This window comes from Molothrus aeneus, chromosome 3 (genome assembly GCF_037042795.1).
Source record: "Molothrus aeneus isolate 106 chromosome 3, BPBGC_Maene_1.0, whole genome shotgun sequence".
Taxonomy (NCBI): domain Eukaryota; kingdom Metazoa; phylum Chordata; class Aves; order Passeriformes; family Icteridae; genus Molothrus; species Molothrus aeneus.
The window spans coordinates 95,158,164-95,287,825 of record NC_089648.1 but is presented as its reverse complement, the minus strand read 5'-3'; the positions used below and the strand labels follow the sequence as shown (position 1 = coordinate 95,287,825).

Genomic DNA, 129,662 nt, shown 5'->3' with positions numbered 1-129,662 from the left:
CAATAAATTTTTAAATGCTTTCCTTCACCCACATTTATAATAACAATTTAAAAATATTTACACTCTATTTTTAGTTTACTAGAAAAGAACTTTTCCATAGCAGAAAATATTACTCTTTTGTTTTGACCACAGATAAAAAACAGCAGCTTTAGGACTAAATCAGAAGGCTGTACCTGTATAAGCAGCACAGCTAAAGCAAAGCACGTAGAGCACCCAATGCATGCAATTTCAAGCCCAACTGGTACCCACCCACTGGGCACCTCTCAGCTGGAGGCCAGGTCTGCAGGCTCTTCAGTCTTCACCCTGGTTTTCTCAGGCACAAGAACTTCTAAGAAGAGACTTCAGCTTAAGAGATATGGAATCTAAGACACATGGGGTATTCAACCTCAGCCAGAAATAGAGTCAGAAGTGGGAAAACCTGCTTACTTTCCAATTCTGCTCTGCTGATGTATATTCCTGGGAGCTTCGATTCCAGGATGAGTCATGCCAGAAATTTTCCTGTAGCTAAGACATCTTAAGGCTGTAAAGGGTCAACAAAGTGAGGCAGCTGCTTTCAAGTGCAGGAAGCGTTTCCTTGAACCTCAAAATCCATGCCATCTTCTAAAAATAAATGCAAAGCAGATAGATATTTCAGAAAGAACAAATGAACACCAAGCAAACAACTTCACCTTAATCCAAGCTCCAGGGATGCAGGACTTGATGATAAAATGTTATTTAGCAGCACTTCACTTCTATAAATCTGGTATCACATTAAAAGGAGACCAGTACATTAAGTCCATCATATTAATGGGGAAACAAAGCCGTTGGAGGTGGAAAGACTTAATCAAAACCAGATCTGGGTCTACCTGTATTGGATTAGACCAATTTTATCCAGAAAATGCTGTCTCTGACTACAGCTACAGCACAGGAAAGTATAAGAAAACCTACTTACATGTGTTGACAAATCTACCTGGTTATTGTGAGGTGCAGAAGGGAGGCTGATGCAATTGGTGAGTTAAATCTTCAGTAAAAAAAAAAAAAGCACAGGAAATTATTATTCTTTCCTTTCATATAATACAAGTAGCTTATGGAAATGTGTGCGAGAAAACAAAATATGAAAAAGCTCAGAATTGTAGTTTTAATTACACTGTCAATGTCATGCAGCTCACCCTGAAATTGGAGAGCCACCTAAAGAGCTTACTTAATCTGTCATGTCTCTGAAGGCTGCAAATCAAAGGACATGAATTCTTGTCTTTAACTGTTGAAATGCAAAGTGAGAAAGTCACCAAAAATATGAGGAACTTGTATAATACTGACATGGATAAATTTCAGTACTGGAGTGACACCCAGGGAAATTTGCTGCTTGGTTATCTGAGGCTCAGGTAGTGAAATTCAGCTAAAACCAGAGGAAGTTGTGAATTACTTGCAGTGTTTTTGACTGTCAGGACTTCAGAATCATCAGGACACAGAAAAGCCATACTTACTGCTGGTCTTGAGAGATTCCATGGAAAGTAGCCCCAAACTAGAAACAAAATTAAATGTTTATTAACATCCAAGTGTAATCAAACTAAAAACTACCTCCCATGGAAATAGCAGAGGAAGACACCTGTACAACAATACTTTCCATCAGATGTGATATAAACAAATATTTGGTTTGCATTTTTCCATTGGTTAAAAGTCATACTATCATCATAGTCTCCCCTGAGGGAGCTGAAGGGGTTCAGCTGTCTATTTCAGCATTCTCATTAGGAATTCTATGGAATAGTATGTCAAAAGGATGACATAGCTGCATGATTACCAGAATTTAAGAACTTTTGTAGTTTAGAAAGATCTAAGGTTTGTTAGAACTATAAATTTAAATTAATTAAAATTAATTTAATTATTAATAAATTAATAATTACTTAAAATATGCTACCATTTTATTTTAACCTTAACTGTTCTTCACTTATTAAGGGCCTCCTGCTAAAGCTAACCCCTTTGCTGCCTAGTAAAGACAATACCAAAAGTCTTTTTGGGCATTAAAGAGCAGTCATGGACATGAATTCTCTCTGCATGAATATTAAAGACAATTCCTATCAGACTGTGATAGTAAGAATACATAGAGATAATGGCTGACCTTGGATGTGTCGCTTCAACTGAAGATTCAGAGATGATCTCACTCATCAGAGTTGTAAGGACAACATTGGTTATTACAAATTGTGCTTTAGAGAGCAAGTAATTATGTTCTGGCTAGCACTAGACTGTTATTAAGTGTGCAATGTTACATTTAGACAGAGCTCTGAGTCTAAATTACTCTGACACACAAAGTATTCATGTGTTATGTAGAATACCTTCTTTCAATACTCTGCATGTTCCAGGTCATTCCTGCAGCTGATCTGATTAATAAAGACCCCTTGTGCATAACATCCAAGAAATGAGCCAGGTTTAGCAATGTACTAAAGCTATTGGTATGAAGCAACAGTTGCTACCATACAGCACAGCTTTTCCTTGCCTTTCCTGCAATAGGAAAGGTACACCCCAGTCTGTACCACAGGCTCTGTTCTGCACTTGCTGAGGAAGAGAAATGGTCAGCTCTGCTGCTCCATGCACTTACACATCCCTTCAAAGAATCAGGTACTGAAATTTAAATTAAAAAAAAGCAATGCTTGCTTATTAAATGATCCTCTTTAGTAGTCTCAACATTACATATATGATGCATTATTTATTTTTTTAGTCTTGAATATCTCTGCTATTTTATTCATTATTTTATAGTACTCTGTTACAAGCTCCATATTTTTAGGAGACAAATACCACCCCTAAAGACTTTCAGTGCATGCTGGAACTATGCATGGGAGTAAAGCCTGAAAATAGACCATCTTTCTGCACTTCAAAGGCCCTAGAATAATCTGGCAGACAAGTGACATTAAAGAACACAAAATGAAGATTCAGAAAGAAATGAGTTGTGGAAAGTAGATCTTGATATTGCTTAATACAAGTGTACATTTTGTAGAAAATTTTTAGAAATGAGGCATAGGACTTGTCTTGGAGTGTCTAGCAATCTTTTTTTATCACTACAAACTGTCTTTAAATCTGCCCCGTGATTCTTACAAGATCAATCTTTTCCCTTTTCTGTCTGTGACTTTTGCACCCATTATCTTACTAGACTTTTTGTTCCATAACCCTCTCCTTTGACTTCCTAAATAAAAAGATCATTTCATACTCAGTAAATTAAACACATGGCTTTCAATGTAGGTCTCTGAACAGTACACTTCAAGAAAAAGAAATATGTTTTCCAGATAAAACATCAGAAGGAAATAAACACAGAAACAATATGCCTTTGGGGAGTAAGAAAACACTCCAGGGCTGATTATATTTGCCAGAACACTGAACAAGGACTCATCAGATTGATTAAGTCTGTCATAACAACGAATCACAAAGTTATAAAAGACAAAATTCAATATTCTTTCTAAAGATAGAAGCCTATTTTTAAACTATCAAAATAGTACTGCATTTAGAAAATCCCTGTTGCTTTTCTGTACAAGTATTTTGGGCAGCACTTCGGTATCAAAGATGCTGTAGTAATAAAAGCACAGACACTGCAATGATGATTTTTCTTTTTTACATGATGTGTGTATGTGTGGGCCTGTGTCAGTAAAGATAAACATGGTGGGAAGGGAAGGGAAGGGAAGGGAAGGGAAGGGAAGGGAAGGGAAGGGAAGGGAAGGGAAGGGAAGGGAAGGGAAGGGAAGGGAAGGGAAGGGAAGGGAAGGGAAGGGAAGGGAAGGGAAGGGAAGGGAAGGGAAGGGAAGGGAAGGGAAGGGAAGGGAAGGGAAGGGAAGGGAAGGGAAGGGGCAAAGGGCCAGATGGATTTTGTATGGAGAGAAAACTGTTTCTAAAAAGCAATGCAGTTGTGAGGGATTTTCCACAAAATATTTCCTATTCTGTGAAAACTTGATCTGATCTGGAGAGAATTCCAGAGTCAGCCTAAAGCCAGGAGTAAAAAGTTGAAGCAAAGCAGTCAGCTGGGGGAAGTCCCAGTCAGATGCCTGTCCAGAGATTTCCTGTTCTCCTGCACATGCTGTGCAGGCCATGCAACTCTTTGAGAGCTGCAAATTCTTGGAGTCAGAGCTCACATTCTCCTGACATCACACTTCCTGTGCAGTATAACTGCAAGTTTTGTCCAAAACCCAAGGAAAACATCACATCAACCATCACGGGCTTCATGCTTCTAGAGGCAGAAACACAGGAGATTTTTTATCTGCCAGATGTAGCCACTGCCCTGGGAACACATCCAAATATGTTTTTCTTCAGTTGATGAATCACAGAGGGACTGAAGGAAGAGCTTATTTTTTTTTCTTTTGTCCAGAAAATCACTTTTCTTATTTCTTGAGTATCCAGTAGCTGAGGAAAAACGTTTTCCTGCAGATATAAGCTCAGCTTGTGAGTGATACAGACATTCTTTTCTTGATAAAAGACTCCCTGATCACTAAAAATATCAGCTTTTGAAGTAGAAATTATTCTCCTTAAGCATCTCTGGACTGCAGAGACACTCAGAAGCCAGTATGATTTGTTATAACTTTACCCCCTCAGTCTTCCCCAGTGGGAAATTATCTCAAAGGAGAAAAAGTATTTTAAATGTTTGTCCTCAACTTTTCCACTTTTTTGAGGATGATTCTAAGACAAAAATAGGTAGAATTTGCAGGGAATTCACTGCAGACCTCCAAACAGGTAAGATATAGCACACAATTTTTAATTACTCCTTATCATAAAGGGCAGTGACAAGATAAATACAAATTCTTTCACACTAGTATTTAAAGAGTACTGCAGAAAAGAGAAGGAAAGCATAATGTTATAGAGTAAAAAAATAATCTCAAATGCTATATATATCTAGATTCTATTTTGTCTGCAACAGTCTGAAGCTTGTAATTCATCAGTTAGTCCTTAACCCACACTCTCTGCAAGTTCCTCACTTCATTGGAGGGAAAAAATGAATCACAGTTCCTATTGTTGAAGAGCTAAAATTAAGATTTGTGAAGATCAAAAACTGTCCTAGCTTTAGTGTCTATCTAGTCATTTACCCATCAACAAAACATTTTTAAGCTTCAAAGACTACCTTTTTCACAGTAGGACATGAAACAGTAATAACAAGGGAGTTCAGCTCCCCCTCTTTGTGTTTTCTTTTCATATTTTCCCCTAGTGTTTCAAATTTATGATTTTGCAACTGATTTTACATCTGATCATTGCTCTTCATCTTGGCTAGATATTAATGACTGTTGATACCTAAGGCTGGTATTCTTATGCTCAAAGCCCAACTGAGCCAAATGCATGACTCACAAAGTTCCATCTAACAGTCTCTCTGTTCAGAAAACCCAGTCTAAAAATGAGATGAATCAAAATGAGAAGATTCCGACCGAAACATACAAACAGCCTTAAATAACTGAAAATACACCATGAGCTTGGAAAGTGCAAAGCATTTCATTTTAAAGATCGCTTCCATGCTTCCACTGGAACCATCTGGAGCTTACATGTCCTTACATTCTACACCTACACTATCCTGCATTATAATTCACATGAGAATATAGTGGCCTAATACATGCACTAGTTCACAACATAATAGAGCATATTAGCTCTACAGTATGGGTTTTTTTCCCTGAGTTTACACAATTATGACTGACAGCAAAGGTCATTGAAATGTATTTAGTCATTCTTCTATTTAATTTGAAGTTTCCCCTCAGGCACTAATTTATTTACAATTAATATTCAAATTTACTAGTAATTCTCAAGAAAACAAGACTGTTGGTGAAGCATTAGAATTTTTGTCTTAATTTTCAGAATTGCAGTCACATCACAAGCTTTCTATTTCAGTGTATTTCAAATGCTCAGCAGCTATAGAAATTAGACTGCCTTTTCTGGGATGGTATAATGTCAATAATTCATCTAATACCAGGTCTCTGAATAGAAGTAAAGAAAGAACCAAGAAACTGGAGGAAAGATTTACTGCCTCTAATATCTAATCTCTCCAGTCAAGTTGCTGTACAGAAACTAGAATTCATTGAAAATGCAGCCTCACCTATAAATCTTGGTCCTTTAATAGTTTTTAACCATCTTAGGAGTGACAGTATCACTGCTTGGTTCATTGGCCAGGCAGTAAGGGGCTCAAACTGTAAGAACACGACTCGTGGCACTCCTGGGGCAAGCCCCCAGTGCTTATCAACCAGAGTTCCCATTGCAGTGGCCCTCCAAGGCTGTCAAACACATCATACTTATTTTGGGGATGATGAGATACGATCTTGTTACTCCTGTGTACACAGTGTATTCAACTACAGTTTTGAAAGTCATGTCCCCAACAACTTTTGCATTGTATAAGGATTCTTTTTATTGCATCAATATATTCTGTTCTATATAGGTTAGGTTTTGTAAGGCATAAATTAATGTATTATGTATACATGTAGTTTGTATATTAATATTAAAAAGGTTTATCAAGGCAGATTTAAAATCGGGCTTTGAAAACCGAACTTTCTGATTCTCCAAGGCTGGGGTTTGTAATGTTTTGTTGGGGTTTTTTGTTAAAGAATACTGAATCCTTTAATACTATTGAATTTGTTTTCAGGGCTGTATTTTTCTTTTTAAACAAAAAATAAAAATATATGGAAACTCTTGGTATAGCTGTAGAGTCTCTGATACAGATGTTATTTCATGTAATGTGATGTTACTATGGCTTTCTCCTTTTTTTTTTTTTTCTGATTGAAAATAACAGTGCTAGAGCTGGGCAGGAATCGTCCTACACAAAGTAAATTGCTGAAAAAAATCTCATTAATTAAAAGAACACTGAGAATTCTTTTTTAAAATATCTTTTACCACTCAGGTAGGAGACAGTCACCCTCTCTACCCTTTATTCTCAATTAGGAGACACAAACAATCAAGGAAGTCATTCCTTTCCTTCTGACACAGGTCCTTCCAGATGGTAATTCTGCTCACCCCAGTCAGACACCTGTCTGAGAACACAGCAAACCACCTTCACAAATGTGTTTCTCTCCACTGGCCATCAAGGGTAGACAGGGTGACAGGCTCACAGCTCAAGGTTTTCTTAAGATTGTGATAGAAATTGCATCTGAAGCATTTGCTGAAACACAGTGGTTACAGTCAGTTTTTCAGGGTCTGCCATTCTCCACCAGCCAAGGATCACAGGTACCACATTGTCTGACCCCGGTGGCTGCCCAGACACTGCAGCATGGGCAGCCAACTTGGAAGAAACAAGCTTCAGAAACATGACTGAAATTTCCATTTCCCAGGAAGCTATATACATATATATGTGTGTGTGTGTATGTATGTGTATATATATATATATATATATATGTATATGTATATATATAACTTTTTCTTAAGAGCTTGAAAATATCTGAAGCACCCAGCTTTCTTATGAATCAGAAATCCTCAACTCAACAACTCTAACTGGAACCCCATTTATTTCTGGACTTTGATATTTGAAGATGAGGCATTAGAGAAACACAGCTATTTTAACACCTGCTTTCAATCCAGTTAATAACTTTGCACCTGATACATTCTTTCCCATTAAGTCAAATTTATGCTAATGCCGTCCTGATTAGCAAATACTATTTAAAGCTGGTTTATGGGATGATTTCTGAATAAGGTAGTGTCTAGACTTGGTGAATTTCAGCTATCAGATTATGAAGTTCACAAACTATCAATAGGTATCTCTGCAAAACAGCGGAATAGTCTGCAGGATGACAAGTAGTGATAATTAGGGAGAGATTTTTCTCATGCTGGGTAAATCTGCTTTTACTAAACACAACACAATCTCTAGTATTGAAAGCCACAGAACTCCAATGTTAAAGTTACTTTATGAAAAATTCAGTTAGCCTCATGAAACTCACTCAATTCTGAAGATAAAGGTCTTGAAACACAAGGCATGTACTTTAAACAGTTCCAAAACTGGATTGCATAGGCTGTGCACTACAGGGCTTAATGAGAGGTGAAGCAAAGGGCACCGAGCTGACAGGCTCAGCATGACAACTGTGTATCTTCTTTTGAAGGAGCAACATCTCTGGCTTCTCTGCACTACATGTCATGGCATGGTGGGGGCAGACCTGAATTCATTCTATAAATCATACGGTATCCTGAAAAACATTTTTTTCTTCCTTTTTTTCCCCCTCTGAAAAATGCTTATGGCAATAACTTCACATCTCCAACATTCTGCTACTCTTTAGGATCTAGAAAAAGCAGCAAAGGTGCAGAAGGGATACATTTTTGCTCTCCTTCAATTCATTTGTGCTCTGAGGGAAACACCTAATGATGTATTTACAGCATGCTGTTTTCAAAGCACTATCTATTAAAATATTAATAACCTATTCATCTCACCCCATGGTGAAACAGGTGATTTCATATGTCTACTACATTACAGAAGCAGAAGTACTTAGAAGGATAATTTTCAGAGCTGAACACAAGAAGCAAATCATCATGCTCAATAGTCAGAAGATGATATCTCACATCAATCAAGATATATCATCTAGTTCTAAGGCACTAAAGGGGAAAGCACATTCTAAAGAAGACAATCTGCACAGTTGTGTAGGTTTTTTCAAGCACAGCAACTGGATCAATAGTCACTTTACATGGGAAGCATCACTGTGTTTGTTTTAGAATCGGAGAAATGGATGCACATTAAACCAATTGCTTCAAGGTATTTGATACCTTCTGGCAATATGGCAGAGAGTTTCAGACTATGTAACCTACAGGTCAAGTCTGTCACATAGAAAAGCAACTACTATTTTCTTCTAAAATGGCAATGCTGCTGCTTATCTAGCACATGAGAAGCAAGTTCATGTCCTTTTCTCTCTCTACCCACAGCTCTTGCCTTTCTGACAAGCATCCTGGTTCTCAGAGTCCTGGGATAACAGTAAGGAATAGAATCTCCCTTTCTAGCCCAAGCTGGTTTTCTCTAGAAAAAAAAAAAAAAAAAAAAAATAGAAAAAATGAAGTAGCCCACTTTGGGCTAGAAAACAGTTATATGCTTGTAGATAAAGTATTCAGCTAGAAGAAGAAGTTAGTCCTGCTTAATGTCATGTTTAATGTGCTTCAATAATCAATAAATTCAAGTCTCCAGGCAAAGGCTGATGGCAAATACCAGGATACAGTAACATTTTTGTTACACACCTTCTGCTGGAGCATGTCTTTGTATTTTGGCACTGTAAGGCAGCTGGAGCTCAACTTTGCTGTGCCATTCAATATTTCTGGTTTTAACCCTTAATGCCTGCTCTAAGCAGGATGCTAAACCCTCTATTAGAATTATGTATTTATACCATATCCTCACTTTGCAACCTCATACCCAGTAACTCACTGGCCAGGAGACTCCAAGTGTTCAGGCAGATCTTAACTCTCTGTTTAAGGGACATGTGAACACATTTTCCCATGTTAGGTGCTAGTTTAACTACTAATTAACTTAATGTGTAGTATTTTCATTTTTTTTCTGTTGCAACTCTTCCACACTTAGGGAATATTTAATTCACTGTTGTCTCTGAGAAAAAGAAAGATACAGAGAATGATTCAGTAATTTAGTGGCTGAGAGGGAAAAGACCTGAATTTCCATCTGCCTCACATAAGCATTTTATAGGCTATATATAGGCTTCAGCTCTTTCCAGAAGGGTTGGATTAGAGGCAAAAAAAATGCAGCAAGCTAGAAATGATCTGACAAAAAGGATGTTACTGGTGAACAGACTCTATAAGAGAGTACTCAGCAGCAGCAAAGGGACCTGATACAAAATGGAGGAAGGGGACAACAGAGTCATGGCATTTGGAGGGGCAAAGTGTAGAGGTGCACTCTTGGTCCCAGGAAATCAGCCCGGGCTGTGCTTTTCTGCAGGTACTTTGGATCCAACTCGGACTCCCCCAGAGCATCTCACCACCTACACACGAGTGGAAAAGCACCGGTTTCCTCACTGAGAGGTCTCTGCCGCCTGTAAAGCTTTAGTTCAGACAGAAACACGTACTCTTGGAGAAAGTTCACAGGGCGAGTTCCGGCTATGGCAGCGTCCATTCAATCACAGCGCTCTAAGTGCTTGTATTCCTCCCCCAGCAGCGGCCTGGAGAAAAAGACAACTGTCCCAAGGACACAGGGTGCCGGATCTCACGGACCTGCAGAACCCTTGGCCGTGTTTTGGGGTATTTACCACCGCTGGGTCGGTAATACACGGGCAGGGGCGTCCGATCGGTGGGCTGTGCGTTCCGGGGGGTTCACACAGCGGGACACCCGCGGGCTCCGAGATACCCGCACCCATCCCGGGCTCCGGGGCATCCGCACCGCTCCCGTCCCCTCACGGGCTCTGGAGCACCCGCACCGCTCCCGTCCCCTCACGGCCGGGGCGGGGCGGGGCGGGGCGGGGCGCGCTCAGGTGCGGCGGTTCGCGCCGGGCCCCGCCCTTGCTCCCGGGCACCACCTGGGGGGCGGGGTCAGGTGCCGGCGGATGGACACATCACGTACTGCGTCCGGCTGACCCCTCATGCCCGGGCACCGCGCCGTGCCCTTCTAAAGCCAGGACGGCGTGGTTTGCTCTTTGGGAAGCGCCGCGGAGGGGCGACATCGCGGCGCGGCCTCGGGGACCCGGCGGACTATTTGTCACCCCCAGAATAAGGGACTGTCGTGGCCAGGGTGGGCGTGTGCGCGCGCGCCATTCCGGTAGCGGGCGGGGAGGGAGGCGGAGGCGTCCGCGTCCGCAAGTAGTTCCGGTTGAGGAAGTCGGCGCTCGCGGCCGCCGGTTCCCGTGGCCGCGCCAGGGCAGGAGCGTTCCCGGTCCCGCTCCAGCGCCGCTCCAGCCCCGCCATGGCCACTCGCTCCTGCCGGGAGAAGGCGCAGAAGCAGAACGAGCAGCACCAGGCCATCCTGGCCAAGCTGCTGCGGGAGGAGGACAACAAGTACTGCGCCGACTGCGAGGCCAAAGGTACGCGGGGCAGGGGGCGCGGGGCCCGGCCCGGGCTCGGCGCGGCCCCGGCGGGTCCCACCTCGGGGCGGCCGCGGGGCCCGGCTCGGGACCGCGCCACGTCCGCAGGGTCGGCGGGACTGGCGGGCGGCTCCTCCCGACAGCGGGCCCGGGGGCGGTGGCAGCGGGGTCGGGCTCGGGGGCAGCGGCGGGACAGACGGACAGACAGACAGCCTGACCTTTCGGTGTGAGCCGCGCTCCGCTCTTCCCTGGGCTGGGCTGCAGCCGCCTCGTCTTCCAGCGAGGAGCCCCCAGCCGGGCTTTATGCAATGACTGGCCCAGCCCTTTCCTGAAGTTTCACGGCCGTGTCCGCTTCCTGCGCTGCCAGGTATCGATCTGGAGCGGGCCGTGGCCTTCGGAAAGGGACTGGCCGATGCCAGGGGTAGGTGCCAGATGAGCTGAATGTCGGGTGTCCAAAACAATATACCTTGCCTTGCTGACTCAGTCAGAATGCCGGGCTCTGTGAATCTGGATGTCTCAATCTGGTTAAATGTGTCACAGATGTGGCTTTGGCGAGGAATAGAATTTTGAAGATTGTATCACTGGCAAATCTTACAGTGCTTTATTTTTTTTTTCCCTGCACAAAAGTAGATATATATTTGCGTTTGTATTTACCTTGAATTCTGTGGTTTTCAAATGGAAATTTGTAGCACATCCCTCTTTCATCTAGAGTCAATTTATTATGATCTTGTTCTAGGTAAGGTGGCTGCACAGTAAGTTATTAAGTCTAATGCTTCCTGAATAACAATTGGGAGTTCACAGTGTATGATTAATGCCAGAGCTGCCTTGTTCAGTCCTTCTCCTCATAAAGTGGAGGTGAAGTGTGAGTGAGCTTCGTTTGAGCAACCAGAAATGGCACTGTGTTTGTAAATTCTCTTCCCATCTGTGTGTGCTACTGGATTTCACTGTGCACACAAGTCATGCCATGCACAATCACAGACAAGACTGTATTGTCTTAATGTAAACTCTTAGAAGTACATGATATGGATTGCACCAAAGACAATGGGTCTTTATATTTTGTAAATAACTCTGCCTAACCATTTCCAAACAGAGCTCCTCTTGCCCCCTGACAGCTGGTTACCATGTAAATGACTCTTCATAACCAGTGGCTCTCTGGAAAAAGCACATTTGTATGTTTCATCTATTACTGGCATTTTTACTTTCATGCTGAATGCTGCTTGGTGTTGCTTGCTGATGGAATTCCACATGTAATTGTTCTGTAGCATTGGCCTGAGGGCTGTGTTGCTCAAGATTGGAGTCCAGAATTCTCCGATCACTTGTCCCATCTTCCAAGTTTTCTCTTTCTAACTTTCGCTTAGCTAAAATGTTTGCACATCTCTGTAACCCTCAGTGCTCTGTATCTTTTGCCCTTTCAGTTCAGCAGTGCTGACACTTTCAGCTTCCTTTTCCTTATATTTGTGTTAATAAGTGGTTTTATTCACTGTTCTTTTCTTTGGTGCTTTCTTTCGTAAGGTCAAGCTTTGGTGTATCTTGAATTTGGTTTTCTTCTTCCTGTTCAGGTTCTGGAGGACCTACCAATATCTTGACCAGGCTGTCTTCTGCTAGTACATGTTCATTCAGTTTTTAAATTTCTAGTAAACTGTTTTACTTAGGTACCTACTAAAATCTGATGGCACTTTTGAAAGCTTCTTGCTTTTCTCTTTTGCTGTTTCTGTATGCCAGAAGCATGGCTTGCCTTCACCCTGTCTCCAGGAAAGGTGGTATGAAAATACTGGATGATGCAATGTGAGGGACTTGTGGTTTGGCAGTTCCTTTTTTATTTATTCTATTCTTCCCTTCATGTTTAATTTGCATTTGCTTCATTCTGTTGTAGCAATTTTGATTTTAAATCCTGTATCATATTAGCTTTGTAGTGCTATCTGACTTTGCCTGTACTGTGTATGTTTGGGGGTTTTTAATAGTTGGAAGGAAGAGTGTGGAATGATAAACTTGCTTTAGTTGCAGCTCTTCTAAAGGCACTTGACCGAGATGTGGCCATAGATACACAGTTTGTGGAGATTTCTTACTTGAAGTTTAGGAAGCTTCTTTGTGGGAAGGAGGGTTATGTGAACAATGTTGAGATGCTTCCACTATACCCTCAAGTCTGGATTTCCATATACCTCCAGAAGACAGCTCAGAAAAAAAAGGAAACATTATCAGTTGTTAAGTTGAAAATCAAGCTTATCATGAGCATGCAGTGCCACTGTTGAACTCTGCTTAAAGGCTGCAGCCAGCTGTTTTTTCCTAATGTATTTAATGTTTAATCCATGGTGTATGAGTGCTCATGACTTGCTGCTGTCTGGCAAAGCTGTAGTTTTGCTAGTCCTGGAATGCAGAGCTGTCTGAGGCAGCAGCTATTAACGTGGCTCTGTTAGCTAACCAGAGCCTGCCAGCTGTCTGGCATTCCCCAGCCTGTGAGATCTCCTTCACCTCTTGCAACACTAGCAGCATCCCTTTCATCTCTAGTCCTGTTTGTTATTAGTCTGGCGTTTCCTATGGTCAGTTCCACTGGAGAGCCTCTTGATCCTGGGTTCTGCAGAAATTAACACGACAAAATGTTAAGGACTTCTCTTGTGTCCGTCCTGGTTTGGCATGTCTTTGGTTTTCTTTGTGTTATGTATTCTTTTTTTTTTCTTCGCAACGTTGTCCACTTTAGTTGCTGTTACTTTCCTCTCTTGTGTGAGCTTTGCTCCTTTGTCTGTCCTTCTCCCTTCTGTTGCTCAGTAGGAGGTTCCAAGTTCTGTGTTTTGTTTCTTTTTCTGTTCACATAATTGTGTGGTAACATCTTCATGATTAATTCCAGTTGTTTTAACTGAGTTGCAGTTGTCTTGGGTCTTATTCTGTCAGTACTTAAAAACATCGTTTCAGTATGGTCTTTCAGATTGCTGTCGGTTCAGCATGGGCACTTAACTAAAACTAATTCCTTTCTCTCACCCTAGATATTATAGTATCTCTTAAACCTGAAGTATTATATTTACCCTGGGCTTCTTTTCAAATAGTCACATCCAAAGGTTGTGGAAATCTTGCAGATTATACTTGTATATCTAGCTGCTATTCTTTGAGGCTCTGGGAATTCTTAAGTAGCTAGACATAATTTAAAATCTTACAAATATCCTTTTGACCCTAAACAATGTATGTGTGGTCCTATTGGCATATTTGCCACTCATTACTTTCATTGCATCTACTGTAATGCTACTGTTGAACTCTTCCTTCGTATCAGTAAGGTTTCATATCAATATAATGCTGGCTTTTACTTCTTGCATCAAAAGGTGATACAGGATCTCACTACCATCCTGTCACTCCTAAGTTACTGAGTTAGCTTTCCTTGACCTGTATAGGAATGCCATATGTGTTGCCTGCAAAGAAGTTTGAAGCGTGCACCTTTCCAGTATTTATTGTATGCTTGCTCTGTGTAAGAATTAGAAAAAGCTATTTCTTGGTCATCCTCAAAATAATCTGTCATTAGCAGTGGTCTTGTATCAAGAAGGAACCTATTCTTTGATTTGTGGTCTGTTTCTTCAAGTGTAAGGTATGCAGATACATTGGATGGCTTTGTAAGGTGAAGAATACAGCTGAGAACACATCTGCCAGAGTAGTATTAAGTAATAATTAGGATTGCTGGCCCTGGAAACAGTTTCTAGAAGTGATTTTTATTCTGTATTTGACTTTTGCCTTTTCAAATAGCTGCTCTGAATCTGACTGTTGCTGCTAAAATGTGTTGGAAACTACCTGTTGTAGGGCCATACGGTGGTTACCATATGTCACCTTCAAATTGTAAATCTTGCAGCTGTCAGAGAGATGAGATGATACTTCTGTGGGGAAGAAACCTGAAAATTAAAGGTTCTGGAACTGTCTTTGCAATCACTGAGACTTCTGAAAGAGTGAGGAGGCTGGGATGACATTTGACAAGGCAGTTCTTGTCTGTGTACTGTCTGTTCTTTACATCCCTATCTGAACAGCTGTCTGCATAAGGAGCTGATGTCTTCCCAGTGTTATGTTACTAGGAAGAACTTACACTACTGTTTCTGATACTTGTAGGAAATAGTAGGGTATGTTGACAGATTAAGCCACCCTGAACTTTTGAAAGAGAGGCAACTGAAATTGCTTTGTGATCCTTTTGTTTGTATAACTAAGTAAAGCTGGCAGGAATTGGAAGGATGTAGGAGAAGTTGTATCAGGTATACAGACTATGCTGAAAGCTATTGTAAAGCATTTGAATTTTTCTTACTTTTCATTGTAGAGGGAGGGCAATGCATTTTTTAAATTGTGGTTTCAATCCTAATATTTGAATCCCATAAGCAATAACACCTCTTAGAAATCTGTCAAATGAAGCCAAAATAAAAAAACCTCAAACTGTTAACATCAGTTGGGGACCCTTTGACTATAGGGGCTATAATTTGCCATTTCTGTCTTGCTTATAACATGGTAGAAGTCTTCTAGACTTGTGTTCTTATTGCTTGACAGCAAGGCTGGTGTTGTTAGGATGCTGATATTAAGTACTGAATCAGGTACTTAGAAGTTGAAGTGTGTGATGAAGCACAAAAAGAGATTAGTTTCAAACATGATTAGGAACAGTAATCAGTCTTATGCTCCCCATTTACAGAGGCAGCTGCCCTAGACCAAGACTGATGGCCTTCAGTTTGCAGGCTTGCTTGCTTAGATGGACAGTCCTTTGATTCTGCTGAATATCTTGTCTCCTTCTAAGAAAAAACCCTGTGAATGTTCTCTGACATACCTTTTCTGTCTGCTGTGCTTGTATTTGGATGTTGTCTTTAAGACCAATGGATTGACTACTGAAGTCTGTAAATTCATCTCCCTATCAAGAAAGCAATTACCTGAGTGTCAACTGCTTTAGGTTTTTTTAAAACTGTAATCAAGTTAAAATAACATAATTGGAAACTTGCAGACCTTGGTGTAAACAACTGTAGATGTTTTGGGCCTTCAGAAAATGCAAATAAATTTCTGTATCAGAGGAAATGTTCTGGGGTTTTTTTTTTGGTTTTTTTTGGTTTGTTTTTTCGTTTTTGTTTGCTTACTTCATGCCTGATAGTTCTTGAAGCCTGTTTAAATGATCTGTTACCAAAATCACAGTACAAAGAAGCACATTGACACTGTTGCTTGTTCAACCAGATTAAAATTGGTTTACTTTGGTTATAATATTAATGAGAATACTCTTCAGTGTTTATAGTTGTACTGTACAGTCACTGAATATCTGTGTGTGACTGAAGACTTGGCCTTCTGTCTGAAGAGTGGCAGGTACAGGTCCTTGGGAGTGTGGAGAGAGACCCAACAGGAAAGATTGGTACTAATATTTGTGTAGCTAGAACTTAACTTTAGCTTCCCTAACAACTAACCAATCCCAAGCATGGTGCCTCTTAGCAGTGGGAGAGAAAAGAAATATAGTTTAAGTAAGTGGGCAGACTAGCTATGGAAAGAAATCTGTAGTATCCCAGATATGTTTACAGCTGCTCAGACTCCTTTGTGTAGACATTCAAGTCTTGCATATGATCTCGTCTATGGCTGGGAGACCAACCTAAATATTTGTGTATGATCATCACTTTTTGTGAAGCTGCCTTGCTGTTCACTTGTTTGATGTCTGGTCTTTTAAGTGTCTTAATCTTGCCTGTATACTTTAATAGATAGTGTACTTCTTTCTCAAGCAGATGGATAACTCTTACAGCTCACTGCCCTCAGCCTGTGCCAGGCATCAGCTTTTGCCTCACTGTCAGTGTAAGGAAGCTTTGTGGCAGCTCATTGACAGAGCTCCCACTAGGGCAAGGCACTGGCTGCTGTATCTCCTCAGGTGAAAATCTTTCCTGTCTTCCTCCTCAGGCAGAGGAACCCCTCCCTGAGAGTACACTAGGGGAATAGAACACAGATGGATTATGCTGGACATCAGTTCCACACCTCATCTCTGGCACAACTTCTAGCCCTATATTGAGGTTCAAACACAAAGTACTAATTTACTCCTAGCTGATTGTGCTCTATGGATATTCTTTACCGGTTGTTGCAAATAGCACGTGTTTCTGCAGGTCACTCAGATCAGTAAACTGCTGGTGTTTCTTTGTGAACCCTTCTGTTGCAGGGTTCACATTGCTTCTGTAAGATAAGCTTGGGAAGGATCATGTGAGTGTAACAGACTGGAATATGAATTGACAGATACAACTGGAGGCCTCTGGCTCTCCAGTGGGGCTTTGCAATATCCTTCCTTAAAGAATAATGAAAGCAAAGCATTTTGATTCAGGGTTGTTCTTACTTAAGTTTAGCAAATGAAATTATGTATCTTGAGCTCTAATAATAGTAAGGAACTTTATCACTAGAAGTCCCACTCATAATCTGGCACTTAGCTGCTAGTTTTCTGGCCTTTTTGTCAAAGACAGTGCCTTCAGAGACCCTTAGGGACCAGAAACTCACTTTAGTCTCTCTTGGGGCTGTATAACCAGGGTTTTTTTCCTGATTTCCTGCTACTGAATAAAAGTACCTCAATGCTCTTATTCTGTGTGCTCTTACCTGTTGCTGACACTGGTTGGATGAGACTGAAGCTTAGGAATTAGCTGCTGTTGCAGCCCTGAGAAGAATAATTGTCTCCCCCAAGAAAGGAGCCTTCAAGACACCTCATTTGGTGGGAAAAAAGTATGGCAGCCTTAGCTTAGGACTTCTGAATGGGATGTTGCAGTGTTGGGGGGCACTAGTGGCCTCTTTAAGGAAGGGTGTTGTTTCCATCTCCTGACTCTTACAGTGCAGAAAAATATTTTCAAATAAGTCACAGGAAATACGTTTAGCTTGTAATAGAACTGCATTATTTGCAAAGTTGAAGGCTTTTTTTCCCAAAGTGGATGTGATCTCTATTCTTCAGGACTTCAATTAACCTGACTGTGTGAGACCCAAAGCAGCATGATTGAACTTAGAATTGCTTTGACAATAGGCCAGACTAGGTGACCTCCAGTGATCCCTTTCAACTTAATTATTTCTGTGATTACTAATACAAATATTTTTGGGACTTGTTATTTTTTATTTTTTTATTATGTTGCAAATCTTTAGATTCTCTGAGATGTATTATACAGATGGAGAAATCCTTACATGCTTAGTTTGCTGCCCTGTGTTCAGAAGTTATTGGCAGTCCAAGCTGTTTCTGTTCTGTGGACCATAAGGATGGGACAGTTCCTGAAAAGGGATTATTGCTATTGATGAGACCATGCTCTTGCTTTTTTAAAGTGCAAAACACCCCAGTTCTTTTGGTCAAGGCTGCAGGTGTGTGTTTAAGTGGTTCTGAAGCTGCAGTTCTGCCACCCTTCAGTGATGTGCTCCTGCTGGCTGCTGTTTGTACACTTGGTCTTTGCTTTGTTCCTGAATTTCCTTTTGCGGAATGGAAGGATGCTGTGTTCCATCTTTGGTCTGAATGCTATAAAGAAGAAAGAGCAGCTGTGCTGCAGCCTGTATCATGTCCTTGTACACGACACAGAGGAAGCAATTAGATATATCTATGTGATAAGCAGACTTTTAGGGAAGTACCCTTTCCTGGAAAGGTGACTCCCTCTTTAATGCATGCATCCTATAGGATTTAAGAGTCAATTATCAGACGTTACTCGGGAAGTAGTCAGCAGGTGATTTAGCTCAGGTGTCACATTGTATTGGACTGGCTTCATAAGGTTCATTTGAGCATGATTCAGCTTTACTTTAAGAACTCTGGTGCTTCACAGTGTCTCTTGTGGCCACAGCTAAATTCTCCTAGACATAATGGTTTTTGCCTTGTGAACAGGCAAAGTTGTTCAGTGATACCTTATTTTCATGTTGAGGTGGTTCTGAAGAGTTAGGCTGATGAATGCATGGCTGGTTAAATCTGTCTTCACTGTGCTGTCAGTAAGTTGTTTTCAGATATTATGGCAGAGTAAAATGAGTTAGGACTGAGCTGTGATTTTTATTGGCATTGTTGAGTGGGATAGCTCACAGCTGGAGGACTGCAATGGGTAAGTAAGGTGCTTAGGAAGGGCAGGCTGGGATGGTGCTAAAGGGGAGTTGCTGTGAGAGCAGTGGGGCTGCCTGTAGCTTTACCTGGAGATGGGTGAGCCAGTTGAGAGCTTATGAGTCAGGAGTGGTAATGAGGATTTCCTCAGACAACTCAAGCCTAGTGTTCACAGGCTTTCTTGCTAATAGGGTGCTGGGACCTCCCTTATTATTTTCTGGGGAGAAAACACAGCAGGGAGTAAGTAATCAAGGAAGTTTCTGGCATGCATTGATGCCCATATCTCAATACAAGTGCTTGCAAACAAGCAGTGACAGGTTGAGGATGTAAAGGTTAGGAGTAGTCTTGGCTGCAGTGGTCATGTGGTAGAAGAGTTCAGGATCTGAACTGGAGATGGCAAAGCAAAGAGTAGGATTACAGCCATAATCTTCGAAAAGGAAGATTTTCTTCTGTTCAAGGGTCTTCTTGGAAGAATCATTTGGAAGCTGGTTCTGAGCAGAGAGAGCCAGGAAAGCTGGTTGACTACTTCTTAAAACTCTGGTGGCATATTGCAATGAATAAGAGATGGTACAGAGGCACCAGGGGTCCTGCTTAAACGAATGAAGAGCTTCTGAAGAAGCTCAGACACAAAAAGGAAGCATGTAACAGGTGGAAGCAGAAGCATCTTGGCCCAGGATGAGCCTGGAGACATCATCCAAGCATGCAAATGTGTCTAGGTCAGAAAGTCAGTGTCCATGTGGAGTTTGATCTTACAAGGTATATGTGAATGGCAGCAAGGGGGGCATTTACAGATAATTGGCAGAAAAAAGAATGGAGAAAATGTAGGCCTGCTGCTGAATGGGGAGGGGAACTGCTCATAGGGGATGTGGAAACAACTGAGACATTCCATGTCTTCTTCACGTTGCTCTTTACTAGTTAGACTTGTTTTCAGCAACTGTAGGCAAGGAAAGCGTACTCTCAGTTAGTAGAGAAGGATCAGGTTTGGGATCACAGGACTCTAACAGGATGCAGCCAGGAGTGAGACAGGGTGGCCCAGGTAATTTTGTGGTGACTATCATTAACTGAGGTCATGGTGACTGGGGGATGGGTTTTGGGGGCTGAACTCAAGCAAATGTCCTTACTGTCTTTGAAGAGGGCAAGAAGGAATGTCTAGGGAACCGCAAGCCAGTCTGCTGTGCCTTTGTTGCCAGAAAAATGACAGACCAAAGAATTCTGAAAACACATGAAGAAAAATGATGGGCAATAGTTGGTATGGATTAATCAAGGGGCTGTAATGTGTGACGAACCTGATAACAGCCTTCCACACTGAACCAAGGAAGATGACCAGCTTGGTGGATGAGAACAGTGAGTGTTTTCTTACCTTGACCTTTCATGGGGCTTTGGAAATGGTCTTGTAACTTCTTCTTTGGTAAGTTGGTGAAATGCTTTCTGGATAAAGACACGGTGAGGTGGACTGAAAATAGCTTAGAGGCTAAAATGCCAGGCTCAGGGTGGTGATCAGCATCCTAAAGGTCAATGGGAGGCCAGTCCCTTTTGGTGTAGCTCAGGGATTGTTCTTGAGGCCAGCACTGTTTAACATCTTCATTAATAACCTGTGTGACCGGATAGACCCTCCCTTGGCAAACCTGATGGGATGCAAAGCTGGGAGGAGTGGTTGATAAACCAGATGGATGTGCTGCTACTTTGGAGCAGGAAAGTGAACACGTGGAAGAAATGAGCCAACAGGAATGTTAGGAAGTTCAACAAAGGGAAATGCAAAGCTCTGTCCCTAGGGAGGGGATGTTGGCAGTGCAAAAGAGATACTGTGGATCAAAAATTGTCATGAATCAGTAACGCACCCTTGCCACAAAGACATCTTGGACCGAATTTCCAGAAGAGAGTGGTCAGTATGTGGGGGCAGGAGATCCTTTCCTCAGCACTGGTCAGACTGCACCTGTAGTGCTGTCCCATCCTGGGCTCCAGAAAGAAACAGGAGCAAGGCTGGAGCAAGGCTAGCAAAGTGGCATGAAGGGGAAGGTCAATGTGCCTTACAGTCCAGTAGAGGCTGAGGGCACTGAGATTGTTTAACCTGGAGAAGACTGCTGGGGGGTTCTTATGCATGTGTATAATAAATACCTGGTGACAGAAAGTAAAGATGATGGAGGCAGACTTGTCTGAGATATCTAGTGATAGGACCAAAAGGCAATGAATAAAAATGAAAATGCAGGAAGTTCCACTGAAAGATAAGGTTTTTTGTTGTGGTTTTTTTTGCTTGTTTTGTTTTTGTTTGGTTTTCTGTTGTTGTTTTTTTTTTTGTTCTGTTTTGTTTTGAGGGTGTTTTGTTTTGTTTTGGGGTGGGGGAGGGTTGTTTGTTTTTGGTTTTTTTTATGTGTGTGTGTGTGTGTGTTTCTGGTTTTGTTTTTTTTTCTCCAGGAAAGGCTTAATAGGATCAGGTTACCTGGAGAAGCTGTGGAGCATGCAATGTTGAAGCTCCAACAATCTGACTGGGAACAGCCCTAAGCGACCTGCTGCATTCTCTGTGCTCTGACCACCAGGGCTTGGACTAGCTCATCTTCTAGGGTCCCTTCCAGTCTCTGCTACTTCAGATCCATTTCAGTTGTTGTATCACTTACAAGCTGATATGGAGTCCCACTGCAGATACCATGTAATTTTTTTCCTCTTTCTCCCCAGTGGGCACACTTCAGTCTAGGTCAATTCAAAGCAGATTCTTTGTTTAAAGTTGAAGTCCTTTATGAGAAAGCGATTAAACAGTAGTAAGTACAGACTGTAGTAGAGCTTTTTCTTGAGTTTTCAAGAAATACAGAAATCTTCCTGTGGTTTGTGCATCCAGAGACAAAATGACCAAATCTAACCATGTAAAGCAAATTGAGATGCTATGGTAAAAGGGTTACTCATATATTGTGTTTGGCTGAAATTTCTAAGTCTAGCTAGGAATATAACTTCACAACTTTAACTGTTCTGTAGGGCTGGTAGAAAGTTGCTTAGAGCTAGTGTCCCTTGTGTCAGAAATTTCCCTGGATCTTAAAACTACTGGTTTGAACTCCATGTTATGACTAACAGAGATTTCCCTCTGGAAGACTGGGGCAAAAAAGATTCTACAGATCTACAGAAGATACTACAGATTCCTGGTTTTCTTCAATTCTGGCCTCTTACTTGATTAATGTTTGAGAGCTTGAGCAATATTAGTTCTCTTAACATTTTTCTCTTGAATGGCTTCATAAAAATCCATTCAAACAAAACTGCTTTATTGTTTTAGTGATAACTTCACAAATTTAAAATTTGAATGTATACCTCTATATATTCATCTTTGTTTACAGCAGACTATGATTATGTGATATACTGCTAACTCCTGCTTATCTTCCACTGTCTTGTCTTGATCACTTTTTGCTTTCTGTTACATGATAAACTTGTATGTCTGAGTACATATTCTCAAGCAACTCCTGCCCAGTGCTATGAAACAACCCAATCAAGAGAACCTGAGTTCCTGCCTTGTTTCCTGCTTATCCAAAATACTGATGAGATGTGTCTTCCTCTGAGCAGAGAAGCCAGATGCTTTTCTGCTCTGAGGTAACAATCTGCAGAGGAGGAAGAACTTGGAGGAACAGAGAACATCCTTGTGCTGCAAGTCTGTGGTAGATGTAGATATAGACTGCTGATGTTGTAGCTTATGGAGTTTGTGACAAGTTTTATGGGGGAAGCTCATCTGTGTGGTGTTTGTGTTCTGCCTGTCTCAGTAGCCTTAAACTGTCAATTGCCTCTTTCCTCTCTTCAGGAAAGGTGTTTGTTTCTGGTAGAAGATGGAGAAAAAAGAGGTAGAGGCTGTAGCTCAGTGCCTGCCAGAGTGGAGCTGTGGACAGCCATGTGAGTTGGAGGCAATGTTGCCAAGCAACTGACTTTGCAGGTGTGGTTTGGTGAAGGAGCAGTTCTTTTTCTAAAAGCTGTGTCAGGCTATGATTTTTTGTTTAAAAAAGAAGAAAAAAAATGGAGTAGGTAACTTTCTCTCTTGTATGGATGAGAAAAGGAATACAATATTCCACATTGAGCTATTGATTGCTATACAAGAATCTAATGCATTTTTTACTGAAGTCTTTGAATGGAAATGAATAAAGTTTCATAGTACAGGACCTCATTGGTAGGATTAAAGGCAGTAGTAGTCCTATAAGAAATTCTGCAAAATGCATTCAAAAATACCAGGTTACATGATGCAGCTGAACTTGTGGGTGGATTCAAAACATGGCAGTGAGGGACAATCTGGAATGGATGATGATTTGAAATAAGCTCCTGGCAATGTGTGCTGAAGGCATTTGGCTTTAAATTTGTCATTCATAACAATTTATAGAAGCAACCAATGTATTGATAAGCAATTATGCTTTTATAATATAGGGACTGATTATCCTATTAAGGTGTGTATGTATGGGGTATTTGTTCAGTTGTCTGTTATCTGTAGAATGACAGAAATATCCCTTTAAACATGGCAAATGCCACACTTTATGTGCATCCTTTAGATCTTCTCGAGCACTTCAGCAGGGGTGAAACCAAAGAGGCATGTCAGTAAGACACTGAGTGCAGGCTTTTTGGTCTATGTCCTCATTGCCAAGTGATACCTGGGTTATCCTCAACGTTAGATGCATTGAGCTGCTGTACTGGGGTTGGCTGAGAGGGGGTAACTTTCCATAGCAGCACTTGTGGTGCTGTGCTTTGCAGCTCTAGAGGGGTGTTGATGACACACCAGTGTTTCAGCTGGTGCTGAGCAGTGCAAGTGCAGCATCAAGGCTCTCTTTAGCCTCCCCTGAAGGCCACTGGGCTGCAGGTGGGTGAAAGTTTGCCAGGGGATGTAGCCAGGACAGCTGACCCAAACAAACCCAAGGGATAGGCTGTGACAAGTGACAGAGCAAAAGCTTAGAGGAAGCAGGGGAATGGGGAGGTTTTGTTGTTAGGGTGTTTGTCTTCCAGGGCAACCAACTGTTTACTGAGACCTCGCTTCCTAGGAAGTGAATATCACCTGCTGATAGGAGAATAAATATTTTTCTTCTTACTTCTGCATATGGTCTTTGCTTTTCTTTATTAAACTGCCTTTATCTTGGCCCATGAGTGTTTTTATCTTATTTTCTCCTCTTTGGTGGGTACATGATGACCAGACCAGGTTTATGCACCACAACTGCTGAGGGTTTCTTGTGTGTTCTAAGTACAAAGTAACTGTCATTCTCATTAATAAAGACTGTGAAGCCTTGGTTCCATTTTCTAGGTGTTCTGCAGCATAGAGCAAGCAACTTCTGAAAGAAGTGATGGATGCTAAATACCCTTTGATACTTGTCTTTTTCACTGAGATTTCTGTGGAGCTTTCTGGGTGTTCATGGAGTCCTGCTTTAAAAAGGTTACTCCAAAAATGTGTTTGTGGAACAAAAAGATTCTGTCAAGTGTTTGGTCTTAAGTGAGAATTTGAAAAATATGCCAGATCCAGGATCTCATGCCTGAGAGGCTTGCAAAGTTTTGAGAGCACATTTGGAGAATTGATAACTTCTCAAGCAACCTTAATCCTGCTTTGAACTCATAATCACAAGTCTGTATTCCAGACTGAATGCAGCTACCACTTTGGTATTGTATTCCATTTCTCTTCTGGCATCTGAAGAAAATGGTATTTTGAGGAAAAATACTGTACAGCTACAACTTATTTTCTACACAAAATACAGAAGATCACTCTGGAAAAATAACTTGCGCAGAAAACCCTCCAACTTTCTCTCCATTTTTTTGAAACACAAATCTAGTTAAATCAGCTGTGAAGAGCACTACTTAAAAGTAAATTTGTTCTTTCCTTTCTCAGTCACATGTAGCTGATATAATGATGTCTGAGTATTGATGATTGTCTGTCATGCTGGAATGTTTAACTGTGTTAGTTTGAATTATATTTAATTTAGTATCATCATGCAGGAGACCAGTTTAGTTTTAGGAAGCAAGAAGATGCCATTAGAAAAATGCAAAGCACATTTAAGCCTTGAATGTGTGGCATGATGCATTTGAATTGGATATAAATAAGTTACTTTGTAGTTAAAAACGGCAAAATTTTCAAATACTGGACTGAGTTTTTCCTCAAAGAGTTGGTGAAATATGCCTTAGAGTTGTTCAAAACAGCTGAACAAAGCCCTAAGCAGCATGATCTAATTAGATCTGATTGAAATATGAAGTTAATCTAAGTGACCTCAGGAAGTCCATTTATGCCTAGATTATAGTTCCTTTGTTCACTGACTGAGAAAATACAGAAGTTAACACCTGCTCTTTAAAAGATAGATCTCACAGAGCATAGATACCTTCAGTTGTGTGGATTGGCTCAAACCTAGATTCAGGGAGGGGTATTGAAGCATTCCAAGGTGTGATCCATTTGCTGAGACTTGAGCAGAGTGCAGTATTGGGGTGTAGCTACCCTGACGTGCAGGGCATTTGTGGGAAGGGTTTGTGTCTATGACACTGGAGCTTCAAGTGGAGAAAAGGTGTGATTCTGCTTGTCCTCTTCAGCCTATTCTTTTCCCTGGTCTTCTGTTAATTTAGTACCCTGAGCTCCACTGGAAGTTCTGCTCTGAAGATTGACAATATTGTTACAGTAAACTCGGGGTCAAGACCAGAGATGCATTTGTGAGGTACGCTGTTCCTGTGCCTGAGAACTGTGGTATATTAGTGTTTGAGGGTGGGCCAGTGAGCTCTCTGTAGGAAAGAAATGAATGGTGCAGCCTAAAAATCTGCTTGATCAATTCTATATAACCTGAAGAGGAAGTGAGACAGTATGTAGAGGAGAAATGTAGATTAATATCTGCAGTGGATGTGGATTTTGTGCATGTGGATGCCAGTGGGATGGCAGAGACTCAGAAGAGTAAGATTTAGAACTGTGCCCACAAGCAAGGCAAAATAAGGAATTAATTCACTACTTAGCATCAGCAGGTGGGTGTTTTCAGAAGGTTTTCCAGCCTTCTCCAGGAAAGCAGTTGCATCACACGTAATAGTTATGTAGTTACTCACTCCAAATGTCTCTTTCTCCTTCATACTCCAGTTTTTCTTGCTGAGCACAGTGTTATATGCCATGTCCCTTTGGTCAGATGGGGTCAGATGTCTCAGCTGGGTCCCCTTCTGGCCTCTTGCTCACCCCCAGCCTCCTCACTGGCAGGACAGTCTGAGGAGCAGAAAAGGCCTCAATGTTATAATGTAAGCACTGCTCAGCAATAGCTAAAACATTGGTGTGTTATTGACACTGATTTGGTCTCTGATTCAGAACACACCACTTAGGGCTTTCTATGAAGAAAATAAACTTCATCCCCACACAAATGAATATAGCAGAGAGGATTGGTACATGAAACAATCTGGCTGGTCATTATAGATGATTTCAGGATATTTCTACTGTCTAGAGGCTGAAATGTGGCACTTTACTTTGCCTGCTCATGGCTGCTGGAACAGGTGTATTTTTTGCTCAGTATAAACTGGCTGGGTGGCCAGGCCCAGAGAGTGGTGAATGGAGTCACATCCATCTGGTCACTTATGGGGTACCCAGGGCTCAGTCTTTGGTCCAGTCCTGTTTAATATCTCTATCAGTGATCTGGATTAGTGTCTTGAGTGCACCCTCAGTCAGTTTACAGATGATGCCAAGTTGGGTGGGGCTGTTGATTTGCTGGAAGGAGGCAGGAAGGCTCCACAGAGGAATCTCAACAGGGTTTATCCATGGGCTGAGGACAGTTGTATGAGAATCAACCAGGCCAAGAGCTGGGTCCTGCCCTTGGGTCACAACAATGCCCTACAGTGCTACCAGCTGCCTGATGGAAGAGGACCTGGAGGTGCTGGTTGGCAGCAGCTGAACGTGAGCCAGGGTGTGCCCAAGGAGGCCAGTGGCATCCTGGCCTCTATCAGCCACAGTGTGGCCAGCAGGAGCAGGGCAGGGATTGTGCCTCTTTGCTTGGCACTGGTGGGGCTGCACCTCAAATCCTGTGTCCAGTTCTGGGCCCCTCACTGCAAGAAACACATGGAGGTGCTGGAGTGAGTCTAGAGAAGGGCAGCAGAGCTGGTGAAGGGTCTGGAATGCAAGTCCTGTGAGGAGCAGCTGAGGGAGCTGCAGGTTGTTTAGTGTCGAGAGGAGGATGCTAAGGGGAGCTCTAATCACTCAATCAGTTCTTTGAAAGGAGGTAGCCAGGTGAAGGTTGGCCCTTTATCCCAGGCAGCCAGTGCCAGGACAGGAGAAAGTGGCCTCGGTGCCAGGGAAGGTATAGATTTGATACTGGGGAAGATTTCTTCACTGAAAAGTTGGTCAGGCATTGGAACAGGCTGCCCAGCTCCACTGCCCGAAGTGCTGAATCATCATCATCCCTGGAAGTATTAAAGTGCAGGTAGATGAGGTACTTGGCCCTGTTTGGTTAATGGTGGAACTTTAAAATGTCTTTTCCAACCTTAAAGACTCTGATTCTATGGCTCTTGGATAAAGAAGCTTCAATCTCTGGTTTCTCTGCATCTTTTATCAAATTTAGTCGCTTGTTGGAGGGGCTATGGGAGTTCATTTACCATCTTTGTTATGTACCAGAAAGCACATCCCTGGAGTCATTGGGGACTGCACAGAGCTTGTGCAGTTTTGGAATGTTTATTTAAGGATCTCTTCAGTTATATTTGGGGAAAAAAAGTAAAGGAAAGCTGATTAATGCAATTGCTAGATAATGTCTCTGCCAGAGAAAGGTTCATTCTTGTTTATGGCAAACAGGCTACATGATAAGCCTGTCTGGCAAGCAAATCTTATCTCTGAGGTTTTTGTCATAGTTAAAGGAAGAACTTTAATTACTGACTGAAGGGGTTTTTTTTTGAATCAGGTGTTTATATAATCTTTGTCCTTTGCCTGGGTGTGCAGAGGGGTTATTACATCCTAACAGAATAGTATAGGTTTATAAATTTCTTTTTCTTTTTAGTGATGCTTTTACTTAATGCTTAGCTATCAGCTTATGAAAACATTTTGTAAGAGCTCACTGTTGTCCATTTTCCCTATATTTCTGCATATAAGAGAAATATAAATGGTAAACTTAAAACAGTGTTTTAGCATTTCCTTGCTGAAAAGGGAAAAATTGCAGTCAAGACCTGCTCCAGAAGCTTCCTACTAATACTGTAATATGCTACATAACCCTGACTTTTTTAGAAAGCACCAAATGCTGCTAACAGGAAATGACAGCTTGCACACCTTATTCTTGCAGCCTGAACTCTGACACAAGCAGTCTTTCTCTTCACGAGTGAGCAGGCAGGATAAAATTGGAGTGCTACCCCTTAGCCAAATTGAAATTTTATTTCTGAGGCTGTTAGGTTATTGAATGTAGCAGGGCTGGCACCCCTGTCATCTCTGATACTTGGGGCACTGACTTTCTTTCCAAAGGGTGCTGTAGCAGCCGCCAGGCTGGTAGGAGTGCTCTGGCTGTGTCCTGTGCATGTGTTCTCCTGTACAGTCACCAACACGGGCTCAGGCTGTCCACGTGTGGTTGCCAGCCAAGGTCAGGAGCTGCTCTGTTGACAGTTCAGAAGTTGATTATGATTCTGCCTACCTGGCTTGTGTGGGGATGGGTGCAATCTGAGGTGTGAAGTACTTCCAAGTCAGGAATGCAGCCTTTGGGAGATGGTTTTAAATGAAGTTTCCTTGCAAAGCACTCAGTTATGTTGATATTTTCATTGAAAATAAGTGTTCTAATGAGGTAGGTGTTCTTTTTAAATTCTGTCATCTGATTCCTAAGATAAATAGGAGGTCTTTGGAGGGCAATTCTCAAAAAAAAACCCCTCCTTTTTCTTGTAATTTACATGAGGAGGCATCCACTGTGTATTTGTGTATATAACTTTATGCTGAACTCTAAACATTGTATTTTATTTCACAACTTAGCTTTTATGTCCTATAGTCAACTAATAGTTGATAAAATTACTTTATTTTGGAAAAGGAATTAGTTAATAAGGTGAAACAAAATTCTTTCATTTTGTCATCTTACTAGATTGCTTGTGCCAAACAGCTGTTAGACAAGAAAAAGACCTGTTCATTTCAAGAATAAACTGACATTACCTGTGTATCTCCAATAGCTAATGTAACCAACCAGTCCTCTGATTTACAAACTGCACTTGCATATTCCACACTAAATTTTCTGTATAAAGCTTTGGCCGTTTGAAGTTACTTGGATGCTTGGATGCATTCCAGAATTAAAGTTGTTGTTGTTAAAACCACTTGATTTTGTGGCTTAAACATAGAATTGAAGGAACATTCATGTCACTGTACTTCTTTTCTAGGTGAGGCTTGATACAACCCTTGACATTTCTTTGAAATGCTTTTAGCAATTTTTGATGCTACAGAAGCAAGTGAATAAGTGCACCGAAGGAATAATTGAAACTGATATGTATTTCTCTCTCTGACTTAGAGAGGTGGGACAGAGTTGTGCAGGGGAAGAGTTTAATTCATTATACTTCTACAGAGCCTATTTGGAGTTATGAAGAGATCTGCACTTAATGGGTTTTTTTGATGGCTTTCATGAAAAATGGTTATCCAAACCAAAAGACAAACTTGGAGGAATTCTGTCCATGAAACTCTACTACCTATGAGACACTGGCTAAAAATAGCTAAGTAATGATTCTAAAGCTTGTCTTCCCACTGTTCCTGCAGTATACCTTGAACCACATGAATCTAGCTGCTATTCAGCTGGGCTCTGGAACAGTGTACTTGAGTTGTCTGCCTTCAGAACAATTTCATGCTGTTGAGTTTGACTTTATTTAAAATATGAAAACAGCCTGTTAGAAACAGTTATTGTTCGAGCTCCTGTCACGCTTTTCTAAATGTGGTAAATTTTAAGTTCTCAAATTCTGGTCTTGACTCTCTGAACATAGGTGTACTGCACCAGCTGTGAGACTGCTAACAGCTACCATTTATGTTCTTTGTTGCCTCTGTTTATATAAAAAAGTATTTTGCGGCATACTTTGACACCTTAAAATCACATGAAGACTGAGCTTGTGTAGTTTTCCCAGTCATGGGTATGGAAATAAAGCAAGGAAGCTTCTTTTACTGTAAAGGAAGTTATGGTTAATGTTGGAGTAGATGTGACATGAGAACATGCTTCAGGCTATTTGTTCTGTTTAATCAGAAACTAATTCAGTGGATCAGGTGATGAGTAAATAGTGCTTTATCAGTAGTCTCAAAAGACATAAGGTTCAAGGGCCTTGAAGAATATTTCGTAGAATAAAGATTCTTGTACTGTGGTTCTTACATGATTTCCTTTACTTCAAGATCTTTATGCAAGATCTTCTGTTCTTTCAAAGGTTTGCTTAATTCACAAAGTCTTTCAATGGAGATTAACATTGCAATTAAGCTTTTCATCTTGGGGGTGGGTGGGTGCTGTTTTCTTGGAGGATTTGTTTCAATCCCCCACCCCATTGAGCCCAGGAGTCTGTCAATCAGAAATGGAGATAGTGGATCTCCCTTTTATATGAAAAACTAAGCAACTGCCAATGAAATTAGTAAGAGATGGTCTTTGAACCAACAGGATTAGACTGAAAAAGCATGATAGTAAATTATTTGTTTGGAGCATTTCAGTATTATTTTGATTTAATTGCTGTCTCTAATGTGTTATATTTTGAACAGAGAAACTTGGAGAAATCTTTGTAAGTTTTGCATTTTTCTTTTATTCTTCCCTGAGTAACCACTGGAGAAGTGACTGTTTTGTGTTGACTCTGATCTTCTTGTATTGAATTGAATTACATAAAATATAACTGCTGCTTACTTGTTTTCCTTCTTTTCTCTCTACCTGCTAAGAAAGGGTGCTTGTCTCCTGTTCACAATCTTTATTTGTATTTCAGCTTGGAAAAGTTAGATATTTTCTAAATATATTCTTTCCTAACTTAATTGAAATCTCGAGTAGCAGAACACTTGAGCAGTATGAATTGGGTGTGGGAGTCATGCAAAGAGAGAGAGCTTTGCATGGGTATGCTTGGATGGATGCAAAAACTGAGGCTTTCGTTGGCCAAAAGTGATAGTTTTTGGGAACTGCTTAACAACCACTCGGGATGAGTCAGGTGTGAGCATTTTCTTGTAGTTAATTCTCTGTTCCACAAGATGGAGCCAGTTCTTTGGGAAATCAAGTCTGTCAAACAGCAGCCAGATTAGGGGAAACAAATGAGAGTTAAAGTAACTTCACTGCACTTATGGGTAAAGGACAGGCAGGGTGCTGTTGAGAGAAAAAAGGAATTGTAGTCTGTCAGAAGTCTTGAAAGATGTTGTCCCAAGATAAATTTGCTACAGACAATATTAGAGATGCAAAGTTAGTACTCTGTTATGTGTAATTCTTGGCTTCCTTCCTTGTTGACTTTCTAACTCATAACTGCAAGAATGTAAAGTGAAAAGTAGCTTTGTGTTTATGTGCCTCTATCATACAAATCATATTTAAAACTAGTTTTGACAAGCTTTTTCATTTAAAACTTTGTCTCAAAACTTATTAGTTTCCTGGTAAGCTAGTTTTATGCACATATTGTAAAGGATTCAGAATTATTTGCTGAGATGTAAAATGGTTGTCCTTCCCTTTAACAACACGTGTAAAATTGAAAGGCTCCATGATTGCTTTTTTCACCCCAATTCAGACCTCTGTGTTCTCTCTATAACTTAAGATGTTTCGTGAGAGGGGTCAGCACCTGTATTGAGCAAAAGGAGTGTTGCAGTATTAACTGCAGTTGCAGAAAGCTGAAGAGACCGTGGGGGACTGATGGAAGGAAGGAAGGAAAATCTGAATTGGTGTAATGAGGAAAGCAGCCATCATCATTCAACTTGATAGTCAAATCTCCACTGAAATTATTCTTGCTATTTAGTGAATGTCTCCCAGTTACATCATGTTCAAATACCTTTCATTTTCTTTTGCCTCTTTTTAGTTTGCTCTGGTCTCCACTGCTTGCTTTTTTTAAATTTCCTTTTTCCTTTTTTTTTTTTCCCTTTTTTTTTCCTAGCATGTTTGTGTGGCAGGTTCTCCCACTCTGGGCCAGTCTTGCCTGACAGTGTATAATATTTCATGCTAATTTCTTACTGCAGGTGGAAGTTGAGTAGAAGACGGAGTGTTGACTGAGATGTTGAAAACAGTTAAAAAAACTTTTAACTAATCAAATGGAGAGCTAAAGCAATGTTTCACATTTCACACTGTATTGACTGCTTGGATTCATATACTGTCAGTACTGTTAATTCACATTTTTTGTAATGGTGATGAAAGGACTTTTTCCTCAGCATTTTAAATGAACTGTACCATGTAAGCCTTGTTTTGTACCTGATGCAGTACTATGCATGTGCTATGCAAAATAAAACCTGAGCAGTTGGAGTAAAACTTAAATCTTGGACATATGAACACTAATGTACTTTGTGTTTTATTTCCTTTGAAAATGCACTATACCAGTTTCAGCATTAAAATTCCCATCATTATTCTTGCCCAAAGATGTTTGTCAGCTGTACTCAAAAATAGATGGTTGAATTGTGTAGAAGTGCATTAGGAGAGTTTGTCAGCAATGTGTGAATTTTGATGGTGGCTTCTTCAATCAGCTTATTCTAAAATAGTGGAGCAGAACACATGGTCCTTTCTGAGTGAGTTAATGGGACCAGAGAAGAAAGTGATATTCGGGAGTACGTGCACAAACGTACGTATGGCTTTTTTTAAGCACGAGCAAGATATGAATCTAGTTTAAATAATATGGAGGAGAAATCTGTCATCAAAAATTGGATCCTGAAAAAAGGAACGTGTGAGGGAAAAGTGGGAAAGATTTTGAAATATGTTGAGAGAAAAGCTTTAGCCTCACCAGAGAATATGTAAAAATGATGCCTTTTTCACAAAATTCACACTTTGATGTGCACTTTAGAATGAAAGAATGGCATGTGAGATTGGATAACATTTTTGGCATTTTAAAAATTGGCTTGAAATCAACTTATCTGAAGAGTTTTATCTAAAATTATGTAAATTGCTTTCAAGCTCTCTATTGCTTAAGTTTTAAACAGCTGAAGTTGGTTTTTGAAATGTTCACAGTTTTTTAATAGCTGTAGATATTTCTGTGAGTAGGGATAATGTGGGTTCCATACAATAACTATAGTGGCATGGAAGTCTACTGTAACTAGAAGTAAACCCTCCAGAATTTTTCTTAAATTCATGAGTTACCTAAAACCTCTGAAAACTTAAAGATATAACAGGCTACATTGTTTCTTGATGGCTAAGTATTTATTTCATTCTTAGGGCCCAGATGGTCTCTAATAAAGGACTCCTTAAATACCACAAATATGTCACAGTTAATGCTGTGCACAGTTAATGCTGTTTCTGTGCACCTGATTGAATTCTAATACATATTTGTGATGTCCCTTTGGTCATTTGGGGTCTCACATCCCTGGCTCTTCCCTCCTGGCCTCTTGTCCACTCCCTGCCTGCTGGGTAGGGATGGAAAAGCAATCCTTGGCTCTGCAAGCACTGTCCAGCTGTAGCCAAAGCATTACAGTTACCAAGACTGTTTGGTCACAAATCCAAAGCATATCTCCATAGGAGCTGCAATGCAGCAAGTTAACTCCATCCCAGCCAAGCCCAGTATTGGGAAATGTTGCTTGTTTTTCATGTAAGAGCCAAGACTCCAAATTAATTTTTTGTGAAGCTATGGCTCAAATCCACCTTTCTGTTTAGCACTTACAAGAAACTTGCACGTGTATTGTGTTTAAATTTCCAGTCAAAATTCATCACTCCTTTTTATGAAGGCAACTGAATTGCAGTTGTCAGTAAGACTAAATACACACAATAAACCTTGTGCACCTAAAAAATAACCTCGTTATTTTAAGGATTCTTTAAATTGTATGTGACCTAATGCATTCAGGAGCTTGTCATGATTTCTCTGGAAGACAGCACACACCTTCACAGCCCCTGGCTAAGAAAAGAACTGAAATAGGAATTTAGGTCTAAGCAGTAAATGATGTATAGAAATATGGCAAAGAAAGTTTAGCATGAAGAAAAAGAAAATTTATTCTTCTCTTGGAAGCAGCAATCTGTCTTTGGGTTGCTGGAGTTTATTCCTTTGCTCAGCTGGGCAGTGTTCCAGGGACTTCACAGTATTCTAGTATATAGTCTAGTATAAATATTGGTCATTTTCAGTCCTATGGCTTTTTTCCTAAAATTAACTTTAGTAAAGGATGAAAGAGACTCAAAATATTTTCAAGCAGTTGTCTAGATCTTAGATGACTGAAGAAGTAACTTTATTTTTATATTGGAGTGGTGCAGCAAGCTGCTGAAGTGCACATTGGCACTTCTAGTAAAAATTCAAATGGCTTTTAGAAGAACAAAATTACAATTCTATTAAAACTTACATCAAACGTGGCAAGTATTTCATGTTATTATTGGCTGACTGAAGTTGCAGTGTACAGTGCAGTTCTAGGTAGATAAGGTCACATTACTAATGACATGCAAAGTTGTTTTAAATAGTATAAAATAACAGTCATCAAGATTCTTGATGTCCAGTCTTCATTTCTGAAGCCAAATAGCCATCTTTTTAATTGGCTAGCCATTGTAAGCAAAAATATATACAGCAGTTAAACCAGGTTACTCTTGAAAATTTTTCTAAAGGAAACCAAATGTATCTTTAAGAACCCAACAAAAAGAAACCTGTAAATATTTCTATTAGTGCAAAATATTTACTGTGTACAGAAATAAGGATCCTGACTTCATATAGAATTGAAAAAACTGTAAATTGTTTATTGAATCGCTCTGAATTACTGTTGAACATTTTTCACACAGAAAGGTTTGCAGCCTAGGCTTTAGTTGACTGGTTATGTCAAGCACAGTTGGCCTTGCCTAGTGCTTAACTGTGGTTATGATTGATTTGGATTAATGAAAACATTTTTCATTTGAAGTGTTTAGTATTGCATATTGTCATTACTTGGAATTAAATTCAGAGGTTTCCCATGAATATTTTTGTCTGGCCTCAGGTTTGCCTGTTATTCCACTGTTTAATTTGTTCCTTCATTGCTTAAACATATTTGATTTCCAAAATTTATTTCATAAATAAGTACTAATAAATGAAATTGGAGCTTTTTGGAAAATACAAAACTACTCTTTTCTAGGAGAAAGCCATCTACTTCAAAAGTTGTATTACTTTTTGTTAACAAAGTTTTGTTAATGAAGTTTCAATATTTTAACTACAATTAATAATCTCTCTCTTAATTTATTTAGACTTCAGTCATGTCAAATCCTCCTTATGGTCTTGTCTCATTAATGTAGAATTTACCTGTCTGGGATCTCCAGTACCCGAATAGTAGGAAATTCATGTGATGTGTAGTTGTACAAACTCACCCGTGGTAAAGAGTTCATAGTGGTTGTGTAAACACCCTATAGGGATAGAAACTTGGACAGCATACAGGTACTACAGTTAAACCCCTTGTGTCCCTGTAGTAACCTGTTCAAAACTGGCTCCAGTTTTCAGAAGACACATGGGTTATATATGTGGGGGGGAGAAACTGCAGAAGCTGTTGGGTACACAAGACTTTATCTTACCTATTTCTAAACTGTCATGGCTAGATGAATCTTTTGTATAAACTGAGGTACTTGATCTCCCTTAGTGGAATGGCTATGAAGGTTTTTTAATTAAGTTTCTTCTGGTGCTCTATTTTAGCTGAAACTTGATTAATAGGTTGAGGCAAATGACCTGCAAAACTCTATCCTGGAGCACTAAAACTAAAAGTGGTATAAATTTTAAGTGAGGCCTTCCCATAATATAAATCTACCAAGTGTAAGAGTATTTTGTGTCTGTAGTGTTTTATAGGGAGAAATAAAAAGGCAGATCAATAGGTTGCTAGTTGTTGTAGTATTTAAGACACATTGCAAACAGTCTCACCATTCTTACCTGACTAGTAGTAGTTGTAATGTAAAATTGTCATATGGGAAAAAATGTGTTAGGTGGGTGAGTAATTCCTAAATCTTTTGACCCTTGAAATCTATTTTTATGATAGTAGCACTTATTTGAAGGCTGACAGTCATTTTAATGATTATGGTCTTAAAGGTCAAGCAGTGGACATCAAGTGCTCTGACTTTTTGAGATATTGAGTAAGATAAATTAAAAGCTAGGTGATTACCCAAAATATTGCTAGTATTTCCACTAGTAAGAGTAATGCTTCTTGCAGCAAATGTGAGGATCTGTGAATGTGTCTTGGGATTTTCAAATACTGATTCTAAAGAATGGAGTCTAACTGAAAGGATTTCTCCCATTTCCTTGTTTTGGCTATTGCTTGAACAGTGCTTAAACACTACCAGAGCTTTTCTTTTCTTGTTCTGTTCCCCAGAGTTTAAAGGCTGAGTGGGTGGGCAGGACATGCAGCTGAGATGTCTGCTGACTGGAATTGATCATTCTATGCCATGTGATAAAGTGCTCAAGCAACAAATGCTCAAGGAAAGGAAGAAAGGACAATTTGGTTATAGTGGTGTCCAAAACAAGTGTTGTGGGTGCTGAAGCACAGCTTTCTAGGAAGTGGCTGGAGAGCTGCCTGGCCATGGGAAGTAATGAAGAAATCCTTCCTTCTCTTTTTCCCCCCTTTTGTCTGCAGTTTTTGCTTCATTTACAAGTGAAGCAGTCTTCACTTGCAGACTGTTATCTCAGTCTGCAAGTCTTCTCATCTTCCTGCTCTTTTCTCCCTGTCCTGTAGGAGAGGAGAGTGAATGAGCAGCTCCGTGGGCATTTGCCATCTCAAACCAACACAGTCCTAAGCAAAAGATCAGGAGAGGGAAGCATGGAGCTCTTCTGTAGGTCCCAGGAAAGTGTTCATACAATATATTGATATTGAAATGCAAACAGCTGCAGTTGCAGGAGTGGTCTGAGGGCACATTTGTCATACAAAAGCAGAAGAAAACTGCTTGAAATGTTTTCCAACTCTTCAATATACCTTCTTGCTTTTGATAGTAATTATTTAATCTTTTAACTCCTTAGAGCTCAGAACGAGATGGACTTCAAAGTAGTACTTTTAACAGTGGTGATGTACAGAGCTGGAATAAAATTATATAAATGTGTTTAATTAGAGAATGAATAGTAGTTTCAAGAGAAAAATCCTAAGTGTCAATGTGATAATTCAGGCCAGCATACTTTAACTGTCTCAAAATTCCAGCACAGTTGAAAAACAATGGTAGTTAGTAAATCAGCCTGATTCTGTTAGAAAATCCATTTGGCTGTAAAAGGTAGTTTAGAAATCAAGGATACTGAACAAAATCAGTTTTCCACATTCTTAGATGGATGTTTTTATCAGCTGGTTTTGCAAATCTCTGTATAAGCATTTCCTAAGAGCTTGTGTGCTACTGTTGTAGAGCCTATGCTATATGAGGTATTTGTTGCATTAATACAAGATTGCCCGGCAGTTAATTTCAATTTAAGTAGTGATGCATGTCTTAAGAAGCTTTTAAATGGAAAAAAAGGGAAAAAAGGAGCAACTTCTACTTCTTGTGTTGATGCTTCATCTGAGGCATAGCTGTAAAGATTATTCAAGATGCAAGCAAAAATCTTATTGCTAGTAAGTGAACTTTATAAACTCTATTTATTGTATTGTTTTGGAGGTGGGGAGGTGGACACAACATACACTTTCTGGATAAATCTGACTAGTTAATGTTTTGTGACATTATTTAGAAGTAGAAATCTGTGAATAAAATTGTTAACACTGGAAATTGTTAAAAGTGATAGATATTCTAGAGAGGCAGAGGTGAGCCTTTATTCAAGCCTGTTCATTCATGTTGTCAATATAGAATTATGCTAGAGAAAATCCTCACAGTATATGGAATTTTGAAAATAATTTATTTATTTCCTCATTCCTTTTAGGACCAAGATGGGCTTCCTGGAACACTGGTGTTTTTATCTGCATCAGATGTGCTGGAATACATCGAAATCTTGGGGTTCATATATCAAGGGTCAAGTCTGTCAACTTGGATCAATGGACACCAGAGCAAATACAGGTAGAATATCTTCAAATATGTTTCCAGTTTGGAAGGTATGTCAGGAGTACTTATGATAGGATTTGCATTTATCATGATGCCCTGCTTACGTGTTTTACAATCCTATTGGCTTTTGCATGAATCATATTTCTACTGTAGTGAGCCTAAGTTCATAAAACTCACTTCAGAAGTTGGTTTACCTCTCATTTCTGTATCATTTTAGAGGTGTATTCTACCTTATTCCAGGGACTCTGAAAGCTACTTCTTGGTTGTATCTGTAGAAAAAGTGTTGTAAGCCTTTTTAGTAAGTGTCAGGACAGTAGCACTCACATATCTGTGTGATGCCTGGTTGTGTTCTTTTGGTGTATCAAGCACTGAGTCTTCCAGTATGCTTCAGTTTGAAGCCTCTTCCTGCCATCAGGCAAATTTTATTACTCTTTGTCTTCCTGGTCTGAAGAGCCATCCTGAGAGATCAAAGCTTGTCTTTCCCTGGATGGGTTGGTTTACACTGCAAACCAACCAAAAGGATCCGTGTTGCTAGCTTTGTCCATCACGTCTGGGCAGGCAGCCCTCCTGTGCCGTGCTCATATCTCCCAAGACCTATGGCAACAGGGAGCTCTCCAAGTTAAAAACTTGTAATGGCATTTAAGCACTCCACAGTAGCATTCTGACTGTTTCAGAGTTTAAACTATTGACAGGCATGAACTAACTGTTTTCTACCACTTTTCCCTAGTGCATGCAGGAAATGGGAAATACTAAAGCAAGACTACTCTATGAAGCTAATCTGCCAGAGAACTTCCGAAGACCTCAAACAGATCAGTATCCTTTTTGTTTGGGCTTTCACATTGAAATGACTTCTAATGCAATTGAGATGTTATGACTGTTCAAGGAACTGCTACATTTGTCAGCTTCTGTTATTTATTTCATTGATATTGTTGTATAAAAAATGACAGTGGAAGTTGAGAACAGTTCAGAAAAGATTTAAATTACTTCAGTCACAGTAAATCTACTTTGTAATGAGATTTGGCAAGCACCATTTATTTTTGCTTTCAGAGGAGGTGACTTCATAAATTCCCTGTATGTAGAAAGTTAGAGTGATACTGGAGAGCTCTTGAATATTTTCTTTGTCTTGAGTAACTGCCATCTGAAGTTTAGAAGCATTTGATCAGGAAATAATGAGCTGAATGGTACGGTAAAATAAGCCATTGCATCTTACTCCAGTGAAGCATGGATTTCTCTCTAGGTGACTAGCATGGAAATACATAAATAAACCCAAGCTCTCTCAGGGCCACCAGTTGTGTTTGTGTGTGGTTGTCACTGTGTACCTGGACAGGAAGGGTTGGAAGAAAAGCAGTCTGCTGGCAATAAATAACTTTTCTCACTAAATACCTTTACTGAATCACTAGGATAATATATAATGGCATTAATTTAGGTCTGGGGATTTTTTCTTGATTTAGTGAAGTTACTCCATAGGTAGGATTTGCTTCACCTGATCTTATTGTAACTTTAATTATAATGAGATCCTAAACACCTACTCTTGTGTGAGCTGAGCCTTTCCCCAGCTACAGGAGCTGATAAACAGACTTGATCAAGTTACAGTTGTAACTTGATCTTAATTTTTTATATACAAAGATGGTTCTGGTTCTTCTGTTTATTAGATGCTACACTCTATATGTTATAACAGAAGACTTTTTTTTCCTTTGGAAGAGTTAGACTTGTTAAAAATGCACTTGAGCAAACAGATACTTTTTTCATATTCTAGAAGCTTTTGCATTAAACATTCATCCTCATAAAAAAAAATCAGATAGCACCATAGTATTCCAGCTGTAATATTCTGTAACTTTATTTTAGCCATATGATTGAAATATTTTGACTAAAACTTACTCAAAAATGGAACTTGAAGATGTGTATTTTTTTTTTTTGCTGCAAGTAACTTAAATTCACTGGTGCTACTGCAGGAGAAGTAATAATGCTTTAACCTTTTCTTGTCAGATCAGACCAAAAGTCTGTATTGCCATGAGAGGTGATTGTACCAATTTCTGATTTATTTCTCAATTTTCACATAACTTTGGCAGCTACTTACCTACTTGGCATTCATGACAAGCTGTTGTGTTATGGATGTTTTTTGCCTTTTTTATTTCCCCATTGTACCACTACAAAATAGTAGTGATGCTTAGTATGTCATCAGTGTTCTGCTTGTGAATATTCTTATATTCTGAACATTCTTTTGGATAAACATTGAAAATATTTTGCATGTAATGATCAATTTTGTCTATGTTCATCTATATTAGTGTTTAACTTCCTATAATATGCTTCTGGTTTTATACTCTTAATATACTTCTAGTTTTAATGTAGTAAAGTGGAGACACAGGAGGAATCTGCTGGGATCTGCTGAAAATTTCCTGCTAAAGATCCCTTCTCATTTCTGCTTCTTAATCACAAGAGTGACCTTTCTAAGCATTTTTTTTCCTTCCCTGGTACTTGGCAGGGATGCTATAATATAGGAACTAACTTTTAGGATCACTGTGGTTTTTTTTTTTTTTCTTTGTATGAAAGTTTTTTCCTATTGAAAGATGTTTTTTCCAGCAACAATAAATAATTTTTTCACACTATTAGTACTAAGCTGTACCTTCAAAGTGCTCAGGATGCCCTTTGCAATTTATATCTATTTGGAAAGAATTAGAAAGCAGTATTTTGATTTTTGTAACTTTTATGAAACTGTCTTCAGGTGACATTTGCATACTGTTTGAAACTATGATTTTTGACAATATAATTTGATGCACAGAATGAAGGGAATGAGTGCTCTGAATTCAGTGTTAATCTTAAGACACAGTATGTGGAGCTAAGAGTATCTTTCCATCAATTGAGGAAAAATGCTTTGGAAGTTTGAGGCAATGGGTCTGAGCTTCCACAGTTGCAGTATCAGTTTTTGAATGGATAATCACATTGCTGGAGAAAGAAGTTAACGTTTATTCTTCAGATCCTAGGGAGTCAGCTTTACTAAATGTAAAGTATTCACACTGCTTTGGATGAGCTGCTTTATGAAGCTGAGGGAGTAATTGAGGAAAACAACTGGCTGTCTTTTTTGCATTTGAGCTACTGAGTTGTCAGTTCTGGTTTTCTACAGCAATATGCTTGCTGCTATTTCTATCTTTGATTCAATATCTTTTTATCATTAGTTGTTTTGGCATTTTTCCCCTTCCACAGGGGTATTTTTTTTAACAGGAGACTCTCATGGAGAACTTGGTGATCTCGGAGAAATGTTTATGATCAGCATTTGATAAATGGTATAACATGCAAATCAGAGAACAGGTACATACATTTCACCTCTTTTATAAAGAGAAAGTATTTTCCCCCAAGTTAAGATGGTAAACTATAATTATTTACCATATATGAGTACCATTGTTCAAGTATTTTCAGTCCTACAGCCATGTATAATAAAATAAATACCAGGTGACAATGTCCTAATTGTGAAACATTGAGTTACTTTATCTTTTTCATATTGTTTTCTTAAAAGATTAAACTGATTAATTTTGTGTAGTACAAAGAAGCTCACTTTGGGCACTGCAGCAGCAGTTGTTCTGTGTAGAGTGGTTGATGTTACTATTTATATGAATGCATATTTTCCTTAAACTAGCTACTTCCAGAGCTGTGGAATTTTTCATCAGGGATAAGTATGAAAAGAAGAAATATTATGATAAAAATGCAGTTAATGCCTTCAATGTAAGTAAACACTTTAACCAAGAATTGTGACTTTGGTTTTGAAAGCTATGTAAGAGAAATGTAGTGAACATTATGCATGTTAAAATGTCTTTTACATTTGAAAACCTTTTGACTCAAAGTGATGTTTTCTCTGTCTTTTGAAGACTATTCCTAGGTTCCATAAATTTTACCTCTGTTGTCTATTACATTTATATTAGCAAAGCATTATGCTCCAACAGGTTTTATGATCCTTTATTTTGTGGTTTTCACTCTTGGGTATTTCTTTAACAGTACCGTTTGAGTCTTTTTTATTTATCTTTTTCCATGTTACAGGGGTAAGATAGGATTACTATTTATGGTGACATGGTCTTCCCTCATTCTCTGTAAACCTTGATGAGAAATCCTAGGGTGTTTTGAGCCCTTCTTCTGCTGAATTCCAGGCTGTTGCTTGTGGTGAGATGCACTGTAGTAGCAAACACAGGCAGTATGATGAGCCTGCTGTTAAATCCTGTAGCTGTGTGTTCACTGCTGTAAGCTGGGGAGTGCTTCTCCGGCAAAGGAGTTTGGAGAATTTGAACCTTTACTGAAGTTCACAGTCTTCTTAGGTTTCTTTCTTTGTTTTTTGATACATCTGTTTCTGGGATACATCATCTAGTTCATACATTTTTCATTATATAGTTGTATTTATGCTTAAACATACACAGCTATGTACCTGCTTTATTTAAGCATGGCCTAGCACATAGCTTTACTACTCTGCCTTAATAGGCAGTGAACTTTTACAGGGACAAGTGCAAGTGTAGGTTAAAAGCATGAGAGTTTATGCTGCATTTCCCATTTGAGAAAATGGATCTTTGAATGATGGTTTCATTTTAGAAGGGTAAAAAAAGCAAACCTGGGAAGTAGAAAAGAGTATTTCAGTAAGTATTGCTGAAATGGGGGAAAATTGCTTCTCTTAAGATGTAAGATATGATTCTGGTTTGAATTACAAATTGGTTACCCTTCTTTACTTTTATTCCAAAATATAAAGTAGGAAGAAGAGTTTAAAATTATACTTCCTTAAAAAGTTTTTAAGACACTCAACATCTTTCTAAACAGAGAACCTTGGTGTCTAATGTAGCAGTTCACTCCTGCCTTAATATGTTTGAAGGAGTAATTAGCTTTATCATATTGCAGAGTAAGATAAATCACTTACCTGCCATAGCAGCAAGGATAGAATCCAGACAATTTTCCATGGAACAAATGCAGAAAACACTGATTAGGCTGGACAGGAGAAATGGAGGGCAATTCAGTAAGAGATTAAAAGCATCTGTTTTGTTTATCCAGTGTCAACATTTAACTAAGCCATGGTGACTCTCTGTAATATCTCACCGAGGTGGTTATCAAAAGCAGAAAATAAATAACCTAAAAAAACATGGGCAACAATACATGTGGATGTTCTGGGTTAGAGTTGCGAAAAAATATTTTTGTCTCAAGTCTATTAAATATATCTGTATTTCCCAGAACATTGTATAATTGTGTCTACATACGATGTAAATGTTACGAATGTCTATAGCTCTCCACATGTTCAGAACTACAACTGGCTTATGCATAAGCATCATCTATTCCTGTAATTAGGATGGTGACTCTGAAGAGATGGAGGAGTGCTGAGTGTGTTCCCAGTATTGGCAGAAGAGCAGTACTGGCTTCTTTCACAGCCAACCATTGCTCTGTTTTGTGAAACACAAGATTCTGGATCTCTCTTATGGGTGTCCAGTGTTACAGCACAGGATAGGGGAGTTTTGTGGTTTCACTCCAGTCAGCAGCCAAGGGCTACACAGCTGCTCACTCACTCTGCCACCAGGATTGGGAAGAGAATTGAAAAGGGTAAAAGCCAGAAAACTTGTCGGTTGAGATAAAGACAGCTTAATAGGGAAAACAAAAACCAGGCACACAAGCAAAGCAAAACAAGGAATTAATTTACTGCTTCCCAAGGGCAGGTAGGTGTTTAGCCATCTCATGTGTAATGGTGACTTGGGAAGACAAATGGCATCACTCTAAATGTCCTCTTTCCTCCCCTTCCCCACACTTCAAGTATTGAGCATGATGTCATGTGACATGGAATATCCCTTGGGTCATCTGTCCAGGCTGTGTCTCCTCCCAACCTCCCATGCAGCCCCAGCTTCCTCACCAGGCTGGTGGTACAAAAAGCAGAAAGACCTTGGCTCTGTGTAAGCCCTGCAATAACAAAAGCATCTCTATAATTAATCAATCCTGCGTTCAGCACAAATCCAAAACACAGCCCTCTACTAGCCCAGTGTGAAGAAAATAATTTTTACCCCTACCAAAACCAGCACAGGGAGACATTTTAGTAATTAAAAAAAAAAAAAGCCATGCCAGCTAGCCTTAAGAACTTCCAAAAATTCATAGGTAAGTGTTGTTAATAGTACATTAGTATTCTTACACTTCTTTTGGTATTTCAAGAATAGACCTCTTTAAAAAACATCAAGCAATTGATTTGTGTGTTTATATCCATCTACTAGCAGTCTATAATTGCTAATGCTTTAGGATAAATTACTGATTTTAGTATTGTCAACGTTTGTTGGAGATACATAGTAATGAAGTCAGAAGTCTGCTGAAATCAGAAAAACATATGCAGCAGCTAAACTTAAAACCTGTCAAATGAAAGCAGAATAGTCCTCTTCATTTAGGCTAATTCCCTGCATATTGTGTGTGTATAAACTGGCCACTCGAGGGCACTTTTGTATTTGGTTCAGCTGCAGACTTCCTGAGTGGTTTGATAACACACTCATTCTTTAATGTCTTGAATCTTCTGCATGATAGCAGCCTGCATTTCATATTTAAATGGAAGCTTAGTATAGGCTTATAAAGCTTCAACTTTGAATCCTTTTTAATAAAAGGCTGAATAATGACATGCATTACATCAACACTGGATTTTGGAAAAACTACAAATAAAAGCAGATGAAAACTTTATGAAGTTCTTATGCCCCAATGACCAATAGTGTTTGTGTGACTGTTACATAGCATCACAAACATGGCAGTACAAACTAAACTAAAGTAAAATCATTCTTAGTTTTTGTATGTTATGTTTTCTGATAACTTCATTTAGTTCTTGTTTAAAGCTTACTTTTTTTTACTTGGAATAGTAGTCGGGTCAACAGACTACATCAAGACATTGGGCCAACTACTGTTTGTGTTGTTGCTTTTACACAAACTGTTAACTTAGCATGTATTTGGGTAGTGCCACCACTAAGTAATAACAGATAGCACAGAAGTGTTTTAGGGAGGAAAATGGGGACAGATAACACATTTACATGTAAGAGGGGCTGGGAACTGGACTAATACTGTAAATCTGCAGATTCTTTCTTTTCTGATCTTACATTTTTTATGCACCAAAGGGTTTCTCAATGAGCACAGGTGAAACTGAAATCTTACAGTACTGTTGCATGTGTATGTAATTTCTTGCTCAGCACTAAAGGTAGCAGATGCTTTAAAGAAAGTATTGAATTTCATTGTGCAAAATGGTTATTTTTGCTGTAACCTCTTTCTAAAAATGAGTCACAAAACACAAACAATGGAAGAAGATTCAAGAACTGCTAAAAAAAATGACTGTAAGTCTTCTGGTCTGAAATGCAATCAAAATCTTGTGGAGAAATGTGAAAACTTCAGAGACAGCTCCTTGCCATCCTTCTTTGTTTTAGGCAATTCTTGAGTTTCTTAATCAAAAGATGTAACTATTCCTAAGTTAAAAGTTTAAATGATGTATTCATATGCTAGTTGTCATTCTGCAGTACATTGGTAATGCACACAATCATCCAACTTTATCCTTTTTCTGGCAGTATGTATGATTAGTTACAAAGGTCACCATTTGATACTTCAAGGTGCCAATAATCAAAGATGTCTTTACTTGACTGCTTTTCAGAGCATAGTGCAAACGTTGTCAGAGTAGATGCGTGTGTGCTTTTTCACTTGGATTCTGGAATAGGGTAGGAAATTGCTTTTTGGATTTTCATGGAGAAATTTAGGTGGCTGTCAACCAGCATTGCCAGATCCTTTTCCCCCAGGGAAATTTTCCAGTCACTCATCTCCAAGAGTCCCAAGTGCAAGACGTGGAACCTCGCTGTGTTGAACCCTGTACTGTTGGCCTTGGGCCATAGATCCAGCCTATCCAGATCCCTCTGTGGAGCCTTCCTGTCCTTCAGCAGATCAACATTCCTGCTCAGCTTGGTAACATCTGTAAACTGAATGATGGTGCACTCCATCCCCTCATCCAGATCCTGCATAAGGAAAGATTTAAACAGGACTGGCCGCAATACTGAATCCTGGGGAGCCCCACTAGTGTCTGGCCACTCTTTGGTTGTGACTCCATTCACCACTGCTCTCTGGGCCTGGCCACCCAACCCCCGTGTACCCAGAGAATAGTGCTCCTGTCTAAGCCATGAGCAGCAAGTTCCTCCAGGAGAATGCTCTGGAAAGTGACGTCAAAGTCTTTGCAAAGTTCTAGGTAGACGATATTTACGTGTTTAGCTTTGTCTAGCCACTTGGTTTGGTTTGATTTTTTCATTCAGCTTTCCGTATCTGGTGCAGCCTGGTAGATAACAAATTCAACATGATGCAGTGATGATAGAGCTATTCAGCAGCTCAACCTTGTACTGTTGCTTGCATTATGTAAACTTAATCTGTTCTTTATACATTGTAATGTGTTTTCTCTTAAAGATTAGCTTCAGTCATATGTCTTTTGTTCTCTGGCTTAGTTGAATATTTACATGTGTGAAGTGTGCTTTCAAGTGCTCTTTTTTGCCTGAAGTGGTTGTAGTGATGCTGGCTGTCTTTAAACATTATGCTTGGGCATTTCTCAACTTGTACATCCTGTTCTATATCCCAGGCTAGGCAGCAACTGCTTTTCACTCTGTCTCACAGCTCTGTCTGACAGCTTGCATGACACTTCTTCATTACTTCTATGATTCCATTACTTGATTGGCAAAACTATAATAATTGCTTTTGGGCCTTCATAGAATTACCTTCTTCTAGGTTAGATAATCCTTTATCATATGAAGAGGATTTGAAGATTAAAAACTATTATGGGAGGATGGAAATTGACAAACACCTACAGTGCTGGTATTCCCCCTAACCCCCAAATGAAATTCTGTCTTCCATGTTTTGTGTGGCAAGTAACTGCTTGCTACTGTTACCTGCTGTTCACCTGTGAGTGCTATCAAGCTTAAATTCTCCTAAAATCTGAAGTAATACAAAAGAATGAAAAAACTCTAAACCCAAACCAACAGCTTGAAAGATGATGATTCATTATCAGAATTTTACACATTTTTATCTAATTGAAAGCTCAGAAGCATGATGTTCGAGTACATAGTTCAGGGTATTGTGTAGTTACCTGATAATTTTTCCGGCATTATTTGGTTACAATGTGATGCAATTGGAATAAACAGGATCCCAGTGTTCCTATAGCAACAGAATGCTACTGTTTGTGAAACTGCATCATTGCAGCAGGTGTATCCATAACTCTGCTAATAACCCAAGGATTATAAAACAGTAAATTTAAAAATGAGAATTCTGTTTCATATTTCTGCAGGTAAAATTTGGTTTTAAAATTTAACTTTATAAATATTTTTCCTACAGCTCTGCACCGCCTTCCAGCATAGACATAGGTTTTTTTGGTAAAAATACTAAATATGTAAATTCTATGAATATTCCAGCTGTATAAGTAAAGAAACTGGTAGGATTTTCTGTAAGAAATATTGGGTATTTACACATGAGATATGATGGGGTTTTTTATCAGCTTTCAGTTTCCATTTAGTGCGAGCTTCTTTTTTTAAACTAAGTAAAAACATGTTATTTAAATTGCTCATTTTGGTCCAACATAATGACCTACTCTGTTATAGCTTCATTTCTTTCTAAATTTTCCTTCTAGATAATAGAGGCAATACAAAATAGTGTAGAAGTGTCAGCTCTATAACTCTGAAGATCTTCTACATATTTGGAAAATTATTTCAGTTTTGTTTTTATAATAAGGGAAGTAGAAAGATAATGTTTCCATTAAAGTAATCAGCTATGCATAAAAAAATTGGATAGGAAGATGTATGAAAATGCCTTTAGAGAAATCCTTTTTTTTTGAGCAAACTGTACTTGTTGCATATTTAAGTTACACCTTTTGGAGAATTCTGGAAGTGTAGTGGTGCTAATAGCAATTTTACATACCAATTCCTAGAAAAAAAGTGTCACTTGTCTGAGATCCTTCAACCTGCTGCTAAGATGTGGCTTTATATTAACCCTAAGCTCTTTATGTACTTGGAGTGCTCTTAGAGAAGAGTTAATTAAAACTTTAATTAATGTATAACTTTCAGAGTTATTTTGCATTCCTCTTAATAAAAATATTCTGTTGCATTGAACAAGAACAAAGGCATTCTCTTCTCTCCCCCTCCTCTGGGACAGTCTGCCTTCATGCTTCAGGACATTAATATTTCAGTAGTTACACTGGATAAAAATTGAACAATGTATGAAAGCTAATTATTTTTCTTAGGCCTTTGATATGATCTTATCCAGGTCCATTTTCTTATATTCTGTCCTAGTGAATTTCATTATAAGTCACACTTTCCTACCTGAAACGTTTCCTTTAAATATTGTACTCAGAAAAAAAAAAAACAACTTTGTCTCCTCTTTATGTTTCTTCTATGTCGTGTAACCACTACCATCAATATTATTAAAAAAAAAAAGAATGAAAATCATGTCTCTTAGCAGCCTCTACTGCCTCCCTTCCCAGCTGTTCTTGCTTATTTTCTTTCTCATTTCTTTCCTCTGTTTTGTACAGATATCATCTGATGCTGCTCAGCCTTTGGCATCTTCTCCTTCTCTGCAAGCTGCTGCTGAGAAGAGCAAAGCAGAGGTATATTGGTTTTGGGTGTAACTCTTATCAGGTTACTGCTTTGCACAAATGTTTACATCTCTATAGAGTAATTTCACTGAGGTAACTTGAGAGTTTGAATTGCTGTTAATCCTTCACACATTTGAAATACATATCTCCTTTTTTCTTGGACTAGCTAAATGAAAAGACCCAGCACAACTGCAAAGTATGTGTGTGGTTTTCACTTCTTGGTGTTCATATGTCAAAATTCTGGTTCACTTCTGATTTAGTGTCACAAAATTGTGGAAAACCCACTTAATTCCCAGCTAATGGGTATTAGTGATACTGTCCTGTTTCATCAGAAATAATTTTTGATATCTTTTTTGGTATTACTTGCTTGTTCCAGTTCTAAATTATCAGTATTGTTCCAGCCATTTAGTTCATTATCCTTGGAGATAAATATTGAATTAATTTGACTCATACTGGTTTTAATATCTTTCTGGCTGGGATATGTGTGTGTGCTAACACATTTACTGTTTAAATGGGTCTTTGAAAAGCATAACACACAAGCAAGTAGTAGATGAGGCATCATTTATATCAACTTCCAGTAAACGGCACCATTTGCGACAATAATAAAATGCATATTTAGAATGTGAATATCCAGTGTTAGCTTCTTTTAGATACTTCACTCTAAATTGAGACTATACAATATATGAAATAATTTATGATGTGAACATAAATCAAGCTTTTTCCTTCTAAATACAAAAAAATTGGACATAAGTTATAAATTATTTTAGTTCAGCTATATTTAAACATTAATTAAAATTTAAATGTCAGTGTCATGGACTAAGATCCAAGCCTTGTTGAATTTGTCATGGGTTTTAAGTTGTACCAGGAGTAGCAGCAGCCATTAGGAATGAAGCTTGCCTTTACTTTCTTATCTACCTCTCTTGGTGCATTCACATTTGAAAGTTCTTCTGTGTAACTAGTATGCCATGTTATTAGAAATGAAACTTGGGAAAAAATTATTAATCTTTGCTTAGAATTTAAGACCAGTATAAAGTCAATTTAATTTTATTATCTTCATAGTGCTTTTTGACTGCTTTTGCAAGTAATGAAGCACTTGAGTTGAAGCTCTGGAATGAATGCAACATCTGAGAAATGTTTTTATTTTGTCTGAATTCATTTTTATCTAATGGAGCTGAGGCAGAAAGCTTGAATATTGAAATCAGGAAGTGTGAAGATGAAGGACTTGTGGCTTTTCAAGTCCACAGTGAAAATTAAATGAATGAAGATAAAGTTGCTGAGAATCGAGACTGTTTCTGTAGACTCTGTGAGGTGTGGAGGTAGAAGCACAGGAGAACAGTTTATTTTAAGTCTTAATATATTCCCTATTAAGTTTTTAGGGATTTGTTAAGGGTAACAAGAAGCATATATTTATATTTGGTCACCTTTACAGAGTGTTTGCCATATGAAACTAGCTGCAAAACCCTCCTTCTTGAATCCTTGAAAAATAGATGTTTCCAGATACTTTTTACTCCCCAAGTGAGGTTTCTTTGACAAAACATACTTTAAAAATATGTTGAAGTTGAACTGGAAATCAGAACATACTGAAAAAATGCAAAAACTTTAACTCTGCTTTCCCTTAAACATATTTAAGGACATTTAAGGTACTGTGATTGACAAGTAAGAGTACTTACATGACACTTCAACCAACTTTTCCTGGGATGAGAGGAATCAAATAATGGAATTGTAGAGTCATAGAATGGTTTGAGTTGGAAGGGCCCTTAAAGATCATCTAGTTCCAGCCCCCTGCTATGGACAGGTTGCTCAAAACCCCATCCAACCTGGCCTTGAACACTTCAAGGGATAGGGGATCCACAGCCTCCCTGGGCAATCTGTTCCAGTGCCTCACCATCCTCACAGTAAAAAATTTCTTCCTAATGTGTAATCTAAACCTGCTCTCTTCTAGTTTAAAGCCATTCCCCCTTCTCCTGTCACTGTCCTCCTGGAGTCCTGTGGTGGTTTGACAGGAAATATGTTTTCTGGGATGCTGTGGTTAGGCCATGGATGCTCAGATTTTAATATTGGCACCTAATGTGGCCATTGGGACATTGGACCCGCCTCTGAGCACACGGGGTTAAAGCAGGGCTCTCCCCTGGCAGGCTCTCTTGGGTTCCAGTCAGTGAGAGGTTCAGAGCTGCCCTGCGCGGCTGCGGGCTGGGCGGGGCAGGGGCAGCCATGGGGCCGGGTGAGGTAGGCCCAGGGGCAGCCATGGGGCCGGGTGAGGTAGGCCCAGGGGCAGCCATGGGGCCGGGTGAGGTAGGCCCAGGGGCAGCCATGCGGCCGGGTGAGGTAGGCCCAGGGGCAGCCATGCGGCCGGGTGAGGTAGGCCCAGGGGCAGCCATGCGGCCGGGTGAGGTAGGCCCAGGGGCAGCCATGCGGCCGGGTGAGGTAGGCCCAGGGGCAGCCATGCGGCCGGGTGAGGTAGGCCGGGGCCTGGACAGAAGGGAGGGGAAGGCCCCTGCAGGATGGAAGGGTGGAGGAGCACTGAGAGGCATCGGGCAGCCGCCCCCCCCCCCCCCCCCCCCCCCCCAGGAGAGACAGAGAGAGAGCCTGTGCCTGTGCTTGTGCCACCTTGAAATTTAATAGTGGCCGGCCGAGAAGGAGAAGGGAGGTGCGGCGAGAAGGTGGCCGGCAGGGCAGCCGTGGGAGTTCTGGACAGACAGAGCCTCAGATTTTTAACCCTTTTCTTGGATGATGGAAACCTTACAAATGCTAATCCTCCTGGAGCTGAATGAGAAGAGAGATTGAAATGAGGTAAGAGGAAATGGGCCACGAGAGAAATAGAGAAGAACTCAGGTGGAAGAGATGATGGAGTAGCTTATGCTGGACTCTTTTTGTGTAGCCATGGACAGAGCCATGTTTCCTTGTGATACAGGGACTGCATTCTAGGGGGAGGCAATGCCTCAGGACCAAGAGGGTTCGGTGTGGGTACCCCTCAGCCCCAGGGGGTGAAAAACATGGGGGGGACAGATGTCCCAAAGTTGAGACTGTGCCTTTTTGGAGTGGGACAAAGCATCCTTAAAAGTTGACCCTAGAAGCAGCTCTGGTCCGTGTTCAGTGATGAAAGCGCTGGACAGGAAAGGAAGAGGTCACCATTGGCACAAGAAGGACTCGTTCTCCTATTGATGAACTGAGTATTCTGAAGGGTGGTGCCGGACCGAGAGTCGATGATTTGGGGGATGTATTGTATTGGGAATTTGGTGGGGAGGAGGAGATGTATCTGTGAAGTTTTCATTTTCCTTGTGTGTTTCTTTTTTTTCCTTTCCTTTGTAGTTTAGTTAATAATTTTTTTTTTTCCTAAGTGGGAGCCTGCTTTGCTTATTCCTGGTCACATCTCACAGCAGAAACCAGGGAGAGAGTATTCTCATGGGGGCACTGGCATTGTGCCAGTGTCAAACCATGACAAGTCCTTACCCATTGTTCCTGAAGCTCCCTTGAGGCACTACTACAGGAAGATTCCTATGAAGTGTCCCAGAGTTTCTTTCTTCTCCGGACTCAGACAACCCCAATTTTCTCAGCCTGTTTTCAGAGGGAGGTGCTCCAGCCCCCAGCCATTTTTGTGGCCCTTCTCTGGGTTGCAGTGGGTCCGTGTCCTTCTGATGCTGGGGGCCCCAACTGCAGAGGAAGGGTGTGTGAGAGCAGAGCAGAGGAGGAGAATCATGTCCCTTGACCTGCTGGTCACGCTTCCTTTGATGCAGTTGTCTTGAAGAGATTACGTTTATTTAAATTACTCAGCTTGAGAAGGTTGGAGTGGGATGTGGGAACAGAAAAGGGAAGACTTCAAAAAGTTACACTCTGACAGTGTAATTTGTAATTACACTAGTAATACTAGAATGCAGGTTGGTACTAGGGTCAGTGAAACAGTAGTGGAAGAAAAGCTGAGCTTCATTGAAAGGCATGGCTATGCATTTGTAATCCTAGTTCAGTAAGACTGCAAGCCTCAGGTTATTATGTGACCTCAGAATAAAATACTGCTCTATACTTGTCCCAGTCATACAGACATTTCTTGAACACCTTGCATTACCACAGGTGAGATACAGCATTGGTGAGGCCTCTCGTTTGGACCACTGTGTTCACTTTCGTGTTCTTTTATTCAGTGAAATCTAAGTTGGTCTCTGTTTCTTTTCATCAAAACAGATGTCCCAAATTTCCTTATTGGGGTTTCATGACTGTGGTCATTGCTTTCTGTTGCTTGTATGCAGGTGCTTAGTGTGATAGTCTGATTTTCCAGGAACTGAGTGTTCAGGTTAATGCCTGATAAAATAATTCACATGGGTTAGTTGGGGCTTGAGTAGCCAAAATCCAAATCTGGTAAATATGGTGAAAGGTTTGAAAATGGATTACTGGAAGTTTTGAAAAGTGTGTTACTTGGATCCCTCTGTGTCCAGTCACCTCCAAAAAATAACCCCAAACAAACAAAATCACAAACAAACAAAACCCCCAAAACAACAAAAAACCAAAACCTTCATCTGAGTGTTAGAACTATTATTAAGTGGATAGCATGCTATAAAAATTTTTAAATTGTATGTACTGTATTGTATTATATAACTGTATGGATGTTAAAAAAAAAAGAAAAAACTCACAAATATTCCTTACTGACACAAACTATTAACTCTTTTATTTTTAATACTGGAGCTGCATGGACAGATCTAGCCTCTCAACCTTCTGCCTAATATTGGGAAACTTGTAAACAGTAGTGTTTTCTGAAACAAGGCTGTTTTGAAGCTTTCAACTAACAGGAGTGCAAGTCTAATGGCCAAAAGAACATTTAGGAGCTACAGTTTCATCAATTTAGTGTTCAAATATACTCACTAGTACTACTCTGTAGGTGTACCAGGTAAATGCAGGCAGACTAACACTTTGTCAAAGCAATTGCTAACCTAGCAAGTCTGAATCTTCTTCATGTTATTCCTTAAGGCATATTTTATGCTTTGCTTCAGTCAGATGGGTCAGTAATTTTGGCACATTCATTCATCAAAAACTAAAGTGCAGAAATATCTGTAATGTCATTATGATGCGTTCAAAGTAAAGGGATCTTTATATTTTCACTTTCTGGAACAACATAATGTCTCATGACTCAGCTGGCCTGTCATATGGCCCAAGGCAACTTTTTTACATTCAGGAGTATTTTTTAGGACTACTAGATCGGCTTTTAAAAATTAGTACCTTCCTGCAGAAAGCAGCATGCAATTTACCTTAGTCTAGTTCTTTGGTCAAAGCAGCTGACATCCACCCTCAATGACAGAGGCTGTCAGAGTTAACAGAGATACTTATACTTGTAGATTATTTTTCCTCTTCAGCTCTGCTTTGCTTAGGAGAATCAATACTGGTTCTTTTTTCCTTCTGCTTATTAAGCAGAAAAGCAGATGAGCAGGTAAAAAAGTGAATTTCTTGAATTTAATCTAAAAGTCACAGTATTTTTAATATTAGTATTTGAGCAAAATTAGTCACTTCTAATGAGAAGGAGAGCAGATAAAAGCATAAACTATGATTTAAAAGGGAGTAACTGAAGATCTCTTTTTATAATCTGTATGACTGTAGACATTCAATATGTTTGCAAATTGAGTACTAGCAAAATGCTTTTTCTTTTTGCAGAAGGAAAAAGAAAAAAAGAAAGAAGAGAAAAAGAGAGAGAAAGAATCAGAAAAACCATCAAAACAGTTAACAGCTGAAAAGGTAAGAAGAGTTTCTTTTTTTCCACTTATTAAAAAATGGCACATAGTATTAGATATGTTCAGAGATTTGGGGAAATAATTAATGTGTATGTGTATATGAATTGTGATCTGGTTAATGCACATGAATTGTTTGCTTGTATACAAAGGTTGGTTGGCCATATGATGAGGAATGTGTTCAGAAGAAGAGGGAAATGGGTTAAGCTTTTTTAAAGTTTGGGCTCAGATCATAAATCTAATGAAGATTTTTAAGATCACAGGATAGTCCTGAGTTAGGAGGGCCCACAAGGATGATCAAGTCCAGCTATTAAATGCACAGCCTGTATGGGGATTGAACCCCCAAACCTTGGTGTTGGTGGCACCATGCTCTGACCAGCTGAGCTAAAACCTCCGGGTCATGGACCACTGCTATTCTTGCACAGAAAATTGTCAGTTTTATTAAGTCCTGTATTATCATCTAATACTGTCTTTGATAAATGAATACATTTTAAACATAAATGTAAAATCTGTAAAGTTTAATTAGTAATTTTAAGTAACTTAAAAATTTTTCACTAAGATCATGTCACAAAACGCGACAAGGAAACAACTTAAGGTGCTTCTTTCCACAGTTATGGTAAAGCATAATGAGCAGCCTTAGCAATATAGGTACAATTGAAATTTCATGTGCACTTCTGCAAAGAGTTAATATTAAACAAAAATTGAATGGGTAATTTTAGTATTAAATATATTAATTTCTTTTAATATAGATGTTGTCTTTCTGATCTTGTGAATCCATTAATATGTTGAGGTCTGTATTGTAGTCTGAAGAATGCATTGGAGTCTCCATCTGTCAGTTTATTCCCCCACATTGCTGTGTTACAATTATGAAAAATGTTGTGTGTTCACAGACTATGATTGCAGATGTATTTCTAATTCAGTTTTCAAATAGAGTATTTTTCCACTTTACATAATAAAACAAGATACAAAAAATATATATATGCATACTTGGAGGGGGGAAAAAAAGCCCCTCCCGAATAGAAATATAATTTTTCTTAAATTAGAAAGCAATTTGGAATGAGTTAGTGCAGAAGCAGCTTTTCTTACAACAATTCCTGAAGCTTCACTGAGCTATTGTTATTGATACCATATGAGGTTAAAGTAAGTTTATGGATGGCAATAAAAATATTAGAATTGTTGATTACTGAAGCTTTATGGGGGTGTCCAGCCAAGTTGAATGTTTTATTTTTGTCCTTATAATAATATACTTTAGTTATAAAAGGTAAAAACATTGCTGTGATTTGGAAACATTATCTTTCTAGAGCCCAAAGATCTACTTTTGGACTGGGAGAGAGGGTCTCACTTTGTAAGGATGCACGAACTTTGTTATGTGGCTGGAAATATTTGTTTAAGTGAGGGGAGGTACAACAGAGCATTATTACAGCTGAGGGATTATCCTACCACTTGAAATAAAAAAACTATTCTAATGCCACTGATTAGATTTACATTTGAAAAGTCATTAGATTATCAGTTAATGATTAGACAAATAAAAAGAAGGATTTTGATTTTAAATGCTTGTACTACAAAATGTGGAATTTGGTAAATATATCTGTATTAGATAATCGTGCTGTTGTAACAGCTGCAAAATGTTTGAAGTACTGCAGCATATTTTATTTCATTATTAATGTGTCAGCATTGACTGCTCAAATGGAACTCATTTCTGTGTCATCTTTTTAATTTAAGACATTCTTCAAGCTTGGGCTTTTAAAGGATCATTCATTCAAAGTAAACTGCTTTCACACTGTAAATTTTATATATTTTTAAAATCTAGTTGCTTTCTGTAATCCAAAGGAAGGAGAGCTGTATCATATGTTTATTTCTGCTGGACAGTGTTGGAGAGGTAGAAAACAAAGATTTTCTTTTCATACATGGAATAATACATTGCTGCTTTTGCAATGTGTTTCTGCTTTAGGGAGCTGATAAACATTAGTTTTTCAGTAATAATGATATACTTCACATCCAGGTAGAGACTGGCTGTAGTATGTTTTAAATATTGCCTCCTGAATCAGCAGGGGAGTGCAGGCATCTTGACCATAGTATTTATCATGTTTTCAGCAAACGCATCAAACAGTAGATGGTTATTTTTCTCAGTTCCTGGCAGAGGAAACAATATGAGAAGTCTGCACACTTCATATTGAAAGTCACTGGTTGCTTTTAGTACAGGCATGGTTGATATCCAGTCTAGTTGTTCCAGGCTTGGGAAGTTAATTAAAAATATGTGAGCAAGCAGTTTGCAGTTCTGACACAATTTTGAGAGTTCTTTTAGATTAAGGTAATTCAAGCAGTGTTTTAGCTATCCTATAGAAGAATCAATAAAGGTGGAAAAATTAGAAGTCTTAAACTGGTAAAAAGAATTCATCTTTTTACTAGAGAAAACTTCAGATTTATTCTCAAGTGTCATGTACTCTTATAAGTCTTCAGTTCCTAGTGACTTCAATTTTATCTTTTGTTGAGATTAAATTTCTTAGCTCTTAAAACAAGAATATGCATCCTAAAAATGTAAAATGTTCACATTCAATTCTCATGTTCTTATCTCTGCTTCATAGAGCTAATTTGCCCCTACATCCATTTGAGTGTCTTTCTCTTGTCACTAACTAGATCCTGTCACTGATCCTTAGCCTTTAGCAAGCTAAATGTCTAGCATGATTTCTTTTGCATTTTCAAATATTACTGAAAGATTCTAGCATTGATGTAGTAAACTTATGATCCTAATATTACATTAATGTGTCAGTTAATTATGGCATAAAAGAAACTTTGTTGATTATCATGCTTTGATAAACAAAGACCATAATATTTTAACTTATTTAATAATAGTGAGTTTTCTTACTGAAATTGCTTTTCAGTAGAGAATCATCATGTGCTTGAAGTGGGTTTCTGGGGAAATATTTTTTTTTGTCTCTCACATTGGAGAGTTCAGATGCAGTGTAGAATTTCCTCAAGATCAGAGAGATCTGCAGAATAGTGAGTAGCAAGGATACTTGCTTGACTCTGTTTTTGTGGGCTGTTCACTCTGCTGAGATTACTGGGTAATTTGTAATATAACAACATCTTACTATGTCAGCTAGTGATTGAGTCTAGTCCCGTGATTAGCATTTTATTAGAAGCAGCCAGCAATAAGATGTTCCACATCAGATCTGCAAAACTCTTAATAAAATACATGACATTGCCAAGCTACTGGCAGCTGTAAGGGTTTTTTCAGTCTAACTGAAGAAAGTTAAGGAACTTGCATGAGTTACCCGGGGTCTTTCCTCCCTCTCTCTCTGTGCTCTTTCCATAATTGCAGATCTCAAGTTTCCTTAGTGCTTCTACCTAAAAGAACCTTATCCTTACAGTTACTTTGAAGAAACAGGGAAAATACTGCAAGAAAAACTGCTGTAAAAATTACTATGCAATTTTTCATGACATGAAAACTGAGGCCAGGTTATTTGAAGCTGAATGTTCACTCAAAGCCCAGCTTGTTTGCAAACAACAGAAGTGCAAATTTTTGCAATATTAAAAATGTGTTGAATTGCAGGAATAAATAATCAAACTGAGCTAATTGAGTGCTTCCTAATGTTTCCTATGGGCCAGCAGCAGGATAATAACATAAGTAAGACTGCCATGCAGTGAAAGCAAGTTTTACATGTTCTGTAGAGACAGGTAAGATTAAGAGATTTTAAATTGACTAAAAAACTAAGTCTTATGTTGCAAGAGTGCAATGCATTTTATTAGTGGGGAGGGGAAGAAAGTCTGTAGTTTGGCCACCAATCCTACATATTTGGTTGGTAGTTACATAAGAAAACCTTTAATTTGTAGGCAGGAAAAAACAGCTAGACTTTCACTAGGCAATTCTAAACTTTATCATCCTGCCTGCTCTTTCATAAGCTGCTGAGGAGCTTTTCCTGCTTATTAATTACTCTTCTGCACAGCTGAAGGTAGTGAAATTTCATAAATCAGCCATTTTTTTTTCCTTTCTTTTCTACTTAAGTTGACTGAATAAGTTCTCTGTTCAGGAATAGAGTAAACCACAGAACACCTTTTTTATTTCTAGAGTGAGTAGAATTTTTGTTCATCCTTGAGTAATTCGATGTGTTCAATTTAGAATTGTTTGGTGATTTAAAAAATAATATGTAGCATAAGTATTCTACTTGTGCATGAGAGAGCTCTCAAAGCCTCATCCGTGTTTTCTGAAATAAAATGTAAGCTCTGAAGACAGTTTAGGTAAAGTTTCTTCTTGGAGTACAGAGGAGCACTTTAGGTAAGCTCCATGCTGTTCTTCCTGCAGCAGGTTGGAGCAGGCTCAGCGTGCACTCCATCTGCCTTGTACCTGCTTTCCACTGAAAGGAAGCACAGAGGAGTGGGAGATGAGGTTCCACTGAAAGGAAACACAGAAAAGGGGGAGATGAGGTTCCACTGAAAGGAAGCACAGAGGAGTGGGAGATGAGGTTCCACTGAAAGGAAGCACAGAGGAGTGGGAGATGAGGTTCCACTGAAAGGAAGCACAGAGGAGTGGGAGATGAGGTTCCACTGAAAGGAAGCACAGAGGAGTGGGAGATGAGGTTCCACTGAAAGGAAGCACAGAGGAGTGGGAGATGAAGTTCCACTGAAAGGAAGCACAGAGGAGTGGGAGATGAGGTGCATTTAGGTCATTCAGGCTGAGCAGTCAGTGGTGCTCTGGGACATGGCCAGTGTGTGAGCTGGGGAGACTATGTGCCCCAAGGATAAACAGAGCAGCAGAGTAAACTGAGGAATATTGTTCACAAACAATCAAAGAATATAAGGAATATTTCATTTAGTAAAGGCATTTGCTTTGCACTACTTAGAACAGAGAAGTTGGACTGAGCTGTATGAATGACTTTTTGAATTTTGGAGCAACCAGGACTGTTTAGTTTTCCAAGACATATGTGTTTATGTGCTTCCACAGTACAAATTCAAATAAAAAAGGCATCACTAGGTATGATGCTGTGAGGCTCTGGAGTGCTCCCAGAGTAAAGAAAAAGAAAATTGGTCCTAAATGTTCAGATTTTTGTAGGGTTCAACTTTTTATGAAGTCTAATTTTTAAATAAAGAAAACATGGTGTGCAACAGTGCTAACAACCCAGAATTAAGCCAGAAGTTATTTGGAAAGCTGTCCATGGAAAACTTGGTAAATATTTCTAATATCCAAAATTAGAAAGTTCAGCTAAGTCCATGACACTGAATGCTTTGGAAGTGTTTGTGTTCAGCACTGTGTAGCTTTCTCTGCCGTTTAGTTTAGAGCTTTCACAGGAGTTGAGTACTGTCATGAAAATATTGTGATGTTTTCTCTGTAAAATACTGCATGTTGGGGACCATCTAAAGCATGGAAGTAAACCTCTTTAGGATAAGATTGTGTTGTACTGGGACAGTAAAGTTAAATAGGATATAAAGAGCTATAAACTACTTTTTTTTTTTCTCACTAAGTACATGTGCATTTGCAAACTTAACACTCAAAGATTTTTGATTAATATCAACACTCAAAGATTTTTTCATTCTGCTGAACATACCTGGATGATTAATGGTTCTGAAGGACTGCAGCAGTTACACTTGATTAGCTGAAGTTCAAAATGACACTGTGAGTTAGTTTGTTTTATTATATTGAGTTTTGAATTTGAAACTGGCTCTTGTTTTTGTATAAAGTTATTTCAAGTGAAAGGAATGGGTCAGTTAGAGGTTATTTTTCAATGGTAGTATATCAAATGCTGTTTTTCTTCCCCAAAATGAAGACTAAATTGGCAGATTAAACTTGGCAGTCACAGTGAGCTGCTGCCTCTCAGTCAGCTGGTACCAGGCAGCACCAGATGGCCTGTATTAGAGGTACAGACATCGGTTGATTTGCCTTTAAAATGTACTGGAGAAACCCTCAAAAGTGGGGGCAAGTCACACTAGCGGCTTTTCCCCTTCATATAGGAAAAACAATGTCAAATACTCAATAACCAAATAGGAAGAGCTTAACATAGCTTGTTAGGATGGTGTGTTTGTTTTCCCCCAAAGACAGCCTAAAACTCCCACAAAAATCAAGCTGCTTGGACTATTGAAGCAAAAGAAACTATTAGTTCTACCCTTATTTCTCTGGGATGCAATTTTTGTATCCAAAATATTACAAGTTATCATCCTAATAATTTTGCACAAGGAGAAATGAGTTGGAGCAAATAGTGCTGCAGTGTTCTTCACTTCTTCAGAACTGAGTAGCACTGTAAGAATGCATGGAAGAAATTAAAGCCTGCAGAATAGTTAGTGTCCACCTAAACACCAGTTAGGTGAAAGTGATCTCTTTAAGTGTTTACTTTTAACTTGTAAGAATAAATGAATTCACAAATATTGACCTGAATGATAATTTAAATACAGAATCCTGTTATAAATAGTCTAAATGTTTTTTGTTTTGATATACTGTATTGTTGATAACTTGCTAAATCACTTGAACAGTTGATAATAACATTTCCCTAGACAACTTAGCATTATTTGCCTGACTGATTTATTTTGAAAATATCTTTTCTTTCTGATTGCTATATAAAATGAAATATTACTTTAAATTGTAATAAAAAATCATGTATATCATGGGAACAGAAAAATAGAAACCTGTCTTGTTCTCTGATTGAATATATAGTCTTATTTATGCTCTTAGTCCTTGTTTTCATAAATTCAGACTAAGCAGATAAGAATTAAAGCTCAGGATTTAGGAATATGTGATAAGACACAGGGCAACCTGTTTTCCTGCCTCCTGCCCCCACAATGGGTGAAGAGTTTAAGGCTTCTCTGTCTACATTTTACAGTCTATGGACCTCTCCCAGCCTAGTTTTACATTTCTAATCATACCTTCTCAGTCTTCCAGAAGAGATCAGGTTATTTTGGGTTCTTTGCTTGTTTTGAATACTAATCTGAAGGAAAGCAAATCAAATTAGATTCTTCTCAAAACGGTGCTATTCATTTCTTTTGCAAGTAACAAAGGACTTCTTCTGTTTGAGGATTACCATGAAAAATAGTCTTACTTAATGGAATTAATCTGTCATGGCTCTTATTACGTATTTGCAGTTGTAGACAAAGAAATTAAGAAACAGATATTGCAGGTAGAAGCAATGAAAGAAACCCCTTTTTTGTCAGGAAAAAAGAGGAAGTTTTTATCTTTCTGATGTTGGAAAAGGAGTCAGCGTTCAGGAAGGATATCACTTTTTTTTCTTCACCCATGTGTGTGTTTGCTGTATCAGCTTGATCCTCTCTACTCCGGTCTTGCAGCAGAACAGTATTTTAATGCAATTTAAAAAAATTCTATGCAAGAAGAATCTAAAAACAATTAAAAAGAGAAAAGCTTGAAAAATTTGGTTAAATTGGTTTTTTTTAACTTGCCAAACTGTTTTTATCAGAAAGCTGGTTTAAGTTTGCTTAGTTTTAATTGATCCTCTGTTTACACTTTTGATCCATGCAGGTTCAAAACATAATACTGCCTTGGGTTTCAGTTGTTAATACTTATTAACAGATTGGCATTTTCAGCTTCATCATTTTTCCTGGTGACTTTGAGACAATTAAGACAACATTACATATGCTTATTTGTATATTGAACAAAATTAAATGGACACATTTAAACAAGCATGTACTAAATCAGCCTTACTCATGGGTGGATGCTGTCTTTAGGAAAAGGAAGTTCTGAGACATTTGAGACCACAGGACCATCCATGATTAAAACTGCAAATATACAATCTCATGTAAAAAGTTATATGAAAATTACAGTACTACTTAGGAGATTGTGTACAATCAATCAAATGTGCTGGAACAAAATGGATGCATTTACCTAAGTGGTACTGATACATGGAACTGAATGTAAAGAAGGATAAGGATTGGATAAGATGAAGCTGATAAGAGGAAAAAGACTTTAAATAATGTCACTCAAAATAATAATCTTATCTTGTTTTGAATAATAGCCTTCCTTTGTTTTCCTAAAATAATGCAAGTACTGGAGCATGGGCAAAGCAATCAAGTGCTTTTGTTTCATTTCACCATGCTTAAGCTAGAACGTGCCTAATCTCACTCCAGTATGTGACCATCAAGATAGGGCAAAAGCATAGTGGGAAATCCTGTCAGAAGTGCAAATCTCACTGAAGAGTAAAGATACTGGCATATTTTTTTAAAAAAAATATTTTAGATGTCACTGGAAATATTAAATCTCCAACATAAGCTTAAGTTTTAAATGGATGATGATGATGATGATGATATGCCATAAGATGTTTCAGCAATGTTCCAGTGCCATGCAACAACTTTGTGTGTCTTCCAGCTTAAATTTGTAGTTGACATAGGTATTGATTGTGTGCCTTTTTTGCTAAAAAGAATATTTCTTTGGACCATTGAATTTATTGCATTTTGATAGTTGCTTTTGGCACTAGAACAGTTGTGTGGAACCTTTTATGACTCTGGCATTCATACTGTTGCATAATTATGTCTTCATAAAGTTAACTCCAAGGTAGTTGGAAAATAGTGCTCTAGCTGTGGTAGAGGTAGAAGCAGGATCTTTCAACACAATTTGAAGGAAATTGACAAGTTTCACACGCTAGATAATTTTGTCAGATGAAAAGTTACCAGTTGCCTAGTTGTTCAAATAACTGGCAGCTCTTTAATGCTAAATTGCTTACATGTATCAGTCAGAAATGTTAACCCATCTGCAGTGAATTGCCTCTTGGCTCTGTCGAAAAAAGAATTGGAACTGGATGAGCTTGTGTTTCAGTTTTACTTGAAATTTTTCTTTCATGAAATAGGTACCTGAAGTTAGAAGAAAATTGGGCAGTTCTGAGGTTATCCCCAGGCATGCCACTGAACTGTTGTAAAACAAATCTGTCCTGCCTCTCTGCTCAGCAAGTATTGTCTCTCAACTTGAGAATATTGTACTTCATGTCAGAGTAAGGTACTGCAGCCTTGTGTGCTAGGCAGAAAGTGTATATTACACAGAGTAGTAACAAGGGTGACTTGTGTTCAAGAGAAAATACAGATTTTTTTATCTTACCTATTGAACCCTCAGTTTACACTGTAAGTAGATATCAGTGTATCTTTTTCTTTGGTTCAAAAATGGATTATTTTTGTTTAAATGAAACAGGTTGGGCTGAATCTTAGCATAAATGTAGAAATGGATGATGGAGCAAACAAATCAGAGGCCTTGTAATATCACTCTGAAGGGCCAGTTTAAAAACTTGGGCATCTTTGAAGCTGTGAAGATAAAAGCTGTAAAAGGCTTTTACATTTTGTAAGGATGGTTTAAATGTGCCATTTCAGAATATACAGAAATGTCATATAGGTTCACATTTATTTAAACTGGAGAATTAGAAGCAGGAAGAAGCTTGACTTATTTCCAGTTGAGATGGAGGCTGCAGTGCTTATTGATAGTTCATGTTAAAGATTATGATGGTATGGAGAATGAAGACAAAGAAAATGGTGCTTGCCCAAGTAAAGAGAAATGCATTTTGGTATTGCATATGATCAGTTAAAATTACTTAGCTTTTAAAGTAATTGTTTCAAAGTGATTAACTTTGAAATGAGAGCAGAATTGAGGAAAAATACCCTGACTGCCAGAAGAAATTAATGTAGCTAATGATGCATAAGTATTTATTAAACATTTCTCCCTCTCACTAAGTTCTGAATTTGTGAAACACAATTATGTATATGTACGTGAGGATGATAAAGTACTCGTCAGCTCTCTCATAACTTCTCAAGTAGTTCAAGAAAGCAACAAGCTGATTCAGAATATGAGTCCAACACTCTGAGTAAAATGTCCTAACTCAGAGGTTGTTTCTATGAAACACTATTCAGTGTGATGTTGTAAGACTGACTAAAACATAAAGACTGTCTAAGAATCAGATGAACAACAGCAGAGGGTGAAGTGGAGTAATCTAATCAGTAAAAAGAGAGCCAGTGATCTGCTTCTAGTACATCAAAGGAAAGTAGTGAGGTGGGCCAAGGAAAAAGATTCTTTCCCAGGAATACCAGGCAAGTAAGGGGTGATTGCATAATAGGGTATAGGATGCGGCATGCAGAGGGAAAAGTGCTTGGGGATGGGACAGAATATTGTTCACAACTTATTATGGGATGTTTAGGTGACACAGACCAAACCAGGGGAATACAAAAACCAAGGCAGATTGGGGTGTAGCAAGCTTGAGGAAGCAGGGGAGGAGTGAATAAAAAGGGACTGTTGCATACCTGCTGGTGGTTGGGCAGGTTGCTGGGCAGTAGGATTGTCTGAGCCTTCACTTGATCTCTGCAGGCTATTCTGTATTCTTGCCAAGTGCTATTTGCAACTATGGAGCATGAGTGCATTGTCTCTCCTGTGCCTGTGTGTGAACACTTGCAAACTTCAAGTTCAGGTACCAGGAAAGTGGTGTAAGAGGCTTCTGCTGGCCACTGAAAAGAGACTGCAGGCCTGAGGTATTTGAGGGTCAGCACCTGCAGAGACCATTATCTAGAAGCCAACTCTTTGCAAAGGCAGCATGTCTAACACAAGCTGCCAGAGACAAACATACTCTGGTCACACCTGATGTGTGCTGACAGGTAGCACATTTCATGCTGGACTAACCAGTGAGTAAGATACAAGCACCTGGAAAGTTCTAAGGTAGAGCTGATTGCTGGTTAAGGGTGTAGGGTCTTGATATTGAATGAAGTTTCAGGTAAAAAGCATTTTTCAGCAAAAAGAACACTTCTGTTATAATTAACAAAAATATTGAGAAGCATACCTTCATGAATAGGGATGGAAAGCATTTCTTTGATTTTTTTTTTTTACTGTGAGCTCAATCAGTTGCCATGCCTGAAATAGCTCATTCTTGTCTGGAAATATATGAAGAAGGAATTACAAATAAATGCCCTTTAGTTCTGATTGGGTACAATGATGTTGTATTAGGTATTACTCGAAAGGTTTTTGAAAGGAAAGTTATAAAAGAAAATAGTTTAATGAGTAACTGGAATTGATATAGCTGCAATATTGTAATCTTGCTGAGGCTAATGAGCACAATAGAAATCAAGTAGAAATGTATAAGCTGAGTTCATATAACCATAATATGTGATTTGAAAAATGAAGGTGTATTTAAAATAGCTTACAAAATTACAAACCCTGTTTATTGCATTTCACAGCTTGCAAACTGAGATGCATTAAAACACTTTGACCCTAATCCGGATTATAGATCTCATAACAGGACACTGGATTAGCTGTAAGATGGATCTTTTGAGGTTTTCTGATTCATAGTGATTTCTTCTATAAGATACAAACCCCAGGTTTTATTGGATTAAAAGCATTTCTTCCATTTTATCTAAATCAAGTTCCATGACAAGATAATACCAAATAGGAAAAGGGTTGATAAACAGCTATTTCTCTGCCTTTTGTATTCTTGTAAGCAGGTCCTTGCTTTTGGGCTCAGATGCAGTAATTTCAAAGATTTACAGCTGCAGGAAACTCTGCTCAAGTCTTTGCCCCCAGAATCTCTGGAAAACTTGAATACCTCTGCACTCAGACTGTGTGCCTCTCCTGTTCTGCAGTCTTGCCACCCCTAGCTCAGCTTCAAGTTGCTACATCTTGTGACCATTACCTAGGAATCATCTTGCTATCTTTTGATGCTTTTTTCGAGTATCAGACTTAGGAAAAAGAGCTTTTCCTCTTTTTTTCAGACCCTATTCTTAACTTTTCTACTTTAAGAACCTAATATATTTGAATGCATAGAACTATTGTTTCAAAGGTGGTTGTTGCTATATACATTTAATGCATGAATATAAGAATAAGGATTTATCTCTGATACTTTTCTGTAGTCTCAGCAGTAAGTATAAAAAGAAAGCCAACTTAATTGTAGGAAATTGTACTTCTACACGGTTCATATGTTGTTTTGAGCAAGGTAAAAGGGCCTCTAAGATTGTCTGATGCATTAAAAGGAGCTAAACCAATTCAGTTAAGTACAAGACATAAAAGGTTTTAAGCCTTCTTGGAATATATTGACTAAAGTAAATGAGATCTGAGCTAACATTCTAAATTCAGTTAAAATACAATCTTAGTACTGCTTGTTCAATAAGTAAGAACAAAGGAATAGTCTTAATCCATTTTCACAGAAATGATTAGTGTATTAGCCTAGACCCAGCTGAAATCATATTAATGGAATAAGATTATGGCGCAAGGTCTGTTATTTCTGCCATGAAGTTTTTAATTCAAATTACTAAAGATATATAATACATTTTATATAATGTTGCTCAAGTATCTTGCTCTAACTGTGAAAATCTAATGAAAATCCACATACTCAGGTTTTTAAAGTGAAGATGTAGATCAAGAACAACTTTAAAAATTTTTCCTTTGGGTATGTATTTTGACTGAAGGACCTTCATGTGTACAGAATCATATTTAGCAACATCAAAAGGCGATTTGGGTTTTTTTGTTTGCTTAGTGTGAATGCCTTAAATAGGCTTATCCAGGTGAGTGTGAGTAGTTCAGTGTCTGTGAGTGATTAACTGAAATAATCACAATAGACTCTTAAATAATCAATTTACATTTTCCCCTTGGCTTGGCTCTTTGTTTCAAGATAATTCTAGTTTGATAAATAACAATGGTGGCTTTTTTGTTGTTGTTGACATGCAGGCTTTTCTCTTGATTAGAAATGCATCATAGTTTGATTGCAGAGTAGTCTATGCAACTTCACAATGACACCAACCTAGTTTTACTTGTGTTTCAATATAGTGCATCTGTTTTCTGGCTTTTTTGCTAGTTAGACAACATAGGAGTTCATCACTTGCTAAAAGTATCCTCAGTTCTGAAAAGTTAGTCTGATTTCTAAATTCCTGCATCTTTAGTTGCAAGTCTGAAAAAACAAGTGCTGGTGTTTTATAGGAGGATAAACAAAATAACACATTTCATCTTTAATGCCACTTAAATAAAATACCATGAAAATACTAATTTTTATTTATTTTCAGGTCAGGTATGAAAGCTATAAAAATATTTTTTAAAAATTCTAGGATGTGCCTGCATGAGTAATGCTGTAAATGGATACAGAGTAAACTTTTCAGAGCACAAGTGTCAGGAAAAACCGTATGTACAAACCTATTGCAAGATATAGCAAATTACTAACATTATTTTCTCATATGGCAATTCTCAAATGTTTATGCTCTCCTGCAAGTTTTATTGCAAGCAGGTAATGAAGAGTGAAGGAATCCAATTGCTTTATGCACAGGGCATACAATTCCTATGTATTAAGAGCAAAGGAGAGCTTTTTTTCAATAACCGTAGAGGTGTATATGAGATCTCGTGAGTCAACTGGAAATTACTTTCAAGTAAGTTACAAGTGCTCTTTACAAAATTATTTGATGTATCTTCAGCTTTCATAAGGCTTCTTGTAGTTAAGGTAGGGAATATGAGTTAGAAATACAGTGGTATTCAGATGCATTTTAAAAAGACTGAGTTCTAGATCCATATGAATTTTTCATTAAAGTGGAAAATTGGGGAAAAAAATGTGAAGAAGAATGGGAGCAGATAAGTGGACTGGACAGCTGATGAATCAGATTTTTGACAGTGACTGATATCTTGCTTGAGAATAGGAGAGATTTTTAGATTAGTAACTTATGACTGCTCTGACTATAGTGTTTTTCTACTTCAGAGGTATTAATCATGTGGCTTTTGTCCTGCACTATGTATGCTACCTCTTTAAATTGTCTCACACCGTGTAAATGAGAATAAGGTGAATGATAGTCCTAAATGCTGGTGTTGAAATCTGCTAAATTATTTACATTATCATCTTGCAGTAGTGAATTTGACAAAATCCTGCTTGTTTTTAAAGTATTTGGTGTGATTTCCATTTTTTACTGAATGTCATATATTTTAGAGCTGTTAAACCCTTAAAATCTGTACATGTGATGATAACTTGCATAAGGTTACAGAAGCAAAAAATGGAAACTTGATTCTTGTGGTTATAAAAAACATAATCACAGTATTTTCACTGTGTGCTGGCACTTCTGAACCAGGCCTTACCAAAAAGATTTGTTCACAGCTGTCAGTTCCAGTGCAAAATGCCCTCAGCTGCCTGTCAGAGGAGAGTATTCTGGGCAACAGGGATGTGCAGAAGAGTAGCCCATAGATTTAGACCATAGGCCCTAGAATGTATGATCATAGTAAGCAATGTTCTGAAAGGATACCAGTGTCCTTACTTATTTATCAAACTTGTATTATTTTCCCATTTTACTACAATAGTAATTTTTAAAAAGCAGTGGGTTTGACTGCAGAGCAATGTATTGGATGCTAGATCTGAATATTCTTACTGTTTCATCATAAAAAAAGTAGCACTTATCATAAGACCTCACATATGTCATCTGTTCTGTCAACCAAGCAAGCAGGTGTAAAGCTTTCTACTTGCCTCTTGCCTTTCCCTGCCCATCTTGTGCACCTAACAGCCAGATGTGTTTGGGCATGGTGCTGAAAATTGGGAAAGGACAAGCTTGTTTTGCAGTAAGGGAGCTGTGGTTGCAGGAGCCATAGACCTCATAGCATCGTGTTATGTATGTGAATTTAATAGGTGTGTGACAGTCAGTCATGGTGGTACTGACCCTCCTTTTCCTCTTGCCCATATATTACCATATCCCCCATAGGCAACATCCTGTGTGCTGTACTATAATCTCTGTACAGAGGAAGGAGGAAAATTGACTTGGCAATGCTTTCTTTTTTTTTTTTTTCTTTTTTTTCTGAGGCAGAATGAATCACTCATTTAATGGTTATCTCCAAAAATAGCTGGCTGAAGAAAATTTGATGAAATGCCCTACTGACACACTGGACTTCCTACTGTACGTGACATGCTTCAGGTGTTACTCAGTTTTCTTCACAATCCCATCTCCTCCAGACTTGCAGTTCAAGTTTTTGTGAGAAAGCATTGTTGTCCATTTCAGGGACTTGGAGTTTACCATTGGATGAGTCAACAGCAAAACTGTAATACTCAGATTCAGATCTTTGAGGCTTGTGTACACTGAGCTTTAATGGGAGAACTGAATTTGGGAATTCACTGTAGATTGCTGGATGAGGTTTGTGTATAGGTTGATTCACTTGACTCATGTGCTTCATGCATCTATTTGACAAATTCTATAGAGTGCCAGAAAAAGGGAACAGAAGGTAGTTGTGAAGAAAATCTCCCAATAGGAAAGTACTGCTGACTCTGAAGTGTATGTCTGTGTGTGTGAGTAGTCCTTGAATGTACTTAAGGGGGTGCTTGGAGGTTGGCTTGCTTAAATTAGCCAAACAAGAAATATGATTGTGCAAAGCTAGCAGAACTAAAATGATACAGTTATCACCACTCAGCAATAGCCAAAATACCAGTGTGTTATCAACAGTGTTGTAGCCACAAATCCAAACTATGGCATTGTATCGACTGCTGTGAAGAATATGAACTCCATCCCAGCCAGAGCCATAAAGGCAATTAGTTTGAAAAACATACAGCATAAAGTGCCTATCAGTTCCCTTGTCCTTGTCAAAGAAACATCTTTAATCACTAATAATTTGCTTTAGAGCAACATATAAGAGAAAGAAACAAGTCTGTAAAATCAACTTTAAAACTTAAGGTGTGAAGAGAGTAGTTAACGCTGTTACTTGCTGATTTATTTGGTTTCATTTAACTCAAGAAAAGTATTTCCCATAAATTAGATTGAACTAGAATGGTGTAACTAGTAGTATATTGAGGGCAATACATTGTGAGAGCTCAATAAAGGCCAATATTGATTTCTGTAAAATGGAGCTTTCTTTTTTAATTTGAGATCTTTCAGAGACCTTCTTTTTCTTCTTTTTTTTTTGTTTGCTTGTTTTTGGTTTTGTGGGGTTTTTTTGTTTGTTTGTTTTTGGGGTTTTTTTTGGTTTTTTTGTGCTGGCCTAACCTGGTGTTCTTACCCATTTTTTTCAAAATTAAACCTCATATAACTTCTGTTGTTGCACAAAATTAATAAATAAAGAATAAAGGAGGCACAGTAATGCAATATTAAATGCAGGTTGCTGAGTTAAAAGATGCTCTTTCATGATGGAATGGAAAACTTTCTCATTCCGTGTAAATTGGGAAGTTTTTGACAATGGTGTTCTTTTCATCTTTAAGGGCGAAGCCAGAACTGCAGCAGAATAAACATCCAAACTTTGGTGCAGATTTTCATAGCTTTTGCATGGAAACCTGATAGACTGGAAATTACCTTAAAGTCTTAGAGCTGATGTTGGATAAATCAACAAGATTGATAGGTGACTAACTCTGCCATTCTCTAATGGTAGGGAAATGAGCAAGATGAATTAAATCACAGACAGTATCTCTATGAATTACGAGAAGCCTGCCTGGTGCAGCTTCCACTCATGAAGGCATCATCTCAGTGTGAGATTAAAGTAGGCTTGTGCACTTGGTTAAAATCAGATCAGTTAGAGGTGACCTGGTCTTCTTCACTGTTGCCTGCTTTTGGATTTTGTTTGTGATGGTTTCTCATCACAGAACATTGTAGTTGGCCAAGGTACACTGTGGAGGTGTATGGAGATTACCAGCATATAAATTTCTATCCACTAATTTCAAGCCAGTTGATTTACAGTGACAGTGTGGGGGAAGTTAGATGAAGGTCCAAATACTCATTTCTGCATTTCCATTTTAATTAAGTTAGGAAAGAGATGCTGCTTCTTACATGTAGACATAATTTCTCAGTTGTTCATTTTGGTAGAGGTAGAGTTATGAGGAGTTCACAAATATTTTTAAATATTTGCTTTTTAGATACTGAAAGATGATCAGTCTTGTTGTCTGAGGACTACTTACAGATGTGGTATTAGCACCATACTTTAACATTATTGTTTTGTAGATGTACAGCAGACAGGATTAAGGCATCACTTGATTTGGATATAAAACTGGGAGTCATTCATCCCTGGATACTAAGAATTAAATGACAGCAGGAGCTTGAAGAGGGAATTGTTTCCTTGATGGCACCTTTATCAGTTATCAGTGCCATCAAAAAACCTTATTGAAGTAAAGGAAGACACCCTGTGATGCTCCACCCTTGTCTGCCAAGCCAGTCACGACACTGTTAAAAGTGTTGGTTTGGTCAAGCATGGCTTCCTCTTGATGAAGCCATGCTGATTTCTTCCATTAACATTCTTGTCCTTTATGTGCCTGGAATTGGTTTCCAGGTTAGTTGTTCCATTACCTTCCTAAGTATTGAGGTGAGACTGAGCAACCAGTTATTCCCTGGGTCTTGCTTCTTGCCCCTGAAGAAAGGACTGGCAGAAGAGCATAAGAGTGGAAGGTTAAAAGGACTGCATTGGAAAATAAAACAATGAAAGATTATTGTATCCCAGTTACCTGTCATCTACAGGATTGCAAAAAATTGTAGTGTCCATACTGGATCTGAGTAATGAGTGTGTCCCTGCTCCTGTGCTGAAAACACATGCTTAATAGGTGAAAATACTTGTAAGAGGTTGCAAGGTTAATTCTTTATTTGCCTCCTTAATTTGGCCAAAATATCTAATATCTGCTGATTGAGGGGTAATTTAATTTAGGTTTTGTGGCTCTTTTCATAACAAGGACTCAAGTTCTTTAGGTAAAAAATTCCAAGTCATGCTGATCATGTGGAGGACGTAAAAGAATCAACTCCCTGGAAGCTTGTTCTGGCTTCGGTTTCTTTCAGTGATATTTGCAAACAAACTGTTTTCAATTATCTCAGAATAATTGAAGGCAGTGGACATTGCTTACTTTCAGTAGGTCTCCAACATGAGAAGAACCCTGAAGGGTAATGTAGTGGCCATTAGTGACAGCTGTGAAAAATGGCTATGTAAGACCTGCATATCAAAGATGTGTTGATGTTCTGCAGTTTGCAAGGACAGTATTTCAGAAGAATATACTAGCAGCATAAAAATGATTTTGAATGAGAAGCTGTTAATACAAGACCTGAAGTAAATATATCTAGAAATTGCTATAACCATGTACTTCATTCACTAAACCCACATATATTACTAAGACAATCTTGGATGTCATAAAAAATAGTAGCCCCAGTAACCTTGAAGGCTCCACTTGAAAATAAATACACAAAATTGTGTACCTGTTCCTTCTACTTGCCTTTTTCATATCAGATTCTTAATGCTATTTTTAGTTTACTTAATTCTGCTTAGTCTCCTATTTTTAATGTTGTCTTATTCCAAATGGCATAACATGGAATAGGTTATCTAGTACTGGTGTCAATACTTAAAAATAATTGCTGTGGGATTCAAGGAGACTAGTAATAGAAACTGAGAGGAATGTTAGTGCAGCAAGACTCCCAAGCATTTGTCATGCTACCTTGCAAGTCTACAAAATGTGGTGTTTTTAGATAGAACACAACACTAAATTAAACAGTAAGTTTAAGAAATGTCACTGCCTCGTTATGCAGGTTTTTTTCCTATTACACACTTCTGTGCTCACTGAGTGCAGTACTTAACATCTTGAAAGGTCACTCTCTACATAAAGCTTAGTCATGAATGACTCCTATTGGGGCAAAACTGCTAAAAAGAAATTAAACATCACATTTCTCTTTATGATTTGTAGTAAAATTTTCTAGTGACTCCAGTGTGGCTTCATTTTTGTTCTAGTCCAGAGTTTCAATACCTTGTTTATGCCAGAATTATATGGGCTGAAAGAGACCTTGAGGTTCTCTCCTCAGCCCAGAAACATGGCATGATCTCTGCTAGAGAGCACTGAAGTAAGCCATTGCTTTTTGTTATATCTACCTCAGGTGGACCACAGTGCAGAATCCATGGGACTGAGCAGAGAACAAGACTCTCAAAAGCAGCGTGGTAGTGAGGGTCATTTAGGTATTCTTAAAAGTAATTGTGTGTGTGCAAGTTTCTTGTTCTACCTCATCCCACTGGTGCCTTACCTAGTTTATGCCTAAGTGCAGGTGACTCAGAGAAGTCCCTGTCTGTGAATCATGGCAGACCTTAAGCACCAAACGTCTTCTGAATTTGCACAGGAGCCATCCTATGTGCCATGAAGCATCTTAAACAGAAATAAAGGCACACGAAATTACAGAATTGATTGAAATCTCAGACAGGAGGATAGGAAATTCCAGGAAATGGTGCTTGTTATGGTGAGAGAATGGAGGAACAAAATAATCTTGCAGGTATAGTTAAAGAGGAAGATCTTATGTTCCAGATAGCTGCTGAGTATTGCTTTGTATGTCTGCTGTTACACAGATGAATTATTGGTAAATGTTAGGTGACTAATGTGTTTTTTCATTTTTCAGACTGAAGGTTAGAATGTTGGTGAAAACCGTACAGCTGCAAAGATGTTGAATAGTGCTTTAAGGAGAAAATCTTCACCAAGGAAACAAATGCAGAATTAATGGCTAGAAATATTTGATATACTGATGAACTTGAAAATAATTTTTGCAGCTTTTCTTAAAGTAATTAACTATGAAGTAACCTTAAAATCTAGTAGTTTACATACTGGTAAGGGAGCAAAATGGGACAAAAACTTTTAAATCAAGGAATATAGTTACGATATTGAAAAAGGGCATTTTAAGAGATCATATTTTTTTTTAGAAATTCATATTTTTATACCTTGTATCTTCATTGCCTTTTTTATTTAGAGAGTGATGAAACAGAAATATGCAGTTAATATGTACTGAAAACATTTATTTGACAAAGCAGAGGACCTAAGCAGATTATTCCTCCCATATTTTTAAAATTTTAGTTTAGAAATTGAGATTAAATTGCCACAGTAGTAAGTACCAAATAAAAGAAAGTGCTATTTGAACTCTTTCTCTTTAGTTGTTATTAATGTATGCACAAGTGTTTGACTTCTGTGAAAAGTTTGCATTCAAAACTAACTTGTCAAGCTTTAAATTATTTCAAACTTGTGGTTTTAGGTAGTTATCAGAAATCTAATACAGTGTAATGAAGATTTGCACATTTAATATAATTCTAATGGTTTTTCTTTTCTGTTGAAAGAAATCATTCTATATTCATAATTTTAAAGCTATTTAAACAAAAGGGAAAAAAGCCAGTTTCATGAAATAAAGGAGCATGTAAGAAATGCTTCTTTTTACAGCTTCTGTGACCTATAGTGTTTCTTACAGAGATGGAGAAAACTCAAATGTTCAAGGTTTTATGGCACATTCTGTTCTGAAGTACTGACTGTTAATTCTGGTTAGTGTTTATAATAATAATTTTATTGGTTCATGGCATATTTGCTGAGATATGGTCAGTTTTAGAAAACTTCATTTTGAATTGTCACTTTTAAAAAATCCTTGATATGCTGTCATGGCTTACTTTCAAAAATGATACTTTTTTATGTTTGGAATCGGAGTGCTATGCTCCAGATTGTAAACACGGTGTTGAAAGTTACAATACACAATAGAATCAGGGAATTGGTGGACTGTTTTTTCATCAGGCTATTTCCCAAACAGCTGGATCTTGAGAAAGATATGTGAAGTCAAACAAAGGATTTTTGGCAAGAGGGAGCAAGGGGTCTGAGAGATTAGCAGGGGTCAGACCACGTGTATCTGTTTGCGGTACGCGCAAGAATGGAGTTTGGTTAATTGGGGCTCTTTGCTGAAGGTTTTCAGTGGGGATTTGCTCATGCAAGAGGAGCGCCTGTAGTGTAACAGGCTTCTGTTCACTTGGGCTGCCTTTGAATACTCCTGAGTTTCCTCACTGCTCTTTACAAACACCAGGCCCCTTACTCTTTTTCCCCATTTGGCAGGAGAGGAAGAAAGTAAAGGAGTACCTAAAACAGATCTTTATACGATTGTGTTGAACTTAAAAGTATGAAAATACTAGGATTCAATGACTTCTGCAACCTCAGGAGCCTCAGTGACCACGTTATGTATGTGATAAAGGTGTGAGTGAAGCAGGTTCTGTCAGTGTCTGCCCAGTGCCCAGCCTGACAGTGCCCTGCCACTGTTACTGGGTAATCTCTTCTGGTTAAAGGCTGAACTCATTGATCAACCAGTCCACGTCAGGTTTTTGTGATAAGTATGGAGAAAGGCACATTAAATGCACATGAAGAAATGCATTTGTCATGTCACTACTATTAACCAGTTCATCTTCATTTTAGAAACTGTTATTTTGATGGATGCGGGGGATCAGCCTGATACTGGTGTAAGAACTATAAACAGATTTATGATGTAATTTTCATAATCAAATTTCACATCAATACCATCATACATTTTGAAGTCTTTGGGCAAGAGAAGACTAGGAATTCCCTTTTCAGAAGGAAAAGAATGCTGTTATTAGCATTCAGGTTTATAACGGAAAAGGTCATGAACTCAGGTTGTGTGCATCAGTGCTCAGCATATCAAAATTCTGAATGTTCTGCAGATGTTCTTTGCAGAAAGGCGAATTGATGTCATTAGTATGCTTCTAGTTTGTAAATTTAAGCTTTTAAAAACTTCATTTTTTTACTTTTTATGCTGCAGAACCGTATAGTTTGGTTGCTGAAATGAGTTGATAAATTATAGACAGCTTTTTGCCTATTTCATGATATGCAGTGGTTCAGTTTAAGACTTCAATTTATTTTAAACTGTTCTCAAACTTAAATTTATTTAAAAATTTAGTACATACCAGTGAACAATATTTTCTTACAGTCATGTGCCATGTCCCTTTTGACCATAACTGCCACATACTTCATTACAAATCAAATTCATTATGATAAACAAATACGGAAAAGAACTTTTACTTCTGACACTGAAGGAGCGTCTTTAATGAAAATTTTTTGAGCACTGAATCTTTTCCGACATGTTATTTGTGTTTATTTTTTTTCCCGTACAAGCCACAGAAGAAAGAGGATCAGCAATCAGAAGCTAAAGCAAGTCCAAAAAAATCATCAGAACCCACTATTGACCTCTTAGGACTTGGTAAGCAATACATAATTGCTTGGTTTTAAATCAAACATAGATATGTAATTTTATATTTTAATCGATATACTTTTATTTTTTCTATGATTACTGAAAGATTAATATGAAAACCATAAGATTGCACGCAGGAATTTAAAACTATAATGGAAAATGCTATTGGCATGTGGGTATATCAGTACTTATGTTTTGCTAAGGAGAGTAATGAGATCCTGTGGGAAGGGGAAATTATCAAAGTGATCTTCAAAGGCCTTGTGGATTGCAGTATTTCATTGTTTATAGTACAAGTGTACTTTTTAATGAAAATGCTGAGGTCATCTGAATCATGTATCTGTAAAAGAGATTATATCATGCATTTCCTATATTAGTTAAAAGAATGGTAAACTGTCAGACTGCAGCTGAATAATACCTTGTAAAATTTAATATAGTCGGCATTTCGGTGTTCTGTACTGACTGCAACTATCATTCATTTTTATCTAATCCACCTTTTTGCTTTCTGACTGGCAGGTAACTATGGGTTTGTCCTGTAAATAAAGCAGTTTCTAGTAAAATAGTTTAATTGACACTGTCTGCCTATACTCTTGTGTATAGGCCATTCTCATAAAATATGTCTTTCATTTATCTAGTGTTGCTCTAAATGTGTTTTTTCCATTTGATTGAATCTTAAAATGTAAATGGAAAAATAAAATATTGCAGTATTTTTGTTTCCTTTTGAAATTCTGTGTTAGGAAAATCTTCTATAAGTTGAATGTGAATAAGATATCAACGGATAACAAGTGAATCGATATTAAGAGTAGTAGTACATGTATTCTATACATGTAATGGTTACTCTTAATTTTCTACATGATTTCTACATTATATTGGAGGAGGCTCTTAATATACTGTATTATATATTGGAGGAGTCTCTTAAATACAATTCTAAAAACCTCACTTAGTAGAAGAGTGTTTTGGGGTTTTTTAGTTTCAAGGTATGAATAATGTGACAAAACAGTAAATGTTTTCTCTGTTTTAAAATTCACATTCACATCAGTGGTTTTTTCCCTCTGATGTAGAGCTAACTGCAAAGTACTATTTTTGCATGGGTTATGTGTATGTTGTCCATATCTCATTCCAAGTAATTGCTACTATAGGCGTGCAAATCTTAATTAACACCGTAGAACGAATTTAGAATGAGCCTGTTTAAAAAAAAATAATTTAGATCTGATGGAAAGCTGATTCTCCTTTATTTTCCTTTAGCAGACCAACAACCTAATTAAAACCTAAAATTTAATCAATATGTGGTTTTGAGATTACTAGGCTTCTGTATTCTGTTGGTCATGATTTGAAAAGTATCTTGGTAACGCTGTTTTATGATACAATAATGAACTCAGATTACATTGGCTAACTTGAGATGTAATGTGCAATGAAAATAGTATTATAATTGGTGCTCAACAGCTCTGCTTCTTCAGTGAGATATAAAAAGGGCAAAGTTTATAATATGTATGTTAAAACCCCATAATTTTAGAGGAGGGAATGCTTAAAGATCTTTTAAATAACAAATTGAAAAGCAGTGTAATAAGCTAGTAGCACTTGGAATCCACTGAGCTGCAAATGAGATATTTGTTAATGAGAGCAGACCTGCATATTTCATTTGAAGAGTTGTCTTTTAATTAGCACCTGCAATAGAAGACTTCAGCTAGTATTAAAAGAGAGGTCACATCAACCCGGTATATCATAGAACCGTAGAGTAGTCCAGGTTGGAAGGGACTTCAAATGACCTTCTGGTCCAAGGAGTCCATGGGAAGGGGAGTGTAGAGATTATCTAGCATCCTATCTATCTAGCATCCTGTCTGGGCACACAGCCTGCAAACCTCCAGTGATGGGAGCTCTGCCACATGTGGAGTTGTTCCAGTAATTGATCTCACAGTAAAAATTTCTTTCTTATCGTGACAAACTTGTACCTGCTGCCCCCTGTCTTCCCAGTGTGGCTCCATGTGTGGCTCCATGTGCAGAGAGAGGCTGTGTCCTCTTCCTAGCTGCCCTTTAAGTACTGGCATGCTGGGATGAAGTCTTCCTGAGCCTTCCCTTCTCCAGGGAGAAAAGACTGACCTGCTTCAGTCTTTCCTCATAGAGCAGGTCCTGCAGCCCTTTGGCCATCTTCATGCCTCTCCTTTGGACCCTCTGCAGTCTGTGTCTGTCCTGAATTGTGGGAGCCAGAACTGGACACAGACTCCAGGTGAAGCCTGGGAAGTGCTGAGTTGAGTGGGATGATCACATCTTTGCCTCAGCAAGTAACACCCCTGTGGATACATCCCAGAATTTCACTCACCTCTTTTGCTGCAGTGATGCGCTGCTGATTAAAATGTTTGATGTGTAATATTAAAATTGATATGATTGCTTAGCTCATTCTTACTGAGCAGACATTTTTCTAATGAGGATTCATTCTCTTAGGACTTCATTTCTGCAAGTGGAGAAGAGCACTAGCTTTTAGTAAGGCAGCTCAAAATCACTTGTGATAGCAGGTTAAGTAATTTTAATGGATCAGAATTCACGCTAGAATAATTTTGGCTTTTAGAACAGCCCAGCTTCTTGGCAAAGTATTTTCTTGAGTAACCCTCACTGCTAGCTTTGGATATGGTGTTAGTCTCTTGGTCATTGTTGTTTTCGTCTCAGTTGGTTTTGCAGTAGTGACTTCATCAGAAGGTAAACTTCCTTAGATAGGACTTTCCCTATGAGAATTATAGCTGGGCAGTTGTCTAAAAGGAAACTCACTTTTCTTTACAAACTGCAAAATTTTCAAGAAAATATGGCTTGGGGAATTGTACCTTTAAATCTTGTAATAGGAGAAGAGGCATAATATCCTCAGTGACCCTACTATGACTTTTGTGATTGTTCTGAGCCCTTTTAAATAGATCTGTGTGCTTCCTTTGATTTCCTCATCAGGGGGTTGTTATTGAGATGCTGTTTAGGTACTTACTTTTTGATAATGCAACAACATTCATGGGTTTTGGCTTTCTGATTCAGAATAGATTTTAGTTCAGAACTCCTCATACAGAAAGGTGGGGAAATGGACATGAACAAGCTAAATATTGTTATGCTCTCTACAGGCAGCAGTGTCAGTGTTCTTGCTGTGCAACCCCAGATTCCTTCCCTCTCTTCCCAAGCAGTGGGAAATAACAGCCTGTTTCTGTAGGCCAAGCCTGAAGCTGCTTTTTTAGTCATCTCTACAATTATTTGGATGTTACCCATGCTGGAAGAATGCCCTGTTGAAAATGTGGAGATCTAAAATTGACACTAAAATCAATAATACAGGATGTTATAAAATGAATTTTTAATATGATAATTATAGGAAACACTCTTTGGTTTGAAAGTCACAGTGTGTAAACCACAGTTCTTCAGCACTTACATGATGGGTGGTGCTGTATTTTCATCTCCCTAGTGTTAATCTTGTGCTCTGTGCTCTTTTTTGTTTTTTGGTTTTTTTTACTTACAAAGTAGATGCCTCCACTTATGCCAAGTTGATGTAAATTATTTCTTAATATTTTGTAGAAAATGGTATGATAGTTATGTACAAATGTCCATGAAATATTGGAATGTTACACAGGCCGTTTGTGATCACTGGGTTTGCCAAGATATGCCACTTAGAAATTACTTTGACATAGAAAGGAGAAAAAGGAAAAAATAGTGGTTTTAAATTATATTACCTTACAGAATTACCAGAAAGAAGAAAAGTGCTTTTTACATATCTGCATAATTTACCATGTTTGGATGTGCCCTTCAAAAAATAAACAATTTCATATTCTGGATTAACCACTGTAGTTACAACGAATAACTAGAAGGAAACAGATTTATTATGGTATTTACTGAATTTGATGTGTGGAGCATTCATCTGGCATGATTGGAGGTAAAATATGATATACTAAAAGCTGCTTATCTGCTTCTGCATGGGGAATATTTTCTGAAGGAGTTCTCTGAAGTTTTGAGAGGTTAATAGTGATATGAAACGTAGCTGAATGTAGCATAACTGAGAATGTACTTTTTGTCAGGACTGTTGGGTAAGTACCAAAAGCAGCATGGTTGGTCCTAAGTCAGAAAGTTGCATTTAAAAAATATTGAAGATAGATTTTTAAATATATAAATATCATATATGCACATATAGATCACAGACTCCTAGAATAGTTTGGGTTGGAAGGGACCTTTAAAGGTCATCTAGTCCAACCGCCCTGCCATAAGTAGGGACATCTTCAACTAGATCAGGTTACTCAGAGCCCTGTCCAACCTGGCCTTGAATGTTTGCAGGGAAGGGGCAGCTACCACCTCTCAGGGCAAGCTTTCATGATCCTCATTGTGAAAAATTTCTTTCTTATATCTAGTCTGAATGTATTCTGTTTTAGTTTAGAATCATTCCCCCTTGTTCTATCACTACAGACCCTAATAAAAAGTCTGTCCCCATCTTTCCTGTAGGTCTTTAGGTACTGGAAGGCTGCAATAAGGTCTCCCTGGAGCCTTCTCTTATCCAGGCTGAACAGCCCCAACCATCTCAGATTTTCCTTACAGGAGAAATTCCTCTGATCACCCTCATGGCCTTTCTCTGGACCTGCTGCAACAGGTCCATGTCTTTCCTGTCCTGGGACCCCTGAGCTAGATGCAGCACTCCAGGTGGGGTCTCACCAGAGTGGAGAAGTAGAATCCCTTCCCTCAACCTGCTGTCCATGCTGCTTCGGATGCAGCCCGGAATACGGTTGAGTTTCTGGGCTGCAAGTGCACATTGCCTGCTCATGTCCAGATTTTCGTCCTCCAGGATCCGTAGGTCCTGCTCTGCAGTGCTGTTCTCAATCCATTTATCCTCAAGCCTGTATTTATAGCATGGATTGCCCAGACCTGGTGCAGGACCTTGCATTTGGCCTGGTTGAACCCCATGAGGTTTGCATGGCCTCACTTCCTGAGCTTGTAAATATGTTAACATTTATAGTATTGCTGCAATGTTCAGATTATGCTTAGGTAAGCAATATATCTACCCAAAAGGAAAACATTTACAACCACTTGAGGCATTACTAGCTTTCTGGCTTTCCACATTTTATTTTCAAATGTATTATATAGAAATTGCTTCCCTGTGAATGCTTTTTCCTTTCTGCAAAGGTTTTAGCAGTAAATAAAATTTTACTTATGCATTAAATAATTCTGCAATAATTTTGGCCAGACAGACCTTATTTGAATCTTTGCCCCAGATTTTCATTGGAACTATTGACCTATTTCTCTCAGTTCTGCCTTTCTAGTAATTTAGTGTAAAAAATAATCATATGCATATTCTCTTTATTGAAAGTCTTGGTGTGGCTGTCATAAATGATTGTATATATAAAAATACATGGCTGCTTAGTAACAAAGTTCTTGTAAACAGTTTGGCCCATAAAACATGAGCTTCAGAAACCTAGAGTTTAAGACCAGATCTGCTTTTTTGCTGTTCCCTCTCCTGCTGTCCCTTTGAAGCCCTTCTGCTGGTCTTTCTCACTATTGGTGCAGATAAATATACCAAGGGTTGATGATGTATATGAAATCTATGATGCATATGAATAACAGAAGGCAGCACTGAATTGGAAATTATCATGTCGGGGATTAATCAAATCTGTACAGAAAAAGAACTGTAAAGGTAAACTTCACTGGAACCCTTCACTGTATTGTTGAGTATCCTGGTAAACAGTTCCTGTTTCTGCTATCAAACTGAAACTAGATTTCCTAATCTGAAGTCAGAAGCATCATCTGCTGTTACATTGTGGCAGACTCCAGTCATATATTATGTGTAATATTGTCATAAACTGTAAGAACAGAGGTTTTGGAACCTCACCTAAGAGCAAGGGTGAGGAAAAGCATCTGTAGACTCTTCACATTCCCTTCTCTGACTGAGCATGGAAGCCCTGCTTTGCATCTGTTCTCATTGCAGTGGTTTTTGCTACATCTAACATTTTATTCCTAGCTATGGATGTGTTCTCCAGAAAAGTGATGGAAGTACTGTTTCTCAAAAGCTAATTGCTTCAAAGTAATCCTGTGATGGCTGAAGTTATAAATGTGTCAAAATACTCAGACAGCCCATGTAACTTAATCTGATGTTTACCTGTTCCCTGGAAAGGCTGCAGCTGTGTTTCCTTCTGTCATATACACACCACCTCTTCTAATCAGGTTTTAATGATAGGTGGCACAAGTTGTAGGAATAGTGATATATTTAGAATAAATTAAATCTGAGGACTCTGCTGAGGTAATCTTTTTTATATTACAGAAATATTTTAAAATGAGAAGGGAAAGGAGGAAATACATCCTAATCCATGACCTAGTGTGTTAAAGTTGAGACTATCCATAATCTCTGTATAATAGTGTGAATTATTTTGTTGAAAAACAAGCCTGTATGTGCCTGCATATAAATATATTTAAATAGAAACACTAATATTGCTACAAGTAATAAACTGGAGTGAAAACATTGTTAGGTTTTCTTCTGTATTCTGAAATTTATTTCTTTCAGTAGGGAACAGGGAAGGTTTTTGGAGTCTGTTTTATTACCTTTTGAGAAATCAGTAAAACAGGATCATCTATTAATACTATTCATACAAGCTTAAAACAGTGTTGTAAACAGTAATTCAAAATATCTGGTTTCTGCATCAGTGGAGACAGAGGTATTTATTCAGTAAGAGATGAAAGGCATGTGCATTGCCAAATAGCATTCTTACAGAACAAATCTAGCAAAAATCTGAATTTTCATAATATTAATTTATAAGAAGCATATTAAATACTTGAAAGATACTATATTTTTGCAAATGAGTTCTGTCATGACTGTTCTAAATATGTGAAGTGCTTGTTTCAGTAAATTATTGCATTTAAATTTTCAGTCTTCTATGTTAAACACCTTTACATTCAGGAAATCTAAACTACTTTGGAATATGACAAGAAAGATTTTTTTTTAAATACATTGCCTTACTGAGAAAATGAGAGCATTAAATTATTAATTCCTGACAGTTGTTTTGCTTGAAAATTATGCACAGTTCATTCCTAAATTTATCTGAAACAGTGAACCTTTGGGGAGATGTTTTTGGAGCTGCCAGTCTGCAGAATGACCTCAGAAGAAGCTTATGCTTAAATGACCAGTACATTTATATGCACACATCTCAAAGCACTAATGTGCATCAAATGGTGCAGCAGATTATACGTATGGTCATTTTGCTGTCCACTGGCTTCCATTCATCAGAAATAAGGGTAAGAGTTAACCTTTTGCATTAAGGTCTAAGTAGCTCTATCATAATCATGGCTGAGTTTGTAACTTTGCTTTTCAGAATCAGTGCAACAGCAGTCCCCCGGCAAAGTCAAATCACAGAAGAGTAATAAACTGACTGAGGTGGCTACTTCACATTCCTCAAGCTGCTCACTTTTTACTCAGTATAGAAGATCTACTAGTGTTAACTCATTCCCATGGCCACTTTGCCTTCATGGCAGGCAGACAGAAATGAGAAGCCATCTGTCATAGTTTTCCCCAGCTGGCAACTAAGCCCCACACAGCCATTTGCTCACTCCCCTCATGGGATGGGGGAAGAGAATCTAGAGGGTAAAAGTGAGAATACTTGTTGGTTGAGATAAAAATAGTGTAACAGATAAAGCAAAAGCTGTGCTGTAAGCAAAGCAAAACTTGGAATTCATCCACCACTTTCCATGGGCAGGCAGGTGTTCAGACATCCCCAGGAAATTGGGGCTCCATCACGTGTAACAGTGACTTGGGAAGACAAATGCCATCACTCCAAAGGTCTTCCTCCTCCTCCTCCTCCTCCTCCTCCTTCCCACTGCTTCATTTACTGAGCATGGCATTATGTGTTTGTTGGGTACGGAATATCCTTTTGGTAGTTGGTGTCACTGTCCTGGCTGTGTCCCCTCACAACTCCTTGTGCACCCCCTGCCTCCTTACTGGTGGGGTGGGGTAGGGAGCAGGAAAGTCTTTGACACTGTGCAAGCACTGCTTGGCAATAATGAAAACATCCCTTTGTTATCAACCTTGTTTCCAGCACAAATCCAAATCAGAGCCCCATATTGGCTAATGAGAGAAACATTGACTCTATCCCAGCCAAAACCAGCACAGCATCTGTGGGTAATGATCTTCTGAGTGGATTGTTTCAGAATGCAGTCTTATGATGTTAGTGTAGTGTTTTTAGTGTAGTGTACTTTAGGGTTTTTGGAATACTAACCCTCCTGTGATGTATAAACAGCTGTGCCAGTCATGGCAGTGTTTCTTTTGCAAAGAAAGTTTTGACTTAATTCAGCTCGTTTGTTCTACCAGAGAAGTCTAACTTCTGCACTGAGATTGGTTAATTTTAGACTTAACTTCTTCTATTGCCTATATAAGCTTTCTTAAACTTGCTTGTTAGGACTACCCAGTCCTTATAAAGTTCAGCAGATTCTAGAGTCACCTTTGTATTTGTTGAGCTCTATGTAATGGCAAGCCACTTCTTATATGCTTTGGTATAAATTTATTAGCCAATTCTCATGCCTTTTTCTTGAGCAGCTTGAAATCAAAAGAGGATGTTTGCTCTGTTCCTTAAAAACACTTTTGTGATATTTTTGTCCCTGTATCTTTTAAAGTACTTTATTGCAAATTCTCTTTAAGGCATGATTCTTTTCATGCATCCACTTTCACCTAGATCAGTAAATGTGTTCATGTGTTAAAGTGGCTTACAGACACCAAGGCTAAGAGTGAGAACCATAGGTTCTTATGGGTTATTAGTTCAGTGTGCCTGGCAGGTGTGCTCATATGGAGCTATAGAATAAAGTCTGTGCAAAGGACTTTTGAAAAAGGGTGGACCTTTTCCCTAGTGCAAAGTTTATTTATGTACTATTAAGTAAATAAATGTATCAAGAATAACTTCATGGATTCTAAAATGTAAATTTTAATTCTGGAGCACAGATGAGTGTATTTTGTCTGATACTTGGCTACCAAATTTGGACCTTCTCAGTAAGACATCTATTTAAATTCTTACTACAAATGTTGGTGTGCAGAGACTCCTAAAAAATAAGTAGTGTGTACTGCTAAGTTGGTGTGGTTATCCTAAGGGAAGTTTAAGTAGGTTTTTTGTCATTGGTTGTTTTTTGTTTGGTTTTTTCCTCAAGGACAGTAATGTGCCATCTTCTTTGGGAAAGAGGTCTTTACAGAATCTGAACAATATTGTAGTCTGAAAAATATCTCAGAAATTGAGCACATCTTTGATAGGGGCAGGGCAGGAGGGAATAAACAGCTTTAATTACTCTCATGGTGTTAGGATACTCATAGTTTTCACTTTAAGAGTGATTCTGTTGCTTTTTTAGATGGTCCAGCTGAAGCATCTGTAACAAATGGAGGCACTGCTGCTGTCACAGCACTGAATGATGACCTGGATATCTTTGGCCCCATGATCTCTAATCCTTTACCAGCAGCTGCAGTACCTCCTGCTCAGGTAAAATTTATTAAGTGTATTTAGTTATATGTATGTGTAAATATCTGCATGCACATGTGTATTTTCCTTCAGGAAATTGTTCATTCACACAGAAGGAGTGCACAATTCTCTACACATCTTAAGCACCTCATGACTAGAGATGCTTAAACTGTAATACTGATATTTTTCTCACCTCTTCAAGCTTCTGGACTGCTTGGATATAGAAGTACATGGTGTGGTCTTTCTGGTTATCCAGCCAAATTGGATTCTGTCTTACCCTGGTGATGGTAGTAATGTTTTCTTTTTTCTTTTCTTTTATATTCTTTTTTTGTTCTTTTTTTTATAGGTATTGCTGAATATAACTTTATGTTCTCAGGTTATTTGGCATCAAGTAATCCTTTTTAAGACCTCTTATTGTTTTGTGATGCCGATATTTCGGAAAGGCTGCAGCAGATGCTTCTCTCTTAGACATGCTAAAAATTTGGAGTCTGAGGTTTCATACTCAAAATCAAGAACAGATATCAAGAAAAATTTATCTTGCTACCTGGGCTGATCTGTCTTTTGTATCGTCTTGGAGCTTGTACTTGAGAGTAGCATAACTCCTACGCCTGGCCTGTTCCTCCTACTCCTACTTTTGGAGTAGTGCTGGGTTAGTTCTCAATCTGGGGCATTTTGCTAAGGTCATTTAGAAGCTTATTTTTGTGTAGGGCTTTCTGTCTCACTCTGCTGAACCAGAAAGAATTGTGTGTATTCTTGAATTTATGATTTTGGGACATGTGATCTGTACTCTTTTCATCCTTTAGTTTTCATAGTATGCAGAGTGGAAGGGATAATGATGAAAAGGAGTTCTGAGTGCCTTAAAGCAAATACATGTTATTCAACACATTTTGTTATCCTTTACTCTCCCTTTCCCTGCTTGCTGCTGAGGGCTGACTGTGCAACATGCTAGTGAGGGTTTCAGAGACTGAAACCACATTTCTTTCTTGCTACAGATAGAGCAAGCTTCCCACCATGTGTTAAGCTACCCATAAACAGTTAGGGAAATAACATGTACATTTGCATTTCAATTTGGATGTGTTAGCCTAAATTGCAAAGGAAATTGTTGGTGTAGATGTTCTTATCTCTTGTGGAAGTCTCTGGTCAAAGTACCAGGAACAGCAATATTTGAGTGCTTGTTGTCTGGTATTCTAATGATTTATGTCAAAATTGATCCCTGTAGAGCTAGATGTGAAAAGCAGTAACCCCTTTCTAGCTTCCCTTAGTTTTTAATTTATTACATTTGAGTGTAGATTGAGTAAATTCAAATCTAGAATTTTGAATTTTTCACTTGGCCTCAAAATGAAGGGGCCAAGGGTAGTATTGTACATAATGGATAGCACTGAATTCAGGTTTTCCCCCTTTCCAGTCATTCTGAAGCTGGAAATGATGACTGCTGTATGTAGTTACTGTGTGCCCAGGAGAAAAGAGCAACCTGAGAAAGAAGAGAAAAGCCTTCTTTTGTTTCTATTCCTTGGACATGTGATGTCATCTGTTGGTTAAAGAATTATTTAGCTGAAGAATACAGGAAATCCAAAAGAAGGCTAAATAGTTAAGAGTGAAAAAAAGCAAAGTGAAGGGTGATATTCTAGGTGATGATGACTAGTGATGGGTTAAATAATAGAGTAGATACTAAAGCATACTGAATTGTATGTGTATATAACATTTTCAATTCATTTCTGTGATAAAGATTGGGTCACTGGACCTTTTGTGAGAGGAATATTTTGACATGGTGTTCATCTTTGTGCTAGTTTCTAGACTAAGTATGGTACTACTAAATTGATTAAAAAGTGGTAGAAAGGACAATACTATCTCAATATCTGGTGAGTATCACCTTCTTTATATACTAGAAAGCATTAATATATTCACTTGCTGTGAACAAGCCTGTCCAGATTTGTAGTGACATTTTTCTTGACTCTGAGGGCTGTAATCAGGAGTAACAAACAGAACTTTCAGCAAGCATTTTTTTTATCAAGCACACAATCCTTATGGTGTATTGCAGGATTTAATTCTTGGTTATCTTCCATTTTTAATCAGTATCTCAAAGAGAATGTAATGTAATCAGATAATCTACAGATAAGAGACAGGAGCACAGGTTGGTAGCAGAAGACAGGTTTCTGATGGTGATTACGTGGGTTGCTTGCTAAAGTGGGACAAAGAGAATATTATTATCATTATCCTAATTTTTTATTATCTTGAATATTATTATCCTGTTTTTCTTTGGGATTATCAAGACCTTGGATGCATTCTGTTTCAAGGTGGTGGTGTCTAGCCTGGGAACTGAGACTGGGGAGAAGTTGCCTCTCATTTGGCAGTGCTATAAGTATTTTGTAAGTGCTTTCATCTTGCAACATAGAAAAAAGTTGTATGGGATTCAGAGAAGAGTTAGGAGAATACAGGTGCCTTATTGTGGGAGGGTTTAAGGACTTGGTCTATTTAAATTTCTTGAAGTAAATAAGAGGTGTGATTATAATGTGAAATTATTTTGTGTGAGGCTGTAATTGGTGAAGTGGGCATGAACTCAGATCAGCAGTTGAGAAACCCTAACATTCAGTTCCTGTGCTTGAATTTGGAAAATTTAAAGTAGAAGTCCATGGTCAAACCCTAACTTGAACTTGTTTGAATATCTATTAACAGAATGTATTGAAATTTTAAAAAATTAAGTAGAAGAAGGGGATAAAATGTGGAATAGCATGGCTTGCTTTCTTGCTGAGATATTTACCATTATGTTCTGCACTGTAGGTGTGTCTGAGGTGCTGCAGTGGGATTTGAGAGCTTTTCTTCTGAAAAAGAAGGGAATTTACTGGTGCTCTTCAAACTGATCTGTATGACCCTTGAGTTTTCACAAGATTGCTTTTCTTCTCCATTTTAACCTGAAAGGCAGCATTTGATGCTAAATGCACTCTGGTTTATGGCACTGTGGAGCACAGAAATGTCTGTTTGAATGTTTTATTATGAGACTGAAACATCATAATGTCTGCAAAACTTAGGATTTATGTCCATTGTCATAGCCAAGACATGTTTTTCAAGTGAAAACAAAAGCATTTGTTTCTCCTTTTTCAAATGTGACTTGAGCATTGATGATCATGAGTACTTTGACTCTGCTTTCAGATATATGTCTTTATCACAGTTTTCAAAAATATTTAAATGTTTCTTCCCACCATTCTGTATAGCTCTATGCTGTTGTGCAAACTGTTGAATTTGTAAAGGACTAGTAAAGAACAATATGTAACAGAGTGATTTTGTTTTTTATAGAATTTTGCCTATTAGCAAACTCGGGGGTTTAAGAAGAGTTACCTTAAGCAGCTTCTACAGTAGAACTAGCTATAAGGCATGTGCTATAAATTATGTATTATTCATGGGCACAGAAAGGGTAGAAGAACATTTCATATGTTTAATGATGTTTTTTTCATGTGAAGTGGGCATAGCTAAATTATAGGTATTAGAATAGGGTTTGTTGCCAAATATTGTATAGGAACTGAGCAAAGGTCTATCATTTTTACCTATACTTTAAACAGTTTCCTAAATTGTTTTAGCCAGATGTTAATTTCAAATTTTGTGTAGTATGTCTTCCAGCAAAAGTGTGAACTTCATTCTTCAGTGACATTTATAGGGAGGAAGAGAAGGGGAGAACTGTGAGGTATTAAGTTTGGAAATATTCATTCAGTGAAATATTTAATATATGTCTTTCTCCGGGCAGGATACTCAAATTTAGTCAACTTAAACTTTCTTGGATTTTGTGTGTCTATGTGGGCCTGATTTGAATTGTACTATACTGGGAGCTGAGAATCAGTTCAGTGGCTACAAAAGTGTATTTTCATAGAGATGGTGTGTGTTTTTCATGATTCATATCTGAAAAACTATTATAGATAAAGAGATGTTCATAAATACTCATTTTTCCCTGAGGTCCCATGTGTGTCTAGCATGGTTCCATAGATTGGCAAACAAGCTTCAACTTACTAATGAATTGTGGTGATGTTAATGTGTCAAAGTTCTCAGATTTTGTGTAAAAATGTGTTGTTTCAGAAATTTGCTTTATCATGAGTCTTATTTAAGCAGGGCAAGACTGGAGAGCTATGTAGTCCTATTCCAATACAATCAGTTGAAATGCTTGTAGCTTCTGCTTATGTTTGCTTTACCCCATCTATATTTTCTGGTATCCATGGCTTCAGATGGAGTTAGAGCAATTCCAAACATGACTACAGGCTGGGCAATAAGTTGAGAGCAGGCCTGCACAGAGGGATTTAGGGGGGCTGGTGGGTGCAGATCTGAGTGAGATCTGGCAGTGTGCCCTTTCAGCTTGGAAACCCAATAGTATCCTGGGCTGCATCAGAAGAAGCGTGTGACCAGCAGGTGCAGGGAGGTGATTCCCAACTCTGCTACACTCTCATGAGAGCCCTGCCTGCAGTCTGGGGCTCCCAACATAGGAAGGTCCCAACAAGGACCTGTTGGAGCAGAGGGGGCCACAAAGATGCTCAGAGGGATAGAACACTGGTCCTCTGAAGTGAGGCTGAGACAGTTGGGGTTGTTCAACCTGGAGAAGAGAGAAGGCTCTGGAGACACCTCATAGTGACCCTTCAGTATTTGAAGGGGACAACAGGAAAGATGGGGAGGGATTCTTTCTTAGGGAGTCTAGTGACAGGACAAGGGAAAATGTCTTCCAGCTGAACAAGGGTAGGTTTAGATTAAATATTAGGAATAAGTTCTTTACTGTTAGGGTGGTGAGACTCTGAAACAGGTTGCCCAGAGAAGTTGTGGATGCCCCCCCATCCTTGGCAGTGTTCAAGGCCAGATTGGACAGGACTCTGAGTAGCCTGACCTGGTGAAAGGTGACCTGCCCATGTCAAGGGGTGGAACTTGATGGTTTTTAAGATCCTTCCAGCCCAAACCATTTATGAATCCATGATTATACTCTCTTTGGTGCTTTAAATGCCTTAGGTGGAGCACAGTGAAAAAGCAGACATCATACTCCAGAACCAGAAGGAGTTAGCTGAACAGGGTCTAGAGGAACAAAAATTTATTTTGAGCTCTAGAGAAGGGAAATCTGAAGAAGGAGTTGGAAATGGGACTGCAGGAAAGATAAATGTTTTCAAGGCTAAACAAGGATGATTGCAAAGGAAACATATTGGTTGTTGTGAGTACTGGACATGCAGCGAAGAATAAAGTTGAATTTTAAATCTTATTGTAAGGCTAATTATATTCTTGGATATGATCTGAGAAAGTGATAAAAATCTTAATATTTTTCAGATATTGCTGATAATTCCTAAATGCAAGGGAACAGATGAGATTTCTTAGTGTTTTTCTTTGTGAACTGAATATAGTTGAGTGCTCATTTCCTCATTAGTTATTAACAGGAAATAACAGTTGATTATTTTTAATGGAACTGGGTAGATTTCTAAAAACAAAATATGCAAAATCAAAACAGGAAGAGTTGAAATAAACATCAAGTCCATTTACAGTGCAAAGAGAAAAAAGGTAAGGATTGTATATAGAATTTAAGACCTTAATAATGTACTTAGTACCTTGGTTACTTAAGAATAATTGTGTGCTAGGCTGTATTTTCCCTATGCAAATAGCTCTTCCAGTCTGCAAGGAGAAATTGAAAATGTTGTGTGGGGCTATTATTTATCACCATACAAATGGAAAACAGTGGAGGCCTGGCTTTTCTGCAGGCCATCCCTGCTTTCCTAGATACCAGCCAGGGCAAGAGACATGCAGATAGCAGGAAAGTGCACATGTACTTTTTTCTCTCCTGCAGGCCTTCTCTCAACTCCACGTGTCCCATTGTCCCACTTCCCTCTTTCATTTCCTCTGTTGCCACCTCTCTTTCAGTTTGTAGGAGAAATTCTGTTGCACTGATATCATGAAACTGCTTATCAGTACGATTCTTAAGCACCTGATGAGCATTTAGGTTTAGCATAATGACTCACTAAGAGCACTGTGTGTAGGAAAATGATTATATGAATGCCAGGTGTGTTTTTATAGAGGTCTTGGGTAGCATGACAATGTTAGAGGTACAAAAATCATGTCAGTGTTGGTTGTTTTTTAACTTGGATGCCACCTGCTGTTTTCTTGCCATGTATTTTGCATTACCTTCCATTTATTCAGCTGATGAACACTTCAGGGAGTGCTCGTCCGGTGCTTTGGCTCCTTTGAGGATCTTCCAAAACCAAACCAAATGAAGAGACATTAAATGAACATTTAATCTTAGGTTGTAAACATAACATGATCAGACCTCCAGGTTTCCAGCTCTGCCTTCTAGAGAAAAGTAAATCCCTTCCTTGCTGCCTGCAGGCAGCAGAGGGGAAGCTCCCTCTGCTCACCCACTTGCAGTGCTCCTGTGTGCTCCTCCCTGCAGCCTGGCTGTGGCACAGGGGCTGTCCTAGCAGGCACCACGGGAGATCCATGCCAGCAGGGAACCATTCAGTAATGGGCCTTCCTGGGTGTATGCACAGGAAACCAATACTGCTCTTCAGGATGGCCTTTTACCTGAATGTGTTGTTAAATCTGATTCTGGTATTTTTAAAGACTGGTTATGTCACACAGATAAAGAATTGTCTCAAATAGGGCTTCCTACTACCCACTTAAATAAAAATTAATTTGCTTTGCAATCAGAAATTACTGTGAGAAGGAAGAGGAAAAAGTTTTTTTTAGTATGTACAGAAAAAAAATGGAAAATTTAATGGTAGAGTGGCCAGAGAGGTTTCATAGGTATTTTTCTGTTTGCTTTCCCTCTGTAGTGCTGTCAGCCCACTCTTGGTTGCCCACTAAGTCCTACTGACTTCAGCCCAAATTGGCTGTAGTATAAATGCAGGTTTTTCACTTTTCCAAAAAGTTCCCTTTTTTTTTTTTGTTCTCTTCTCTTTCTACAGCAGTTTTGGAAAATTTTCACCATCAACTGTATGAATCTGCAGTTCTTTCTTTTGCTGGTTTCTTGCAAATTCAGCTGGTAACAGAATTGTTCTGTGTTGTTGGGGTTTTTTTCCCTAATCTATGGCACCATCTTACGCTAGAGATTTTAGCACTTCAGAAGTCATACACCTAATGTGTTTTTGAAGCTGCATATTGAATATTTGTGTTGTGGTGTTTGTAACAAATCCAGTGTGACCATAGTGGACTTTTCAGGGCTTAGTCAGCAGCACACCAGCAAAAGCAGCAGATCAGAGATAGTTGCTTTAAGGAAGATTGTAGGGGTGTTCCATATCTGTGCATTTTGTGGTGTCCTTTGTCTGCTAAACTTGGGTATCTCAATAAACAGACCTGGTTACATGTTGAGTAGTATGGAGAAGAGTTGAAACTCATGCAAGCTGTAGGTGCAGTAGGTATATGTATATGCTAAGCAGTTGGAGATCACTTAGCTGGACTAAATAGGGCCATAGTTTAAGTATGATTTGCAGTCCTGGCTCTTTTTCATTGTGCGTGCAGTTGATTTGCATTAGAAGTTCCCACTGGTAACAGGATGAGTTGTGTATTTTAAGGAATATAACAAGAACTTCTGTATTGCCTGGTTCCCCAAGAAAGCCCCCTCATGGAACTGTATGGGTATGAACAGCAGCATAACAGCACTGAGAGACTGCATGTAATTTGCTTACAAAACATTCTATTGCAAGAGCAGTACAAAGCCTGCCAGCCTGCCTGTATTTTAGGTTTCATTTGTAGATTGCAGTAAGTTTTAGATAATTGTGCTTTCTCAATAAGTGAAATGTGCTTACAGAACTCTAAGCCAATTATAAACAATGTATTTTAGAAATTTTATTACTTGAAGTAGATAACCAAAATTTTGCCTTTTCTCTAAAGATACATTTCAAAGCACTTAATCTTTTGTTTTAGCTCTTCTCTAATCTATTCTGCCTATGAGAGGATTAATGAGATGTGAATTTTAATCTCCTTATTGATTTCCTAATTATTTTTCATAATCTAACTCCAGCTCTTGATTTATGCTTCTCACTGATGAAAAATGTAGAAGCAACAGGAATGAATAATCTGTATGTGTATGCCCTGAAGCTGGTTGAAGATTTAGTTTTCTTTGTTTTGTAACCTCCATCTGCTCTGAAGGTCTTTCCATATTGCCTGTACTGCTTTTTTCTGTCTCTAGTCATACCACATATTTTTAAATTCCCATTCACTTAAATTTAGTTTCTGTAAATAATTGAGGTTTTATTAACTTGAGGGGCAAGGCTGTACAGCAAATACTTAACATCGTCTTTTGCTGGCTTCTTTCAGTAGTCTGTCTTGTCTTTTATTTCCCAGAGCACTTCCACTAAACCAGCAGCTGCCACCTTGTCTGGAGCAGCCGGGGATCTTGATCTATTTACTGAGCAAACAACAAAATCCGAAGAGTCAGCGAAGAAACAACTCTCCAAAGACTCCATTTTATCACTCTATGGCACAGGAACAATGCAGCAGCAAAATGCTCCGGGTAAATAATGTTGTGAAGGTTTCTGTGCAGTCCTATTTTAATCTTTATCTAGAAAAGTACAAGTATAAAGCTAAGGTTGGATACCTGCTAAACTATATGCAAATGAAGGTTTTTTTTTTCAGCTTTTATAAAACTGAGAAAAATTACTGAAATGTAATATGGATGCTAAAGAAAAACATATATGTGATTTTAATTTATTTATAGCTGTTGAAGTTATCAAGTGTACAATTTACAGAAAGATTTGTGACATCTGATTCTGCCATGCAATTAATCAGTGAGGGTCTGAGTCTCCAGTGTGCAGGCAGCAGTCTGTCAGGATCCCCTGCAGAACTGTCAGAGCTTTGGTTTAGCTGTGTTTGTGTGAACACAAAGACCTCCAATACAGCAACTGAAAGATTCTGGTTCACCACAGGGATGCCAGACTTTCTTGGCAGTTTAGCTCGTGGTGAGTCCCTTTCCTTTGAGAGTTTTAAAGTAATTTTTTGCTTTTACCAGAAGCTAAATTGGCAGCACTGACATACAGATGGACAGAGTTATACTTACAATTATTTTGGTGCACTTCTGACTTATGGGATGGGGGTGGAAAATCACAAGACACTTCTTCTGAAATCTTACCTTCTCTGGTACAGGCATGTTCATGGGCTCGTCTTCTATGCCATTTACCACACAACCATCAACTCACTTTCAAGGCTTTCCAGCCATGGGAGTTCCTGTGCCAGCAGCAACTGGGATGATGGGAAACATGATGGGACAATCAGTGCCAGTCATGGGACAAAGCACAGGCGTGATGGTAGGAGTGGGAGTGCCCAATGGATTTACTGGTACTGCACCAACTGGTGTGATGGGACTTCCTCAAACTGTCGTTGGACCTCAAGGTGGAATGGTGGGACAGATGGTCACACCACCACAAAATAAGTATGGATTGCAACAAAACCAACAAGCTCAATGGAACCTCTCTCAGGTAAAGACTGGCACTTCCCAGACAAAAGTGCTTTAGGAAGAATGATGCTTTTCAGATACAAAATGTGTGGCTGTAGGAGGAAGGTCAAGTGTGGCTAAGTTAAAGACTACTGGACTGTGAACTGCTCAGAGGCACATGTTAACAAACCAGTGAATAGTTCAATGAAAGATAACTACTATGAAAGCAGAGAATAATTTTGCCAAATAGACCAAACTCAGTACTCTGCTTCCATAGCTCTTATCATCCTGTCATCAGAGCCAGCCAAGTAAAAAGCTTAGCTCAGGTAGAGTTACAAAATTTTGAAATGAAACAGCCTTATAACTAAAAGCAGAATTTAACTACTCGAGGATAGCCATTAACAATGAATACTTCCATTCTTAGATTTCAGGATAAATTTTGGTGGAATGTGAAGTGCTTTCTGCTCTTAACATTTTCCTGTAGATAATTTGCTTAGGTGCATCTGTTATTTATCTGTAGCATTTTTTTCCATCCTATGTTTTAAACATCTTTCAAAGATTCTCTAGAGGGTTAATGTACATGTAGTACTGTATTTGCACATTTTCCAAGGAAACATCTTGAAATCAAGTATTTGAGTGTTTATTGGGGCAGGGTGAGGCAGAGGGATCAGACTTAAATTATTCCCTTGGACTTCAGCATGGATGATAGCAACTATTTTTTAATACTATTGTTTGTATTATGATAACAATATAATAATTCCATGCTGCTTACTTAGTAATGCAGGAAGAGAACCTTAGTGACTGACTCAAATTGGATGATATGAATTTTTACTGTTCTGCTCCATTTTACGGTGTGAACATTATGAAGGTAAACAGCATTGCCTACATGGATAAAAAAGCCCCTGTTTGAAAATACAGGCTGTCATTCTGCTTTGAAAAGTAATTCTTAAAGGTGAGAATTTCAAAATGTTAGATCAAAAATATCTGTGGATATACTTGTGGCAGTCTTTTCATAGGTAGCTAGCTTTAAAAAGACCCATATCAGCTTTGAAATTAAAGTCTTGCCTCTTATCAATTACATGTTAAAACTTGGCTCCTTGAACAAGTTCTTCACATGTTCCTGTACCCCTTGCACATCAGATGTTGTCAGTATGATGACATTCCACAGTCTGCAGAACTCTGATCTAAACTTTGACTAGTTGAAATGGGGAGAGCTTGCTTTACCAGATAACATGTGTTATATAGTCTGCTGCTTAAGAATCCTACTCCAGAAGAGATGAACCACTGGGTAAAGCATGTTTTTTTCAGCCTTTTTTATATTTCCAGGTTCAGTGGTGTCTTGTTTTCTGCAGATACACAGTTCTGTGTGAAAGCATACAGAACTTAATTTTATGCTGAAATACTAGTTTGCAATTTACTTGAATTTTTCATCAGTGTTTCAGTTTCATTTTGCAACCTGGTATTGTTTGCTCATGTTTAAATAAACTCTGACTTTTACCTAGTACTGCGTTTCGTTTGAATCAAATGTTACTTATCCAACATCTCTATTCATTGGCTCTGATTGTTAATTGCTCCAAATGCTCTTTTGGTCCTAAACTCATTTTGACATGGAGCATTTAAAATTACAGTGACTAGATATTTGTAAAGACTACAAATAGTTTTGCGCAGCTCTGAAGTGAATGTGCTGAATTTTTAATTCTTTCCCATCTTTAACTAGATGTTAAATTCATGTGAATTTATTTTCATGTGGATTATTTTATTTGTTTTTTAAGGAATTACAGTGTCTTGAGTAGATTCTTTAGCAAGGATGGTTGGATAATACTCAAGTTTATAAATCCACCTCATTCTTTGTTGATTGTCAGCTAAATGGACAATTTCTGTAAAAACTGATGTAGTCAAGATTATGAAATCTCCAAAGAAATGTTGCTAGAAAAAAAATAAATCTGGAACTGCAAGTGCACACAAGCCTGTATTACTGGCTTTGCTGTTTCTTTACTGCAGTTAACTACAATTTTGTTTGTTAGCTTTGAAACTGTGAAAGCAAACTTTTACCAACCAGCCACACTGGCCACCTTCTTCACATGCTGTCAGTTCTCATGTGACACATACACCAAGTGCTGCAGCCCATCAGCTGATGTATGTTGGTGGTTGAAGGGCTCCAGAAAAGCTGATAGTATGAGAAAAAGCTTAGAAACTTAGATAGAGTTAATATTTTTATTTAATGAGAAATATTTTTAGGGAAATGTCCTTGTAACCGGGTGGCTAGATGGAGGCAGGACTCTTTTGACTAGCAGCATGCTGTGTTTCAGTGCCACTGCTAACCAGGCTCCTGTGTGTGTGTGTGTGTGCTTTGCAGATGAATCAGCAAATGGCTGGAATGAACCTCAGCAGTTCCAGCAACGTGATGGGCTTTGGCCAGCCCCCCAGCACAGCCGCAGGATGGACTGGAAGCTCCTCTGGCCAGACTCTCAGCACACAACTGTGGAAATGAAAGTTGCAATAGAAATCTTTCCCAGAACAGCCACCTAACATTCCTTGTTCAAATACATTTACTTTTGCTGTTCCTTCCATGTACATATATATTCTTTTTCTTTTTCCCCAGCTGTTCAGATTAAGGTTATAACTGACTGACCGTGTTGTGGTCTATATTGATTTAAATTTGATGTAGTGAAAGCAGATCAAATATATTTATACATCATTGGAAGCATTTTCATACAATGCATATGATTTCATAGACCATATTAAGAAGCTGCTTAACCACATACTGATTTTTTTCCCTCAAAATTCTAGATCAAATGTTTGCATATAAGGGATGTAGCTATCATGTTAGTAATATCCAAAAATATGAACCCCAACCCCCCAAAATTACCCAGTAATCCTGTAGAAGGTACTGTATGAACAAATGTTTAATCATATATAAATAGAATGTAAATGTATCACTGAGCAATGTTTTCTAGTGTATCAGACAAATTTTGTTTCATCATACATTTCACTGTGATGTTGTTATGGTGTGCATAACAGGGAATGTGGTTATTGAAAGAAAGATAAACCTGGATGTTACTGTAGTTCTACAAATCAATAGTTTATTCTTCTAAAGATGAGCATTTGATGCATTTGAGTTTCCTGTGGTAAAGTCTCTGACCTGGCTCAGGAGGCAGGCGCACAGTGTTAAAAGAGAACTGACAGCACAATATGCATTCAAGGTAACTCAGTGTGAACAGATATATTTTGTCTTGCAGAGAGATCCAGGTTTATGACAGTGATTGTGTTTACATTTTATGGTGCCTCGTAATGATAAAATGTTATTTCCCTATATTAAAAGGATAAATCCGTAAATGATTGTGGGTTTTTTATTTCATTATTGTATGACCTGTTTGACTGCTACTTTTAATGAAGTAAAATGTGTTCAGTTTGGAGGATCCATTTATACAGATATTTAGACCAACAGTTTGTGAGTTAAAATCAGTTTATAATTACACCATTAAGCTGGATAAATACAAAAAGTATATACATAAATAATGATTTTGAAAATACTCCATTGCAGCCATGTTTATGTATGTGGAAACAGCGTTAAAACAAAGGTAAGTGTCAGTTTATTAAGCTGAGAGTTCAGAAATGCATGCAGACAAGTTAGAACAAAGCACACCCACTTGATTTGCTTATTAGAGTCTCTGAAAGCTTCCTTTTGTTTCCACAGAAGTCTGTCAGGTCTCAGGCAGCAGCAGATGACCTTAGCTGTCCGGAGCGGAGCACGCGCTGGTGCGTCCATGGTCCTGCTCTTGCCGTGGGACTGTCCCCCGTCATACCTCAATGGTCACTGTGTCCAGGTGATACTTTGGCTCGTTAGCTAGATTCACCTTCTCTGTTCGGGTGTGCCATACAAGAACCTGGAAAACACCATGTGTGTCAGTAAAGTCATCTGCAGAGATGGAAGCTTTTCACAAAGTACAAACTACCATGTGTGTCAGTAAAGTCATCTGCAGAGATGACACGAAAGCTTTTCACAAAGTGTGGCAATCAGTACCTTTGTGCAGTTGTTTGCTTTTGGCTCCAGTTCCTCCACTGTTGTTATCTGTTTCAGAAAATCAGATTCTTGCATTCCTGGTTGAGAACCACGACGCTTGAATACAGCTTTGGGATGCGACAGGATCACTTGAAGACTCACAGCAAATCCTTGGAGAGAGGGAGACAGGGAAAAAGCTTGAGAAAAACCTTTAGGCCTTGCATTTTTGTGCAGTTATGCCTAGAAATCTCCCATGTTCTTTTTAAAAATGTGTAAATTTGATTATGTGGATAGATAATATTTGGTAGGTTTGTACATCCTACATTATATTGTTTTGTTTTGGTTTGCCCTTAAGATATGATCAGATTTTTTTTAATTGCACCATATTTTCAACATGTAAATCTTATTTTCCCATCATGTAGGTAATATGTGTTTTCTTGCCTGAAAAGTCAGGTATTGCTATAATCTTGGGTTATTCTTCCTTTCTACTTTTAATTAAGAAATAAAACTCAGTTATAAGTAAAATAAAATGTATGAAATTTATACTGTACAAACCATTCTACACTTCAAGGTGAGAGTCAGGAAAAAAGGTTAAAACATGTTACAACTGTGATATTTAGATAGCTTTAGCCTGTAGATTTTTAACAGCCTTGCTGAGGAAAGACAAGTCATACTAATGCTCTGCCTTGAGAATGACTTTCAGCACCAGGGGTCTGCCAGGCAGTCTCAGCAGGTCTCAGCGTGGCACAGCATGGCTCAAAGGATTTATTCAGTGTATACACCTCTCTGCAGTGCTTTTCTCTACTAACATGCACCAGGTTCCTTGAAGGGAGACTGCAAACTGAGAAATCACTGCTTTGAACAAACTCACCCTCTCTGAAGAAGCTCCCATGAATCTCTAATTTACCATTATTTTATAGAACTCTCCCATTTTCCTTCAGCAATGCTCAGTCATATGTATGCTTCTTTAACTATGACTCAAAAACTCAACTGATAGATTTGTAAAGAAAAATTACATTTGTAACTCCTTTTGTCTGATTGCCAAGCCTACCAAAGAAATCCTTTCTTCATAATTTCAGAGTGGTTCTAGCTGTCCCTTTATGACACAAATAGTAACACTTTTGACATGAGTTCTGGAAAGCTCCAAGAACATTTAATTCTAAAGCCACTACTAAAATTTTATCAGTTTAAAATTGAGCATAACTTTCTATAACTTAATGTAATTCTGACCCTCTTTTAATAGAAATGTCTTGCTGCTGTGTTTTCCTTGAAAGTATCTGTGACTTTTATGGGAGCCTTTTGAAGAGGAAAATGTAAGGAAGTAGTTACTATATCATCATGTAAAGAAAGGCACACTGAAACCACTTTATCATGGTCTTGCTTGTAGGAAGCAAAAGGAGACACCAGGAAGTTTGTTTTGTTTTCAGTAAGGATTTGGACCCTGATGAGGTCTATGGATTGGATGTAAACAGTCCCAGTTCACTGATGGACACAGAAGACACTTATACACTATATCTTTGATGTAGCTTTATACATCCTGTCCTGCCTGGGGTAGAGAATAGGTGTCTGCATGGACAGGGTCTGCATGGATGCACACCCTGCAGTGCAGTCTTGCTTTTCACTCCTTGTAGCCTGGCCACGATGGAGCACAAGGTGGGCTCTATCCCAGTGCTCTTGGTAGCCAAATGCAATAGTTGGGAAGAGCTGAGGGTGAGAGTTTAAACTCCCTCAGCTACAGACAATATGTACTTGCTGCACCTTGAAAGGGGACCAGAGACTTAGTACTGATGAACAAAACAGTCTGCTTCAGTTTAGTGGGTTTGGTTAGGTTCTGTTGGCCTTTTTTCCTCACATAAAACAAACAATAAATTTTGGATGCAACTGGCCTTTAATAATTTTGGTCTCAAAAAAAAAAAGATAATGGGAAGGCATTTTTGAACCCTGATCAGCTGTGTGAGCTGCTCTTTCTTTTTAAATATATTTAAGATTCAAGCTACCCATGCATAAAGAAGAAAATGAAGTAAACACCAAAATTAGTGTCCTAGATTTTAGTGCACAGAAATGATCTCACTCTAAGCAGAAGAGATGCAGATTTTCTGCTGTTTATCTTTACAGTGTCAGTGGGGCCAGTGTCCCAGGACCCATAGCCTGTACTTATCCATACATCAATTTCTCTTGTTGCAAGGCTTGCTCCTCTGCTGAGAAAATTGCATTGAGTTCTGAGGGTGGATTTTTCCTACATACAGATGTTCAAGTGGGCCATGGCCCCTGCATGTGACACATGCCCTTGCTACCATGCTATTGCAAATTGTCATTGTGAGGGTGCTGTGAAAACTATTGGTGCCATCAAAGTTAAATTATAAACTGAGTGTTGCAGGTGGCAAGGATGTGGGCTACTGTGCACTGACTGGCCTAAGGTTTGTTTCCTTGGTCAGGGCCCATGCCCTGTTAAAAGAATCCAATAATGCAGCAACTTTAGGAGGTAAAATAATCCAAGGAGACTTATTTCTTGGCTCTCTAGTTCTTCAGCTCTGCTTTATAACAGCTTTATTTTCACATGTAAGACATTTTGTGAGATGGATTTGAGAGCAAACCACTTTCTGGTGACAACTTTAAGTTGACTTTATCAGATGTGTCATTTTGGTATCAGAAATAGAAGAGACAGCTCAAGTTTTGACCAGACTGACACTAATTATTTCTCTCAGTAGATAATGATCCTGTGCTAATAGATGAAAAGACACTGTTGTTTTGAATTCTGTCACTTAACGGGATTTATCTGGGATTACTGTCTCCAGTGTAGCATAACTGAACAGTGCTTACATGCATGCAGTTATTTTACTTAGTCATTATTCCTACAAGGTCATACTGGGCTTAACTTCACATGAAATGCCACAAGACAATTTCATAGCTGGAGTGTGAAGAGGTGTTTTGGGGGTTTTTGGTGTTTAATGCAAGGTTATAAATTAAATCTAATTGGCTGAAGAGCCACCTAGATAGGAATTAATTTGTTGGAGGACAAGATACCTGGGAGACAGCAGATATTACATCTGTTCTTCTTTCAATGTAAGCTGTTTCTGTTAATTCACACCTTGACTTGTATTAGACCAATGGCTTCTGTTAAAAGGCAGAACTATTTTTCTTCATCATTCAAGTTAAACTTAAGCCAGGGTTTAAAGATTTTGTTGTCATGGGTCATGGCATTGCTTCCTGGATGTTCTAGGTAGGACAGTAGCTGAAGGCAAGTGAGAAACTTGAGTTCTGGAGTGTATAAATGCTAATGCTCAGTGCTGATGTTGGAACAGATGTGCTGGTTTCCACATAGATCAAGGTCCCACCTTTGGCTTGGGCTCTGTAGCTTTCAAGTTCTGTTCTCCCTGTGGTGTACTTTTTGGCTTGCAGTAAGGCAGAGATGTCTAACCAGGAGGTTTTGTAGTTAGGATCAAAGGCATCTGCTGATTAATTCACCATGAAAGAGGCACTTGATTATAAGCTCAATAAAACAGTATTTATCCTTGGATGGGAGGGGAGGTTGGTGTTTTGGTTTGGTTTTGGTGGGGGGTTTTGAGTGCTGGCTGCCATACCACTTAAAATTCTTTTGTTTGTGACTTCCAGCAGTGGCTCTTTCATATTCAATCAAAATATGCCATGTTTTGCAGTGCCATGAATACACTGGCATTTTGCTCAGGGAACCCTAAGCAATATGAGATGTACTGAAGATCTCATGACTACCGCAAAATATTAATAAAATACAATAAAAAAAGGTGGGTTGCTCAGGCCCTAGCAAAGGTGCCTAGGGCACAGTGGATGAGCTCTGGACCCAAAGTCCAAAATCTGCTGGCCCAGTGATTTACAGTCACATATTAATCTCTATGACTGAAGTAGCTCCTGGAATGCTAATGCAAAGCAAGCATCTGTCTTCTTGATCAGCCTTCACATTAGGAGAATCACAATCTAACATTTTTCTTGAGTGATCCAAAATTCTGGCAGTAAGGAACAGGCCAGAAATAAAACAACATTTAATATAGAAGACTTGAATTCAGATCCATACTAAATAACACAGTTTTTGCTTTCCACCTTCTCTCTCACTTTTCTTCCCCAAGGTAAGCAAGTCTGTGTCAAACTCTAGAATCCCCCTCGATTAAAAACTGAAGCAGAACTTTGGAAATACCAGAACTAATTTGTATGGTGTGTTGGTTGCCAGGCAAGAAACAACACAGGAAATGGGTACTTTGCTTTCTGAATCCACTTTAGCATTGGAGAACAGCAGTATCAGCCACGAATTTCTCAAAATAAATAACCAATGTTTAATGAACTGACCTAATGTGACTGCCATGAGCAAGTGTGTTTCAAAGAATCTGGGGAGGTTGGCCAGCTAGGGTCACTGAGCTGAGCCCAATGAAATCAGCAGGACCTGAATTTGGCCTTGTATTTTGCTGTCTAGAATAAGAATTTTATGTGCTTAAAGTCAAGGATGCGCTTCCTCTGAACAGCCACAAGTTAAATTGGTGATCCCAAACCTTTTAAGCCATCACTGTTCATACCCAGACTCATGATCAAATTCTTGTGAAAATCACTGTGAAAGATGGTTCACTAAACCAAATTGAGCCTCCTTACCAGTGCACGAGCACGAGCACAGAGCATTAACTGTAGACAGCGGATACATCTCCATATCAGTGTTACTGTATGCACCATGCTGTTTGCATGGCAGTATTTTTAACAGAGATCCTTGATCTTCCTTATGTGCAGCATTGGGTATAACCAAAGTTCCTTGTATATGGAAAAATGCCAGGAACAGACTAAGCATGGACTTAGGCTTGGTAGCAAGTCCCTGGACGTGTGCTGGGAAGTCAGGAGAGAAGGGCAAGGGTAGGAAACTGCATGTTGACACACATCCTGTAGCCTGCACCTGCTCAGACACCTATGGAGTTCTGGATTTGCAGTTCTGTTCTGTTTATGCCCCGACACTATTCTTCAGGGGAATGAAGATGCAAATTTCACATCATTTTTTAGCAGTCTAAACTGCATCCATTTCTTTCCTTGCTGAAATTAAAAATGAAATTCAATTTCTTCAGTATTTTTGAAGACTAATAAAAGTTCTCATGCAAAATAATAACTCTTTATTTGTGGTTGTGCATTAACTTCCTGTACTCTAAAAGTTTTGGGTTTTTTTTGTCTCTGTGACCCTCCCTTACATGACTTTGGTTAAAGCACAAGCAGGGAATGCTCCTAATGGACCTGCTTTTCCCTCATGCCAGTGATTTAGCCAGCATCTGCAAGGTAAACAGCTTAAGAACTTCCCATGTATATCTTCATGTCTGGGTTAGAGTCCCTTGGCTGATGTTTTGTAATGGCTTTCTGCCTGCAGCTGATGAATTATGGACCATGCTCTCACCTTTATAATGCCATCAGTAATCCCTTCTGGAGTCCAGTATCAATGTGTATCTGTAAATCCACAGGGACTGTTCAACTGCACAGCTGCAGCCCCTGACACACTGCATGGTTTTGGGCATCGAGTACCTGCTTTGCCCCTCAGGAATGCCTTTATGTGAACACCCAAATACTTATTTTTATGCCAGGTCATACTATTGAATTGAAATGCCTCTACAGTGCAGAAAAATTCACCTGATAACCTTTTTGTCTTTGAGGTGATAACAACCATTAGTGCTCCTTTATTTACTTTTTTTACTCTTTTTAACCAGTTGCCCAGTTGGCCTGTAAATACTGTACATATTTTTATCAATAATTTCAATTAATATAACATTTCTCTGTTAAGATGAGAAAGAACTGTACACTGTCCTTTTCCCTCTCTCAAAACATTGGGGTATCAGGATAAAAAAAAAAGTGACTATTTGCACCCTATTCTTGCCCTTGTGTTGTCACCTTAGTGTAACTCTCCAGTACCTTCTCAGTGATTTCTCATGGGCAGCTCCTCGCAGCACTGACTCCCTCACAGCAGTCAACAAACTCCAACTCTCTTCACAGCACAACCAACAAACTCCATCTCTCTTCTCACCCAGCTAACCCACTCTTCTATAGCACTCATCATTGTTGGACACAGCTGTGGCCTATTAAGGGCAGGCCTGTTCCTAATCTTTGGTGATCAGTACAGATGCAACTCCTCAGGTGTGAGACTACCTTCTGCACTATTCTCTTACATTCTTTCTCTCCACACCCTTGTATTCCTACTTTTCCCTCCTGTGTACAGAAGATGTCTAAGTGCAAATACCATATCATTTGCTGGGAAACTAGCTTCTGCTGTATCAGAAATTGGACCTGTGACCTGTGGTGATTCATGTGGCAGTTGTGAGTTTATACAAAAGATAGTCTAAGCATGGACTGTCAGCAAGACAGAGCTGTGTTGTGTGCAAACTTCACTGCAGAAGATTGATTAGATTCATTTTGAAGCTTTTCTGCCTTCTTCTACCAGGCAACAGCTGTCAGTGATTTTTCCCCTAAGCCCAGTGTTTCAAACTATATCCATCTACAGTTATCGCTGTCATTCCAAATAACCAATGCAACATGAATAAAGTAGCATTTTACAATATGAGGTCTAAGAAGGTCTGCAGTTAATGCTGCCTGGTTTAGATTGATGACAAAATGACAAGCAGGGACTCCTTGCAAGAATTGCTAGGAAGAATTAATATACAATTAACTTGTTTCAGACAGACAATTTATACAACATAAAAAGCCAAGTTGCCACATAAAAATACAAACAAATTAAAGTAAGTTCAGATACCACCAAGCAGCAAATTAATTAGACAAGGTGTACAAGCTTAGACTTCCAGCATAGTTAGTGTCAAAGGGCTGCACACTCTGCCAGCACTTCAGAAGTTTAAGAAGCTGCTTAAATTGCGAAATGGAAGCATTGATGTACCGTGAGCGAGCCTCACCTGCCATGTCGATGGCAAAGGGCCTGTCAGCTCTCCAGCCCGTGTACCAGCCGACCACTTTGCCGTTCTCCACCACGGGGCGCTCGTAGCGCCGGCCGCCCACCAGCCCCACGGGCCACACGGACACCTTGCGCGTCGTCCGCATCTGCAAGAGGCAGCACAGCATCACTGCCCGCCCCACGGCGCCCCTGCCAGGGCTCTGCACGCCCACAGCACTCGGCACCACTGGGAATTCAAAGGCACTTCTGGCTTACACACTGCAGCCCAAGAGCTGCGTGTGTGCCCCCATTTTCTGTGAAATCTCCAGCTCTGTAGTCCATAGGCATCTCAATTCTACTTTAAGTACCCTATTCATGATATCTTTTACACCAAGAGTTTTCAAAGCTGTGAAAAAATAGGGGGTTTTGTTCTTGTTTGTTTGGGTTTTCAAAGGCGTAGTAGACATTTTTTATCTGCAAGACTGCAGCATTCTGGCAGTGGGCTTATGTCTATAGATAGCGGAGATACTGTAGAAACCCAGTGAGAGAAAATATAATAATAATGATTAATACACAGTTCACAGGACAAGTACAATTAGTTTGGGACTTGTTAAAAATGCATTGAATGGAGGAAATGATGACACACAACTGTTTGTTTCCTACTGCAGCAGACCTGAGTTGCAGCTCAGATCTATTAAGGATTCATGAAAAAAGATTGCTAAGGTTTTTTTAACTTCTGTATTTTCCCTTTAAAAGCTCTGCTAAATTTCTGAAAAAGACAAAAAGCAGGCCAGGCAGGATGCTTATTATCACCAGCAGCAGTTTTTCCTAGTGATGTAAATTAACTAAATGCAAAACTGGAAGTGTGATCCTTATCTTGCATAGAAGAAGCCATAGGTATGAAAAAATTACTGTAGCGAGAAGTGTCCATGACTGGGAGTCACTTCAAGAAGGGCATTAAAGTGCTGGGGCATGTCCAGAGAAGGGCAGCAAAACTGGGGAAGGGTGTAGAAAGTGAGTCCTAGAAGGAGCAGCTGAGGGAGCTGGGGGTGCTTAGCCTGGAGGAAAGCAGGCTCAGGGGGACCTTATCACTCCACAACTGTCTGAAAGCAGGGTGGAGCCAGGTGGGGGTCAGCCTCTGCTCCCAGGTAACATTAGGAAAGAGCCCCAGGCTGTGCAAGAGAAGGTTCAGATTGGCATCAGCAAAAAATTCTTCACTGAAAGGGTTGTCAGGCATTGGAATGGGCTGCCCAGAGTAGTGATGAAGTGACCATCCCTGGAAGTGTTCAATAAACTGGATATGACACTTAGTGCTATGGTTTAATTGATGTGGTATTCAGGCAAAGGCTGGACTCAATCTTGGAGGTCTTTTCTAACAGTAAAGATTATGAGTCTGATTCAGTGGCTTCAGGTAACTGGTTCAGTGGTCCATTTTCTCCAGTAAACAGGAGATAATATGGCACAAACCCTGACACACTGCTCCCTGTGGGAAAATCAGACGGTCTGGCGTGAGAACTCGAGCAAGCGAGGGCACCGACACGGCGACTTGCACACCTTAACCACGCTGGTTCAAAAGCCACTGTTTTAACACTGTGCTCTAAATGTGGTTCTATTGAAACAAGTATTAAACTATTGCAGTGTAATGTGGGCTTAATTTGATCTATTCTAAAAACAGTCTCATCTTTTGTTGTAATTGAAACTTACTCCTTTGGGAAAGGTTATCCCTTTTTCCTTCCAAGCACTCTTCTCAGCAAAAACAAACACAGTTTTACATATCTGTAACTGCAGTCCCCTATTGATGGATGCTGAAGTAAAAGACAACCTTGGTTAAATATTAAACACTTCCCTCTCTCTCTGCCAAGGTGAAAGATTTATCATGCATATCATCAAGACTCACAGGAGTCACACCAGAAAAAAACAAAGACATCACGTCAGCATGGTTCACATTTCTAAGCTAAAAACATTAGCAGATTCTTAGAACTTTCACATAAAGTGTAAAATACATCTTTAAAAATCCACAAAAATGTAAGCACAGACAGAAGAGAGACATGCACCTTCTCTCCCTCCAATTATTTGTTTATCTTCAGATTTGTTTATCCAAAATTCCTCTCTTTCACCCTAAGAACTGTTGCAGCAAGCTAGAACACCTTACTCAGTGGCAGCAGCCCATAGTGCATAAGAGCAGGGTATGTATTCAGCTGGCAACATAGGGAATTCTTCTGGTAAGGATTGTCTCCAAGGCATTGCCTGGTTAATTGCCAGTGAGAGGCTGCCATGAATCTTTCTAAGGTTATTGATAAATGTATTTACCTGCAACTGTTCTCCCTGCTTATGTTTAACTTTCCAATCTCTCCCACTCCTCTGTGTAGGAAATGCAAAGTTAGCAATTTGGGTATAGACATCAACCAAAACTTCAACTCATGAAGATCTTTTAGCCCTGGTTTTAATGACACATCTCTTTTGCTTGTTTTGCTAACAGCACATTTATATTAACATCTAAACATACCAGACATGGACACAGAGAATCATCCTGTTGGGCATGTCTACACAGCACCATTCACCCAACTGTGCTACACCAGTAAATACCACAGGATAAACACACATGGTGCCATTAACACCTCCTGGAGGGTGTGGATACCTGAACAAATTATTAGTGTTCAGAATTGCAGTAATTTGGCTATCCTGTGCCAACTGTCTGTACCTAAACTCAGAATGCCACAAGACAAGGGCAGGCATTCTCTGCAGGAGAATGGCCAGAGCACGGTGCACCCCTGCCCTGCCTGTGGGCACAGTAAAAGTTTGGGCAGCTGTACTGCAAAATGAGCCAGGATACACAGGACTTCTGAACTGGGTCAATAGTGGCCTAAGCAACTATGCTGGCAGAACCAGATGGATTTACATCAATACTCCATGATACACAGTGTTTTGGAAAACCTTGTCAATGAAGAGCATCTCACTGACCTCATAAAACCAGCATGAAACGACCCAAGAAGTTTTAAACTAATAATCTTGGGTCAATCTCAGTGTCTATGAGTTATGTCAGTAAAGCCACCACATGTCAGATGCAAGTCACCCCTTACAGAGCTCCTACTTCTGTCCTTGGGTGACTTTATTCTTACAGGTTACGTTTTTGAAGAATAAAATAAGCAGGTGTCAAGAATACAGCAATTCCTTTAAGTAAAAGCTGAAAGAGCACATCTAGACCAGTATTTATGCTAATTCTGAAATACCTCACAGCCTTGGGATATGCTAGGCAGATGAAAGTAGGAATATTTCGTTTAATCTTCTGAGAATAGCATTACTGCAGTTAACATACTGATATGTGAAGGCTGTATTTATGTATGATGGGGAAAAAGCTATTATTTGGATTAAAAGGCCAGCTTGCACCTGGAATTTTATGCTGCTAATCATCAGGACACAAAAAAGTGATTCAAAAACATATTAAATCTGAATAACTTCAGTGCCGTGGGTTAAACAACTGCCAAAAATCCTAGGACTTACAGCTTCCTAAATGACTGTTCTATCTGTCATTGTAATGACAGCAGTAGCACAAGCTGTGTTAACACTCAGCATTGAAAGTCCTGGTAGCTTACAGGAATGGTATTCATCTTTCTTACACTTCACTCTCTGCAAGTCAAGCAGCTGCTCTGTCCTAGTTAGACTTGTGTAGCTGACGAGCAGAGAGGAGCCCACTGGCAGGATTCATCCTGCCCCACTTGGACAGCTCTCTCAGGGGAGAAGTGTTTTTGTCCTCTGTTCACTTTTTGAAAGGGGGTCTTGGGCATAGGAGGAGAGTGATGTACTGGATGGGGAAGATGGTAGAGCAAACCTGAATGAAGTAGGAGGGGGAGGAGAACTGGGAAGAAGTGGGCAAGGAAATGACCGGAGAGATGAGTAACAACTGACCAAAGAAATGCCAGTGAGGTGATGGGCATACAGCAGTAAATACAGTAACAACAGAGTAATCACTGAAGAATAGCAAGAGAAATGCAGGAAATTGAGCTGAGCAATAAAAGGCAGTGATAAAAGCATTGCTAAATTTAGCATCTCATTAGTCAATCAAGAAAAGCTGCGTAATGGGATGCGCTGGACTGATGGATAGGGAAGGTACCAAGCCAGTAACAAAATATAAAAGCCCAAGGGGAATGAAGGTAAATGACAGAGAAAAGGAAACATGGCTGTACTTCCTACAGTGAAAATGCTTCCAGACTGGAACAACCATCCTGCTATTTTTGCAGCATGATGTCAATGTGTTTCTGTTTGGGATTCACAGCCCTCTGCAAGGGCAAACCTGCTGCCACACCTTGTAAACCTTTTCCCCCATGTCATTTCAACCCCTGTGTGATTTGTGATCTCTCCTGGTCAGGCTACAGGTTCACATCCATGCTCACCATCCTACCCCACACCCCTGCCCATCCCAGTGATACTCCAGCAGATTTCTGTGCCAAATTCCGATTTATTACTACCAAAGACAGGCTCTAGAGCTCCTTCGCTACAACAATTCCTGGGTTAAAGCAGAAGCACAGCCAGGTTCCCTGTCAGTTCTCACACAGTTCTCTGCATCACTCATAGGCCATTTAAAGACAAATTCTGCTTCAACTAAACTTATGTAAGAGCCCTATGGCTCAGCCAGACAGCTCAGCCTGATGCTGTGCCTATTTACTGGGGCTTTGGACAGAGCTCCTGCCCCCACTTACCATCATTTCAAAGGAGGCACCAAGGCATAGAAAACCTGTGCCAGTGGCTTTTGTGTTCCGGGACTGGGATGCTTAGGGGTTAGGAACTTCAAAAGGCAAGTTTGTTGTTGGCAAATTTGACTGTGGAGGGTGTTCTCCATGGGAATGCTTATAGAAGGGATCTACAAATAAAAAAATTTCATTCCTTGATGTAGCCCCCTCTGCAGCTCTCACTGGTGATCTGCTTCACCATCCTCCCTGCTAGAAAGCTTTCTTTCCAAGCATCTGCTTTAAACCTCCTCTGCTGATTTGTACACAATCTACATTGCAGAGGGAGGATAGCTTAATTCACCCTTTTCTCCAGCAACATTTTATATATAAGGTACATGACTAATGTTTCTAAATTATACCAGCATCCTTGGGCACAAATGTCAATATTGCTTCCCTGCAGAAGAAAACTGTACCAAATTTAACTAAAGCAGTTTGCAGCCAATTTCTGTGGACTGGGCCAACTTCCAAAACATTTGCTACTCATTTTACTTCTGGGCCCTTCTATTTACTGGTTGCCTCATTCTACTCCCTATCATTCTACTGGATTGTGTTCACTGTACCTCTGAAGAGCTGCTGACCCCATGTAATTAATTTCCCAGCAACAGTATCAGTTTCACAGGTAAAACTGCTGCTGCCAGTGCAGAAACAGAGAGTACTTGGTAACCAAGCAAAAACCTGTTTCAAATAACCTTTTTTTTTCTCTTTTTGGTCACTGTTTCCTCTCGTTTTTAAGCTATTTCATTCTCTGCCAGCCTTTTCTAATCCAACCTCTTTAGCATAGGTATTACATGTCTAGGTGGAAGAAAAATGTCAGTGTGCATTTAAAATCTGTCATGTACTCCTAAATCATTTATATACTAGAAAGGTATTTAATGCACTGCTAACTCATATTTGGATCACTTTTTATTCTGAAGAAAATAACTAATGACTGCCAGCTAATATTTAAATCTGTCTAGACTATTGAATGTTTTTTTTAAGACTATTTAAAAAATCTCATTTTTCCAACCAGCTCCAAGAGAGACAAGAAAAGATTTTCATGTTTTCAAAGGTAAAGAGATTCACTTATACTACTTTTAAATCTTTTGCACAAATATATCTATTAAAAAATACACATAAGTTAGCTTAATACAGTGTATTAAAATTAGGACACTTATGTAAGTGTTATTGAAGGAACACTAACCCTTCCCTAGTCAAAGCTGGAATAAATAGTAAATTTATTTTTAAATTTAAATTTACCTCTTCTATAATGCATTTTTTGAGTTCCCCTCAAAATATTTTATAAAGATGATCACAGGAAAACTGAAGCCTGTGTGACATGCAATGCCTGCAAGTATTTCTGTTCTATTTTTAATAACAAAGAATTCTTTTTTTAGGCTACTGAAATGGCTGTTAAAAGCCATTAGAATATCTGCCACCTTCATACACACCTTTTGAGAGGGAAGGACAGGGACACAAGAAGATTCTTTCAGTCTGAATCTGTGGCTCTTTGAATCCTGAGCTACCTGCAAAGATTAACTCAGCTTAGGGAGAGCAGGATGAGCTCTGTCCTCTCATACCTGCTTTCCAGCTTCAACTCCACCATCATATTCAGGGCACTCTTGTGCAGAAACAGCTGCAGCAAATTGAATTCTGGCCCACAGCTCAGTGGGCAATAGGACTAACTGCAAAGCTGCCGAGGTTTGGGTTTGGTTTCTTTACCCCTTAGAAATAACAATTAGTGCTGTGATCTACTCTGAATTCCATACTGCAAGGCTGTATCCACATCACACCTTAGAGTGTGGATTCCTCTAAGGAGCCCCAGTCTGCAAATCCTCTCCTTGCACTGAGACAAGACAGTGGAATGTGCCACACTTGCACGCTCTAAGTATCCAGCAAACATTGCCAAGGAATTCTGGCATTGATGACCAGAAACCTGGGGGTGGCAGGGAGGGGGAACGTGGTTTTAGATATGAGCATTTTAATTTCAAATATATCTCCATTTAGGTGTCTGAACAAAACACAAACAAAAGTGTCAGAAATAACCTAGACAGGAATCTCTAAAACTCAGTGTGTTTTTGAATGCAGCAAGCTCACTTTCAGACAGATACTGAAGACTTTTACTCCTCTTCTTGTACTCCTCATGCTGCTCACCCCTCACCTGCAAAGGATTCAGGGCAGTCTGCTCAATCAACAGCAGAGTGGATCTCCAACACTAATTCCTCCAATTTGCACACATCCAAACATGGACCGTGGAAGTGATGGCCTTTGGCCAGCTACTCAACATATGGAAAGAGCAGAGAGAATGCCTGAGACACAGACACACAGGAATTCTGTGAAGAGTTAGGGGAAGTGGAACTTAGCTGTCTATCTTCACTTCCCAGTGCTTAGGCTAATCCTGTTTTTAAAATCTCTCTGTGAAGGTGGAATGCCAGTATTATCCAAGGTTTTTTCCCTCTGGAAGTTTAAAATGTGAAATCAGCAGTTGCTAGGCATCAGTCACAATATTACAATAACTTGCATTCAGGAATAAGATGAAGCACAAATGCACTAGAAACTATAAGAATCACTCCAAAACGAACAGCGTGTGGTAAAAAATAGAAGCTATGGTGAGTCATGCAGAAACATTTGTAAAACATCTTAAATATAACAGTTGGAATTTCAGGCCTCTCAGTGGCTTTTTTAAGAATGCAGGCTGACTTTAACTTAACAGGTATTTTCAGAAAGCAGACTTGTTTTTGAAGGAGAGATGCACAAGGACACCTCCAAATGAACAGAAAATACACAAATTATTTCTGAGGTTTCAATCCCAAAACAATAAATGACAAAATACAATATATCAGAACCACAGGCATTAAAGTAAAAGCATGATTTTTCACCTGACCACCACTACACTCTCAAGCAGAAAGAGTTGGGAATAACTTAAAAGCCACACCTCTACTCCTGGAAATACTTCTTCATTATTGCTGCATCTTTTTTAGTACTCTAAAGAATTTCACAATCATTGAACTGGTTGGTTCCTTCCCTGCAGCCTTTCCATGGAAGGTGAACCTTTCCTAACAAAATGCTAACTGAGCCAATGCTGTAGCAGCAGAAAGACAAACCAGGCTCTCCACCTTATTCTAGAAAGGACAACTAAAACTGTTTAGACCCTGCCCAGTTCAACTTTGAGGACATGGTTTCACCAGTCAAAAACTGACCTGTCCACCACATGCCATCCTAGGTCTTAGGAAAAAAGATAATTATAAACAGCAGCCAAGGGCTCCAGATTTACTACAGCAAGGGGACATTTTCCAGACTACTGTAAGCTGGGGTGTTTTCCTGATTTCCATGAAACACACTTAGCCTAGGTCTACTGGGCCCAGCTCACTCCACATCAAATATAAAGTACTCATTGCTATAAGCACCAGGCAGAAGTACTTTGGACAGAGATTAGAATTTCTTCATCAAAAGCTCTCAGAAGTATCCCATGGCATTCCATGTCAAAGCATGCTCCTGTTTGATCATGGCCTCATGGTTTATACACTACAGCTCACAGGAAAGCTTTTGCTGATCTTGCTTTGTTAAAAGGCTCTATCTCCTGTAAGGACGCCAGGGAAACCCACAGCAAAGGAGCTTCTTCAAACCCAATCCTTGAGGACGTGTAGTTCCCTTGCTCGCCTTCTGCTCTGCAGTCCTGTTGTTTGACCTCTGAGCAAAACATTTCCCTAACACAAATGTTCCTCTCCTGCTGGCTTTACAGTCCTAACCAGCCTTGCTTCTCATCTCCCTGAGGCCCCACTGCTGCCCCTGGAGCCAGCTTTGACCCAGCAGCAATCCATCACAAAAGGACAGACCTGTGTCCCATAAAGCACCAGATGCACACTGCACACACCTGCCTGCACACAGTGCTGCTGGCACTGGGGGCCTGCACACCCCTGTGTGACATGCTGAAAGTCACACAGCTCACAGGATGCTGCTTGGATGAGAGCTCAGAGCTCCTGTCTCATCCTACATTTAAACTTCTCCCTCTTAGTGAGCAGACTACAGTTTATCAGACCTCCTTAGGGAAAGCAACTGCTGGTCTGGAGAATTGTTCCTGGCAGGGAAACAAACTGAAAAAACTCCCTCTCAGGTATAGTTACCACCATTTTCATAACAGGAATTACTACCAGACTTCATCTGCAAACAATGCATTCTGAAGCTGTTCTCTTCATGCTTGGAGAAGACAAGTATAATTTACGTTCATAAATCAATCAACTCCTGAAGGGCACATCAGGATTTACCACAGAGCTGTCAAGCCAGAATCCATGAATACTTAGATTTTCTTTTATCGAGTCAAGAAGCAACCAGCCCTCTAGCAGTGCCTCGACTGCAAAATCAGGCTCCTGGCTCACTCTAAATGCAACCTCCCACACGTAAAGGCGCCTCCCGTTGGCAAGACCTGCCAATGGACTCTGCCAGGTCGGGAAGGCATTCCCCGTGTCAGTGCCAACAGCTCCTCAGTGACCCCAAAAACAGCCACAGCAACTCACAGCGGCAACTGAAGCAAAAGCTCCTTCTCTGCTTCTGTAACTGAGCGTTCCCAGCTCCCCATTTCTCAGGGAAAACTCATTCATGCATGTGTGCCTGCCTGTGAACACAAGGCTCAGGACAAACAGCTCTTTCCCAGCAGCTCAAGGCAGGGGAAAGGGAAGCCTTAGGGTTGCAGAGGTTCTTGCTGGAGGTTACAATCCTTGTTAGCAAGAGGAAACACAGGTTGCCTGTTGTGCTTGCAGTTCTCAAGGTTAACCCTTCAGACAGCTTTATCCCTTCATTTTCCTGCATTTCCTAGCTAATTAGAGGGGTAATTTGTACCTTTCTGTTTCATGATTCACAGCAATTAGTAGAATAATGATAGACATTTTAAAAGAATAAATGTGACCAGACTCCTTTTCAATAGCTGTGGAGCACTCAAGAGAAACGCCAGCTAATACTGTTCCTTCAGTTTGTCCCTAGCGTTGATACTCAACAACAAAAAAACCAAACAAACAGTAGATATTTGCCAAATATCTTTTGTCCCACATTTCTCATTGTGCCGAAGTGTATTTTCTGTTTCTGTTAACAGACTCCCTAAGATTCAGTCAAATTAACCTTATTTCTACAAATACACGTGAGCACTCCCATAACATCAAAGAGGGGAATGTGAAATTACTCTGCATTATTATGCACTGAGCACAGCTATGAGAATTTTTAAAAAATCAATTGCAGCAAAGGTTTAGCCTCGAGGCAAAGGTCCTTAAATTAGCAGCTTCAATGCTGAAAGCCAAGGGGGCAAAAGAAGTAGGGCATCCCTGCTGAATGGGGAGCCTGCACCTGCCCACACACTGGAAATGGAAAGGGATGCATTGTGAACCTAAACACAAACGACCGTAAGCATTTCTAAACCAGCTTTCCCTAAGGAGTTGCATGTGCTTCACATTTCTGTGTATCACGTTCACTTTAACTCGGGGCTCGCAGGGGAGCAGCCAGCGGCAGGGGAGGGGTGCGCACTCGAACGACAGCCCTGCCCACCGGCAGGACACACAGACACAGCACGCCTCAAGTCCTCTGCTGCCAACTTACTTTGCTGCTTCCCTCCCTCATTTCCCTGCCAAGGTTACTCTCCCGGCTGTCACAGAAGATGTACATGATCTTTCTTCTACTCTTCTATGTCCACTTCTTAAACGCCCTCCTTCCTGCCGGGGGAGCCCAGAAAGAAAGCTGGATCTCCTCTGCCCCGAGCGCTTGCCAGTTCCCACCAAAATGAAACAAAGCCCTTCAGCAAAGGGAGGCAATGAAGACAAAACCAGGTCCCTTCACAAAAGAGACTCCTGAAAGGGCGTTCAGTCGTTACACAAGCGATTTGCTGCTTTTAAGAGCGAAAGGCTTCAGAAAGGCAACTCCAGTGAAGAAGCCTGCTCTGGCTGAATTCATTAGCGCCAAGGAAAAAACTGTGAAGGATGGCGACTCCTGATGCGAGTTTGCCCTACAGGGAGAGGGATGCAACCTGAAAATAACAAACCAAGGAGCACTTTTCAACACAGTTTTGACAAAACACACAGGATCCCTTATATAAACCTTAAACTTGCCTCGCTCGGCAGCAAAGTGAGAAAACAGCAGCAAAAAGTTGGGGGATTATGGAGAGGAGGTACAAGAAACCTAACCAAGAGCGCGGTGGTCACTCAGAGGCAGCCCCGGGGAGTCCGGGTGAGGGACGGGCACCGCAAGGTCTCCGGGCGGGCTCGACTCCCCCGTGCGCGGAGTTTTTGGATAAGGGACACCGAGTCCGCCGCAAAGCGGGGATGGGGAGCAGCCCGGCGCGGGAGCCTGAGGAGGGGGAACGGCAGGAGCCAGAGGGGAGGCGGGAGCGGCGGGGAGCGGGGATGGGGACGCGACGGAGCGTGGCGGCCGAGCGCGCCCCCCCGTCCCGCACGCACCTCCTGGAACAGCTCCAGGCTGTAGGTGTTGTCGTCGTCGGCGAAGAAGAGCACCCCGGGCTGCGGGGGCGGCAGGTGCTGGTGCCGCTGCCGCAGCCAGGCCAGGCCGGCGTTGCGCTGCTCGGTGGCGCGGGGCAGCCCCGGGCGCTTGTAGCGGCGCGGCGTGGGGACGTGCAGGTGCGTGCAGGGCAGCCCGGCGCCCGCCACGAAGCGGGTCACCAGCTCGCTGCGCGCCGCCGCGTCCTCCACCAGGATCCAGTGGAGCCGCGACACCTGCCGGAAGGTGTTGGCCAGGCGGGTGAGCTCGGCCTTCTGCACCGGGCGGCTGTAGGTGGGCGTGATGGCATAGATGGTGGGCAGCGCGGCCTCGGGCCGCCGCCGCGGGGCGGGCGGCCGCGCCCCGCCGCTACCGCCCTCGGCCCCGCCGCGGGGGGACAGCGCGGGCAGCGGCGCCCGGCTGCTGTCGATGTCCAGCACGATGATGACGATGAGCACCCAGGGCAGCAGCAGGAGGAAGCGGCTGAAGAGCAGGGACTTCATGCTGCCCCCGGCGCCCTCCCGCCGCGCCGCCGCTCAGCGCCGCCCCATAGACGGGCGCGGCGGGGCTGCCCCACCGCGCTGCTCCGCGGGGCGCCGGGCGGCGGCGGCGGCGGCCGGGGCGGGGGGCAGGCGCTCCCTCCCTCCCTCCTTCCTTCCCTCCCGCGGGCGCGGGGGCCGCCGGCGGGGCGGGTCGGGTCGGGAGCCCCGCGGTGCCTGCGGCAGCCCCGCGGGACAGCTGCCGGCCCCGCTCCCGCCGCTCCTCTATTCCAGCGGCCGCCCGTCCTCCTCCTCCTCTTCCTCCTCCCGCTTCGCCCTCGGCATCGCCGGACGGGGGCTCGGCGGGGGGCTCTGGGGAGCCGCTCCTTCTCCTCCGCTTCCCCGGGCGGCTCTGGCGGTGCGCGGGGGCGTGGAGGGGAGGGAGGGAGGGCGGGCGGGGAGGCGGGAGGGAGGGTCCCTGCGGGCGGGGGCTCCCGCCCCGCCCCGCTCCGGCTGCCGGCCGCGGGCAGGGAGCGGCGGCTCGGGGAGCTCCGCGCTCGGCGTCCGCGGGGACGGGAACTGGGGTGGCCACGGGGTGCTGCCTCTCTCCGCGGCGGGCGACAACTTCGGCCGGCGGCCGGGACGCCTTCCCCGGGCCAGCGCCGGCCGGCCGGCCGACGGGCAGGGCAGGGTGGGCGGACGGGTCCGTGCCCGAGCATTTACCCCTCGGAGGGCCGGGGAGCCGCTCGCTTCGTCCCTGCTTCGGTTTGGTTTTTGGGTTTTTTCCTACGTCGGCCGAAGTAAGAAGTTGTAAATAAGGCGGCGGTTTGCCGCAGCTCCCCTCGGTGCCCCGCAGTCGGTGTCGCCTCCCGCTCCGCAGCTCCGCGTTGTTCGGGCGTGCAGCTTCCCCGGAGATCACACGGAATTGAGAGCTCCTTCTTAAAGAGCATACCTATATCAGAGTTTCGTAATAATCTGCCTGTCTTTATTTTGAGGAAAAGGCATTCATCAGGTGCTGCAACACACATGAAGTGCACAATCTAAAACCTCTCACAAATCCCTTCCTCACAGGGAAGTTTCCGATGCATTTTTCAACACTCCCTGCTGTCATAACTAAACACTTCCTTACAGCTTGAATTATGCTTTTAAAACTTCATGCTGCATAAGAACACAGAAGCACAGCAGTAGAGTTTGCAAATTACTGAGTTCTCCACGATTCTCTGATTAAAACGTAGAGACCGATTGATGTTCTCCCTGGCTTCTGAGCTATTTGAGATAAGAAATAGAATGATTCGTCACTGATACTTTGATTTTTGGTAGGAATAGCATGGCTTGCAGAAATGGGGGATGCCTGCACACCAGCCCCCTGGGCTTACACCACTGCTTTCTTTCCTTTCTTTTGTTTTGTATTCAGCCTTCACATTTGCATGTGTGTAACAAATGTAGATAACGTGGACACTCTATCCATCATTCATATCTATCCCCAATCGATTTGTTATTCAAAAGGACACGCACACAGAGGACATCGATCTGATGTAATGTAAGCTGAAATTCATGAGAAAGTGAGGGCGACATCTGCCCTGGCACTGAACATCTGAACGAAGAAACATCTGTAGCAAAGAGATAATTAGAGTTAGCATGTTTGGTGGAGGAGTGGAAGGGTTATTATTTGATTAATGAAATAATATGGAGGAATGGAGCAAGCATAAATAGTTCAATATATTCAGATCAAGAACATCTCAGACACAAAATTACAGTTGCCTGGTTTATGCTGGTGCTGTTTATCCATAGGATGATCACCTAAACTGTGTCTTTCCAGTGACTGAGCACACCATTCTTTTCTCATTTCCAGTACAATTCTATTTACAGAGATAATTTGTTCAAATAATGCAAACATGTGTATCAAAGCAGCATACCAAGAAGATATTGCTTGGTATCATTTGCAAGTCAGCAATCACTTGGAGAAGTTAATTCTAAGCTTGCCCTTCTAGATGCTCTATGATACTATGTCAGGATTCTTAAAAACTTATTGGGACAGAACCTAGAAACTAAGGGTTACAAATGAATGTATTTAACTGGCATTCTTTATATCCAAGCATATGAAAATATTTTTTTAAATACTGTTTTTCCCTTTATATTACCTTTCATCCAAAAATGTTATCTTTAGTTAACTTGTCTGTAGTATTCAGAGCCTATAGAGCATACTTAATAGTTTATGGCTGTAAGACCTTAGGAAAAGCAGCAATAAGAATAGCTGAACGTAATTGCTGCAGTTTGGGAAGGAGCACAAACAGTGAGCACCAGGGAGGTATCCCGATGAACTGTGATCTTCCATCTCTTTAATTGTATTCCTCAAAGCTGGCAACTCTGTTTCTCTGTGCTTGCTAACAAATGCTGCCTTTACTCCTACCGCGGCTGCTGTAACAGCAATATGAGACACGTGGTTATTTGATAACAAATCACAACGATTTCATTTTCCCCTCAGAACCATTGTAACACTTTCAGGTGCCACAGAACAGGCTCAGAGGTCATGAACCAGATGCATCGGGTGTGATACCAAATAATGCAGCAGCCTTTTCCCGTTAGCTTCACGTGCAGATTATTTCAGATGGAATGGTAAAAGATAACAAAGGCACTACATACAAGCCAACTGCTACTTATTAAATTGCTGCTTCTTGATAAGCAAGGCAGAATGTTCTTCCTCTAGAAACTGGAAGATGCCAGTCAAATTACCACTCCATTTGTGGGGGCAAACTGTATACGGAGATACTTTTTTCAGCTGAACACCTTAGCACTGGTTATTATAAAAATTGTCACATTTGATTTGAGGCCTCAGGTGCAACTCTGAAACAAAGGACGAGTTTCTAACTTGTGATGGATGGTACCAATCACTGTGTGACTCAGGCTGTTCCTATGGTTTCACACATAGCATGCAGCACAGTGCATATTCCAGGTACTATCAGAGTGTGTGGGCAGGCATTTCTCTTTAGGATCTGGTCCAGAATTGTTTGTTTGCAGTAGTTTATGGTTTGGGTCATCTATTATGGTGTTGTGATTGCTGCCTCCATTCTCCAAAGATTTTTTTCAGAGATGTGTCGAGACTTGGCATCCAATTTTTCATTTGTTTTCAAAAAAACCTACTTCATTTTCTTGTGCTTCTTACCAGCAGAGGATGCGTGACTCTGGCAGGAGAATGCTTAACACAGTCCTAGAGAGCAGCCTGTGTGTGCAAGTGTGCATATGCACACCCATACTAAAGAAATCCCATCCCTAGGAACGCTCTCCACAGGCCCACTGAGGCTTCCTGTTCCAAACAGGAGCACACAGCAGCTGCTGGCTGGATGCAGTCACAGGGGTTGTGTAATGCTAGTGTGCAATGTTGTGCCCTGGCTCCTTCCTTCTTCATTGCTTTCAGTCTTTCCAGTGTCTGTAGAAAAGAATAGGTGTGGCAGGAGAGTTGCCTTAGCTGTGCAATAGAGGTACTGTTCCATCATTCTTAAAACAATTCAGATTTTTTTTGCCTTTCTCCCCCTCCTGAGTCAGGGTCACCCACCCACCAGGCAGCTCTGGGTAGGGACTTCTGCTGCACCCCCATGCAGCCTCTCATCTGGGCATGCCTGGCAAGGGACAAGCTGGCCAAGCCTATTGCTTGCTCCATTTGAATTTCCCCAGTTTCTGAACATTAGGATTTGCTAAAGCTAGGTACATTTAAACTGTGTTGTTTGGTTTTTTTCCCCCCCCAGTTATTGGAAAGTTGGTCTGAGTTATACGATAGCATTTGAAATAAAGTTATTAAAATTTATTGTTTCATAGGTTCTGCAGCTGATGGAACCATTACAGTCCCATGGGAAGCAGAAGCAAAATCAGTTGGATAAACATATAAAAATGTGCAATTATTTTTAACTAGTGGATGAAACACCGGAGAGAAATAGTTTCTATTTCACGTGGCTGTAATTGAATAGATTAAACCCAAGGATGGTTCATTTCTTTGGGCTGTTTGATATTTTCCTTTCAAAACCAGTGACTGGTGGTGACTGGAGGTGGGTAATTAGTTCTGGCATGCAAAGGGGGCTCATCGACCTGGCTCCTGTGATGGGTAAATCCAGCTGCCAGGTGACTCAAATCACAGCAGGCAAAAGAGTAGCCTGCCTGTCTGAATGAAATATGGGCAGTGTAGTTTCTAATGTTTGCAGTTACACCTTTTGGCATTGCTCAGTCAATCAAAATGTGTAATTAGCCAAAAAAAAGGGCATTGAGGCTGCATCCCACAGGAGTGTCAGAAAACATCCACTGTGCACTACACACTGAAGTGCACAAGCCTGATCTCAGTGGAGTCACAGTGTATCCAGGGATTCAAATGAGAACAGATTTATTACACCTTAGTGAGGGCCCAAAAGACCAGTGTGTAAGCCAGGCATCCTACTGAGAAGGTGATGTTCTGCCATCTGACAGGCACAGACAACCACTCCGAGTCTCTGCACAGAGGTATCTTGGCATCAGCAAGGGGCAAAAAAGGTACAAGGAAATGAAGCTGCAGCACAGAATACAGCAAAAGCACAATCTCTTCTGTCCTCTTCTGCTCCTTTACTTTTATTTCAGCCTCATTAGATCACCTAACAGTTTTTCTAAGAAAGCACATTTTCCTATACTATCCAGCTATGGGAGCCCCTGAGAAGTTTAATCATCCAGCTCAGCAGAGAAAGCCCCACACCCTCACACAGGACACTGTGTGTCAGAAAACACAGGCTATGGAGACTGGGCTGGACTTGCTAAAATAATGTATGAGGGGTCTGTGCTGCTCCAGAGACAGGAAACCAGCTGCCCAAGCTGACAGTGAGAGAGGAGATTGCATGTTTATCTATGCACGTAGGCCATTTTGAAATAATTTTCTCTAGTTCTTTGTTCCTTTTCCTAATAAGCCAACTTGTTTATCACTATAGCAACCAGTGACAGATTCCTGGAAAGAAGAGCTGCAAATGCCCATTTGGACCTCTATGGTCACAGGTGGTTGGTAGGAGCAAGGTGTCACACCTGCCCCCCAGAGCTCTGAAATGCCGTGCAGGGAAAGAGCAGGGTGAGGCAGGTGTGACAGGGTGTGACACAGTGGGAGGGGGATGTGCACAGTGAACAGGGCTAAGCACAGCTCAATGGAAGCCATCACAAGCCTAAAGATTTTTGTTTTAAATGAAAATAAACCTGTTATACACAAGGCAAAGTTTGAAGTGCAGAACCAAATCCTGAACTGGAAAGATTCAATTATTTCAATTATCCTTCTGTGCCATGGGCTCTGGTGATGAGGACTGGAAGAGGTGGGAAATGCATGTACAAACAACCTGCTCAGAGGAGGTCGTGCAGGATGGGTATGGATGGAAATCAACACTCTCACCAAACATCTGCTGACAGCAAACACATCTGAAACCTGCAGCAGTGACCTTCTTGCTGGCACTGAGCCACATTCCAGGTGACATCTCACAACTACAGCATTTGTTCAAGGGGCAAAGGTTTGTGGGGCTGAGAAAAATCTGGTGTCCAGAGACAACCCTCAGGGGCAACACAGTTGCACAAAAATGAAAGTGTTTCTTTGCTTATCTACCTAGAAAAATTCATACACAACCCATTCCACCAAATTTCCCTCCCTCTCCCCCCCCCACCCCCCACCCCTGCCCCATTTACAGGAATGTTGGCAGAAATGCAGAAATGCAAACTCTTCATCTTCTTTTAAATCTGCCTTTTTGGATAATATTGAAGAGGACCATTCCTATGCTGTTTGCCTGCCCCTCCCCTGTGTTCACTTAACTCATATCAGAAGCCTCTGAGCTCTCCTTATGTTCTGGTACCTACTCAGTTTGCTTATATTTTGAGTAGGCCCTGAGTATGAAGAGATGAACATTAAAAGCTGTATGTTTGAAAAAGGCTACTTGACCCTTGGTCTTCATATGGAGAGGGTTGATTTTTTTATTCTTTTTTTTTTTTTTTATATAATGTTGTATTAATGAGGTAATGTTGTTGTAGCACCAGTGTCCTACTGAATGCCAAAGGAGCTTTTAAGGAGACATATCTTCTAGTAGACCACATGATACAGTAAAAAAGAACCCAAGCAGATGAGTGTTCAGGCATACAAATTTTTCTTTGGGTCTCAAAGAGCCCTCAAAAAAAAAAAGCCCTCAAAAGACAAACAGTTTCCAGATACTTTATGGAATTACTCCTCATGAAGAAAATGTTTTCTTTGACAGTGTTGGGATTTTTTTCTAAGGACCTCAAGCTGATGATTTGTGTTTTGGCTTGGTTTGGCTTGGTTTAGTTTGTTTTTTGTCCTTGAGAAGTCAAAGATTCTGTTCCAGTTTCTCTTGAAATCATAAAGGAACCTCCCACCTCTTTATGTTTCAGATCTGCTTGAGGCTTTATTGACAGAATGAATAGTTTTGGCATAACCAGGCATGGACTTAAACCAGCACTGCCAGATGCAATCAAGCTTCTCAGCAAGCATGATTCTCCCTACCTGAAGACTAAATCAATGCTGTGTGAATCTGTTATCTTCCATCTCACTGCTCAAAACCGGATCTGGGCTGACAGCAGGAACACTGAGACAGCTTGCAATCACCATGGTAAGTGGGTATTATATGACAAGGCTTGCAAACTCTCTTGCAAGTCAGCTGGGTGACACCTCATATTGTGAACCTGCAGATAGGAAAGTTTCTTGTCTTGGTTAGATTTCACAACATAATATTTAATTCTGTGTTGGCCCTTACTATACAAAGCATACTATACAAAAATGACTGGCTGACACTGCTCTGATTTTACATAAAGATGTATTTTGAAAATGGTGCTGAAGATGTATCTCTGAGGTAATAAGTGGTTTATGGCATCTCTGAGTGATTTATGGCACTGTAGTGTTTGAGCAGTTGGACACTGTCACATCATTTCAAAGACCTAGGGCATACACCTGCCTCCCCAAACCTGAAGTTTGGGGAGCTAGTTGGCAAAACTGGAGATATCTCTATATCTTATATTTTTATGTGTGTTGTATAAGTAATTGTATCAGATCCTGGGAGACATTAGGCAGGCAATGTGAAAAGGCACATACGAAGTTGTGATCTCTGTCCAATAACCCTGTAAGTCCCAAAACAACCAAGGATTTATTATGGCTAGGGAAGAGCAGGCACCTTTTCAAATCATCTCCTCCCTAAGCTCACATTTTTCTCCTCTAGACAGGTTTGCCTGTGCAGATCCAATACAAAAAAGAGAGAGGAGTTTGCTGCCTCCTGGTGCAGACTGTGAATGGTGGTGCTTCTAAGGCAGTGAAGATGGCATTCTTGTCTGGGGCAAGACAGGCCATGAAAAAAGGGTCACACTGTATCAACGCCAAGCAGAAACTCATGGGCGGGGTGAGTTCCTTGAAACTCTGCTGCTTTTTTCCTCTAAAATACTCTAGATGAAAAGAAGGGACAGCTGGCCTTGGTCAGCACCCAGTTGGCCTGCCTGCCTTGTCAATGTCTGTGGATTACTGCTGCCTTTCCATCTGTTCATGGCATCTTCTCCCACGCCGAAATTCTCATTGAACCCGAGCAGTGGCCATGATACAGTAAATATAAAAGTTACACAGAACCCTTGCACTGAGCTGGCACACTCAGCTGAGTTTAGCTGGGCTCAAGCAGCCCTGAGGAACAGGCTCTGTGTTGGTGGCATTTGCAGCACTGCCACTGAGCTGCAGAGATAATATATTGCTCCTTCCCCCTTCACTCACCTCCCCAGTATTTCTTCTGTGTCCCAGCAGGATGTCTCTGGAGCCTTCCAGCTTGTCAAGCTCAGCACACTGCTCTGTGCTTGAAAGCATATGGCCAACAAAACAAAGAGCTTGCAGCTGGAATTTGAATGTGGCACAAACTGAACTGCTTTAAAAAATCAAGGTATGTTGCTAGGAAGAAACAAATTGTAAAGGTGCCAGACACAAAGGGAAATGTAGACCAACCACTGGTCTCAAGTAAGAAGCAATTGTCTAAACTTCCCATGATGACAATCCAGCCATCTCCTGATGCACTACCTAACTGTGCTGATGGTAGCAAAGTTCTCCTGATATTTTACACGAGCCTTATGTTCATAGGTTACTGTCTCCTTGCAAATTGAAAATAGCTGGCCACTTTCCCATTTTTAGCAACATTTAGACAACTAGCATCAATACCTCCCCTTCATATCTGCTTTTCTATAAAAACCATGTTTTTCATAGAAATGATTTTTTAAATTATTAATAAATAATGGTCTTTTCACTACATCTGTATGTTTCTTAAAATGTGGACTTCAAGACAAGAAATATTATTCTGATCAAGATCATATCATGCCATGTCAAGGACAATATTTATCATACATGTCAAGGACAATATTTAGCATACATGCCTTTCATATGATAATTGGAAGAGTTAGATTCTTTTTGTTATCTGTTATGAGTCCATTTCTATGATAGTCTTCCATAGTCAGGTGTTCTGTACATAATCCTACTCTCTCCTTTTCAAAGTGGCTCTGTTTCTCAGGATAGTTCTTGTTCATGTCCTTTTTCCTTAGACTTTTCCCCTTTCCTCACAAACTCACAAAATATTCAGTGATTTCTGTGATTTTTTCCACATGAAAAGCAATTTAAGTAATTTCAGCTCATCCAAGTATTCCTTAAAATATTTTTTCCTATTCCCAGACTGTTTTCTTGTTATTCACTTTAAAGATTGTTAGCCAATAGATCACAGTTAATGTCTTTAGGAAAGATTAATTCAGTCCTATTTAGGCTATAATATTTGAAAATATATCTTTAATATTTGTGTTAATTTAATGGAATTTTAAAAGTTTTCTAAATTACCCTTTCCAGTACCTGCAAATTGTGGAAAACAAATCATGACCTTTCTCTTCCTCAAAACGTTCTGGTTTTGAAAACTTGTAAGCCAACTGTCACTCTGAAATGTGATCAACAAATTCCCCACAGGATCATCACAGAAGCTGTGATGGAAAGCTGGGGTAAAATACAGCAGCAGAGACTTTTTCTGTAGGTTGCTGATAGGCTCATACACTCACTCCCTGGTGATTTGCCTTTGTGCTTGCAGTTGATGCATGAGTGCAGGAAAAGTGAGAGTAATACTTTAGTCAGGATGCAGGATGAAAGAGCAGACTGGGGATGGGAGAGCTCTCACAACTTCCCAAACCTGCGGTACCTGGGGTGTAATGTAGGAGAAAAATCCTGCACAGATCCCCCCAAAAGAGCTGCTGAAGGCCTGTGACAGATTAGTGATGCAGATTCTGGCTTTCCAAGGGTGAGAGGATGTCTCGGAAGCTGTGGGCAAACATGGATCAGGTAGATTTAAAAAGGCTCAGGACAGCTTCAGGGGGTGGGGAATGGGAGGACAAGGCTCTTCTTCATCACTAGGCAAAGGATGAGGACATGCTGTTATTCCCAGGAGTTATTTTTCCAAGGACAATTTGCCCTCGGGCACTTTTGTTTTGTTAATAAGGATGTGGCCAAGCTAAGCAATTTTCTCTAAGTCATTGTGTGCATTTCTTTCTCAAACCATGTCCATGGCAAATTATGTATAATTGGTCTGTAAGGCTCTCTGTGTCCTGCCTAATCTGCTGTTTACTGATATGGTCTTTATCAACACTGACAGTTCTTTTGGTGATGATTTTGTCACCTCTAACAGAATGTAAACAGTGATTATGTAAACAGCTTACACTCCTATTCACCATGTTTGATTTCTTATCTCTTTAAGGGTGAGGGCTGTATACAGAGATGTAGTTACACTCACTGCAATTCTTTGGGGCTGGATGGAAGCACAGCCCTGCCTTAGGGATGGGCCACCCCTGCTGTGCTCTGCAGGGCTGCACGTAGGGCTGCGACTGTAGGTGGCACTTGGGGCATATTGTCACACAGATCAGTCCCTCCTTCAGAGCACAGGTCTAAGCCAGATGTTGGCATGCTAGGGACCTTCTCTGACAGGACAAGAAGCAGGTCCCAAATAAAAATATACCCTCATCCAACCCCATGTGCCAGTGTAATGATACCAAAGCTTTCAGAGACGTGCATTACCAAAATTAGGTATTTCCAAATAGATTTCTTGCCCTGCAACTTGCAGTTCAGTACATATCACTGAGATACTACATGCAGAAATTTTGGGGGTTTTCTTTCCTGGCAGGTGGAAATTTATGTTTTAAGGAATACTATTCTTTCAGAAATCCTTAACCAGTTTTGGCATTTGAGAAGAAAAAAGCATTTCATCCTTTTTGTGAAAACAAGGCAAAGTTGTATCTGTCACAACCTTCCTCTCAAATTACTTTTTGTAATTCTCAAGTAGTCCAGCTTAACATAGTTCAGCTATTTGCCTGAATTTTTCATTAAAGATGAGACACAGTATAATTCTCAAATAGCACAGTTTAACACACCAGCTCTTCCAAAACTGCATGTATCTGTTATGTATAGTCTAAAAGCAAAAGTCTCATGAACTTGCTCTCTCAATACTGGATACTGGAACTACACAATTTTTAATGTGTTTTTTGTTCTTCCATATTTAGTCCTGCTCCTATTCCAAAGAGGAGTGTAATTATTCCACTACTTCATAGAAACCTCTGCAGTGTAAGGTTGAAAATGACCTCAAGAAATCATTTCATCTAGTGATTCCTACATGTATTAGCTAGTGGGGGATAACTTAATTCTATAGCTGATTATGGGCAACTGAACTCCAGGCTCATGGGCCAGCAGGTATCCTAAGATCTTCATATGGGTATCTTGAGACCAGGAACATCTGCTTATCACCTCCTCTTGCAGATTTGGGTGTATCCTACTGCCACCTTTGTAATTCATACAACTTGTTCTTGGCTCCTTCATTTTCAAGGTGATCCTTGAGGAGAGAATGAGCTCTGAGCAGACAAACAGCACGGGCCACAGCCTGCTCCCAACCATCCCCCTTCTTAAATAGCCGTGGTCCTTCCTTGGCCAGGGAAGATGACAATGACATTCACCCACCATATCAGAGATCTTTCTGTGCAACTGTGAGCTGGTCAGAGGCTGCCACGTCCAAAGGTCCAGCCAGGCCTCACTGGCTTCTGGCTGGCAACACACGGGCAAACTATCCAAGCAATCTGTGGATGATCATCAGGACAAGCATCCCTGATTTAGTCTATCCCCATCCTTGAGGCAAAATTGAACAGATTCACACCATCCTCATCTGCTCTTAAAAACATTCAGTGTAGAGGATGCTGGCTGCCTCTGCGGTAAGCAATGCTCAACTGGCCTTTCAATTAAAAGGACAATGTCTAATCTACATTATCTTCCCTCAGCAAATGAGATTACTTGTTTATCTGATGATTTTGGAGAAAGAGCACATATCTCATGCATGTGAAGGTTCACATCATCCTTGATTTTCTAGACAATAGATTCAATTCTTTCAGCCATTCCCAAGAAGTCACATGCCTTAGGATAGGTGTTGCTCCCCTCTGAGCTCTGTGATTCATGGAGCTACATTCTTCTAAAAATACCTAGCCCAAAAATGGACACAGTTTTCCAGCTGAGGTCACTAGTGCCAAGCTGAGTAAAAGGACAAGTTCCTATATTTTATACCTGTTAATGCATCCCAGAAGGGTATCTGAATGTCTTGCAGCAGCGCTATATTTAGCACCAATTGCAATCTATTGTCATCTTCTGAATCCTTTTCTTCAGCAGAAAAGAAAAAACACATCAGGACAACTTCTACAGGGCCCTAACTCTTGACTCATCACATTTAAAGACACACTGAATGACAAACTCAGGCAGTAATTTGCAATCAGTTGTACATACACCTCATAATTTTATCTGAATCATTTTTCTTCAGCTTGCTTTTGAAAACATTGTGTGGGATTATCAAAAGCTGTGGTACAGTCAATATAAATTATGTCTGTGGTTCCTCAAGGTTTTGCTAGGTTTCTATTCATGTTTTAGATTTTTTTTTTAATGGGATCATGTGATTTGCTCTTTAAAAACTTGTATATTTTCTGTTTTGTTGGTCATTAAGTGACTGCTCAGTGAGAGCATTTCCAGGTACTGAAGTTAAACTCATCCATCACTGTACGTCCCATAGATTTCTTTCTAGCCTTGCCCTAAACATAGGGGGTTTTTCACTTTTCACAGTAAAAACCTCCCTGTCCACCTGCAATTTTCATAAATGATCATTAACAGTTTAGAGGTTGCTCAGGATGAATCCTGAACTACTCTTGGAGAAATTTCCTCAGAACAAGCTCACGTGAATAGAGCTAGCCTGTGTTAATCTATCCTGTCCTCTTGTTGAAATTAATTTCATGGATGCACCTGGTCAAAATTAACTTTATTTTGGGATTGATAAAGGAAAAAAAACA

At 39.7% G+C, this 129,662-nt stretch overlaps 2 protein-coding genes across 3 annotated transcripts; one reads left to right on the top strand and one right to left on the bottom strand.

The window, feature by feature from the left end:
* Window positions 1-10,686: 10,686 nt before the first annotated feature.
* On the top strand, window positions 10,687-98,114 carry SMAP1 (small ArfGAP 1). Of its 2 annotated transcripts, none has more exons than XM_066547450.1 (11): window positions 10,687-10,910; window positions 37,735-37,868; window positions 38,581-38,666; window positions 41,495-41,570; window positions 48,370-48,444; window positions 54,064-54,144; window positions 75,914-75,992; window positions 85,299-85,426; window positions 93,692-93,860; window positions 94,490-94,821; window positions 97,135-98,114. In XM_066547450.1, the coding sequence occupies exons 1-11, from the start codon at window positions 10,793-10,795 to the stop codon at window positions 97,267-97,269; spliced, it is 1,413 nt and encodes a 470-aa protein (XP_066403547.1). In that variant the 5' UTR covers window positions 10,687-10,792; the 3' UTR covers window positions 97,270-98,114. The 2 variants fall into 2 exon arrangements, with proteins under 2 accessions (XP_066403547.1, XP_066403546.1); XM_066547449.1 differs by having other exon boundaries at window positions 10,689-10,910; window positions 75,908-75,992.
* B3GAT2 (beta-1,3-glucuronyltransferase 2) lies at window positions 97,840-117,403 on the bottom strand. The gene is made up of 4 exons (XM_066547451.1): window positions 116,790-117,403; window positions 105,672-105,816; window positions 98,803-98,951; window positions 97,840-98,665 (listed from the first exon to the last, which is right to left on the bottom strand). The coding sequence occupies exons 1-4, from the start codon at window positions 117,327-117,329 to the stop codon at window positions 98,579-98,581; spliced, it is 921 nt and encodes a 306-aa protein (XP_066403548.1). The 5' UTR covers window positions 117,330-117,403; the 3' UTR covers window positions 97,840-98,578.
* Window positions 117,404-129,662: the final 12,259 nt, after the last annotated feature.

Coding starts and splice junctions, on each gene's coding strand:
- B3GAT2 (XM_066547451.1), bottom strand. CDS start 117,329: ATGAAGTCCCTGCTCTTCAGCCGCTTCCTCCTGCTGCTGCCCTGGGTG. Junction 98,952..105,671: donor CTTTGCCATCGACATGGCAG/GTGAGGCTCGCT, acceptor CCTCTCTCCAAG/GATTTGCTGTGAGTCTTCAA. Junction 98,666..98,802: donor AAGCAAACAACTGCACAAAG/GTACTGATTGCC, acceptor GGTGTTTTCCAG/GTTCTTGTATGGCACACCCG.
- SMAP1 (XM_066547449.1), top strand. CDS start 10,793: ATGGCCACTCGCTCCTGCCGGGAGAAGGCGCAGAAGCAGAACGAGCAG. Junction 37,869..38,580: donor GGACACCAGAGCAAATACAG/GTAGAATATCTT, acceptor ACTTTTCCCTAG/TGCATGCAGGAAATGGGAAA. Junction 38,667..41,494: donor CGAAGACCTCAAACAGATCA/GTATCCTTTTTG, acceptor AGCTACTTCCAG/AGCTGTGGAATTTTTCATCA.